This window comes from Brienomyrus brachyistius, chromosome 19 (genome assembly GCF_023856365.1).
Source record: "Brienomyrus brachyistius isolate T26 chromosome 19, BBRACH_0.4, whole genome shotgun sequence".
Lineage (NCBI taxonomy): Eukaryota > Metazoa > Chordata > Actinopteri > Osteoglossiformes > Mormyridae > Brienomyrus > Brienomyrus brachyistius.
This window is the reverse complement of record NC_064551.1, coordinates 2,104,184-2,245,116: the sequence shown is the minus strand read 5'-3', so window position 1 is coordinate 2,245,116 and position 140,933 is coordinate 2,104,184. Positions and strand designations below refer to the sequence as shown.

Here is a 140,933-nt window from a genome sequence, read left to right as displayed (position 1 = left end):
GATGGCTGATGGGTAACAGTTTAAGCGAAGCCTCACTGGCATCACTGGGATCACTGGGATCACTGGGCCGCGTCTCTGCCTGAGTGACCTAAAGACGGGTGGTTTATGCCCTCAGAATGCCCAGGGTTAGTTTGGCCAGTTCTGGGAGTTCTGGGGGATGTCCAACTGCTTTGCTGGTCATTTGAGGGAGATGCTCACTCATTTTGTACTTGTGTGGGGTTTGCTGTAGAGAAGATGGAGTGAAACCCAGAGCAGGTGTTCGAGCTTGATGTTTCTACCAGTAACCTGTATGTTTTAACCCATCTAGAAATGTGATTCAGGTCCCTGGTTGGTGAAATCTGTCAAAACATTGCTGGACCCCCCCCCCCCCCCTTAAAATTTATTTCTGGCTATGGGCCTCATCCATCTATCCGTCTTCCATAAGTTTTTGTATAGTATATTGTCATAGCAAGCTGGGAGCCCATCGCAGGGGGCACAGAACGCAAAGCAGGGGTCGCTATTTCATCCTGGATTTCATATATATATTTCTTATACCCACATGCTCAGAATGTGCAGTCCTGCAAACACAAGGCCAAACATGACATTCACGCTGTCAAAATCCAGAGAACCACAGGATGAACATGCCAGCCACATGTATATTGAGTCAGGACAGATTTCACTCCCCCAAATTGTCCCGTATTTCATTCGATATGTAAATAATCCAGTAAGGTGCATTCATGCCTAATACCATGTGCCCTGCTCTGGGTTGGCCCCCCCTGCTGTGCCATGGGTTATTCCCATAGCCTTCAGGATAGGCCCCAGACCCCCACCACCCTGAATATGACAAGCGGGTGTGGGAGAGCGATGGATGTTTGTACCGTTGCTCTTATTAAGATGAAACTCAGAACAGCAGATACTTTCCTGTAAACAGATACAAAACATAAATAGATACACAGCACAAATAAGATGAAGAGAGCCAGAACATAAACAGGTCCTCGCCACAATCAGAACAGAGACATGATTAAAATCTTAGGCTGGTAGGTGTGAGCTCAGAATGCCGAGGGGCCTGGATTCACAGGGCACCTGGGAGCGAAGCTTCCCCATCCCGCCAAACCATGATTACAAAGCACTGAGCTGCGTCTTTCATCCGGCAACTCCAAAGAAAGGCTGCCTCACTCTGCTGACCATTACGCTCAGGACGGAGCTGACAAAGGGTCCCGGCATGGAGGCAGCGCGTGTGAATTAAAACAGAGCTGATCGCTGGCCAGCGGGGAATCCAATGAACAAGGTAACGGCTGGAAAAGTAGAAGCTTCAGAGATGCAGGTTTAAATGAGGCTTCATGCATTTCTCTGTGCCAATTACACAAGGTTTAAAGGTGCGGTTTTTAAGCTTGTGGTGTCATGCTGCTCAAATTAATACCTCCACAAGGTAACAATGTCACAGTGTCTGGGGCAAAATAATTAATATCGAATATCAATTACATGGATGGCTACCCTGACATCCTGTGCAGAGGATACTGCCAGTCTTGTGCCTTAAGCCTGCTTGGGATGGGATCCAGGCGTCCTCCCTCGGGCCTGACTGGGCGTGTGTCTCAATCCCAAGAATGCAAAGGTCATATGTGGTCTTGGCAAGAGCCGTCTTGCTGACTCGCCTCCCAAGAACTTGAGATGCAGTGAATCATGGGATTGGTCTCATTTGGTGAGGATGCAACCAATGTTTGCTTGATATCTGAAGTGGGGCAAGAAAAACATCTGAGGGGTTTTACCATCCTCTGTACTTCTTAGTGCTGGAACTGGTCTCTGGCTGTGGAAGATGGTGAGGATGCACCGTAGCATAAGCAGATGGAAGATGGGTGAGTCATTGCTTCACTGAAGACATACTTCAGTAGACGGTCCTTAGACCTGGGTGTCTCGTTTCACATAAAAGGACCAAAGGAAGCAAAACATTCACAATCATTCAAGTTGTTATATCTTTGCTTTTTCTGGCTATATTCACACATAACTGATTGACCGCTGCGCTTCCAAGCTGCAGAGCGATCAGCACAAGCGGTGTTAGACCAGTCAAAAACCAATGGGAGATTGAAGAATAGCTAGCAAAGCTGACCAGAGCAAGAAATGAATTAATCATCCCTTCTTCCATAACCCTTTACGAACTATAGGCCTGGTGCCCATCTGAAAAAGCAAGAGGATGCAAATACAAGGGATAGTTTGGACAGAATAAGAAATATATTTATGTACTTTTGCAGGCTTCTGTTTACAAACGTATTATGCATTTTCTGTGTATCCAACCACAAAAAAAACTATAATTTTAAGAGACTTACCCATCCAAGTAGGGATTTAACATTATTTTCTTTCAGTGTGACACATTTACCATCAAGAATAAGGCTGCTTCATCTTAACAGTGTGGCTGGTTTGTGTCTTTATATGTCAAATGGGATTGGAAATAGGTGTGCTTGTTGCTGCATGCACTGTCATCTGGTGACAAACGATATTTACACTTTATCTCAGTGTAGCACTGCTTCACCGCAGCCTGGGGTTGGGGGGCTGTCTGTGACCGAGGAGACGGGTGACAGTGAATATAGAGGAGAAAATGTGCTCCCCGCTGTGGAAAAGTCCCGCCCACCGTGTCAGACGCGCCCCCGCCGCTGAGCACCACCAGTGCAGCTGGCCGTTTTATTTATTTATTTGTTTATTTCGGTGCGCAGCTTGACGTCGGGTTATTTTGGAGAAAAGGCTGCAGAGCGGCGCTCATTCATCTGCGGGCAGCGGCAGACAGTCCCACCACCTGGACACTCGCTCGCTCGCTCACTCGCTCTCGGCAGTGCCGGTCTGACCAAGTCGCCAGTTGGCAGGGACGCGGCGCGCAAGATTGCCGGTTTATTTCTCACTATGATACTTTGCGGCGAATGTCCATGACACAACACGGGACAGTCAGGGCTGTTTTCGCAAAGCTTTGTAAATTGTTGATATCGAAGCAACTTATTTCCAGCCACGCATGCATGCAGCCATGCATGAGGGATAAGGAAGTGCACTGCGCTGTGGAAGACCACAACAGCAGCTCAGTCTCACCTCAGGACCTCCAGTTGCCTGTATTTGCCCACATAAGGTGATCTGAGCTGTAACATCTCACTCCTCTCTTCATCTCTGTTCACTTCTCTGTTCATCTTTCCCTTATTCGTCTTTATCTTTCTCCTATAGACTCTTCTCTTCACATCTCCTTCCGTCTCACTTATAGAGGTGACAGTCATTGATGTAGTTAGGCTTAAGGCGACATGTGACACATACAAGGCCCTTGTGTCTTTACAAGCAGCGAGTCTTATGGGAAGCCAGTGCAGGGGCCAGTGCAGGGGCGTGGCATATAGGCGGACATGGAGACGCACCCCTTCCCCCCCCAGTATCGGCAGAAACCCCCATCCTATCACTCTTACTCCTCAGTTAAAATCACATTTCGTTCTCCATGAAGCTTCAGTCTGACGTACACCCTCAACAGCTTTCACCATGTCAAATTAAAAGCTCATTCCTTATCTTTCATTTTGTTCCTGAGGCCAATTTGCTGCACATGCGGACCGCGAGAACGATACTTAATGAACAGTGAAATACTATATCGGATAAAATCGTTTTATCATATGGATCAGCTAAGAACATAAGAAATTTACAAACGAGAGGAGGCCATTCGGCCCATCAAGCTCGTTTGGGGAGAAATTAACTAATAGCTCAGAGTTGTTGAAATCTTGTCTAGCTCTGATTTAAAGCAACCCAGGGTTTTAGCCTGCACTACTTGAACAGGAAGACTGTTCCATACTCTAATACCACGCTGTGTAAAGAAGTGTTTTCTCAAATCCATTTTAAAATTTTCTCCCGCTAATTTCCACCTATGGCCACGATTTCTAGTATTTAAACAAATATTGAAGTAGGCATTTGGCTGAACAGCATCCAGAGCTGTTAGAATCTTATATACCTGGATCATGTCCCCCCTTAGTCTCCTTTGCTCGAGGCTGAACAGATTCAGCTCAGTTAACCTCTCCTCTCCTAGACACTCCTCTAAGACCAAGAATCATTCTTGTAGCCCTACGTTGCACCCTTTCCAAGGCAGCAAGGTATTTTTATTAGTTATGTTTAGCTGTCAAACTTTACCCTAAACAGTGTTAGTTTCATGTTAAATGAAGACTTTATTTATTTATTTATTTATTTTAAATCTTCTGTACATCGCACCCTTTCGCAGTGTGATTATTGCATGTTACGATTTACATTTCACCCCCCCCCCCTCCCACAAACTCCTTCTGCAGCCACTGAGCCACTGTGAGCACAACATCTGAAAGCACAGACATCTGATCAAGGGATGCAGAATTTTATCAGCTGGTTTTAGTATCTAGGCAACATATATTCAGAGCAGAAATGTGAAATTGCGTGCTTCACCTTTAGGGAGGGGGAGGAACTCCTGGCATGCAAAGATAGAACAGAAACAAAGAAATGTGTCATAACAGCGTATTTCATTCTATGAGTAATGGATAGGAGCAGTTGCTAATGTTGTGTTAGAGTGTAGTCATAGACCTGGCAAATATTGTGCCAGAGATAAGCTTCTGTGTACTTACTGTCAGCTTGGATGAAAGCGTCTCCTTAGTAAAATGAAATCAGCACAGCTCACATAATCACAGGATGTCAACTCTTTCCAAAGATGTCTGAATGTGGCTGTCTTCTCATGCAGCTGGATCCTGTGCACATTGTGATGTTATTACCAAACACTCAGTACGGGCAAAAGAAATTCATTTTTATTTTCTAAAACTTTCTAGGATCCAATAAAAAAAAAATGACTGCAGTACTTATGAAAGGTAACCAGTGTACAATGAGCAATAAGAGGAAGAAGAAGATGAAGAAGATCGAACCTCTGGAACTGTCACTGTCAGTAGTTACCGGTGGGCTTCACACAGGCATGGAATTTGGACCTCAGAGCTACAAGCGGAAAGGTACTTATGCAGCCGGGCCACCGCAGTGACACCTACCGCTCTGCAGCATTCCAATGAAAGTCCGCCCAGATAATTGAGTCACAGAATATATGAGACCTCAAGAACTGAAGCAGAAATGAAACAAATTAAATATGGAACAGGCCGTTTCACAAAGCAAATTTTCCCAGATCTCTCATATGTGCATTAACAATATTATCCTTGGTATCCTCTTCCGCATGATCTAAAGATATTTTAGCAACTAATCATGAACTGTATGCCTTAATACCAAGATAATCTATGGAATTTTAATTTTGCGTTATCATAAATTAATCATTATACTAATTTAATCACTGTCATTAGCATCTTTCAGGAAATGGCACTTTGATCTAGTCTTCCATTTGTTTGTTTTCAATATTATAATCCCAGCTGTTAACTGTTTGTAGACCGGAAAGACATTACTGCCGTATGATAACGCACTCCATTGCTCAGCATCTCCATATACTGCAATGACGTCTTCGAGTTTCATATCCCTTGTCCTGGACTTGGTTTTGGTACCTGAAATCCAATAATTATTTAACCCTAAATGCTGCAATTACCATAACTTTGTTCTTTAATATGCTTTGGGTTCAGAAACACAATATGACACATAATAAGATTTAAGCAAAGGATGCAAAAGAGGGAAATAAGTGTGATGCAGATTATCTGAAGAAATGTGCTGCTTGACTGCACCTTCGTATGTCGACAGCAAGACGTGTAATATAAAGAGTCCGGGGTCACTCTGGGTAAGCTTATGGTGAAATCCACTGGAAGAATGGACATAGATCAGCATTCCCCAAACAGTCCTGAAAGGAGCACAACAACTAAACCAGGTCATCAGCTGATTAAGATGTGTTTAAGCGGGGAAATCTGCCAACTGTTGCAGATTCCGGGACCGGATTTGGTAACGGCACGCATTAAGCCACAGTAAAGTACAATCCGGGACCAGAATTGGGGAACCCTGACTTAAATGTTCATGTCTGACTTGTTGATGCGTCTAGGATCTCATTGCATCAAAATTAACACTGATACAAATGCAATTATTCCCCTTCCCGGGTCAGTCCCTAATGGGTCCGGCCATTTGATGAGTCAACATCCTCTACGTCATTCACCTACAATAACAAGCCTCTTCAAGAATACCTTGAAGGCTGTTCTGGTCAGCAGGATGCCTGTCTTCTGATACTGTAGCAATATGTTCCAATACAAGACTACTCTAACAAGCCCACAGGAGACTCTGCTGAGCGTGATATGAATGGTGTAGATACAGAATCACACAAACTGAAGACTCACCAGGGGGTACTGTGGGAGGACCGCTGGCTTCCTCTGGCCTCACGTTGACATTTTTGAGTGACAATGCATAGGACAATGGACAGTAAATGAATGAAGGCATTTTGGTGTAGTGTTTGAAGTCACTGAATTTATTAATACTGTACTTATGCCCTGCTATTTCTTGTCTGCTCAAAAGAGCCCAGTGTTTATCCACAGGGGATAATTTATTGCTCATCTTGGCTTCCAGACTCTTTCTATCCCTGTCACTCTGCTGCTATTCTTGAAGCATGTCTGAATAATAATTGGTTGACGACGAGAGGGATTCATACCTCGAGGAGATCCGGGAGCCTTCTTAAAAGATGGGTGGGACAGACCCTGCTGATTCCACTTATGAGGTCTGGAGTACCAGACACTAAGATCTCTCCAACCTTTCTAACCTCCATCTTCAGCTTTTGAGTGAAATAACTTTTAATCTCTGAAAATGAGCCTGCCTGAACAACAGCTGAACACAGGTCCTGCTCCAAACTATGGTGGGATTCTGAGCTTGGATTTCAGGTCATTTATTGCACATTTCATTGATCTTACCCGATGACAGCAAAAATTCTTGAGCTCTTCATCATATTCTGACCTCACTGAGATAAGAATGCATTGATTTTAGGGCACAAATTGTACGGCAAGTTGTGTCTTTGCTTGGCTCTCTTGTTTTCCTCAATCAGTCGCTGAGGTCCAAGGTGCAAGTATCACTGGAAAAAAAAATGTTACGGGTTAAGCAAGCCATTATGACTCACAGAACAGGATCATGCAGCATCACTTTTCCTGGTGTTTTGACATGGCTGGAAAAAAAAAGCTACAAAAGTGTTATTTCAAAACGGAGCTATATTGTACCTATACATCTGCTATCCATTCTGCTTAGGATTATAGCCTTCTGGGCTCCATCTTGTTGGGTTGTATTAGAGGGCTGGAACCACGATCAAACACCAGTCTATCATGGGCATCTTAAACAAACTAGCAGTCTCTGGGGCTCCTCTCTGAGCCTCCATTCTAAATATTTGTATTTCACCAGAATTTGTAACGGCAGCTGTGACCACTGGCAGAATCCACTGCATGTGGGCAACAACAGGCCAAGTGCAGTGAATGAGCAGTTTGTTTCCCACACTGTGTGTGACGTTTGCAGCCTTGTTCCAGTATTCATCAGGTGTCTTGACAAACGATACAGACGTTTGCTTCGGGGTCATCTCTTGCCGTCTGCAGTAAATATATCATCCTTAAGGTTTCTCAACACTTGTCTGACCCCAGAAAAGAGCTACAGATTAAATGAGAAGATGAATTCACTTGTTGTGCAGCCTTTGAGATGACCCCCCCCCCCCATAACTCACATCACTCTTCATTTGTTTAGATTAATTTGCTAAACTGTTTGAACTGAACTTGCGTATCTTTGCTCTGTATGTCGTCTTAGATAAAAACGACAGCGATATAAGCAATACAATTATTTTGTATTCGAGAGAAAGCCAAGACGACCGGTATTTTAGGGCACGCGTTATGCCACATTTAAGATAACAGCGACATCGTGTGTTTGCAAGTGGAACGCAACACGGCCTCAAATATACCTGTAACTAACGTGTAGCTTATCGAATTTCACTATCAATTTCATATGAGGAAATACCTAAACCTAGTACTTCAGGGAGAAATAAAATATGCAAAGCTAAAAAAATACATGAAAAATATTGAATTGTGGTAGATTGAGACTTTTGCCCGTTTTATACATGTATGCGTAATATATACACGTATACGTGTACATGTAAGACTGAAATTTTGACTAAAATGTTCTGAAAACCACAATAATTTTAGCTACAATAAAATAACACATAGCCAATCAATATAATTCGTAGAATTTGGAGCATGAAAAAATGCGTTTTGATTTACTAGGTAAAAAAAAAATCTTATTTTTAAGATTAATAGAACATTTTCCGCGTAAACAAAAATCCAACATTAACTCAATTGATTTTTTTTATTATATATATCCGTCCACAGCATTAGGATAGCGCTATCTGGCAGGAAATCACGGAATCAGCTTATTCCAAACGGCAGGTGACGCGCAGTATAAAAAGCCGCGAAAAGACGTGTTTGGTCTTTTCTGTCGCCGTCGTCTCTTGGGCTGAGAGCAGGAGGATGACTGTGCCTATGCGGGTATGTATAAATGGTATATCGCTGATTAGGACTGAAAGTCTGGATTAGTACTAAAAGTCTATTTTATATGACGATTAAACTACCTTAGGATTCCGGGTTACGTTTGAGGGGCTTTAACTCGTGAATCGTGTATTGGGCTTAACGCCTGGCCGTCTTTTTTGCTTCTGTCTACACGGCGTTTTTATTTCATATGGCTCCAGTATGAGTGACTGGCCGTGAAAGGTAGGTGTGTGTGAGTCTGAAATGTAACCTTTATGCCACGCTGTTCTGCACGCGGCAGTGCCTGCGATTCAGGTCACACGTGGTCGATGTATCGCCAATGCAGTAGCTGCACAGTTCCATTCAGATGTATTCAGATATGCTCATTAAAACGCTAATTACTTAAGGCGATAATCCTATTACTGCGTCCCTGTTCACTGTAATGGGTAATCGATATGGAAGATGTATTTTTCCCCCCGTTCTATACCTTGCGTTTATTCACTGCTGAATTGTGAGTTGAAGATATCTTAATAGTATTTCCTATCGGGTTTCTGGCGTTTACAACTGGCGTTGTAAAGGTTTATATTGCGCTATAGGATTTTAATTACTTTGTCGGCATGAAGCCGTGGCCAAATGGGATCTTAATCCCATTCACAACTTGTGGACAAACCCGCAAATTCTGACAAACTCCCAAGTATTAATTATGCAAGAATGGACTTAGGATTTAGCCCAGACGTTGATTGACAGCAGCCAGGGTGAACTGCCGAGGTCTTGAAAAAGGGCCAACACTGCGTATATTGACACTTTGCATAAACTTAATGTAATTGTCAATAAAAGCCTTTGACACTTATGAAATGCTGGTAATTATACTTCAGTGTACCATAGGAACATCTGACAAAGATCTATGAACACTGAAGCAGCAAACTTTTGTGAAAATCAATACTTGTCATTCTCACCACTCTTGCCCACGACTAATATCCAGAAATATTAAATAGTTGTAGTATTTGTGTATTAAAGGGCCCTACATCACCATTGTAATGGAAAGGATGTTAAGTTTACAGTGGCCAACACATAGATAAATGGTGAATGTCTTTCGATATGGCATGTGTAGTGCTTTGCCTGGCTACAGAAAATGAATTCACTAGCTTTAAACTTGAAACTTCTCATTGCTTCCATTTAAAAATGCTGTGGATTCACTAATGGTGATGTTTGGGTTCACTGTGTCTAAATACTACTTTGAAATGGCCTGACTTGGTGTTGATCTGAATTCTCTTGCCACAACCGATCTTATCCTAAGGTATAAATTTTTCAACTGCGTGTCTTGGTTGGATTAGTGGAATGAAGCCCCCATAACCATATCCAAACCAGTTTGACACACTGATAGTGGTAACTTGTAAATCTTAATTGTATTTGAATTATCTTTCTGTACGGCAATTTGTATAATGAACTGATTTAATGGACAATAGTCAGCCAGGATTGGTTATGCATTTTCATCTTTCTTTTCCAGTCCACCACACTGGATAGATGAAGATGGAAAATGGGTGAGTTTTCGATGGGCTTGGAAACCCAAATGAAACTCAAGTGCCTACAGTGAAGTGTTTTGCCTGAAATAAGCGTCTAAAGTACTTTAAGAGCTTTAGGTGTAGCCTACTCTCTGGAGGGGAAAATTGTAATCCAGGGATGGGTGTGGTTGCTTTTAATGATGAATATATCCCGAACCTGATTTCATGTGACTGAAAGTCATATATTCGGATCTGACTTCTGAAATGCAACCTGTAATCTTGTGTTTTAAGTGATGCCATTAATAGACCTGTATGCGCTAACGAATGGACATCTTTGCAGAATGAGAGGCCAAGCTGGATCTTCAGGACTGCAACTGGTGGAAGGATCCTGTTAGTCAAACACTGGTAATCGGCAGAGCTGGAAGTGTTAATTAAGCAATAAAATTCTGTACAACTCAAGTGTGTGGAGGGTTTGTGTGTTTTTTGTCAAGTTAACTAGTGGCTCAGCAGGCTAAAGGCTGAATCTCTGCCTGTGATCGGAAGGTTGCTGATTTTAGCTCCAGTCCTGGCTGAACAGTCGCATGTCAGCCATTCAGCAAAGCCCTTAACCCCCAGTTGCAGGGGCCCTATACACTGGATGACCCTTCCCCAGGTCCCCCAAGCTATGGAGAGCATGACTGGCTCAGTGACGAGGAGAATTGCCAATGGAAAATAATGGATTTCTCTTCATCCCGCGTCTCTACAAACATTGTCCCTCAATATCCCTGGAGCCTGTGAGCATAGTGCCTGCTCCGGGAGATGGCTGACTTTGCTGTCATGGGGGAGGGCTCTGGGGTTTTGTTTTGCAGGTAATTACAGCTTATAACATGATTTCAGTGAAATATTTCTCAAAGCACAAAAATGGCTTTTTCCCCTGACCTACACACTGGCTGAGCTGTTGCTTGTCTGGCCGTTATTCTTCGTCTTAGTATATTTAGTATGTTTTCTTTAACTCCATGTATATTTCAATATGACCAAATGCAAAGTGTACAGCAGGAGAATTTGAAAGTGCAGGTTGGCCTCCCTTGAGAAGGCTGGGGCACATGCATTTGTAGCCATAATTGCAAGCCTTTTAATTATTGAGCAGTCTTGCTATATGCTAAGATTGTTTGCATTATGGCCTGTATGACCTTGTCCTCTGTTTCCATTGGCCTTGGGGGGGGGGGGGGTAAGATGTGGTTTTGATATTTCAATTTGTAAGCTTTATTGTCTTTTTGGGTGGGTAACATGACCTGTGGTTGTGCACAGTAGTAGTTGCAGGAAGTATAGGGTGAGAGAACCACTGGTCAGACTAAAGTGTTTTCTTAAAGCAGGTAGGTGCCATCAAAACTTTGCTTTGTGATTGGTTAACTTGATACCCAATGTACAGTTTGGTATACTCGCAATTCATTTATGTGCACTGATGCAAATGTGACTTATTTTGCTAAATGATGTAATCATAAAAATGCTGGGTCTGATTTTCGTCAATCCAGTATAGGGTCATCTGGCGGAACATGTGGGATGGGATGCTAGTCCGTCATTTATGGTCAGTGTAGAAATGCAATATCACGAAAAGGCATGTCTGGTTGGAGAGTGCAGCTAGTGGGAAACCCTGCAGCAAAGAGATGGTGTGGTTCAGCAGTTGAGGATGTTGCTGATTGGAAAGACGCCAGTTCAAAACTCAGGATCAGCAGAGTGGTTTCAGGGTCGGGTACTAGCGAAATGGACCCCCCCCCCAGTCAATCAAGGAGCTGTATGATCCTGCTCTCTTAAAATGCATGTAGCTTTAAATAAGTTTCTGCTAAAAAAAATGTAGTGATAGAATGCAAACTCCATGCACGAATTTTAATTTCTAATTAGGAATGAATGTTGCATTTATATAGCGATTTTCAAGACACGCAAAGCAAATTACAGAATCAATGGGAAGCCACTTAAATCACTGCCACTGTATAGCCCCCACCTGGATGATGCGACGGCAGCTATTCTGCACCCGTACATTCACCACACAGTTAAGGTGGTGAAGGGGCAGGAGAGAATTTCAGTTAAAGGGGATGATTAGGAGGCAAGATTTGAAAGGTGGACACAGTGGGCAGTCGGTTTCACATCTCATGTGATGACTAATTTTGTATTTTGAAATGTGGAGCCCTATGGATCAATTATTGCTATTGCGGCAAATTTATTTTGAGCCATAGTTTAAAATTGCACTAGGGGAGAACGCTATAAAATCATGAGTAGGAGTTATAATGAACAAAAAGGCGTCAGTACAACGAAAATACCACGAATCTATGTCAGGTAAAAACACATCAGATGTCAAACAAGTCGATGTCAGAAAAAGACAAGAACTACAGCAGGAATGCTGTCATGTAACACCGCAATGTTTTGGTTTTAAAAGTGAAGTGCACCATTCCTGCCCAAATATTCCTTTCGCTGGGAATACAGACTCTCTCCTTGTCGGCGTCGCTCCAGTTTTACCAGGCGTATCTTAAGACCATTTACTACATTAAAGTTACAATACTTAGGTAGACTATTTCATAATTCGACTGATGAAATAAAGGAATCGAATGAAATACGACAAATAAAACCACTACGGACACGTTAACGCCGCAAGGATTATTAGTCATTATAATCACATGCATGCATTTTCATACGTTCAAAGTTATGCATGAGGCACAAACCGTGACTACATCCAACGTAAAATACGACATTTTCGTACAAATCGGCTGCCACTACTAACCCTAACCCTAACCCTACTTTAAAACGGACGCGCTTCCAAACTTCGCCCCAGTTCCCCGGCCAATGCCTTTGTTCTGGGCCTGGCGCTACGCGCGACCCCGCCCACCGGCCGCTAGCTCCGCCCCGCCGTCGCGGCCACGCCCCTGACGCTCGCTGGCGCTCGGAACGCTCCGCCGATTGTGCTGCGAAAGGAGGCGAGCCCGCTTGCTCCTGCGCGAGAAACCCCGTAGTCGTGAGAAACTCTCGGCGTGATCGCGGCCGCCATTTTACATCATCTACAGTGGAGGAGCAGAGCCGGACCTACGGCGGGGAGTTATACACCTTTCTCCGTTTTTTTCCAAATTCCCTTCCTTCCGAAATAATCTATACCACATACCACCGCGAACCATTAGCAGGTAAATATGTCCTAAATTGCCATCTAGCTAAGGCTTCTTTCCGTAGCGCTATGGTTGTCGTTCTAGTAGTGCTTTTAAACAATGTGGAAACTGGTTTGGATGGTGTTTCAAACCGGCTTTTTGAAAATGGACTCCAGTTATGTGGCGGCACGTTGGCCAGCTAGGCCTTGTGAAATGCCCAGTCGGGTCTCCAATACAGAGTGCTTAAATCGTGCTCTCCGATCCCGTCTTGGCGATCCTTTCCAGCGTTACGTACATTTACACTCAGCCTTGAATATTCAACATTTGCAGCACCTTTCCAGACAGCCAGCCACCGGGGACAGGGCTGCGATAGGGGCACGTTTCATTCAAAACCAGGCCAGATGAGTCTAGGATCGCCTATCTTCCTAGACCCGATTTTCCAGCGCGGTGACATGTGCTGCACGCGTGTCATTGTTTTTATTGTCGTTTCGCTGCCGTATGCTGGGCTCGTGTTAGCTGGCTGCGAGGCCAGCGCCTTATTTGGTGCCTACAATAAATCGAACGTTACAGTCAGCTTAGCGGGGCTACGTGGAACAAATGATCAGCAGGCTGTGTGGCTTGGCTAACGTCAGCACGCAAAAGGGCTAGCCCAGCTAGCCTAGCATCCCCCTCATTAGATAGCCAGGTCGTTATGTTTGATTGTGCGCCTTTTAATACGCCTCGGAGTATGAAGCATGTGTCCCTCGGAGGCGGTCTTGGGTGTCTAGCTGCCCCGCACGCCGTGCCCGCCCAGCGGCGTTAGCCACCAGGCTAGATGCTTGCCGGAAACCGCTGAGCAGAAACACGTGTACTGAGTACGGCGGCGCTGGCGGATGGGTGGGGGTGTTGGCTTTGTTCGGCAGCGGCGCCGCTTGCACCTCATCGGCAGCCGGAGCAGAAGGCGGGAAGCATGTCTAATGGTGGCTCGCCGTCTCACCTTCATGCACAAGTAGTCGGCTTAGTTCCCTTAAAGTGGTTAACGTGTCCGGACCGTGCACGAGCAGCCGGAGGTGTGCACGTGCCCGATTCGACTCGCTGCAAAAGTTGGCGCGGCGACTCTTGCATTTATAGCGATTATTGTCTGGACAAGCTACTTGTTTGAAATGTTCGGCATTATTTAGTGCCGATCCTTACAGCTGGTTAAACCTCATCCACCGTTTAAAGCTCGCAGCGGCTGACGTTAGCAGTGCGGCCGCCATGTGTGTGCTTTTGCAGCGTGGCTGTAAAATAACCTCAATTATTTACTGATCCCGTTATTTTCGTAACTCTTTAACCCTGACTCAGTTTTTGGATTAATTTGGCTCATTGCATTTGCACAGATGTCTGGAGACATGGCCACAGAACATGTTAATGGAAATGGTACTGAAGAACCAATGGACACCAGTGCTGCAGTTACCCATTCTGAACACTTCCAGACTTTATTAGACGCTGGTTTACCACAGAAAGTTGCTGAAAAACTAGACGAAATTTACATAGCAGGTAAGGAACACTAAGCATCCAAAAGATTTTCTCCACACAGATTTCATTTTGCAGTTTTTTGCATGTCCTTTACAATCAGCATTTCTATTGACTGCGGGATTTGTGATCCTTAAGCAACTTTTTGTGGTTTCCATACAAATGGGTACTGCAGTTGTAAAATTAAAAGAAAAAATCAACCACACCCCAGTATTACGGTACTTAACGATTTGAATGTATTTATGTCTCTTTCAGAGTGATTTCAAGCAGGCAGCGTTTTTTGTATGTATGCTTTCGGGGATTAATGTGGCATAAGCATACAGTAGCCCGGGGCAGGGTGGGGGGTGTCCTCACTTGGTCTCGGGGGGGGGGGGGGGGGTGTCGCCAGCTGGGCACACGCTGAAACAATGGCAGCAGCCGTCCACGGCTGAGACAGGTGATGTGGCCCCTGAAAGCCGTCGTGGTCATGCTAATTATGGGGGGGGGCATTTGGGGTTGGGTTTTTCCGGCATGGGTGGAGATGGGGATGATGCCGATATCAGCTTACAACATCTGTTGTCGCTGGTGCTGAAAAGGTGAAAATGAAGACCTTTTGTTTGTGAACGTAAAGTTAAACGCACAGTCTGACTCGAGGTCCACGTTGCACGGTGGAGCTGCCGGTTTCTTGGCCCAGCGAGTGACGTTTTGTCGGCTCTTGTTTTCTGACAGTCTACTGCTGCCTCCCACTTTACCTCGAACCTTGAGAGTTAACTGCTAAGATCTAACTGGATGTCTGTCTTTGGTGTGTCCGGCCGTACCTGCCCTCAGCGGAGTGCTAAGTCATGGCTTCCCCTTTGTTTCCCCTGTCTTTGTGATAGGCTTGGTAGCACACTGTGACTTGGACGAGAGGGCCATCGAGGCATTGAAGGAGTTTAATGAGGACGGCGCCCTGCAAGTTTTACTCCAGTTTAAGGATAGTGATCTGTCGCATGTGCAAGTGAGTGTGCTCGGTGCACCGCCCGGGCGTGCCATCGCACGACACGCGTCCGGCGGGTTAACTCCTAGCCCACCAGTCCTCTCCCTCCCCGTTAGAACAAAAGTGCCTTTCTCTGCGGCGTGATGAAGACGTACAGGCAGCGGGAGAAGCAGGGCACCAAAGTTTCAGATTCCAGCAAAGGACCGGATGAGGCCAAAATAAAGGTACGATGAAGCAGCAGAGCAAAAATCCAGACCGAGGTTTTGTTTCAACCAACCAGTTCAGTATTAAGAGTCACAGAGAACTCAGCTGGTTGGTTGAAACAAAACCTTGGTCTGGATTTGTACTCTCTGGGCCTGAGCCGTCTACCTCTGTGAAGCAGTCATGTCTTTGCTACGGTTAATGTTGGGTTAACTTATGATATAAGAGTATTTAACAGAAAAAGCATGAGTATATGTTCATTCGTCAATGCTTTGCCTGGTAAAATAAAGGTTAAGAACAGTTTATTTACAAGGTCAGCCTGTGCTAAGTGCTGTAAGTTACGTTCTAAGTGAACGGTACAAGAAATGTTTGTTGGACACCTTCGATAACATTTTTTTTACTTTGTCCGAAAGGTCTGTTTTATCATACGAGATATTTGCATGTAAATATTTTTATTGCGAATTTGTAAAGTGTGGTGAACAGCAGGCTTCCACACGGGGGCCTGTCTATGGATTAAGGTTGATTTTATTGTTTTTCATCACTCGATAGGGTTTGCTGGAAAGAACCAGCTACACGCTGGACGTGACGACCGGTCAGCGAAAATATGGCGGCCCTCCCCCAGCCTCCGTGTACTCGGGCTCGCAGCCCACCATCGGTACAGAGGTGAGCCCCCAGCAGGGCGGCGCCTCGCTCTTCTGCAGCCCAGTGTGTAAAAACTAGCTGTGGATGCTTCCAGCTCCACTTAGCTTGCTACGCTGCCCCTAGTGTCCACATGATGAAGCGTATATTCTGTCCTGGAGTGACTTTGTGTTGCGCTGACAGTTTACCGCTAAGATCTGACAGGACACCCCCCCCCCCCCCCCCCCCCCGGTTACTTTATACAAAGTGTGATACCCGTATACCCAGTTTGATGACTGAAATTGGTGTTGATCTCATTCAGCTCCTCTTTCTCTGCAGATATTTGTGGGTAAAATCCCACGAGACTTATTTGAGGATGAGCTCGTACCCTTGTTTGAGAAGGCGGGTCCCATCTGGGACCTCCGCCTCATGATGGACCCCCTCAGCGGCCTGAATAGGGGCTACGCCTTTGTCACTTTCTGTACTAAAGAGGCCGCCCAGGCCGCTGTTAAACTGGTGAGTGTCCTCGCTCCGCTGCTCCTGAATGGCCAGCCACTGCCGGCTGCTGTGGGACTGGCTCTTTAAGGCGCCCGTGGCTCTCTCTCTCCTCCTCGCAGTGTAATAACAACGAAATTCGCCCCGGCAAACACATCGGCGTGTGCATTTCCGTAGCCAATAACCGACTGTTTGTGGGCTCCATCCCCAAGAGCAAAACAAAGGAACAGATTGTAGAAGAATTTGCCAAAGTCACAGGTAAGCGGCTCGCTCCAGTCTCAGATGGCGTCTCCATGAAGTCTGTTTTCTTACTGTTGATTAAAAGATGATTATCTGAAGATTTAAAAGGCCTGAGATTCTTTATTGGAATCCAATGTAACTAGGAGCACCTAATGATTTGAGTGCAGCTTCACAGCAACAGTGAGGTCAGATAATATCATGTGGCAAATGTGATTATTGTTGTTATGGTGGGCTATAAAGGAACTGCTTGTTTACTGGTAGCAATAGTGATACAGATTCAGACGGCCTCTTTCGTTGTGGTACAGCGCTGGACCCGAAGTAGTTTCCCTGTCGTTTCTTTTCACACCTCCTGGTTAGAATGGTTTGTTAATTAATTTTTTTGTCCCATCCTTTTCTGCAGAAGGTCTCAGTGACGTCATACTTTACCATCAGCCGGACGACAAGAAGAAGAACAGGGGCTTCTGCTTCCTCGAGTACGAGGACCACAAAAGCGCAGCCCAGGCTCGCCGTCGGCTGATGAGCGGCAAGGTGAAGGTGTGGGGCAACGTGGTGACGGTGGAGTGGGCCGACCCCATCGAGGACCCGGACCCGGAGGTCATGGCCAAGGTTGGTGCGGAGGCTCTGCCCTGTGATCTTTGTCGGCGCCATGAGTTAACCTGTTAGTCCCTGATTGGTCTGAGAACTGAAATCGTGGACCTGAGCTGAAACCTGATTAATGGTGTTTCCGTGTTCCAGTCTGCAAGTGTCCCAAAGTCACTATTGATCACAAATGGAAGTAGTGGCTCAGAAATGCTTTGGCCGTAGTCTTAGGTCTGCTGCCACAGACTGAACGCGCTGGCGAAACGTCAGGTCAGCGTGTGATTGTCTCCTGCGCTCGTCACGCAGGTGAAGGTCTTGTTTGTGCGGAACCTGGCCAGCACCGTGACGGAAGACAAACTGGAAAAGGCCTTCAGCCAGTTCGGCAAACTGGAGCGGGTCAAGAAGCTGAAAGACTATGCCTTCATCCACTTCGACGAGCGGGAGGGCGCTGTGAAGGTACGGCCCCCCCAGAGCGCGAATGCCCCGCCCCCCCGGAGCGCGAATGCCCCCACGCAGCAGCAGAGCAGCCCCTGACCCACTCCCTGTGTTCACCCCCCGCCACAGGCGCTGGCCGAGATGAACGGCAAAGACTTGGAGGGCGAGCATATCGAAATCGTTTTCGCCAAGCCCCCGGACCAGAAGCGGAAAGAGCGCAAAGCACAGAGGCAGGCAGCCAAGACTCAGATGTGAGCGGCGTGTTGTGATTGGCTCGCGGTCACTCGCCTCCTTACTGTGCGGGCCCTCCCCGTTTTAAACCCATATTCACTTGTTGCCTTAATGGTCACCTGTTCAGCTTCTGGACGTCTCGTTCATACGTCTGTAAAATGTTCCCTTCTCTCTTTCTCTCCCCTCTCCCTCTCCTCAGGTATGACGATTACTATTACTACGGCCCACCCCACATGCCCCCTCCCTCGAGAGGCCGAGGGCGAGGTGCCAGCCGTGCCGGCTACACGTATCCCCCTGAGTACTACGGCTACGAGGATTATTATGATTACTATGATTACCATAATTACCGCGGTGGATACGAAGACCCGTACTACGGCTACGACGACTTCCAGGCCCCGGTCCGAGGAAGGGGGGGCAGAGGCGCTCGGGGCTCATCCCCGGCACGGGGCAGGGGGGCTGGCGCTCCCCGAGGCAGGTCCAGCTTCTCTCAGCGGGGGGGCCCCGGACCAAGCAGGGGCGCACGTGGAGCCAGAGGGGGCATGCAGCAGCGAGGCCGTGGGGTAGGTGGGGGGCGATCGTGGAGGTGAGCGGGCGGGGGGTAGGGGCTCCAAGGTGGTGCTCAGTCTGGTTGCCATGGTTATGAATCTGCTAGCCAGGAGTCTTGATTCCTCAAGGCAGCAGTTGGGCAGTTGCTGAAGATGCAGGGGCTCGCTTTGACTCTGCCGGCTCTGTACTCCATTGGGCTGTTGGGCTTTCAGAATACTTAATTTTGTTTGCTATGGTGAACTGATGCTAAAAGCTGTTACCAGATTTAATCATTTGCACTTGTGTGCAAAAATAGCTCCCTATTCGCTATTATTTGAAATAGCTCCCTATCCCCTAAATAGTGCACTACATAGTGAGTCTGTAATTTTGTAATGCTGTTTGATGTCTCAGTGACAGCTCTGGCTACATAGTGCTCTTATATTCCCACTGCGCAGTGCATATACACTGCACAGACGAGGTACAGTGACACACTTCATACCGTGATGCTGGGGAAGCAGAGAACCTAGCTGACCTCTCAGTACAGACAAGGGTGGCTTTTTAAACGTAAGCACATTTTTAAAAGCAACTTAAAACCAGCAGTCTATGCATAGATTGAAGCTGACATATTCATTTAAAAACATTTTTTAAGTGATTCATTCATATTCACTTGATCATCTTTATTGCTTCTTTTATGTTGTTCCTGAATTTTACTATCGGCAGAGACACCAGTATGTGTCCTGTTGGGATGTGGTGTCCGAAACTCGCATCTTTTTTCACTGATTCCCTGTATATTTTTTGGCTGTAGATTTTTGGTAGTATTTGTCTTAAAGGCAACGGTTTTGTTTAAATACAGTTCCCCATGGGGAAATTCTCTTCACGTCTCCCCCAACTTGCTCTCTGTGGCATCTAAAATAGCATTTTGCATTAAAAGTGTTGCTTGTATAAAATAACACACACATACACAAAAAAAAAAAAAAACCTTCACATTGCGTGAAATTTGAGGCTAATTATGGAGGTTTGAATAAGGGTTGGCACATGGTGGCTGAGTGTCGCCGCATCACTTTCTGTGCCTTTAAAATGTAAAGTCTGGGCTGGTTCCTGTTTGGCTACTGCAGGGTGTCTCAGGCAGTGGGGAGAGTGTGAGTGTGGAGGCTGAACGCCGGAGCCGTATGAATGACGCGTGTTCAGAGAAGGTGATGTGAAATGGCCCGCTGGAGCCACGATCATCTGTGTGCTGACAGCATGACATCGCAGGCTTCCTGCAGTGCACAGCTGGACAGTGCTCTCCCCCGGCACCCTTTACCTTATTCCCCTCTGTCTCCTGTACACTTGGGCTGTTTTCTCCTGTTCAGTCATGTTTAAACTGGATGCACAAAATTTCCATTAACTCAAGGTGTGAAAGGGACACATTTTGACATCCTCCCCGGACATGAACTATTATTGCCTTTACACATCCCATTATCACATGCGGTTAGATGTGTGGCCATTTGACCCGTGTTGCCTAGTTGCACGTCCATTTAACTCTTTCAAATCGCCATATGTTTGCATTTTCCTGTGCCGTCTTGGATGCTCTTCTGATTGGATGCTTTTGTCACCTGACTGGCAGGGAAAGGGGGTCGAGACCAGTCCCGAACTTTTACTATGAAGACTGACTTGCTATGCGGGGTTACACCAGAAGCTGCCAATGGACATGATGCTAAGGTCAACATGATGGTCCAATGATATTCCAGCCTTATAGAAGCATCTCCCAGACTGCCACCACGAAGATAATCATCGGAGCAAATTCAAGACTTGTTATGTGCTTGGACTTTTACTTCGTACACATTTGGATAAAAAGCCTTGCATTTTAGCTAACTTGCCACCTCCCTTGTTCCCGCCCCGTCGTTTTAAGTACCTATCAAAGATGTTCAGATTTCCTGAGGGATTCTTGTCCCGAAATGAAATGTAAAATGTATTTTGCACTTTGTCTTAGTTTTGAAGTGGCTCGAATGAGCTTGATGCTATTGTATATTTTTTTTTTTTGTTTTTTTGTTCTAATTGCAGCTTTATGTTGGAATATATTAATCTAAATTGTTTTGATTTGGAGAGGTTTTGAAGAGGATGTTTTTGCCGGTTTTAGGTGTAACCACCTGGCATCTGCGGTCAGGCATTCCAGGAAAGTGGTTCTTTTCAGAACTTGTCTTTTTAAGGGTTGGTTAACTACCTCAGTACAGAGGATTAAACTGCCCTGTCTGTACTGTAAATAGGGAAACGTTATTGATGAAAGCAGGGCTTGTTCCCCACTAAATATGCACATGGGCAGCAGCGGCAGCGCAGGCGAGGAGGCGGCGCAGGCGAGGAGGCGATGTGCTCCTTGTGATATAGAGCTTCTGGTGCTGCCCTGACACCGTGAACAGTCAAACTGGGCATGTATACTAATCTCATGTGATGAGTCTGAACAAGCCCTGCCTTCATCCTATTTGAACTGAATTAGCTGCCTTGCTTCTTCAGATTATGTAGTTACTGGTTGTATGATAGTTTAGAAAAATGTTACTTTTGTAAGAGCTTGAACATAAAAAAAGCTTCACAGCTACTTTTGAATATCTCTGCGGTGTCCCCCTTTCTCACAGCAGATGAGTTTTTTTGATACTAACTCACCGATTTTGAAAGCTGTGCACACGTTTATTTTTGGAGGTCACTGGATGTCATTTGTGTACCAACTGTAATCATGCACGCCACGAACAGTGATGGATATCATAAAGAGCTGCTTTTTTCCCCTCGTTCCATTCACGTGAACAGTAAAAGGGTCATACGTTATGATGCGCGCGTGGCGACGACGACAGCGCTGTGTCCAGGAAGACCGATCGATCGATCCTCTGGTTTAAGGGGGATACTGCAGCTGTGTATTTTTTTCTTATTCCATAAGTTGCAAAAAGGAAACTGAACACTTGATCTGGTTTTGTACACAGTTAACTCCCTCTCAAATCTGTATAATTACAAGCAGACCTTTGAAAAGTTGTTACCGGTTTTAAACTATTGTTGGTGGCCAACAACCGTTTTTGCATTCCTGCAAATAAATTGTTTTATACTGTAAGATGAGGTGAGTAACTTATTTTTGTAATAAAGTTTTTGATTTTTATCTGCGTCTTAAAACTGTTTGCTATGCATTGTATGGAGCGCAATTAGTCGCTATTGATGCCTATCGTTTACCTGCTGGAACATGCACCATAGTTTGCAGAATGACTCGAGGATTTTACAATTCGGACCCAGTAACGGCTAAAAACCTCGATTTCTTGAATGATTGTAGCTTCTGAACGAGTCTAGTTGTGTATATGAAATGTTTGTGCTAGGGGAGGGTACTATATTTTAGGTATTGATCAGATAAGGTAGGTATTTTAAAACGGGTCCAAGGTACTTACACATGCAAAGTCAGTACCTTGTATTATAACATTCATATGGAACTTTTGGTTTGATTATATGGCTGCATCAGGATATGGTTTATTTGTGTTGGCGGCGCTTAAAGGGACGCCTGCGTTGGCTGACATCATGCTCGCATTGCCGTAGTAGCAGAGCATAGTATGCAGCGATTAAATGCCGGTGGCTGCTGGTTAAAAATATTGAGGAGGTAAGATCATACGCTTTACTGTTCTGCAATAGCGGTTTTTTTTCCCAAAGAAAGAAAATGTTTGCGAATGGCAAGATTTTAACAGTTATTTTAGTTCTAATCTCAAAAATAACGATCCAGCTGTTTCTGGTAAATGCTGTCAGTTCTTGTTTCCGTTGTAAATTTGTGTGGAAAGTAATTGGGTTTCGATGGTCAGTAATGCCTTTCCTTAGTATAAGAAAGTGATGCTCGCCGCTTATTAGCATTTTAATTGTAGTACTTGCTATACAAGGAGGTTTGTATACTTGCATCCACACGTCGGCAGTTTCTGACTGTACTGCTGCCAATTTATAAAGTGTCCACAACGGATCAAGTCAAGTCCTCTAGATCTCAGACGAATTGGGAACGATGACCACGATTCACTATTAAATGTTCCTAATATGAACATCTTAGTTAAATGTCAATATTAATTTTTAAGAAAGGAAAATCCGCCGAATAAAGGTTAAAGGGAATGACGGGAAGAGTGTTTGCCGAGACAGACCTCAGTCCTCACAAAATCTGTAAATTAATGATGGAAATTAATCCTGATGTTCGAAGGAAAACGTACTTGTGAATGAAATAAGTTTACTTTAAAAAGTAATTTAAGCTTTAGAATTTAGTTAAAATTTTGCATACAACACATAGGTCATTCATCTGTCATTGTTTAAAAATGAATAAACTATGCGAGCAGTTCGTGCCTGGAACATCACTAAAAATAGTTCGTGACCTCGACGGCTGTACGCATTGGTATAATACCATCCATACCATAATACAACATGATTTGTGTTAAACCCACGAATTTCGAGGATTTTGTAAAAAAAAAAATCGACGGAGTCTTGCAAAATGATAATTTGAAAAATGATCTCAGATTACTAATGTTGTCTGATGCATTTAAATTCACTGCCGTACTTATCCTGCCCACTTATCTACAGTATCTGTGAAAGGAGAAGCCCATGACATTTAATATGTTTTTTTCCTTGTATTAGGCAGAAGGAATGGGTCTGGGTGTAAAACTACTTTTTGAATTTTTTATTTTTTTGGTTTACGCTTTTGTAGTAAATCTAGTATTTTCCAGTTTGTAATGGGATTTATTTTTCAAAATATAATATATGCAAATTAGCATCATTGCCATATTTAAAAATCTTTAATACCGATGTCAATAATAGGACTACTGGATCATAAAGTTCGCTATTGAACTAAAAATGCATAGTGTCGCCCATGCCCATGTATCTTGTAAAGCTGGTGCACCAGAGGAGCCCATCCGTAGGTGGGTAATGCAGTCCGACAACCCCAACCACACCCGATGCCGAGTCATGCGCCCCGGATCATATAGCATTCCCGAAACGAAATATCCCTGAGACAAATGAAAATATTTCAGAAATATTTTCTTATGCTGGACCTAACCGCCCAACTTATAAATAGCTCTCGCGCCATACGTAAAAGGGACGTGTTCTTTAAGTCGCGTGTCACCTGACAAGTCCAGACCACAACGAATATCCAGCGGAAGTGTCGTAAGGCAGGGGGACGGCCGTCAAAGTAAATCGGAAATGCCTCGCTCGCTATGAAAATATAAATACAAATTCCAAAATGCACTAACTAACCGCAGTGTTTATGCACTTAAAACATGTAGATATTTAACTTTCCTCACATATTTAATTCGAATTGATATTCCAGAAGATAACCAGCCGCGCAGTCCAGCTTGCTAAGGTAAGTGAATATCAGATGGTCAGATTAACTTACATTTGTCCCCAACTGGCTAAATTATGTATTTACATGGTAGATTCGATATAACCGTGTCGAATAAATTATATACAAATATACAAGCGATTCGTTAAAGTGAAAACCCCAGAATGGTCTGTGGGCTTCCTGTCCGTGTCCTCAGCGATCATCCTTTATCTGTAACATGACAGGTATTTAAATTACAGGACGGCTGTCAGTAGTTTCACTATTGCTGACCTTTCCATCTAAAAGTTTGCTTAATGTGCGTTATTAAAGTATTGTTAAAACTAAACATATATACGCAAGATATATATGTATACTACTCGAAATCTCGCAACATATTTTGCCGTGTAATTTAATAGTTCTCCAGTTTATTGTGTAATCATGCAAGCAACTACACCCTTTTACCAAGTACAACCTTGAAGTGCATTAAAATAATGAATTTCTTAGACACCCAAGTAACGGTTGTGCGCAATTTTACTGGTATTGACCCAGGTACAGTAAGAGGAGGGAAATCGTCGGAATTAATATTTCAGCATTATTTCATGCATAATTTACAGACATGTTCAAGCGGACTGTCATATTTGGTACTGTGTGTCAGTCCCTCCAGACCACGATGTTGCGTATAAGAAGCTCCCTGGAGACCCTGAAGCAGGGTCTGAAGGTGGATCTCCTCCGGGAAACGGGCCGCCAGTATCCGCTCTTCTGCTTCCTTCTGGCATTCTTGCTCTTATCAACTGTTGTTTTGCACGGGTAAGTGTAAGCAGGTTGGAAGCATAATAAAGTGTCCGTGAATACAGGGTTGCATGTCTGCTGTTATCAGTTATTTAATTAGTATGGTTACTGAATGACATCTTCAGTGTCCCAGCTTTCTCATGTCCATGCAGATCATGTCAGAAGTCATTATCATTTTTAATGGAATGCTGTAAATTTCAGAAGAACTGATTCCATATCCATTATTTATCTCCAGTCTGACTCCACATGATGTTCTGCCCGTGTCATTGTGGGGGTTCGCCCCGGTTTTCTGCTTCCCCCCCACTGGGCTTACCTGGAGGTGTGACTGTATGTCTGAGTGGTGTGTATGCCCCACCATGGCTTGGCGCCCCCTCCAAGGTTATTCCATTCCTTGTGCCCATAGCTTCAGGAGTAGCTTTGGACCGCTGTGACCCCCCCCTATAGCAGCGATCGCCAGCCAATTGACGTGATCGACAGATGATCTGTAGGACATTCCCAGGAGATGCCGACAGTGCGGGGGGGGAATTCTCCCCTGGTCTGCAAAATACAGCATCTTGACTCAGAAACTCTTTTTTTCTTCACGCCAGTAGCTCTCGCTGTTATATACAAGTTGGAGGCCACTGCTATCAGATATAAGCTAAGATATAACTTTTGTGCAAGACATACTGGCTACACTAGAAATCATGGGTCCCAGCGCAGACCAAACCGATTACGTTCCAAGTTTCCCTTCCTTTACGTTGCCCCTGCAAGCAGGAACAGAAACTGAAGCTCATTTCCTATCGCTGTTGTAGCTACCTCTACATCCTGATGGTTTTCTGGTCCTTCCTGGCTGGCGTCGTCACCTTTTACTGCTCCATTGGTCCAGAGTCCCTGCTGCCCAACATGTTATTCACCATTAAGCCGAGAGCCAAGGTAAATGGAGTTTCGTGAAGAGGGCAAACTGCACCCTCCCCCCACCCCCCCAAGCCTCCCTCTCTTCCTCGTGCCTTTTTCAGTTCCTGCTGTACTGCACCGGCTTTGCCTGCTACAGAGATGCTTTGCTTTTCTTGAATAGGAGGAACAACCAGAGCTGTTTCCTCTGGGTCAGAGCTGTGCAGTCTGTGGGAAAACGAAGTGTACCCGACACAGGTAGGCCTGAAGTCTCAGCGAGAAGCCTGCGCTGACGTACGTCTGTGTCATTTACTGTCCTTGTGATGTCGCCGTTACCTACCGTGTGCTGAGGTCTGCATCCTGATTTAGAGCTCGGCGTAAACGAACATGAGAATCTTCATCAGTCAGACGCGCCGCATTCATGCATATAAAAATCACTGTCTCATCTTTTCATTCATTTGAGTTGTTGGTGTTTCAGTCTTTCCACCGATAATTAATGTGTGATAACAGTCTGGTCCAAGTGACCCTGAGTTGTCTCCCCTGATTCCATGGGAGCTATAATAGGGCTTGTGCTGCAGACTAGCTGGATTACCACACTTGCAGATTGCAGTCACTGTTTTCATTCATTTGCTGAAATGTGATATCTTCTCTGTGCTCTGGAGATGGTAGCTTGTGTTTCTGCTGGAGTGAGATGTGTCAGGCTAGAGGGGAATCTCTGGCCAGGATTGTGGTTTGGAAAAAGGAACCTCGACAAGCACTGCAGGAACACTCAACATCTGGTTTTTCTTTTTCTGATCTGGTATGAAAGTACATTAAGGGAGCAAGTTGCCTTTGAAAAGGTGAATTTTAGTAACTGATGTTGTGTCATGCAAGTGTCTAAACAAATTCACACGTTTAGACGTTTGCTAATTAGTCAGGGTTTATGTCTATCAAACTAACGAAGACCTAGGAAAAATAGCCTACCATCTGTAAAAAAAAATACTTTAGTAAGAATTGTTTAGTGATGTCTCATTTTGGTAAAATCAAAATCATGTCCCACGTATCACAAATTTGAGTAAGTCTCTTTGTTACATGGTTTTGGTAACTCTACTAAATGGTTTCTGCTGACTTGAGCCAGACTATTGCAAACCCCCAGAGAAATAGCGCAAGTCTAAAACTTTTACAGTCTTGCACTATACTGTCATCTAGTGGCATATTTTAGTACAACAGAAATTTTATCTTGATTGTGACTCAAACTTGAGTATGTAACAAGTTTATTATTATTATACAGCCTATCAAATGTGCTTTAATTCCTAATTTAATGTTATTAGACATTAATGTCATTATTGTAATAAAGAATAAAAGATGTCTGTATCTGTCTGGCAGGCTGACGTTGCAGCTGGAGAACTTTCAGCCATGGCTGGACTTAAAGGTGTACTCCAAGGTGGATGCGTCTGTCGCAGAGGTAGGTGCAGCCTTGATGTTTAATGACACGCTATTTGAAATGAAGGTCTCTGCTGGTATTTTAGGGACGAGTCCTGTTCTTTTTGGTTTCCAGGTTCTGGAGTTGGTCCTTGAGAATTTTGTGTATCCCTGGTACAGGTATCTGTGACAGCCTTCCCGTGATTTGTGTGCCTCTCATATACGATAGGTAGAGACACATTTATAAGTGGGAAAACGCATGGGTAGAGACTGGGTCTGGTGTGGATGTTTAAATACCAGCAGTTGTTTAAATTTCAACACTTTAGCATGAATATAGAAGAGGTTTGCTGGAACGATGCGTCTCTCCCTGCCCGAATGACCTTTTCTCCTCCTTCTAAGGGACGTCACAGACGACGAGACCTTTGTGGACGAGCTGAGAGTGTCGTTGCGTTTTTTTGCTGCTGTCTTGGTGCGGCGAGCACAGAAGGTAAACCCCTAAAGAAACACTTGCAACAGTCACACACAGTAAATTCGGATTTTAAAATATACAAAACAGTGTGCAATACAGTTCAAAGAAGATTCTGAATCTTTGAAACCCCTCAGAGGGATTGATTTGTTTATATGGGTCCGTCGTTTTTTTCGGACTGTGTTCGTGTCCCTTGTGCTTCTCGGCGTGACTGGAGATGGGGTACGATTAAGACCCAGCAGAGACACTCTGTCATCGGCCTGCTCTGTCCTTCAGGCTTGGAAAAGTCACAGGATGTAGCTTCATTGTTCAGTGGGAATTGGCTATTGATCTGTGCTTCCCCCACAATAATTTGGGCACCCGCCGCTCCAGTTTCTCAGGTGTTTGCACAGGACATCTTGCCTGCCGCCTTCTGGACGAGCAGGGTATTGCACGCTTGTCAGCTGTTTGAACTTCCTTGCAGGATTATTTTCAGTTCCAGCGTTGGCCTTTGAGGCTTAAGGGTTTCTGAACAGGCCACATATATATGAGAAAACCGCCCTTGGAACAGTTCCATTTTTAAAAATTTAGTTTATGGGTGACATCATGTCTAAGTTATCCTGTATTTCTGTATGTTACATGGTGTCCGTTCTACGCCTCTTACCGTATTGTACTTGGATTCATATTTATTATTTTGTGTTATTTGTTGTATTTATCATATTCTTTATTTTTAGTGTTTTTTAGGCACGGTGAGGCTTATGCCGTTCCACAACAATTTCCTTTGGCTTAATTTGTTTTGTATTAAATCTGATAAGTGTCTTGTTAAAAAAAAAAGTGTGAAAATTGTTTTAAAAGTGCGCCACTAGTAAAAGCGTCTCCGACGGTCCGTTTCTTCCCCAGGTTGATGTTCCGTCTCTTATAACGGGCAAAGTCTTGAAAGCGGCTATGAAGCACATCGAAATAGTTGCTAAAGCCCGGCAGAAAGGTATTTTGTACGTAGTGTTTAAGCCATTCAGAAACGCGTGCGCAGGAGGACGAATGGTAACTTGTAGTATTCTCTGGGCTCCCAGTGAGAAACTCGGAACACCTGCAGCAGGCGGCCCTGGATGAGTACGGATCCGACCTCCATGTGGCGCTGCGGAGCCGCAGAGATGAGCTGCTATACGTCAGGAAGCTGACGGAGATGCTCTTCCCTTACATACTGCCCCCGAAGGCTTCTGACTGCAGGTGCAGCATTTCAGAATAAGCAGAGATTTACATTTACATTCACATTTACAGCATTTGGCAGACGCCCTTAGCCAGAACGACTTACATAAGTGCTTTAGGACTCTACAATATTTTTTTTCGGGTACTAGCTCAATAAAGACCTAGGCTATGAATACCATCTATCTGAATACTATCTGAATCTATCTGAATAATTTTTTTTTTTAAATAAGGAAAAGAGCTCAGATTAAGATGTAGATACTTCTGAAAAAGGGATGTTTTAAGTTGTCGCTTGAAGACATTCAAGGATTCAGCTGTTCGGACATCTAGGGGGAGTTCATTCCACCAGCTAGGTGCCAGGACAGAGAAGAGCCGAGATGTGTGTCTTCCTTGTGCCTTGAGGGGTGGTGGGACCAGTCGGGCAGTGCTGGAGGATCGGAGAGGTCGTGGTGCAGTGCGGGGTGTGATGACGCTTGTGCCTGTTTTTCAGTATGATCATTAGAAGGAATGAGAAGCTGCTCTTCTGTCATTTTGCCACTTAAATGTTTGCGTGTATGTGTGTGTGTGTCACTCACAGGTCCCTCGCCTTGCTCATTCGGGAGATCCTGGCTGGCTCCGTCTTCCTCCCGGTCATGGACTTTCTTGCTGATCCTGTAAGTGTGTGACATTGTCACTGGGGAACTTTGACGAGTGGATATCGACAGGAAGAAGCTCTCTGTTCGGGGTGATTGTAGTCGTTGACATGCCTGGTGTTTTATTTGTTTGTTGTGATTTGTTGACACTTTTTCCCAGGACACCGTGAATCACTTGGTACTCATCTTCATCGATGATACTCCGGTACGCACATGTGAACCGTTCCTTCTTTAACAAAGTCAGCGATAACTGCTCATAAGTGGAGCTCACTAGGGGGCAGTATTGTACTCTGATCTCGAAGGTCTCCTTCTATTCGCCCAGCCAATAGGCTGAGCCCGTTTTCTTCCTCTCCCCCAGCCCGAGCCGGCTACAGGCCCCACATCAGCTCTGGTGCCGTTCTTGCAGAAGTATTCTGAGTCACGCAACAGAAAGTCATCTGTAAGAACGTTTGCTTCTTTCCTGCAGTCGTCAACTGCCATAGCACTGGCCTTCACTCACCACTCACCCCCCTCATGTCTGTAGGTGCTAAAACTGGAGCTGAAGGAGATCCGTGGCGAGCAGGACCTCCTGTTCCGCTTCATGAATTTCCTAAAACAAGAAGGTGCAGTGCATGTGCTGCAGTTTTGCCTGGCTGTAGGTGAGTCCAGGGCTCTGCTTTACTTCTGCACTAAGGCACGGCCTAGATCTCTAAGATGAGTCCCAGAGAGCACCACCCAGAGTGCAGGAACTATGGAAAGGGATGTTTTACGAGGAACTAGGCTAAATTTCCATGATCAGTGAGCTTTTTGCTACTATTTTTTATTTTTACCCCCAGAGGAATTCAACGACAAAATCTTGTGCCCAGAGCTGAGCGATTCTCAGATGCAGGCCCTGCACGAGGAGGTGAAACAGCTCTACGAGACCTACTGTCTGGACGAGAGCATCGACAAGATCCGCTTCGACCCCGTCATTGTGGAAGAAATACGGAAGAGTAAGCTCACGAGACACGGGAACGTACAAATTCAGCGAAAGGTTCACATGCAGTCGGGGTGAAGTGCTGCATGTCTAAGGTGGAGAGAGCATGTGTGTCTCACGTGGCATGTGACCTCGGCTTCAACATCCTGCTTCCTCGGGTCGTAATTCTGATCTGCTCTAGCTGTTTGTTTTACTTGCCCATCTTGCTGATGTTAAGTTCACACGTGGTGCCTGTAGGAATCTGACTTCTTCCCCTTATCGCTCAGTTGCTCAGGGAAGGTACAGTGACGTGGTGAAGCTGCAGACCTCGCCCTGCCTGTTCGAGGCCTACGAGCACGTCTTCTCACTACTGGAGAACGTCTTCACCCCTATGTTCTGCCACAGCGATGAGGTAATCCATGCATGACGCCACCTGTGTATAAGGGAGACGGTTTCCAAAAGTGGTTTAGGTCACGTGGAAATTCTTCCGTCCTCTTCTTTAAAGACAGCGCCGCATTGTGTGGCTGTGTGTTCTGTACCATGGAGGGTAGTCAGCGTTCGTTGTACATTTTCCCCCTTTTCTCGACTGCAGTACTTCACGCATCTACTGAAGGGGGCCGAATCTCCGGTCAAGAGCTCCCGGCAGAGCAGGTTGGCGTGTGTCCACATCCGCCTCCCACCTTACTCTGCACCCCATGCAGTGTTTATGTTGGAATGGCCTGCTTGTCACGCCCACGTGTACTGTGTTACTTTACAACCTCTGTGTTGTTATAACTTGGGGTTCTGTCTTTTACGTCTGATTGCGTCTCTTCTGACCCAGAGTGCCACAAGCTGCTCATATAAGGCCTTCGAGACACTGAGCCTCTTTTTAAGCTTTTCTTATTAAGCGTGAGATGCCGAGTAGAGTTTGTCTGGCTGCGTTAAAACAAAAAAAATATAAAAAAAAAATAATTAAACATCTAGCAGCTTTAATTCCATGTACGTGTTGTTCCAGAAATAGCCTGAATTTGGATGACATCAGGTAAGTATTTTTCCGGCACGACACTGGCCTGATCTCCTTCTCACTCCTGCATGTGAGATATCAGCTGTCCTGGGGGGGTGTCGCTTGCTAGCCAGCTGACCGTAGCATGTATGTAAGGCAGGACATGCTTTAGTTTGTAAATGCATTTATAATTTGGAATGCATCTTTTGAAAAGCGCTGTCAACTTTGCAGCATTGCAAGTCAAAGCCTATTCTTTTCAGGTTAGTTGTGCAATTGAAAGTGGGTGGCAAGTATTTTCTTACCGTGGAGGGAAGGCGCTGGCCAACACACGCGAGGGGTCTGGCACACGCACACTGCGAGGCTGGCTCGTGCCCGTGCCCGTGACTGAGAATTATTTCGCGCTTGCTGGCTGTTTGAGTTTAAAGATCTGTCTGATTTATAAAACACGGCATGTGAATTTTTCCTCGCCTCTGAGAAAGACGCCGTTAAATGGCTTGTATGCAATCATGATTGTACGGCTTCACGGCCGTCGGAGGGCTGTAACGTCCCACTGAGCTGCACTGCGGGCGCCTCTCCTTCCCCTCTCTTACCCGCCGGCAGCCCCAGTGCCGGAAGGAGCGTTACGTGGGGCCCATTACCATGGTAATTAGTTCAGTCAAATGCCTGAAAGTTTCAGCACTGGCAGGGTTAATGCCGCCCGCTTATTTTACAGGCATTCTCTGCAGCTGTATGATGTCCACATCACTGCAGAGAGGCTGTATGTCCTCGACACTCGCTGTTCACCACCCCCCCGTTCTGTGTTCAGTCACTGCCCCGCCCCCCCCCCCATGCACCTCTGCCTGCTCTTCCTTTGCACGGTTCCTTTATGCTCCTCTGCCCCCAAGCCTTGGTGCTTCTCTCCTCTGCAGCATGCTGTTGTCTGCAGCAGCGTTTCCGCTGGTCTCAGGACTTTGGGGTGGGGTGGGGTGGGGGGACACCTCAAGACCCTTGATATATTCCTTGTACTGTGCTTCTCTGTCACCATTTATGAACTACATCAGTCCTGGCAACTAACCGCCTGGATATTACCCTGCGATGTCTTGACTTTTTGAAAGTAGGTTTGGGAACGTTTAATCTTATTCCACCACATTTTCCGTGTCTAAAGGCACTGAAATTTCAGATCTTGATGGTTTTGCGGCGGAAGTGAAGAGAAAACAACATGGCAGGCATTTTTCCAGCCATTAATAAGATTTTGAAACAAACAGCGCTGAAGTGAAACATCGGAGGATGACTGCGTGTGCGAATATCTACTCTCTGTTTTTGAGATCTACTTCACAGTTTGGAGGATGCAGCAGAAGACTGTAAAGGGGATGTAGTGTGTTTACGTTACGGGAAAACTGTTTGACTTTATCCTGCTTCAGCCCTACCGTCATGGTCAGGGTCATAGCAGAGGCAGGTCTCAAAGCCGGGGTGCACGCTGCATGGGAGGCCACACACACACACCCACACACTGTTAGTAGTCATATAGTCTGAGCAGTTTAGAGATGACATTTAGCTTGAGGTCCTTGGGTGGGAATGCAAATCAAAGAGGAACACCCCCCCCCGCGTGTCATGTGCACAGAACAGAGTTTCCCAGTGAGATCCGTGACGGTAGGAATGCGGATGCATCCACACCGACGTTCAGCCGCTTCCCACAGGATGAACGGTTTTCTCTCTCCTCATGAACACGTGCCCTCCGAAGGCTGATCCTGTTATCTTTGTCTGGCTGCCGTTTAGGAATCCGCTGAGGCGCGGGGAATCTTCCGGAATCAGCCGCATAGGCAGCAAGATCAAAGGTGTTTTCAGGAGCAGCACCATGGAGGGGGCTATGCTGCCGCTCTACGGGCCCCCGGAGGGCGAGGACGACATGGTACTGCCCCCTTAGGCTCCCCAGGCACTGTCTTTTATTGCTTTCTTTACATTGAATGTTGCTGGGGTTTAAGTATTTATGTTTAAAGAGCTGAAAGGGAAGGGCTTTGTGTCAGCTTGGTGATTCCTGATGATGGGGGCAGTGCAGTACAGTTGTGTCCCAGCTGGCTCCCTGTTTCCCTGGCACTGGAGAGCAGCTTCCTGCTGGTTATGCGTTCTCCATCTGGCTGGACGTGCTCAGGTGGAGGAGGCCACCATGGTGCTGGAGGACGAGCCCCCAGCAGAGGCAGCTGGCTGCGGCAGCACCCACCGCAACCTGTCTGCCTGGAGCATCGCCATCCCGTACGTGGACTTCTACGAGGACGACCTGAAGCGGGAGAAGATCCCCGTGTTCTGCATTGACGTGCAGCGAGACGACAGGAAGGAGGGTGGGTGTGTGGGGGGGGGGGGGGGGGGGGCTCACGCAGCCAGGAGACGATCCGGCTGAATGGGCTTCGCTCACAAGTGCCCTCGTTCCGTCTGTATGTTTCAGTCGGACATGCGACTGAGAGCTGGTCCATCTTCAGGCGATACCTCGAATTCTACGTCCTCGAGTCGAAACTTACCGAGTTTCACGGTGGGTGTCACGCTCCTTCCATTACATCTCTCCTCTTTTGTCTCCCCTGTGTTTCGCTTCGTCTCACCGTTTGTCCAGAGTTACTGGGAACCTGTAATATTGGGCCCCAGTTGACCCAAAGCGATGTCATTCAATCTTAATCTAATTAGCTGTGGCGTCAATATGAAATGCTAAAGCGTGAAATTACTGGTTAAGCCCGGTCTGTTGTTCTATTTCATAGGCTCCTTTCCGGATGCCCAGCTACCATCCAAACGAATATTAGGGCCAAAGAATTTTGAGTTCTTGTCGTCCAAGAGGGAGGAGTTTGAAGAATATCTCCAGGTATTCATTAAAGGGAGGGGGGACAGAATGTTTAGTTCCGCATTTTTCCTGATTCAAAAACTCACACCAAGCACTGATGCCGCAGGTGTAACTGTCCTACACTGACACTGTAAATCCGCAGTCATACCATTTATGTATTACCAGTTTTATAGAGGGTTTTGAGAATTAATTTTATGTTTCTTATACTCTGTAATGTTGCAGCTGTTCCATCTGAATACTAAACAAATGAACATTGTAGCCCTCGTCTCTATTAAATGAAACCTGCGATTCTCATTTTAAGGAGAGGAGTTCTTATGAGAACCTTTTCAGTGCCCTTGTCGAGCTGACAGTGCTGCATGCAGTGCAGCTTCAAAGTAACCCCTGAAGCTTCCATTTGGTCAGTGGCCTGCATGCTGTCGTTCCCAGAAACTACTGCTGCACCCGGAGCTCAGCAACAGCCAACTTCTGGCTGACTTCCTGTCTCCAAACAGCTTGGAGTCGCAGTTCCTGGAAAAGATGCTTCCAGACGTAAACTTGGGTACATGGCAGTACTGTCCGGCTGATTAACTAACCGCCTGTCCACTGTAATGATAATTTGACAGCTATACTTCCTTTGGGCTGCTTATTGCAGGGCTGAACTGTCACAAACTCCGTTCATGAGCCTGAAATGCTCTGCACTGTATTCTGCCTTACACCTTAATAGACAAACCATTACTTATGTTAATTCTTTTTGATTTTCTCCATACCTCATGAACTCTTAGCATGTCAGTTTCAATTTCTTTTTAAACCTGTGCAGGGAAAATTATCAAGTCAGTTCCTGGGAAATTAATTAAAGAGGTGAGAGAGACATTTCTTTTTTGTGTTCCCATCTTGCATTTACGATGTGTTTGATGTGTCCTTAGGATAAGAGATTTCATCCTGATAGCATTTGTATTTAATTGTCATACTCTATTTTCTTTTCTGTCTGATGGTAATAACATGGTAGCCATACTAATTATTTCTGGTTTCTTCTTCATGCATCGGTGGCTTGGCCTGCACGTGCTGCTTGTGTCCTGTGACACTTCGGCTTTTGTTCCTCCAGAAAGGACAGAACCTGGAGCCTTTCTTGCAGTCTTTCTTCAACTCGTGTGAGGCGTCCAAACCGAAACCCAGCCGCCCTGAGCTCACCATCCTGAGCCCCACCTCCGAGAACAACAAGAAGGTCAGTAGATGACCCACGTCACCACTAGCTGGTTCCTTCTTACATCGAGCTGGCGACGCAGCTTGCCTCACAGGACCTCCGGAAGTTTCTCTTCACAGTGACCTCAAGCTGACCTGGGAGTGTCATGGGCTGGATGTGGGGGTCAGCTTCAGGATCGCTCACATCAGGTTCTCGCGTTTCTCCTCTGGACAGCTCTTCAGTGATCTTTTCCAAAACAATGCCAACCGCTCCGAGGCCACCGAGAGGCGCCACAATCAGAATTGCTTCATGGAGATGGTCACTGTGGAGGGAGTGTATGACTACTTGATGTATGTAGGTAAGTAGCCGCTAGGCCTAGTTGGCCAGGCTGTACAGCGGAAAGCCCACTAAACATGATGGTAACTGAACCGGATGGAGAGGGCGGGTAAATGCAGAATGATGGTTCAACATGCACAGTAATTTAGCTGTGTGACTATGTGGGTTAGGCCACTGTGCCCATGATCAGGAGGTCGCTGGTTCAAATCCCAGGGTAGGTAGAGTGATGTAACCTTTGGGCCCCTGAGTCACCCCCAGGACTGCCTGACCCTGATTTCAGTTGTTATTGATAATCAAGTGGTCGATTAATGGTTAATATATAATGAATATATATGTAATATTTTTATATGGTATCTAGGGTGCCAGGTGCAAACTCACTCGCATATCTCAGTTTAGGCATTTCCAATTCACGTAAGTTGCATGTTTTTGTAAACATTTCCAATATCGTTCAGCCATACAAAATACACAAATATGTTCATTAAAACAGAAATTTTTATTATATAGTTATGTTCGTATTATGTAGACCTAAAATGAAGCTACTAAATGACAGGACTGTCCTTCATAGAAAGTAAATTAAGCAAAATAATTTGCGATGACAACCAACACGATGTCTAGGCCACTCCAAGAGGATTATAATCATTTATAAAGCTAATCCGCTATGTGCCGTTTTCCTTCTGCCATATTGCTGAGTAATTCAGAAGGCATATTTTAATCGATGTTGTTTTTAAATCGAGTAATAGTGACCGCTTTAGTAGTATCCTAAATCTGAGCCACTCCCCTCCGTCTGCTGATTGGCAGGCCGCGTTGTGTTCCGCATCCCCGATTGGATGCACCACGTGCTGTCTGGTGGCCGCATCCTACTGAAGAACACGCTGGAAGCCTGGGCTGACCACTACCTGCAGGACAAGTTGGAGCAGGTGCTGCAGGAGCATCGCGTGGTCTCCCTCATCACGCTGCTGCGCGGTGCGTGGTCTCCCTCATCACACTGCTGTGCGGTCTCCCTCATCATGCTGCTACGTGCTGCGCGATGTCCCTCATCACGCCGCTGTGCGCTGTGTGGTCTCCCTCATCACGCCGCTGTGCGCTGTGTGGTCTCCCTCATCACGCCGCTGTGTGGTCTCCCTCATCACGCCGCTGTGTGGCCTCCCTCATCACGCCGCTGCGCACCGCATGGTCTCCCTCATCACGCTGCTGCGCGGTCTCCCTCATCACACTGCTGCACGCTGCATGGTCTCCCTCATCACACTGCTGCACGCTGCATGGTCTCCCTCATCACGCTGCTGCGTGCTGCGCGGTCTCCCTCATCACGCTGCTGCGTGCTGCGCGGTCTCCCTCATCACGCTGCTGCACGGTCTCCCTCCTCACACTGCTGCGTGCTGCACGGTCTCCCTCATCACGCCGCTGCGTGGTCTCCCTCATCACACTGCTGTGCACTGCATGGTGTCCCTCATCACGCTGCTGCCTGCTGCGCGGTCTCCCTCATCACACTGCTGCATGCTGCACGGTCTCCCTCATAACGCCACTGCGTGGTCTCCCTCATCACGCTGCTGCGTGCTGCACGGTCTCCCTCATAACGCCACTGCGTGGTCTCCCTCATCACGCTGCTGCGCTGTGGTTTGCATGCAGGCCCCGCCTCCTCAAAATGAGCAAACAAATGTATGGCTTCTGTCCACTTTTGTGCTCTCGAAAGTCTTAATGTTATAAAAGTTTAAATGAACATTTTGGTGATACATTTGCTAAGCTGACCTTCAGGTAGTACATTTGGCCTTTCATTTGTGCCCTTCTTACACGGGCCTGTTGATGTTTTAGACACGGTATTCTGTGAGGACACTGAGCCACGTTCATTTGATGACAAGCAGAAGAGAGCCAAGAAGACCTTCGAAGAGATGATGGGCTACATTCCAGGTCGGTGCTCCTGTGGGCTGTACCACTTCCATTTTAATCATGGGGGTACCCTTTGTTTTTGCAGGTTTGCACTCTCCATTCTTAACCTAAATCCATGTTTGTATGTAGTTCTGATAACCAGCTGTAGTAGGAATGAAATCCAGACTCAGCGAGCCAGGCAGTGGCGAGATGGCCCCAGCAGTGTTTTACTGTAGTGAGGAAGCTCAGAGCCTATCCCGGCAATGTTGTATTGCAGTGAGGAAGCTCAGAGCCTATCCCGGCAATGTTGTATTGCAGTGAGGAAGCTCAGAGCCTATCCCGGCAATGTTGTATTGCAGTGAGGAAGCTCAGAGCCTATCCCGGAAATGTTGTATTGCAGTGAGGAAGCTCAGAGCCTATCCCGGCAATGTTGTATTGCAGTGAGGAAGCTCAGAGCCTATCCCGGCAATGTTGTATTGCAGTGAGGAAGCTCAGAGCCTATCCTGGCAATGTTGTATTGCAGTGAGGAAGCTCGGAGTTGAGCCCAGCTGTGTTGTGCAGTGGGGAAGCTATTTTTTGTTTTCAGGACTTTCTGGGCTACTATGTCATAATCTGATGTGTACATGCTGACAGACCTGATATCATCCTTTTTGTGAGGAAAAACTACTTGCGCTTATTGAAATTTCAAAATTTTTAGTCTGATCTAATATAAAAATTTGCAGGCACTACAAATATAATATAAATGTTGAGATTAGAGTCTAAGTGATGAAGGAATGCAGGGTTTTCAGTGGGGACCTTTTATGGCTTTACACTGTGAAGGAATACATGGTTAGTGCCTGACGGAAATGAGTATCTTTGATTTTGCATCCATTTGGTAACTTGCTGAAGTTATCTGATAGACAGCAATGCATGGTTATATATATCCAGTTATAACTTTGTCTGCATTTTAGCCTCGAGCAGCAGACCAACACTGCAGTACGTGGATCCTCGCAGAAGCAAAAATGCGCTTTGTCTTCCATCTAATGTGAATAATATTAATGTTTTATGGATTGTTAGGGGTGCGTTTTGGTGGGGAAATGTTTAAAATATATGTCTCTACAGACAGGATTACTCTGTAATACTTAAGTATTCAGTGCTCCAACTTGGACGACAGGATCAAGTAATTTCTCTCGATTCCAGCCATTTGTGATTCATGTCTGTGAGTTGTACCTATCCAAAGCTACAAGCCCGAGATTAATGGGTGCGAAATGGGTGCGAAAACCAACATGTTTTACATTTGCCTGCTTCTAAGGGTTAATCAAGAAAAATGTTCCATGTACTTCAACAAAGGTCTCTGCCAGTGTAGGGCTTGCAGCGTCTGATTATGCTGTGGTTTGGGCTTCCCTCGGGAATGCTGGGAATGACTGCTGTGCACCTCTTGTCCTCAGAGCTGCTGGGAAAGTGCATCGGCGAGGAGGCTAAATATGAGGGAGTCCGCCTGCTCTTTGACGGGCTGCAGCAGCCGATCCTCAACAAGCAGGTGAGCTATAGAAGGTGGCTGGTTAGGGTCTCGGTTACTTCTAAGGTGCAGAGCTTTCTGGATTTTCTGTTCCTCTTTGCCCTGCAGATGACCTACGTCCTGCTAGACATCGCTGTTCAAGAGCTTTTCCCAGAACTAAGCAAGGTACGGTGGAATTGTAGGCCACGGTTAATTATTTCAAGCATGCAATGCAAAGAATGGAAGGACGTGTGGAATGTGTATGAATGTGGCATTTATAAACATTGAAGGTCTTGCTAGGTTTGCTGTGGCCGCTGATTGCTGGAATCTCTCCCCCCAGTAGCTGCAGAAGGATGCATCTCCATGGAAGTAGAAGGCTTTTCATGTTTGTCTCACCAGGAGCCAAAGAATGTGCAATACAGAGAGACGCTGTAAATTCCCCGGCCGCACAGACTCATTCCTTCACTCCAACTTCCAGCCACTTACAGAGTGTAGAGTCACAGGGGTCCTGGAATCGTTCCAGGGAGCATAGGGCAGTGGAACACCCTGGATGGGAAGCTAGTTCATTGTAGGGACGGATATTCAGTAGGATTTTTGTTTTTAAGAATGTATGTCAGATCTTCAGTGAATACCGACATTCCAGTGTATAATGTTGCACTAATAAAGGTTATTTTATTACAAAGTGTGTTTCTGTCATAATGGTTTACAGGAGCTCTGAGATCGAGGGTCAGCCTGGTCTTCCCTGCTTACTTTTCTTGGCATTGGCTTCATAGGAAGTGTCCTGCGTGTTAATGCCCTCATTGTGCCTAACAGCTCTTGCTTACTTGGGCAGTCATGCAATGGAGATGTACGATTTTGTCCACGGTTCGTTTTCAGAGCAGTTTTCCTAAAGCCAATGTCCCCGGAATGGTTGGCATTCAGACCGTTGCTGAAAGCCCGACAGCGATATGATTAACCTGCTCTCCGCAGGGCTTGGACCAGTGACCCTCCAGACACAAGCACAGCGCTGTAACCCTCAATGCTCCAGAATATGAAGAGATGCACATCATCCACCAAGCAGTGGTGAAATGCTCCTTGTGTGTATATATATATATATATATATATAAAGGGCTGCTCGATTATGGCAAAAATCATAATGATGATTATTCCATTATAAATATAATTCAACTGGAAAGGGGTGCTCTGGATTTATAACACACAGACTTGGTTTGATAATTGTAATAAGCCAGAATTATGATTGAATTGCCCAGCCTTAGTTTATATCTTGCTTGATTTTGGCAGACTATATATTTTTCTTGAACGATTTTGATCTTAGGACCACCAGGATATTTTTACATTTTCTCTACAGGCTGGCAACTGACCAAAAGTGCTTCTGATGTTCTGCCCTTAGGGGCACACACTGGTTTAAGTAAATTGTGGGCAACAAACAACAGTGACGATTTGCAAAGGCAAGCCTTTCTGCTCACGTCAAGTCAGCTGTTTAACTTATTTTAAATGACAAAACTGGAACCAGGGTGGCAGGGTAGCGCTGCTGCCTCACAGCAAGGTCTTGGGTTCGATCCCTGGGTGGCGCCATAGGACTTTTCTGTGTGGAGTTTGCACGTTCGCATGTTCGTGTGGGTTTCCGCTGGGGGGTCCGGGTTCCTCCCACAGTCCAAAAGTCTGCATGATAGGTTACTTGGCGTCCCTAAGTTGGCCTCGTGTGAGTGTGTGTGCCCGGCGGTGTGTTGGCGGCTGCCCAGGTTGGGTTCCTGCCTGTTGTTCCTGGGATAGACTCTGATGACCCTGGTTGGGATTAAGTGGTTATGGTGATGGACGGATGGAAAACTTTTACCATTGGTGATGCTTTAAAACTATTCAGTTATAATTCAATTTCACTCTCACGAAGAACTGATTAGAATTGATAACCTACCATTATGAATGACTATTTGCTAAATGGGTGTACTTGGTACATTTTATGTTATGTGGACAAGTTGGGAACTGACGTTCCTCAGATTTTTCCATGCTGTGTCCATGCTGTCTCCATGCCATGGCATGATGCCTTGTACTTGCATTTTACTAATATTTACATTTACAGTATTTGGCAGACGCCCTTAGCCGGAGCGACTTTCATAAGTGCTTTGAGATAATATTATGTTACACTTGTATTGGACTTGGATTCATTATTTTATTTTGTGTGATATTTTATTTATTGTGTTCTTTATTTCTGGTGTTATTAAGCATGATGAAAGTTATTCCTTGGCACAACAGTTGCACTCGGCATAAAGTTTTATCTCATTTTATCATGGACCAATCCGTGTTTCCCTGCTACAATCCTTGCTCTTCACCCCCCTCAAACACACAATCATGTCATCTTGAGTCCTTTATATCATAAGAATTTTAAACGTAATTTGTTGTCCAAAAATGTGTATAGGAAATTATATTTTTCACGATGACACTGTGAAATTATTTGATATTCTCTAATATCATTAAACATTATAATCTCAAATAGGGTTTCAGGATGACTTTTAAAATGATCAGATTTAATCTGTAATTCGTATACATGGCAAATTACAGTGAAAACTGGGGGCTTTTAACCAAGAGACTCGACATCTGTGAATTAGCTCCTCGTATCAGCAATGGCCCCTAACATGCAGCCAAGTGCGGGCGCCAGTCCACCGCAAGGGAATGTCGCCCCCTGCTGTGTGTGGGACTCTCCGCCGTGAAAGGATGACCCGCTGATATTTTATGTATTAAGGAATCTATAACTATTCTTTGCATGCATTATATGCCGAGTTGTATTAATTTCCAACGTGCTTTTTTTTGTCTAAAACATAAAAAGTTGCAACTACAAATGCGCCTGTTTATTTAATTACGTTTAATGACCGTAGGAGCTGGTAATCTGCATTTAGCGGCATGCATTAAAACACATTTATAACTTTAAAGAATAAAACCTTGGTTATTTTCAATAAAGATGCTTTTTCAGTAAATGTTGGATTTCCTACAAGGTGGCCCCGCGGCCTACGCTTATCGCATCCGGGCGCTTGATTTGAGATGGTTACAGAGGACTGTATGTTAAGTTGACATTAGTAACAGACCCGCTGCGTGCTTGATACTTAACTAAACTTAGTCTTAATTTAACCAAACCGGCCGTCATCCACTTTGCACCGAGAGTACTTGACGAAAATGAGCGGAGTTTCATTTTCTTATTTTAACTTTACCAGCCATCGGTAAGCATGGGAAATGGAGGCGGTAGTAAGTCTAACACGATCGCACTGAGCGCGAGAGTGTCCGCGGCGCGGAGCGCGAGCTGCCAGCCAATGTAACGCTTCCCCCCCGCCGCGCGACTGACACCGATAGACTCTCCGCGCGTAAGCTGCAGGCAGACGGGCGAATTTAAAACAAGTCTACCGAGGCGGAGGACGACGGGCAGAGGGTGAGAGCTGACGGGGAGAGGAGGACGCGAATCAGCCGAAGCACGCCGCGGTGCTCCGAGAGCGGAGACATAGAGGCGAGCGGCTCTGTAGCGGCGAAATGGAGTAAACATGGCCAGCAGAAGGACCGCTTTCATCGAAGGTAGGCCGGCGACGGCATGCTGCGGCGGAGCCGGAGGACTGCCTCAAACCCTGGACGTTATTCAGGCGGACACCCTACAGCGCCGTTTACATTTATTAGTGTACAACGCAGGCTAGTTAGCCTAGCCGTCTCATTTGTTGCGGATGACCGGTAGCTAGCCACCGAGATAGACAACTAGCTATGTGCCGTTTAATTTGGCCTAGACACTGGGCTCTTGTATTTTTGACGTGCAGCTAACTAACCCTGAGACGTTTTAGTCAAATTCGTGTATATGTGGTCTAAATGCCGCTTTTAAAACCGGGATTTTGTTCAGTATTGTAGGTAGCTGGCTAACAATAACATTTGTAGTTGGTGGGTTTGCTGGGTTGTTCATTCAGTGCAGACGCGGTTTAGGAGGAAACCTGACTAACCTTTTAATAAACATGCAATACTGTTGAAATCCGCCAGTAACATATGTATGTACATTCTGTTTTTCATGTTTTGCGTGGCTGCCAAAGCCCAGTCGGCCTACTGAAGTGTTTGATAGGTGATGGAGAAGTGTTCCGTCATGGGGGCAATAATCTGCCTGCGTTTGTACCACCATGTATCCAAGTAGCTACAAACATAGACACTTTAATTAAGGTAAAACAGTTAAAGACTTATCCTGTTTCATTGATATTCTTAGTTTTATTCGTTTGAAGTAGCATATAATCACCTTACATTTGTTCTGTTATACTATAGTCAACAATTAGAGTATTTTTAAACCAATGTCACTGAATTGTCAACACGTATTAAAGCAAACAAGTTACCAGGATTATATCAGCGGAACAAACCAGTCGCCAGTATGTGTAGGCAGGTCGTGTGTTGCTCAGGAAATCGATCGCATTTTGAAATCTATTTGTATTTAGACAAATATAATGGAAATGAAGCGACGTGTTTTAAAAGACAGAGCTTGGGGCCGAGTTTAAACTGGTCACAAATATGTTTCTGCAGCTGGAAGTGCTGGCTAAGCTCGGTTTTAAGTGGCATGTTGGTGGGGAATGTGACATGTTAGATTGTGTGTGTTAGGGTGGGGTGGGATTCTTGCAGTAGAAGCTGTGTAGTGAATTGTGGTAGACTAAAATTAAGTGCCATGTGTCTTAGAATCGTGAAGGGTGATCTTAATGTGCTTTAGGTACACCCTGGCATCTTTATGAACTGTAATGTTACATCAGGCATAGTGTGATGAGTACCTGAAGGCAGCAAAATGTAAATATGACCGTTTCTTGGAAAATTTCAGGTGCAGTTTGTCAGGACTAAAGACTGTCCTGCTGACAGGGTGGACAGTTCCCATGATTTAAAACATGCATGTTGCTTAAAACGCTGTGCTGCATCCTCCAGGTGTCTTGCCAGCAGAGTATCTGTTGCTGTACTTAAGTGAAGTTGTAGAATTGTAGAATCCAAGCTGTATTTATTCATTTAGATATTAATTGGCTGAACATTTGTATAGTTTCTTTTTTGGTGGGAAGCCTTGCAATTACTCAGCAATGTCAGACTGAGAAAATTTAATCATCTGTAATAATGTACCAGGCTGGACAAAAATTTTTTTTGAACCTCTCAATAATGAATTCTAAGTTTTTCTTCCAGCTTTCCTTCTGTTTTATTGGAATATTCAAATATTATAAAAAAAAAATAGGCAGAAGTCTTATTGATGACTCTGGTCCTCTAGAGTAACCTGTAATCCATCCTGGGCTGGGGTTTCTTCAAGGCCAGCTGTGGGAGCTCCTGCTATAGCATTGAGAGAGAGAACACAGGGAGTATTACAGTACAATGAGCAGTCACCCATCTCCTTTTACTCATTTTGGATTCTTAATTACCAAATTGGGATTTTAATGCTAATCTGTATGGTTTTATGGTACAAGTGAGTCTCCAGTACTGCATGAATTGTAAACTTAAAAATACTACTTCTCATAGTATAGTACTATTTTCTTTCTTTTGAAGTGAACTAGCTTGTGTCTAATTTTCATTTCTGTTGTTTTTTGGATTTGACCTTATTTGTCGCCCTCCTGGATTTTACACACTTGCATTACTTCCTTTGTCACGCTTGTCATAAAGACTAGAGGGAGTCTGTGTTTCCGACCTGGCAATTATTTTTGGCGTTTGTCACTGAACTTGCTATATATATATTTTAAGTCGGGTCTGAGAACCGTGCCTCCCATGAAAGTCTAAATGGGTGTAAATCCTACTGTTTTTCCCCTCAAACAAGGCACTTGCGTCGCTACGATAAAGTTATTCAGGTATTTAAATAGCTTGCAGATGATGCATTCTATCCCTGTTCTACAGCTTGGCCAGGATGCTTACAGCTGCGCTTTTTCTAATCATGTTTTCATTGCTTTAATAAGCATTTAATAATTTCATGCTTATCTTATTGTAGAACATGCCAGTCCTCTTTAATAGGTCTTTGGCCCTTTTTACTGATGATTCGTTCTGACTTTGTCAGGTTTGTGCTGCCAGATGATTCAGACTAAGATGAGTTTGGGCCACAACACCATTATAATGCACCAATGGTACAGATTTAATTCCGGTTTAATATGGTGAAGCAGCGTCATCCCAGTTCCATGTTTTCTGTAGGTTTAGTATTTACTTTAGCTGTTAGGTATTTATGGCCTGTAAAACCTGATCAAATTGAGCATGTCAGGGTGAATTTTTGTATGTTCAGGATGCCCTACTCTCTTTATTATGTTTGGCATAAATTGCCAAATGAATTTTGATTAAATTAATGTTGACGTTTACGGCTGTGTAAGTCCCAAGTTTATTTGCCGATGTATGAAAGTTGCCTTCTTTTTATTGAACTGAGTTACCTGAAGTTTGGAGCATTAGCACTGAGACTCATGTAGAATCCTTTTTTGTGGAGAGGGCTGGATGATGCATAAGCTTTGCTTCAGAATTACCTAGATATCCCAGTCGGCTATTTTGGAGAAACTGTGTCAGGAAACACTATATCGTACCGGATTGTTAAAATAAGTCTTCCTTAGTGCCACTGCTTTAGAAACTTGTGCAAAATAGTAACATAGCATGATACAGGGATACAGCAGCACTTAACATCGTGCTGAATGTCTAAGCTTATTAGAAATCGTCAAGCCTATTAGACTGGCTGTGCTCTGAATAAGGGTTTTTACTAAACGCTTGTTGAAGTGTAACCCAAACAGTTTGCTGTCTCTTAATCTAATGCAGCATGTTTGAATGTGATGCCTAATCTGGCACTTCAGCCTTTTTTGCAGCAATGTATCCTGGGAAGGCACCCCCCCCCCCCCCCCCCCCCAAGTCCTGTTCCTATAGGGATAGTTTTGCAGGAATTGATTGCACTTGATTGAGCTAATTATACCAAACTCATTTAGTCCTCCCTTTCTGTTCTGCGGTTAGCTTTTTTAGGGAGATCTCTGAAATATGCTTGTGCTACATCCCAGCAGGATCAAGAGCAGAACATCTGAGCTTGTGTGTAGAAGAAATGGGTGTGTAACCAGGGAGTCGGACAGAGTGGAAAATGATTTATGGCATGCCTGTCTGCACTGGTCAGCGTTCTGTATGCAGTTCGTTGTAACTGGGTGGGCTCTTATAGAAAAGTGATCCATAGGTAACATCTTGATCTGTATCATTTCTTAAAAGCTTGAAAAAAATGGTTTTGGAAATTTTTTCGATGCATTTGTTTGTTTTATTTAACACCTTAAACTTTAATTTTGTTTACTAGTTATTTTTAGGAGTGAGAATCAGGAGAATCAATTCCCTTCTAGCTGTAATGCAGTATGATCACTGTGATAAGGTACTTGGAAAAACCACAAACTCATATGATTGGTTGTAAGTAGAGGGTGGGTGGTACACCAGGATCATAGTTATTACCGGTGTGATTGTGTACTATATGGCTTTGCACTATACTATTAACACCGCGGTAAGTCAACAGCCCAATTATGCAACAGTCTATTAATAAAAATAAAGCATTTTATTTTATTCCAGGCTTCAGTTGTAATCTGAATATCTGTTCTCATGTGTAACCGGTTTATCTGCGTTTTGTGAATTTTTTGTCAAATATACTGCAACAGAACATTAACAAATTCAAAAACACATTTGATATATTTTGTATAATACACATTAAATAATAACCTGGTTACATGAATGTATAGTAGCAAATTAAAAAGCGAGACATTTGCTAAATCAGCATATCTGTGCGCCACTGCCTTCATGCAAGGTGCGTGTAAATGGCACAACTGCCCAATTAACGCTAGAAGCACCTTTTCCCAGCCCAATGAACAAAAAACTCCTTTAACCGCCCAGCAGAAGTACTTTGGCGAATGCAGCCTTTTTGTTTACACTAATGCGCCGTTAATGTTAATGACAGCGGCGAATCTAATACTCTCAACCAAAAACCCGTAATGTTCCTAAGAGAGTGGATGCTCTATCCTGAAATCATACAGCTGACAAGCTTTCAGATGCAGCATGTTTATGAAATGTTGGATAAATGGATATATTTTATTGGTGATTTCATGTTCCTCAAAGGTTTTTTTTCCCCACAACAACTGTATAAATTAATGTTTTTTCTTTTATGCAAATCAACTCGGGTGAAACAATTAAAAAACATGTTTTCACAGTAATCATCTCTAACCCATCTGGTGCAGCGCTTTCAGACTCGTGCTCATGCAGGAAATCGTACAGAAAATCTATATTATCCCATTATAAACCTAAAATTGGCGACATCAAAAGCGCTGGAGTAGTTTACCAACCCTACAGCCTATTTACAAGGCAGTGGAACTGTTATGTATATTTAAATGCAGGTGCTTGTGTGTGCAGACTTGTCCCAAATTGAAAATCTCACTACAGCCAGCTGACCAAAGTTGGCGACCCCGTGTTTTATTTGAAATTACCTGTAAAATCCACTACTTTCAGCTGAAACAGCTTATCATTCACCTTGCGTTGTTACTCTGACGATTATGCATTGAATATGAGGAAACATTACGTATGTCACTTTTTACATCTTTTCAAAGTAAGACCACCCAGACCCAACTGTAAGAGCGTTTAAAGTGATATAATATCTTCACCGTCTAAAAAGTGAAAAATACCGTGGTGATGTGATGTAAAATTATCACCCCTTCTTGTAAGTGCCTAGTACCCAGCAAGTCTGTTTTTATCAAGAGATGGGGCCAATTTTCGTTCAAAATTGCAAATTAGATCACGGTCAGGAATAGAAGCAGAGGAAGTTATTTTCTTGTCTTTTTTGCTTAATGGTAGCAGCAGTTGTACCTTCATTTTCTATTGTTTCTTTGTTTCCAGATGGAGTGGCGAGTGTAGATTTTTCAGTGTTAATCTAAATGAACTCTCGCTCTAAAGCAGCATAGATTTGCTGCTTGATAGCATTTTTTCTGCTGCCACTTCCCTCTTCATTATGAATTTATGAATTTGCCTTCACCAACTGCTGCTAAACTTTGGCATCTGCTGTTCTTAACTGAAGTACTTTTTGACCCCGTACCTGTAAAAACCAAACCTCTGTACCTTGTTGAATTGGTTTAACTGTTTAGTTTTCAGCCATAGGAAGTAGTATACAGTGACACGTAATCTTGCTCTATAGGTGTTTTTACAAATGCGTGTTTTTAAAGCCTTTGGATACAGCATGTGCAGTGCTGGGTGCGATGCGAGTATCACATTCTTCTTGCTACCGATGTTTCCAAACAGTCTTGTCACACTCTACACAGTGATGTTTCCAGAGAATCTGGAAAAGCCATTGTCCATTAGTGTGAAACACATAATGCCAGCATTATAACCGTTCTGTTAAACCATGCAGGCATGATTGCCTTTTTGTGTTACATGCTCTAATAGCATTCCAGAAATCATAGCAGTGAACTGACCTCAATTGTATCTGTATTAAAGCTCTTGACAAATCAGAGTCGAAGAAAGATGGAGGTTTCAAGGCAAACTGGAGCTTCTCTCTTTCTGATGCCAGTGAGGAGCAAGCAAACCAGTAAGCACTTCTGCATGACCCGTTTCTGCTGAGGCCATTACACCTTTGCTTATTTTTTATGTGGTAGTTAGTAATCACCAATATCTGCATTACAATGTGCAGTTGTTGAATGTGGCCAAGAGGGTCCATAGAATCTGGCAATTTTGCTTTTTCTTACTTTTCTGATGTGAATAAGGCCATTCAGGCATGATTTTTTTTTTTTTAAGTCTTTGACATTTGGTGCCTTTGGTTGAAACCTGTTGACCCCATTTTAGAGCTTTGTGCATGTTGTATACGTTTGTCACTGTAGAATGAGTGCCAATCGTAGATCGACATCTGGTTTGTTTTTTTTTTTACTTGGATGTAGTAGCAAACCTCAGAACTTTCTTGGCTGTTAGTTCAGAAGTGTACCTGGTTTCTCTTGGGTCGCGTCCACTGTGTTCAGCACCTGACTTGTTTGCTTTTCCCTTCGGTGCAACACAGCAGTTCCCGAGTGAGCATGGACGAGGCGGAGGAGCAGCGGGAGGGTGCCGCTGGGGGCAGGCAGGTATGCTTCCTGCTTGTTAGGGTTATTCCTGGGTGATTTTGGAAACCACATTGCAATATTTAAAATTTTTGGTAGTCAAAATGCAGTGCTCACAGAAAGCCTTGAGATGCTTGCTTAATTCGGTAAAAATGTAACAAAAATCTTTTTCTCATTTGTAAAAACTATATATCACATTAAACAACCAACAGGTAAACAATACCTAAGGCAAACAATTTCAATTAGTAATAAACTGAAACATAATAGAAAAATTATAGCTCTAAAACAGCTGATCTGGGTTAAAAAGTTCATTGATAAGCAGTCTCATTGGGGGGTTTTTAAATTAGTAACACCTTTGCAATAACAAACATTTGTGTTTTAACATCCCTTTGGGAGGTGACTACAACTGCAAGTGATTGCAAAATGGCAAGAACAGAAGTGAACAAAACTGACAATAAAAATAAAATCGTTTTGAGGAATATAAGTGCATATATATTAAACATTGCTTGTCAAAGGACTTTTGTTATGAATCCAATAAATTTGCAACTTTTTGTTACAAAATTAAGCAAGAATCCCAAGACCACCTGTGAGCACTGTATATGTACAATGTACTATAGCCAAATTAAATATGTCTCATAATAGTCGATCATATTAGTTTTCATGTGTGTGTGCCATGAATTGTACTAACAGACCCAAAGTGCTGACAGATTAATATCATCTCTGTGTGATGCATAATATTTTCATGCAATGATCAGTTCTTGTTCGTTTTTCTCCTCCTTTCCCGTTTTGTTAAATTTCTCACAAACATGCCACACTGTCTATGAGTGAGTAAGACAGCTTGGATGAAGATAAGAGAGTTTATGCAGAAACAGCGGCAGTAAACGCTACACTGATTTTTAAACGCATACCAGACAATCATTAATATTGCAAAGCTTGCTCAGTTTCATTTCTCAACCCAGCTGTCTGTCCTGGTCCTTCTGAGGTGACAGTTGCATGTACAGAACAAGCATGTCGACTTTAACGTCACACGTTGTGGAAGCCTAGTAGTTATCAGTCTAGCGTCTTGCAAGGTATAAATGTCAGTATGCGTTTGTGACTCTGCCTTCAATTTCATGAAGCAGGTGCAGATGTTAGAGATTACTGCTGAGGATAGAGAGAGCATCACAGATTTTTAGCAGTGTTTTTTTTTAATGTGTTGCACTGGCATTAAATTGTATACAAGCTCTAATTATAGGCGTTTCCTCCATACAGACATACTTTGATTATGTGGCAACTGACTGTCAGATGGAAGCTGACATGTTTGTTTCTCCCCAACAGTCTCCTCAGCTGAAAAACTTCACAGCGGGCGAACACCTAAAAACATACGAGCGCAAACAAACTAACCACTCGCGGCTGCTGAAGGGGAACGGCCTGGGGGTCCTCAAGCTAGGGGCTGGAAGGAAGCACAGGTAGTACCTTGATGTAATTTTTTGAAAGGATGTGGCAAAACAAACCAACTTGTCTGGAGGAGGGAGGTTATTCCTTCTAGCTGATAATTTGCCTCTATGTATGGCACATCAAAACCTATTATCGCTTCAGCGAGTTGTGAAAGGAAATGGAGATCCCAGTGGTGAAAACTGGCGGAGTTGTGGTGGTTTTTTTTTGTTTTTTTTGATTGGAGCTTTATCTCCCCTCTTATTTTTCCCCCCCCAGTGAAAACCCTCATGCCGTAACTCCACCACCCAATAGAACCAATTATTTTGTTGTCAGTCATACACCACCGCAAGGGGTCGTCGTTCAGGGGCGGCTGTTCCAGCATGCGAACGCACCTGCTGTTATCGGGAAGAACGTCCAGAGGTAGGAGGCATCGTTGTGGGATCTCGCTGTGTTTATGTTCATGGTGAACTTCAGGATGAGTGTGATTTACAGCCTGATGTACTTTAGACTTCTTTAGCTAACCCTCAAGTCTGTGTTTTTATGGAGATTTGTTTTCAAATCTGAAGACTTTTTTATCATAGTTGTTCCAGTAAGACTTTTATTAACAAAGATCTATTTGGTAAAGTAGCTGGTTTCTTACCATCTACTGTTGTGTCATCCTTAAGCAACCTTGACCTGAAGGAAAGGTAAGCTGGGTGCTGGCTGGGTGCTGGCTGGGTGCTGGCTGGTTGCTGGCTGGTTGCTGGCTGGTTGCTGGCTGGTTGCTGGCTGAATTCTTTCTGTGACATCTGAGCGCATGCTTTCAGGTGTCCCAGCTCATCTGTTTTCCATCTCATGCTTGGGACGGCTCATTTCTTGTACAACATGCTTGTCAAATAGAGGTTGGCTTGGCTGCTTTGTCGTCAGTCACAGTCATGGTGATGTTTGACTGGCTCCTCCGGTTCTGCTCTTTTTCCATGTAAACTTCTGGATGCTTTTTGCTGTTGCAGTGGTACTTTTTTGCAACTGTTTTGCACGGCGTGTCTTATAATGTCTGTAATCTTCTAGACTGGATGATGATGTCAAAAACTAAACTTTAACCTAGCCTTGGATTTATGATAAATTGGCCTTTTTTTAAAACATATTATTTGTGTTTTCTGTGATTTTTTTTTTCCCCGAGTAGATTAATTTCACATTTATGCTGAGTTATATAGTTTGATTTCCTGAACTGAAAAAAATTCTGCAGCATTTTTAGTTCCGGAACATACATATTTTGAATGAGTTTGAATAGGAAAGCTGACTTAGAGAATTGTTCCCCTTGCAGAAAAGACTACAATACCCAACAGATCCAAAGAGTGGAGTTAGACAGCATTATACTAACTTGCCCAGAAATCCCAGGTAAGCAAATTTGTTTTTTAAACTTTGGCAGACTAATAGGATGTGATTAGCTGGTGACACACTAGCCGTGCAAAGCAACCACTGAACCGTCAGCTTCTCATATGTGATCAGATAGGAGGAGCACCTTTCGCTTACATTTACAATGTGTGTTGCTTTTTGTCAAAAAGGCCTTAATATGTTACCACAAACACGCACAGGAGACCGAAAACGTACACTTCGCAATTGTGGTAATTCTGCACATAAATCAATAATGGGGCTTTTTGTAATTTCCCCCTGAAAGGCATCGTCCCCTTTGATGTCTGAAAGCTGTGTACCGTCCATATTTTCTGTTACTCGAGAGATTGTTCGCTTGAGAATGCAGGGCTGTCATGAAGGTTGTCTGAGAGGAGCAGTTGACAGACTGTTAGAAATAAGCCTCTGTGGTTTAGATTGGGGGTGGGCTGGCAGCTTGGGGAGGATAGGATACGCTTCTATTGCCAATCCGAAGATCTCCATGAAAGAACCGGGGGGGGGGGGTGCAGTGAGACCACCTGTCCCTGGGGAAGCTGGAGCAGAGGATGCGGGGTGACCTTGAAGTGGATCGGGCCTCCTTTCCAGATCGCCGTCCTGCCAGTCGCTGTCGTTTAGGTTTCTTCATTCTGCCCTCTGCTGCAGTGAGCCAGGAGGCGGACGTGAAGCGGCGGGTGCAGCAGAACAGGCGCAGGCCCTTTCTGGAGGCCTCGGGGAGCTTCACCTCGTCAGCCAAGAGGATGGAGGTCAGGATCCCGCAGGTGGATGGCAGCTCGATGGAGTCCCGGCAGCCCCGAACCCCCACACGCCAGGCCTGGGCTCCCGCTACTACGGCACGGCTGGGATGCCCCCCAGTCTCTCTGTCACACTCCCATATGCGCGGCTTTTCCGAAACAATCAATCTACTCAGCATCCTGCGCGGTCTCTGTACAGAGAGAGCGCAATGCGCGTGCACTTTGTGTAAACCTTTAACCCTTAATAGTGAAAAAGTGGGTTATGTGCCTGAGCTTGTATTAGCTCTGTCCTGCCCAAGGAAGCCCCTTTCGGTGCAGCACTGCTGCCTTTGTGTGCGAGAGACACGGCTGCTGCACGCATTTGTTATAACACTTTTGTGTAACAGCTGTGCTAATTTTCTACTCTTTTTATTTATTCTTGTTTTCCAAAGTGAAGTCCCAGTTGTTATCTGATCTGCTTCGTTAGCAGTCACAGTGCCCAGTTTTAATCGCTTTTAAGCCAGTGCATCACTGAGCTCTCTGCAGTGACATTCCCTGACCCCCGATGACCCCACATTTGATTGTAAGCCACTTTGGTGGGGGGGGGGGGGGGGTTGTCGAGATGTATAGTGCTGCAGTGTAGCTGGCCTTGTCCTGGGGTAGAGGTGTCTTGCACACTTGACGTGTATCGGGGTCCCGGTGTCTGGCAGTAGAGGGAGCTGGAGGCATGGTGAGTTTGGGGCTGTCAGCTGTTATGCTGGAACTGGCTGCGGTGGCCTGTGGGTCAGTGCTGACTGACTCTGTCGTGCCTCATCAGCCCCAGCCGCTGGACCCTCAGGACTACCTGACTGTGTGCGGCAAGTGCGACAAGCCCAGCGAAGATCACGTGCGATGCCAGAACTGCGGCAACCCCCTGGCTGAGGATACCCCAGCCCCTCTCCCCACCCCCGCGGAGCCCCGCGTCCCCCCCCTGGCCAGGAATCCCATCCGACCGCAGGCGGCCACGGGACCAAACAGCCTGGCAGTGAGCAAGAGCTTCTACGGCGCGGCATCTGGCATGAGGGCACCGCGGGGCGACGTGGTGATCAGCCCGCCTGTACGCATCACGCGGGGAAGCCTGCCGCTGGACGGGCGGCCTGCAGGGGCGCCGGGGAGCGCCGTCACCTACTCCGCCAAGGCCTGCAGGGGCAAGAGGCAGCTGCCCAGCAAGCAGCACGAGCTCAATGACCCCAGTGAGTCTCGGTGTGGCCTGTGTGAACATGCAGGACGGCTCGGGCACAGAAGGCCTGAGCCCGCAGGCAGCCCCACACGTGTGTGACCCTTGTTGAGTGTGACCCTTGTTGAGTGTGACCCTTGTTGAGTGTGACCCTTGTTGAGTGTGACCCTTGTTGAGTGTGACCCTTGTTGAGTGTGACCCTTGTTGTGTGCCCCTCAGTGCCTCACTGTTCTGATCATGGCCTTGGGTGGGGTTGTGTTGAGCTGTTGTCACTATACAACACTATACAACCAATGTCACTATACTGCTGTCACAGATAAAAGGTTTATGGCCAAAAATAGCTATACTGTGCCTTTCTCAGCCTCTTGCATTTCTTTGTTTTCACACGGATCTCCAAAAGGCATTGTTTTTCTTGGGGAAAGAAACTTAACAATAGGAGTATTTGAATCTGTTCGGAAATGCAAGTTTAATGGCAGAGTGAAGTTAACGAATCGTCTATGGATCCGGGGATCCAGGTTTTAACAGCTCTAGATGGCTGGATGTTTGGTGACTAGTGCATGGGCTCTGGTGACTAATTGGTTACGATAACAGTGTGCAAGTCGGATTAGGTGGCCGGACTGATTATAAGGTCCTGTTGTAGAATGATTTGGACGTTTTCTTCAACTTGGTGTTAAGGCTCCAGTATGAGGTTTGGTGTTTACAGACCTCAAACACCTGCACGGAAACGGAAATCACAAACTGTCAGGGGCCCTGCAACTGTTCAAACCACAAAAATCTGAATATATCGTTTTATATTAGTACTGTGCTGAATTTTTTGTGAAATGTAGTAATACTTGACTATTAGCCATACCGTACTGTTGAATATACATTATTTGACCCACTTTTTAAGCTGCATGCTTGCATATTTGGCTTAAATTTTGCTACGTCTCCAACCAAAGCTGAGCATGAAAAGGAACCGGAGTAACCATTAATACAAAGAGTGGAGATTATGCAACACCAGGGAAGTGATGCATGAAAAAGTAGCTGGCTTCCTGCAGGTATCGGTGAACCTCTCACTGCTCGGTGGGGCAATTTTGCGTCTAATCGCAATTTAATCAGATTTAGGTCTAGACATTGACATGGCCATTTACTTGCCCTTCAGTCATCCTTATATTGTACTTGCTGCTGTCCTTCGGGTTAGTGGGTCTTGTTTGAAAGACAGCTAAGCTTTAGCTGAGGAATGGAATGATTGACTTCCTGTAGAATGATTGACTTCCTGTAGAATGATTGACTTCCTGTAGAATGTTTGACTTCCTGAGAGTTTCTCAGTCTTTTTTGTATGTTTTTCACCAGGCTTTCAATTCTTTTGTCTGCAGGAGTTTCTTACTGCTGACCCATGGTTCTTATTCTAGGCCTCTGTGTCAGTCTGGATCATATTTGCACCTTCCTCAAAGATCTTTGCAAGACGGTCAATGCAGGGAGTCTAGGTCCTTTCCAGGCCTGCCAATTAACCTAGATGGTTGCATGTTTGCATGTTTAACTTGTGGGGTAATGTGTACAAATGTTTTGGATCCTCTTATGTTGTAAGGACAATTCAACACAGAAAAAACGTCACAACACATAACTGGTATGAAAGCAAAGAGCTTTTTTTGCGCTGTGTTACACATCCATCTTTAATATTTAGAATTTGTCGATGCCTGTAAATTTTGATTATACAGTGCTACTTACAGTTGTTTCGGCCCAATTCTGTAAGGCAGTAATTGCAGTGTTTCTTATTCTTAGTATTTCTTATGTTTGTGTAGATGTCGCAGAATTTTAAAATATGGACCTTCTCTGTATTGTGGAAGGAGAGCTTTAATTCTCCTGCCTGTTCTTTGGTAATATGAGTCAAATCTGGCATGCAAAAACTTGAATATCCTATTTAATAAAAAAGCCTACTTAAAAGGTTCTGCTTTATCATTTATACATTCAATGAGCAAAATTGGCAAACTTTGAATACTTCATTTTCAAATATCTGTCTTTCCTAGCAGTAGATGCCCCAGATCCCGTCAGTGTGAGAGATGCTGGCGAGCAATTGGCACATGACTAAAAAGTTTCCCTTTAATGTCTGAGGTCTTTCCTGCTGGTATGACGTCACATGCTGATGCGACTCTCATCTGTGCCGTTTCAGTTGTGCTGTCCAGCGATGACGAGGACCAGGATGGAGAGAACAGCAGCACCGGCAGCGTCAGCCGGCTGGACAGTGTCTCCCCGAGGCCTGCAGATTCGGCACACTCCTCACCGGCGCCCTGTGGCGGCAGGGTGGAGGCCGCCGTGAAAGTCCTACCAGAACAGGAGGAGCTGAACTCCAGCTTCTTTATGGATATGGACTCCAGGATCACCCTGCCGAGGAAGACTCGCATGAAAGACCAAGTAAATAGCAATGGTCATCTGTTGACTTGAGTTTTATGTATCGTGGTGTGTGCCCCCCCCCCTTTGGATTGCTAAATTACAGGTACACCTATGTGCTGATGCAAAGTCACATGGCAACAGCAGAACATAAACGGCGCACACACTAGAAGTTCAGTTCTGTGGGACTACGCACTAGAAGAGATAAACATACTGAGCCACACTTAGCATGTGGCTTGGTGACCTAAGCATCTGTGCTTATGATTGGAAGGTCGCTGGTTCAAGCCTGGCTTCAGCAGAATAGCCTCACCTGTTGGCCCTAGAGAAAGGCTTGCGTGTCCCCCTCCCCCGTGTCGGTGGTGCTGCGCTCGCTGTCGCCTGGCAGGCACGGCCGTGCTGTGACTGCCCTGCAGCTGGCCTGCAGCTCGGCTCACCCTCGGCCTTTCCCCTACAGTTTGGGAATGCGGTGACTGAAGATGCTACGAACCTCAAGCGACGGAAGGTCGTCAGCAATATGAACAGCATCATCCTGGACTGCCGGAGCGTGCGGCTGGGCTCGCTGCGCCGCATGGTCACCAAGCCCGTCATCGTAAGGCCGCCCCACACACGCCTCACCTTGCCTTCCCCATCCTCCGTCGATGCCGAGACTTTAGAAAATTAAGGATGTAACGTAATCTGAGGCTTTCGAATCTGAGGGTCTCTATTCTCATGCTCCAAACCCATCTGCATTTTCTGCTCCTCGGGACTTGAATCTGAGTGTAAAAAGGTCCGTTTTCCTTTCAGTTCTCCGTCGACTACATCCAGCTGGAAACTGAAGGTAAGGGATCGGCAGTGCTGCTCTCCCGCTGGCCGACCGGTCATACCGGGGTCTTCCACCTTTTCTGGTTAGGTGTTGGTCACCTCTTGAGTTACAGGGCTGATAACTGAAACTGGTGAAATGCATTTTTTTTTATTTTTGCTTGGGTTGCATTTATTTGAAAGTAATTGTGTTTCTAAGTATTGGTGGGAGGCATGTGGGTGGGCAGGTCGAGAGCTTATTGCAGGAGCTTAATGTCTGGCAGTGGGAAGCTTCATGCCGTCTCTGCTCACACGATTACAGCCGTCCTTTGGCAGGGTGCAATAAAAGGGGAAGTTTAGGATTCCCTGAGTGGTGGACCCTAAAAAATTTGGAACATCATTGGATTGGTCTGGGTTGGGGGCCCAATATGAGCGCTGTCACGGGGCACAAAGTTTGTAGCAACTTCCTTTTGGCTTTGATATAGCCTAGATCATTGTGTCTGGGTGCTTTTGTAATTGCTACATTGTGAAGACCCGATTCCCCACAATGAATTGATAACCTCTAACTCTTTACCTTGTGGGGATCTGTGAATGTAATAAAAAAAAAACGAACAATGCCAAAACACTTGGCTTTTGTTTGGTAAGTTTAGGGCTGGGTTGGAGTTAAGGGTGTCATAGTTGGGATTAGGGTTTTTCCTATAGAAATTAATGAGGAGTCCCAATAAAGATATGAATACAAGTGTGTGTGTGTGTGTGTGTGCCTGCGTGCGTGCGTGCACATGTACATGTGTGTGTATTCAGTTACATGATGTAGTTCGGCACAGGCATGTGCCTGTTTGTATGTGGGGAGGTGGTATACTCTGTGGTATATACATTTCAGAGTGCATTCTGTCACTTTCTGAGAGCCATATACTGTCGATGCATGCAAGGCTGGACTATAGGTGTACCCTCTGGGTGTCCCGTGGCAGGTCCAGAGCAGGACGTCCTGGAGAAAGTGAGGCTGAGGGCTTCGGAGCTGACCAGCTGCGAGTGGTGCACCGTGCGCAAGCTGCCCGTGCTCTTCCTGCAGACCACAGCCAGCGAGTGCCTGCGTCTGCGCAGCCAGCTCAGGATGTCTCGTGAGCACAGCTTGTGGTACGACTGCAAGAGCACAGGTGGGCACCTAGGAACCCCCTCCCTCTGGTTTGTGGACCATTGTGTGTGTTTTCCCTTGTATGCTGTTCATCGGTATCACCCTGCCGCGTGCGTCTTTGGGTGTCTAATGAGGTAACAGTTTTAAAGAGTTCCACTTTGTCGCTTTTGGCTTTGGTCAGATCTGGCTGAGCAGTACATCGTCTTGATCTTTGAGGATGGGCTCACCATGCGGGAGCAGGTCATTCTGGAAGAGATTCTTCAGGAGATCGGCAGATCAAACAACTTAAGTGACTTTCCAGCCAAATTGTTATTTGAGGAAGCCAACAAGAGGCTAGTCCGGTATAATGGATCAGAAGCAAAGGTGAGTGCACTCATGGACATTTCCACTGTGCGTGTGAGCGAACAATGCGCTTTATCAGTCGGTGGTGGGAACCCGCTGATGGATATTTGACATTCCAGCAGTGCAGCAATGGTTGGAGTTACAGTTACTGATTTATCGCTAGGGGGCACCATAGAGTTTCGGATTAAATGCAACATGTAGCGTACCAAACCGATGAACTCTCAATTGAGACACGTTCTGCCTTTAAAATGCTGTAGCATGCCTTTTGCCATGTGGGTGAACCATCTTCAGAGTTTTAGGTTATCTTTTTATGATATCATAAAGGGGTAGGTAGTGCGGTGATGGTGTCAACCTTTCCTGCCCCATAGGTGATGGAGGACGCTCGTCAAGTAAGGACACGCCTGTCCGCACGCCTTCAGACCTTCTTCGAGGACGATGATGACGAGGCAGAGGACATGTCTGAACTCCAGCCCACCTTCACGGGACCCGTAGTTAAGTGAGTGACTGTTACCCTTCAGCCCCTCACTGAGCCTCTGAGGTCAGCCTTCCCTAGAATAACGTCTCTTGTTGTCTGTTAGGTTGATGGTTTACCCTCCAGCTCCAGCCAAAGGGGGTATTTCTGTCACCAATGAGGACCTTCACTGTCTCAGTGACGGGGAGTTTTTGAATGACGTCATCATTGACTTTTACTTAAAGTAAGTTGTTCATTTTTTTTTTGTACAACTCTATGCTTCCAGGTGGTTGGAAAATGGAGGAATCCTTCCTATTCGTATTTGCATATGTGTGTTTTTTGTTAGGTATTTGTTTCTTGAGAAGTTAAAGACAGAAGACGCCCAGCGCAGCCATGTCTTTAGCTCCTTTTTCTACAAGCGTCTCAACCAGAGAGAGAGAAGGAACGTCCCGGATGCTGCCCACCTGCCGTGAGTCTGCGCCTCCCTTATACACATGCAGTCTTAATACCAGAAGGTCGAGGGCCAGTGCCAGTGTTTCCATGTCTGCTACAATGGACACACATCCCATTATATTTCAGTGATCAAATTCAATTATTCAGTTTTTTTTTTCCTTTTTGTCACTTTTTGAAATGGTTACTTTATTTCAATCAGCTGCAACTTTGTCCACGAATTCAAAAGTCGCAAAATTCACGATAATTACTATTACAATTTTTTCAGTAAAATAGCAGAGCCTGATTTAGAGACCGTTTAGGATTAAAAAAAAATAAAAAATCAACTAAATAATCAGAGGGAATAAGTCGCTGTCTTAATCATATTGAACAGACACCATCCAGAAACCATGGAGCTGTTTGTCGTCTGGATAATTCCCGTCTCAGTATTTGTGTGTGTGTGGTGGAGGGGGTGGCCATACCTAATAAGCCATACCTTCTGTTTCTTTGGTACCAGAAGAAACTCACGCCCCCTCCCCCCTCCAATGTTTTCCAGAATCCAGAAAAAGAAGCACAACAGGGTAAAGACGTGGACCCGGCATGTGGACCTGTTCCAGAAGGATTTCATCTTTGTCCCCATCAATGAGTCGTAAGTGTCTGGGCTTGCGCCTGCATCTCGAGCTGCTGTTGCACATATTTTGCAGTTCTCACACAAAAGGAAGATCACCTCTCCAACATGGCTCCAGGTTGCTAATGCTGGTCCTCAAATAAATCTCTTGCCTGTCCTAAAATCAATGCCTTTGCTTTCTTGCAAAGTAAATCACAGTAACCTTGCTTGATAGCAGTTCTGCAGTAATGGGGCCCCTCTGCAGCACTGGGCAGCCTGTAAAGTTGCCGGCGTTGCATGGTTCTCGCATCAACATTGCATTTTCTCTGGTGATGGTTACACAACGGAGTCAGGCGACATGGAAGGAGAATAGCAGATGACATGATGGTTCTGACTGCAGGGCTCACTGGTACCTGGCTGTGATCTGCTTCCCGGGCCTGGAGAGACAGATTTTAGAGCCCAATCCTCTGTACCAGGGCATGGGGTCTGTGCCAAGGGCCAGCCCCTATAAGAAGGCCAGCCTTATAGATGCCCCGGCAGAAGACGAGCTGCTGCGGGGGCCGCCAGCTAGAGAGGAGCAGTCGCCGCCGCATGGCCAGCACATCGCAGACGCTTCCTCTGAGAGCGACTCCAGCAGTGATCAGACCAAATGCTCCACAGCGCCCCCCAAAGGTGGTGGACGGGAGCACAGCACAGGACTCAATGGCCAGAGCAATCCCCAGCCATACTATACCGGTGAGTCGCCCACAAGAAGAGTAGAAATCATAAATTTGAAGCAGTTAGAACACAACACCTAGAAAGGGATAACTGCAGTCACTTAGCTCCAAAATGTATTTGATTAAAGCAAACGGTATCTGTATTGTCATGTGACCAGGTTGTTATAATTATATGCACCTGTGCTCTAAAATAGCTTAGCTGATTTATTATTATTTTTTTTTGGTTAAAGTAGTACACAAGAAGGCTTCTTCAGTGCTGTTTGCCTTGGGCTGTACCTGCTGGAAGCCATACCACATTTGTTGATAAAATCTCCAGATTTGCCTGTCTCCCGGCCAGGATCTGCAGCATTTCTCTTTGGTTTCACTTTGGCATGGCACTGAAAGGCCCTGTTTGTCTCTGTAGATGGCCTGCACCGTATCAGCGTCTGTTATGCAGGCCAGGGCAGAGCGGAGGATGTGTGCACGTTCTCAGACGACCAAAGTTCCAGTCAGGTAGGTGCCCTACACCCTCTCACTGCTGCAGTGAGACGCCTGTCTTCTGATGTAGACGTGGATTTGAATGCAGGGCGTCGAATGCGTGACATTGAGAAGAATGTCAGTTGTTGAGAAAAATCTGCGTTAAGTCAAACAAGTGTGCCGTCATCTTGGGAAATGTTTTGGTACAGGAAACTTGTGTGGCAATCTGAAATGTAACTGGAATCTGTCTTTGCCTCTGTAAAGGATGAGTGCAGTGAAGATGGCACTCTAGCAGATGATAGTCTCACTTCCTGTCAGAGCACTGAATGGACCTCCCGAGCCGACATCTGCAAACAGTAAGAGATCCACACTGAACTCTGACCGTGCCTTATTACTAGGAGTACTTTCTTTAGCTGTCAGTAGGTGGTGCTATATCCCACAGTATCCCTACTTGGCAGTATCCCTTGCAGTATTGTTAGTTGCCTAAGATTAATTTCAGTCCTCTGAACCCCCCCTATGTCTTCAATGGTTGGCAAATTGTCCTTTTAATAAATGCTAACGTAAATGTCATTTGGTTGACTCTTCTAGTTGAGAACAAGTTTTAATAACAAAACTGATTTAAAATGTATATTTCCAAGGAATTTCTAGATAAGACTGCTGTTTAGGCGTATGCCTTTATGCAGTAACCTTGGACCAGCTCTTACAACCATATTGACAAATCAGCAAGAATGAGGAAGTGATCTGTGCCTGTTTGTGCCTTTCTGATTCCCAGGCCTTGCATCCTTATAATGGACTCCTTGCGTGGTCCAACCAGGTCAACAGTGGTGAAAACTTTACGAGAGTAAATCATTTTTAATCTCCCTTTTCCTGCTCTACGTAATCTTTAAGTAGCCGTTTGATGAAACAGCATAGTACCAGCTACGTAATATATAAGGAATACGCCCTAGTTTTACAACTTCATGGTCATCCTGGTTGGCAAGCTGAGTGTATATTTGCTGCACAAGAAATTTCATTTTTTTAAATTCTAGTTAATTGCGCAACATACTGCTGAATACTTGGCATGCAGTCAGCTATGTGGCACCAAAGGTTGTATTTTGCGTGTTTGGCATTTGCATGTATACTGTGTGTATACATTCAAAATTAAGGCATAGAGGTTGTCCTCCTGCAGGTACCTGGAGGTAGAGTGGGAGGCTAAGAGGGGGACCCAGAGGAGCTTTGGCAAGGATGTCATGAGAGGGTCCAGTCCCCGAGTTCCCCAGCAAGACAACTTCAGCGACTGCGGAGTCTACGTTCTGCAGTATGTGGAGAGCTTCTTTGAGGTGAGGTTCCCTCTGGGCTCCTCCTGCGTGTGCTTCACTTCAGTGAGATGGAAGACGTTCGCTGTGGTCCTGCCGGGAGATTTTTGCTTTTAATTCCCAAAAGGAAACCTGGGACTCCGGGCTATTGTAGCGTTATAAAATCTGCTGCGTTAACCTGTCTAACGCTGTCCTCAATCTCGCCCTGTTCCAACCCAGAGCCCCATCCCCAGCTTCCATCTGCCCATGAACTTGTCCGAGTGGTTTCCGCAGCAGCGAATGAAGACGAAGCGGGAGGAAATCAAGGAGCTCATTCTTAAAATTCAGAGCCAGCAGCAATTGGACAAGAAAGGCCAGTGTGCCCCCAGAGACCTGGAGCTGGGGGACGTTTCCGACCTGAGGTCCCCCCCGACACCCTGAAACCCAGCCCTGCTGCTGTACTGTTATCCTGTCATGGTTCGCCTCGGTCCCACTCGGCCCGTTTTGGCCCAGACTGGACCCAGTCACCTGATGGGCCTGCCCATGATTGTACGCTGCTGGACTTCCTTATTTCTATTCTATTAAACTGACTGATTCCTTCCGTTAATGACAGAGAACATTTTAAATTTGTATCAAATAAAAAAATGTACATATGTTGAGTTCATGCTGCCTTTGTAATTTAGTGTTTTTTTTTCCCTCCCATTCATAACCTTTCAGCTGCTGCGTTACCAGAAGGCTGTTACACTTCTATGGAGCTTGAAGAATTTGTGTGATACACTGTTCAATGTTCTTGCACAAAGCTTTCTCCCCCCACCTTTGAGCTGTGTGTAAAGTGGATGTTACTTTGTTGAAAATGATCCAGTGGGAGTTTGTTTTTCCAGCTTATTTTTTTTTTTTTTTAAGGAAAGTTGCTAGCTGGTGCCTGTTTAAAACGCCTTCTGACCTGTGACCACGTACTTGTGGATAAACCTTGAGTATTAAACACGTGGAAATGGAGGAAAGACCTGCGCTTTACTTCTTACTATGAAAGATTTAGTGTTTTTTTTGTCTTTTTATTTTTAAGAGTGGATGCTTAATTGTAACGAGCCGCCTGAAGAGCTACAGCAGGGTTTCCTGTCTTTCCTTTTGTCAGGGAACAACTTCCCTCACCTGTTTCTTGTAACTTGCTAGTTTGTCGGATTATCTGGTTAATTATTCACAGAAGAGCACCTCTTCTGCCAGTGCCATCTGGTACCCTGCAACTAAGCCTGGCAGATGGATCAGCCACCGCTTCCGATGCTGCGTCTTCAGGAGACTATGAACATCACACTGCTGCATTTGGGAACAAACGCAGACCGTGGACCAATCATCAAACTGTCAACAAATGGCAGAAATGACTGATCGAAGCATCCTGGCGCTCTGTTAACTGTCAGACACCCGCTCACCATGTAATAATGGCGTCTCTCGGGTCAAGATGAGCATAACGGAGCACCTTCTCACTGTCACTTCCGCAGGGGGCCGTACGAGGCCTTGGGCTCCTGAGTCTTCAGATTTTATTACGTTTATAACTTGCCTTGCAACTCAGAACCTTTAATGTGAAGTGCCACTAATTTGGCCTTCGTTTAAAAAAAAAAAATACATGTCCTTCCAGTATGTAATTAATGGTGTCCTTGTCTAGAATTTTCATAAATCTACCTTGTAAGAATAATTTTTTTTCCCGTTTCTATTGGTACCGTGTCTCAGATGTGCCTGTGCCATGATTTCTACTCGCGGTCGTGAATGCTGCCTCCCCATTTCCCGTAATGCACCCTGCGGCGGCAAACATTGTCAACTGTAGCACTTTGTGAAATTGTGCCTGGTGTTTTCCTACAAATCTCTGCAAAAAAACTGCTGACGTGGCGTGATGATGTTTCGCCTTGTGAGTCGTTCCCTCTGACCAGAAGATGCGATTGTATCTAGTTGTCGTAGCCAATGGCCCTCAGCGCTGGCTGTGGTAACTGTTCGCAAATATGCCACAGCTTAGTGCACACATCTTTTGTTAATGTTTTCTGCACCTATTGCCTTGGATTTAGTCTATGGATTCATGGAAAATCTCTTCTGCAAGCACAAGTCTTTCGGTGCTTTATATTTGACTAAAGTATTAATCTGTGTCTGCAGTTTAGTTTTCTCGCTGCTCGTTATTTTCCCCCATTATTCTTCTTCATTCTTCTTTAGAAAATATATTTTTCTACCACAAGGAAAAACATAATCAGTGGTTTGCTTTAACCATGTGGTCGAGAAGGTGTCGTCACGCTGACATTAATAAAGAGCTGGGTGTCTGGCTCACCAGGTGAGCAGGTGATTATGTGCTGGGTCCTGTTCAGCATGAAAGGAAGAATTTAGGCATAGATGGAATAAGCGTTTAAAAGTAAGGCTGTTCCCTGTGTCGTGAGGACTGCTCTTGTTCCTTCCCAGAGCATTCACTCCACTCGACGAGCTTGTGTATTAGTGATGTGTCGAGGACCTGAAAGCACAACGGAATATTTCTCTTGAATTACCATATGGCAGCGGGAGAAGCTCAAGATATCGGATGAGAACCATATTGCTTAAGGACGTGCAACTTTAAAGGACAAGTCTTGTTTTTTCTTCCTGTTTTTAATTCTGCATTTGATGCTGAATTGCAGCTGTGAAAATATCCTGCTCTATGAATGGATTACAGTCACTCTGAATGATATGCGACAGCAAGAGAAACAGATGCCGAATAGGTAAATCCTTAAAATGCCAATCACGTCAACTGATTAGATAACAGAATTATTTAATACTGATGACAGACATGAATAGACAAAGATGGAGTCACGAACCTGTTAAGTGTAAGATAAAGTCATACGTACACGTTTGAAGAAACATATTTGTTCATTAAGTAACATGATGCAGCACTGAGTGCATCAGATGACCCTCTCATTAGAGGCCCTTACACTATATTAGCTTTCAGTCTCGGGTAGGATGTCCTCTATTAAAAAAATACGTCGAAAGTGCTAGGTTACTGGACTTCAAAAATTAATGAGCACCTAGACTGACACGACGTCATCTTGGGGGTTATTGTCAGGGTTCGAGTTGGCAGGGGGGGGCACATGGCTGCCACCACCCTCTGGGGGGGAAAAGTGATGGAAACCATCTCCCTAAATGGTCAATCGTAGAGGTAAAGCAACCCAGTTTATTAGCAGGACAATATAATCCGCACTGGGATTGTCAACCCCATACCCTTGAAATATACTTGTTTTTATTATTTTATCTTTATTTCATATTAAAATTATATTTCATATTTTATTAGGGTTCCAAGCAGCTTGGCTAATGGAACTCTTGTTTCTGTTTTAAATATTTTCGACCACTGGTAATCATAGGCACTTACGGGTTATTTGAGTAATCCGAGTTTCATGGTGATTTTTTATCTGGTTTCAGTTTAAAAGTCTGAACTGAGAATGGCGTTAGGTGGAACACCTGTTCTTTTAAAACGGAACACAATGTCCTGGAGGAATTTGAGCTGACATGCATTTGATTTAATACTGAGTGATTGTTATCAGAGTTCCTGTCTGCTATTTTCATGGTGTGTGTGTGTGTGTGTGTGTGTGTGTGTGTGTGTGTGTGTGTATATATATATATATATATATATATATATATATATATATATATATATATATATATATATATATATATATATATATATATATCTTAATTATATTTGTTGGATCTGTGTGTATTGAATGTGTGGAGCAGCGCCCCCATCGGCTGACCAATGTAAGTGCTAATCGTGGCGTGACGTCACGCCGTGTCTCTCCTCCGCTCCTGGCTCGGCGCTTAGTGGCAGAGGAGAGCTCGGCTGCCGCTGCCGACGGAGGACGCCGACCGGGGATCTTTCGGGGGGAAAACTTTTTTTTCCACGACAGTACCGGTTAAGCAGAATACAAAGTAAGTAGCATGAGAAGTGATGCTCTCTTCTTTATAATGGCGGTAGGTGTCACGGGGTGTTAGTCTTTAAGTGTGCAGTCCGCCGCTAGCCGCTCGCCGGTGATGTCGCTGCTAATGGAGGCTGTCAAAACACGGCAGCCGCGCTTCTTACCGCTCCCTGACCTTAAAGTGCTCCGTATGGCTGAGTGATAACAGTTCCTGCACCTGACTCGCACGGCCTTGGCAAGTAGATGGGGGGATTTACAGCTGGCTTTTTATTCGCGCAGGTAAATTTAATAATGAAAACTGATGCTGCGGGACGGCCGGTGGGGAACCCCCCCAGCCCCCAGCTTCATGTCCCACCGCTTGTCAAGAGCCTTTTCCTCCTCGGACGGTGTGTCACGGCGTCTTCCTGCGTGCTGTCACTGTCTAAATGCGAAATGCGAACGGGTCAGCGTCCGTAAGGTGCGTAGGGTGTACGAACGCCACTTTAGTTAAAAGTAAACCTGGCTTGTTAACTTCAGCCCGGTATCGGGGGCTGGGGGGGCACCTTGCGCTGGCCGGTGCGTTATTTCGTGCTTAGAAATGCGGAGCCTGCAAAAGAGGGAGCCGGGGGGTACTGGGTAGGCCCTCCGAGTGCTGCTGCGGGTTCAAAGGTCGCTCGTTAACTCGAGACGCCTTCGGTGCTTCGTGCCAGCAGTCGGCGGGATTGTTCGCAATGGGACGCCGCCTCATTGACATGCAGCGCCCGAACCGGGCTACGGCCATTTACTCGCTGCTGTCCGTTGCCTTTCTCTTGCATTCAGTTGCAGAAGCCATCTTTTTGTTATTATTTAGTTGTTTCCAAGTACTTTTTTTCGAATAAGTTAATCTGCCATAAAGTTTTTGCACCTTAATTTATCTGAGTGTTTTGTGAAGGGCCACAGGGACTTGAATATGAAGCCTTTTGGTCACAAATTCATTTTCCCAGAATTCACCCCCGCAATGATCACATGATCAGCTGTAGTATGATTTGTATGTATTTATGTAAATATGTGCTTTTCATCTCGGTCACATTGCCCTGGTGGGAGCCTTCTGCATGGATATCAATAAGGAGATTCTTAGCGTGAATGATGACAGCTAGTCGTTATTACTGTGTTGAGCAGATTATCTTTTAAAGTCCTTGTAACACGCCGATGGTTGGATATGATATACTGATCCTTAATGTTTTTTTTTGTTCGTTCCTGTGAGGTGCTTGTGATCACAGGCGTGAAATGGTCCTTTCTGATGTGTCATTCTTGTTATACTACAATGACCAGTGAAGATTTTTAAGAGGACAATAAAGTGTAATGTGTAATGTTGGAAATCTGCAGCTCATAACTTTCTCCCTGTCGTTCATTTAGTCTGCTTCACTGGGTTTATGAGTGATTTTGCACAAAATTTAAGTTATGTCACGTTATTTGCATGCGGTTACTGGGCATTCTATATGAACTCATTAAAAAAATAAAAATATGTGATGTTTCCCCTTCTTCCGGAAATTATTAAAGCACTGAAATTGAAGTAAATGTGGTATAGCCTACTATATAATACTATACAAGCAAAATATTTTCATTTAATTTTCCATGGACCACAGACATATTTGAATTGTGAGACATGAATTGTAACAGTTCATTGTGGTTAAGTGCATGCTTGTTTCACTATGTGAACGGTTCAGTGACTTGCAGATCGGGAAGAATTCCAGACATCTGATCGTCTGTGTAACTTGTCAAAATGTATCAGAGAAAAGGTCCATTAGAAGGTATTGTTTATTCTTTAATTTTGAATGCATGTGGTTAAGTTGTAGGTCTTTGTGTCAGTGTTTTGTTTGCCAGTGCTGTATGTAAAAGTTTTTGTTCGTCCTCCCATATCTAAAGTGTTGATCTGAATTGTCAATTGGCCGAAATGGGATATTATTCATTACTCACTGCCTGTGTAGTATGTCTGTTAGTCCATCCATCCAAGTTACAATTAAGCTCCACATCAGGGTTATGGGGGGGTGGCTGCCGGCTATCCCAGTCAGCACGGGGCACATGGTATGCATTAGCGTTTCAGTATATTATTAGCCAAGGAATATAGCATGTCATGTTAATTGCCAGAGGTTTCTGCTTAGGATTAGTGATCAGGATGTGAATCTTTACCCTGCTCCATCCTACCAAGTTTCAGTGAGTTTTGAAGGGACAGATTGGTGTCCTGCATATACCCTGATTTTTTTTTACCATAGTCTTCCTGGATCATCAGCGATGTAGGTTCAGGGCATTAAATATCGGAGGCGCTGACTGGCTATACCACAAACTGTTGCTGTGGCTGTGTGCAGGCAGCCGAGTGGCTGAGGAGCAGCTTCTGCCCCCAGGCCATTAAGATCATACATACATACATTTATTTATTTATGTGTGTTTAATACTTAACTTTTGATTTTTATTTTGTTATTTTTCTAACTTGTTTAGGGACATGGGATTCTCATTACACTGCTGGTGTACAGCTACATTCATACATGTGATGCATAAATCTCTTAAACCTTGGGATAGGCTCTAGACCATCCTAGCTAAATAAACAAATGAATGACTGGATGGATGGATCCACCTTTAACTAATGAAACATGGAAAGAGCTTAAGGACGGGTCAGATACCCATGTTATGGGATATCATTTGTTTTGCCAATTGCTGTGTTGTGTAATGTTGTGAGAATTTTAAAAATACCGTTCTTCAAATATGTTCTTATGATAACTCGGTAAGCATTTAAAATCATCAACGAAGAGGGGTCAGATTTTCACCCTGGTTACCTGGAACTGGCCACACGGTGCATGTGCTGACTTTCACTTAACAAACATGCTTGTTTCGATTGAGTTATTGGCTGCTGAGTGTATATTGTGTAAAACCATCAGTTAAAATTAAATTAGATCATTTATTTGCAGATAACTGCTCAAGGGCAATTAGGGAAATTGTGGGGCAATTAGGGACATTTTTTTTCACCGATACAGGTTGCACTTCATCTTAAATCCATTTTCTTTAGCTAGACTGAAAAAGCAGTTGACTGGTTTGTTGAATGAACAGGTCAGTTAAAGCAAAGGTTAAAGAAAGACTCGGTTGGACAGAAACAAGCAAGCAGTACAGTGCATGGGAAGGGGTGCTGGGCATCCAAGCAGTACAGTGCATGGGAAGGGGTGCTGGGCATCCAAGCAGTACAGTGCATGGGAAGGGGTGCTGGGCATCCAAGCAGTACAGTGCATGGGAAGGGGAGCTGGACATCCAAGCAGTACAGTGCATGGGAAGGGGTGCTGGGCATCCAAGCAGTACAGTGCATGGGAAGGGGTGCTGGGCACCCAAGCAGTACAGTGCATGGGAAGGGGAGCTGGGCACCCAAGCAGTACAGTGCATGGGAAGGGGAGCTGGACATCCAAGCAGTACAGTGCATGGGAAGGGGAGCTGGACATCCAAGCAGTACAGTGCATGGGAAGGGGCGCTGGGCATCCAAGCAGTACAGTGCATGGGAAGGGGCGCTGGGCATCCAAGCAGTACAGTGTATGGGAAGGGGAGCTGGGCACCCAAGCAGTACAGTGCATGGGAAGGGGCGCTGGGCATCCAAGCAGTACAGTGCATGGGAAGGGGAGCTGGGCATCCAAGCAGTACAGTGTATGGGAAGGGGAGCTGGACATCCAAGCAGTACAGTGCATGGGAAGGGGCGCTGGGCATCCAAGCAGTACAGTGCATGGGAAGGGGCGCTGGGCACCCAAGCAGTACAGTGCATGGGAAGGGGCGCTGGGCACCCAAGCAGTACAGTGCATGGGAAGGGGCGCTGGGCACCCAAGCAGTACAGTGTATGGGAAGGGGCGCTGGGCACCCAAGCAGTACAGTGCATGGGAAGGGGCGCTGGGCACCCAAGCAGTACAGTGCATGGGAAGGGGCGCTGGGCACCCAAGCAGTACAGTGCATGGGAAGGGGCGCTGGGCACCCAAGCAGTACAGTGCATGGGAAGGGGAGCTGGGCATCCAAGCAGTACAGTGCATGGGAAGGGGCGCTGGGCACCCAAGCAGTACAGTGCATGGGAAGGGGAGCTGGGCACCCAAGCAGTACAGTGCATGGGAAGGGGAGCTGGGCATCCAAGCAGTACAGTGCATGGGAAGGGGCGCTGGGCATCCAAGCAGTACAGTGCATGGGAAGGGGCGCTGGGCACCCAAGCAGTACAGTGTATGGGAAGGGGTGCTGGGCATCCAAGCAGTACAGTGCATGGGAAGGGGCGCTGGGCACCCAAGCAGTACAGTGCATGGGAAGGGGCGCTGGGCACCCAAGCAGTACAGTGCATGGGAAGGGGCGCTGGGCACCCAAGCAGTACAGTGCATGGGAAGGGGCGCTGGGCACCCAAGCAGTACAGTGCATGGGAAGGGGCGCTGGGCATCCCTGCTTTATTTTCTGACTGATGCTACTGAGAGGAATCCTAAGCACTATAGATGCAAGACTGTCAGTAGGACCTCTGTGATTCAGAGGGATAGAAGGCACCACGTTCGGTCTGTTTTTCACATACGGATGCTGAGCACCAGGACAGCTTTACCCTCCATTATGCACGTTGGGGTGTGGAAATGCAAAATCCCTGCACTGCATGTGCATATGTGACACCCCCCCCCCCCCCCCCCCCCCCCCCGGTCCCAGTCTACCTGCAGGTGTAATCAGAGGAACATGAGATGATTTAGTCATGGCGTCAGGCGTGGCTCCTTCTGAGTGCACAGTGCTGTCTGTATCACCGTGCAGCCTTGCCGGTTCCCTGGTTGCCCCGCTGCATGTTTCAGCTTTGATGTGGCGTTGTATGTGGCGGAGTATGTGGTATTGTACGTGGCGGAGTATGTGGCATTGTACGTGGTGGTGTACGTGGTGGTGTACGTGGCGGAGTATGTGGCATTGTACGTGGCGGTGTACGTGGAGGAGTACGTGGCGGTGTACGTGGAGAAGTACGTGGCAGTGTATGTCGTGGTGAACATGGCGCTGTACGTGGCATTGTACGTGGCATTGTCCGTGCCGATGTACATCGCGGTGAATGTGACGTTGTACGGGGTGGTGAACGTGGCGGAGTACATGGCGGTGTACGTGGCAGTGTATGTCGTGGTGAACATGGCGCTGTACGTGGCATTGTACGTGGCATTGTCCGTGCCGATGTACATCGCGGTGAATGTAACGTTGTACGGGGTGGTGAACGTGGCGGAGTACATGGCGGTGTACGTGGCAGTGTATGTCGTGGTGAACATGGCGTTGTACGTGGCGGTGTATGTCGCGGTGAACAAGGCGTTTTACGGGGCGGTGTACGTGGCGTTGTACGGGGCGTTGTATGTTGCGGTGAACATGGCGTTGTACGGGGCGGTGTACGTCACGGTGAATGTGGCGTTGTACGGGGCGGTGAACGTGGCGTTGTACGTGGCACTGAACGTGCCGTTGTACGTGGCGGTGTACGTCACGGTGAACGTGGCGTTGTACGGGACGGTGAACGTGGCGTTGTACGGGACGGTGAATGTTAACTGCCATCTTGTCTAGTGTAAATCAGTCCATTATGTGAAACTGAATGGAACATGCAAACTGGATGAAGCTTCAGCGTGTTTTGTAAAGAAACTGGACAAGAAGAAGCCAGGAATGTGAACTGCAATTTGTAATACAGCAAAGACCCCTTTAATTTAGAAGCCTTGTTTGCTGCTGAACCCAAAGTAAGAGTAAGGGGACTTTGTCCTCGTGTGGTGCTACTGTCACACAGCCAAATCAGGCACCGAGATCAGAACCCCTTAAGCTGTGAGTCCAGATACCGACTAGTGCCAGTGTGTCGGTGGTTCTTGTCTGGGGCAGCTGTGCTCCTTGGCTTCCTGATTTGTTGGGCGGTGCACCCAGGATGGTCATGTACGCGATGTGTGTAGCTCACCGCAAGCCATTGTTCGGCAGAGATAATATCTGGCCCCAGGCAAATGCAAATGTGGCTAGTCTGGCTGCTGTCATGACCTTGTGTTTGTGTACACTCTGTGTGTTATGGTCACTCAAGGCCTAACTTTGAAAGCTTTTATTGAAGGCTTGGCCATCTCACAGATGTCTGTGTCACGCCTAAAGTTTCGTGGTCTAGCCGAAGTGTAGGGGCTGAAGACCATCTATACAAGTGTTTCCCAGTCCGGTTTTCTTGCTCTGCGGTAGGGAGCTGGGAGGGAGCAAAAATGTGGACTGTCTGTGTCCCAGAGGACTGAGTTGGCAAAACACTGCTCTATACAGCTGATAAGATCCACAAATGAGTAAGCAAGAGATTAAATCTGGGAAGACTGCTGTGAATCAGTTGGCTAAATGTCAGCTTAAGGTGAAGACTGGCCGACACAGAACCCCGAACAGTGTGTCCTAATTGATCTTGCTATAGTTGTGCAGCTTGACACCACATGTACTGTATTCCGAATGTCTGAGGATTTCATAATGATTGAACTTGTAAAGGCTACATTTTCAGATCTTACTTTCATATAATGCATGGGGGATGTGGTTATCTACCTGAAATTTAAACACTTTGTATGGTACAGTGCTTTAAAAATATTTAAAATTCAGTATTCTAGATAATATGGAGATCTGTTAATTTTTCCTCTCCCTAAAGGAAGTGACAAACACTCTATTGTTCCTAGTAAGTCCTTCATAACCTTTGCTATTCCCAGGAGCCCAGTGAATCTTTCAAAACTGCTTCCCTATAGCTTGTCATGACCGCTGTCTGACAGCACAAGGGAAAGTATCGCTGCCGTGTTCTGTGTGATGCTAGCCTCTAGTGAGAGTATTGTTGTTCCTCAGGGCTAACTGCTAGCATAACTTTGACTGAGATGTGTTCCTCAGGGCTAACTGCTAGCATGACTTTGACTGAGATGTGTTCCTCAGGGCTAACTGCTAGCATGACTTTGACTGAGATGTGTTCCTCAGGGCTAACTGCTAGCATGACTTTGACTGAGATGTGTTCCTCAGGGCTAACTGCTAGCATGACTTTGACTGAGATGTGTTCCTCAGGGCTAACTGCTAGCATGACTTTGACTGAGATGTGTTCCTCAGGGCTAACTGCTAGCATGACTTTGACTGAGATGTGTTCCTCAGGGCTAACTGCTAGCATGACTTTGACTGAGATGTGTTCCTCAGGGCTAACTGCTAGCATGACTTTGACTGAGATGTGTTCCTCAGGGCTAACTGCTAGCATGACTTTGACTGAGATGTGTTCCTCAGGGCTAACTGCTAGCATGACTTTGACTGAGATGTGTTCCTCAGGGCTAACTGCTAGCATTGGCATGTCTGTGATGCCTTCCCGACATGTTTCCTGTAAACTCCTGTCTTAAAAATTAGATCCATTTTTAGACTACACTGTCATTTTGGGGACTGCTTAAGAACATGGCCTTATTGCAACAAGAATTCTATGCCAGACTTTACAGTTCCTATAATTCACATCAGTTGGAACCGATGAACCATCCAATGTTTGTTTATAACTTAATACCTCGATTCTTGCAAAAACTTGAAAATTGAAGAAAACTGGCATGACCTTTAACACTCTTGTTACTGCAGCATGCATGAGATTTCAGCAGTGTAGGTCATCAGTTCCTGCAAGTTATTCCCCCAAGCTTGACAATTCAGCTGCAAATCGTCCGGGTTTAAGTTCCGTGACAAGACAGTAAAGTTATACCTAATTAGAGAGAGGTTTTATTGCCACCAGTTGTAAAATTGTGTTACGTGTCATTTGGAATCCAATGTAAGCAGTTTAGAAATTCTTAAAACTTTTAAATCATGACTCTCATCAGTTTTCAAGTTTGCTTTTTAACTTTCTGCTTATCTGGCTGACCTTCGGCCAATGCAAAAAATCTGACTGCCATGAATTCATTTTTATTTATATTTTAAACATAGTTATCGGTACCGAATCTGCCGTGAAGGTCAGCTGCAGGCTACTCTTTGTTGCATTTTTGGAATTAGGCTTTTGTGAGGAAGTGCAGTGTATCTGTAACCACAGCAAGACCATAAGACTCTACAGCCACAGGAATCTACCAGTGTAACCATGGAACACTGTACCAGTTGGACAGAGTATTTTCAGTTCCATTTAGCTGCTTTCTCACCTACTCACTGACTCATTTTACTGCGTTATGGCACTATGCTGTCGTGGGCTGGGATTTCTCCAATGTTTAACTTCTTCAGCAGTTAAGGCTGGTGTGATCCATTTATGGGCGCTACAGTTTGACTCAAGGAGGGCAAATCTGGTCAATCTTTAAGCTGGCTAAGAAGTACAGCAGCCTCATGTTAGAGATTGTACCCAGTCTGTTGCTGATGTCATCGGAAATAAGATCAGTGAACTGTTGGAGGGAAGAGTGGCCCTGATTCCCTAGACCAGTGTTTCCCAATGTGACCCACAGACAGTCCATGTGTTTGCTCACTCCCAGCTCCTGGGAGGGAGTAAAAATGTGGACTGTTTGGCAGAGAGCTCGGAGGAAGCAAAAACATGAACCAACTGTTGATCCCTGAGGACCGGATTGGGAAACACCGGCCTAGACGTCATCTTCCCATCTCTGTGCTTTTCTTGTATGAATGATTGCACTGAATCTTCCTTAAGCAACTTTTTATCAAGGTATCGTTCCTGTTCAGCTTGTTTTTAAGTTGAATTCTGAGCCGGTAAACCTGAGGCTGCCCTGACCTTTGACTGCTTTGATTGACATAGGCTTCATGTTTAACTTCTCATGGTTTTCTAGATGTGTAATTTTTAATATATGTGGTCATCTTTAGCCAGTGTAGAAGAGAAGCTAAACGCCCTTACGGTTTCCCCGTTACAGCTTTCCCTTGATCCAGAACAAGCATATGGATATACCCATGGTCTGGCCCTTTCATCCAGAATTCAGAGCTTTAGTGGGTCTGTTGATCTTGCTAATGTGTGTCTTGGAAGACACACCTATGAGAGGAACTTGCATCCTCCAGGAATCTTGAGTTCTAGAGCATCTGGCCTGACTAATGGCACGGTTTTTGTGATTGCCATCGCTAAGTAATGGGCATTGCTGACATGCCCGTCTGCTTTTGTCTGTGCTGCCTGCACAATAAAAGGAGTCTTTTCACTGTGAGGCAGCTTCAGTTTACAGAGTCTGGTATAAATATCCCATTCTGGTTTGGTGTGGCAGCCGGCCGTTGACGGCAGACGGGTCGGTGCAGGATTGTGCTTCTCCTGGGTGGTACCGATGGTGAATCCATGCTATGCAGAATCAATTCAGCCTTAACCGACACACCCTCCGCTGGGAGTTCAAGGGACCACAGCCCCTTCGAGGCATGCAGTGGGTGACCTTTCCCCGCCGGCGAGTTGCTCTGCTGCTGGCCTTGTTCCAGGGAGGCTGGGCTTGCCATCACGTGGAAATGATGCATATGAATTTGCATATAAATCCAGATGTGATGAAACTTTGGACAGCAGAGTGGGGTTTGCTTAATGATGGCAAGTCACTCTAATGAAACAGCCCCAGATCTTCTCTACAGATGGAGAGTGTGAGACTGACGAAGAAGTAAAGACGACTGTAGAACTGTTTTAACTGCGAACATTTCGATGATATATCATGCCATTGCTCCATGTGATATCAGTTTTCATTTGATTCCTTTCGATTCCATCTGGACAATTTGGAAAATATATTGTAAGATGTTTTCCCCGACCTTCTTATATGAATGAGCTACTTAAGTAAAAAATCGGTTGATTAAAAAAGAGAAGTTATGAGCATGTTGTGATATTTATTGAAGCCAATGAGCTGATTTTGATTTCGGTCATGGAAAGGACCTGGGTGCCCTTGTCAAGCCCCAGCAGGTGATCCCATCCTGGATGGTGGCCAGGGCACGCAGGGCCGTCTCTGCTCTCACTGGTGCTTCATGTGTCTCTGGTGTTTTGTGCTTCACGGCCTCCGCCTCACATGACGCCTCCTTACTACAACAGTGAACCCTCAGTCTCACGCTTGTGGACAATCCCCGCTTGTGCTCCCTCAGTGTGGGCTTCACATGCATAGATCGGCCAGGTCGCGCACACTAGTCAAGTCTGCTTCATGGAATGGAGCTATTTCACTTATTTGGATACATAGCCCCACCCCTAAAAAAGGCTACTGCTTCATTATTTTAGTTGAGAGCCATTGAGCACATTTCCGGGCGTTCAGTAGTCCTGCAGTTATTTGGCATTGGCTGTTGGTCCACTTCAGCCGTCGTACCGCTGGAGGCAAAAGCAACAGGTCTGTCTACTACCCTGCAATGCCCTTCCAATCGCCACCCACCGCCTCATGGAGTCCTGTGTCTAGCGACATAGCGGCTTTCTTTCCCAGAGTGAAGCTGCTCTGGTCATTTGGTGCTGTGTGGTTCCCTGATGATGGACTGAGCCTCTGACCTCAAGACCTGTGCCAGCCCCATGCATCTTTATGTTCCCTGAATGGTTTTAATGTTGTATTTCTGGTCCTTGAATAGTCTTATTAGTTTCTTGCTTTGTTTGGAAGATGTTGTGTAGGTCCTTAGCCAGTGCTGGTTAGACTCATACCTGGGCATTCATTGGAAGCTCAGCCTAGCTGCACTTCTGCCTCCCAAACAGCCATTTGTTGGCAAAGTGTTGTTTGCCTAACTTGTACGTTGCTTTGGACAGAAGCGTCTGCTGTGAATGTAAAATGTAAATGCGATGCTGTCGTTGTATTGCCCTCCAGTGACTGGGTGTGGGGGGGTGGGGGGAGCAGGGGGCCCGTCTGATTGCTGCGTGAGCTTCCTGTTCTCCCCCCTCCATGCTCTGCTGCGCTCTGGCCCTTTCAGGGGGGTGCTTATAGCGGAATGACCTCATTGCTGGTGTGGGGCACACAGAGACCCTTGGGGAACCTCTTTGTTAGGGGGGCTGAGGGACTTGCAATTAAGCTGGGAAAAGGTATCATACCTTTAGATAGCTAACTTCAGCCACCTCTGCACAAATGGGCGTGTACCAGTAATTGTGCAATTTTTGTGTGTAATTGTGCAACGCTTTATAAAAGATCATTTGTCTAAATAGCGCAATGTGTGACAAGTGCTAATGTATGAGCGGTATCGTGGCAAGCAGTCGGTGTCTTCGTGTAAACCAGACAGCCGTGCTTCCTGGCCTGTAGACGTGAGCCCAAGTGCCATGCACTGTAACTATGTGCCGTGTGGGCGGAGCCTCACACTAAAGCCCAGACGGCGGCCCGCTGTGCTGCCTGTGTGAAGCTTGGCACCTGAAGGCGCTTCTTTTGCCTCCTGACTGGCTGACACGCCGCCACTCTCAGGTTACACGCGATTCCAGTTTGGCAGGCTGGTGATCGTTGCCTTTCGACAGGGCGATGGCCCTTGTTTTCTCAGAATGGCTCCGGTCCTTTATGAGTCGCCCTGCCTTGGCCTTTTTCATACGCTGCACAAAACAATGCGACTCGCGGAGAGACAAAACAAACAAACGGAACTGGAGAACTCGGCACGCTGCCCTTGGAAGATTCCGCCTCGGCCGCTGAAGCCGGCAGCGGCGCTCAGCCGCAGGTGATCGCTCCTGCGCGGCCCTCCGGCTCGAGTGAGAGTGTACCGGCTGCACACGGGAGCAGAAGAGCGTGCTGTTTGAACGGGAAACCGGGGCCTTCAGAGTGCATTTTGCACAGTGACTCATTCAAATGCACCCACACATATGCACACATGCACGCACGTCCACGCCCCTCCCGCTGCTTAATTTAGACGCAAAGCAGGCCGTCCCTCACCTTCTGTTTGCCGGGAACCCGTGTGTCTACTTTGGCTGCTCGCTTTTCTCCCTGCTTCTCCCTTTTATTCACAAACATGCGGCTGTTACCAAGTGAAGTAGATATTTCCACCATGTTCCACTGTGACAGAATAACACCATCTAAAGTTAGGGCACTTGGAGTAACTTTTACTTCTGTGTTTAAATGCATGTTTGCTGCTTCACATTGCTTACGATGTTTCAGTCTGGACCTGTAAGCCTGTGTTTAGGCACTGAAATGATTAATTACTCTAAAGGTGTTATACCTGTCCATTGGTGGACTGTCGAATCTTAATCTTTGTCACTGTTAAAACCTGAATATGGGGTTTTTGCTAAGCGAAACTAATGAAATTCTTGTTGTGGTATTAGTAAGTTTAATGATTGTGTGTATTTAATGTATGTGTGATACCGATGACTTTCAGTGTAAATGCAAATGTCACTCAAGGAACTAAAAACCTGACTGCTAATTTAGGCCTTATGGGTGCTTATATAGAACAAAGCAAATCCTGTGCATTATTTTTGGAAGCCTGTGTGTGGTTTTTGGGAAGATGCAAGAGGCACTGTAACAGTCTGTTGGGACATTCACACACACGGGTCAGTTCTCATCCCACCAGGTTTGTGCCAATTGCTTCACCCTGTTTCCCAGACAGTCCAGTACTTTTGTAATTGTGGGAGATTTATTAATCCCAGAGAGAATGTATGCGTTGCATGGGGATTGAACCCAGGCCTCCTGTTTGGGAGGTGAGAATTCCACCACTGAACTACCAATGTCTTAATTGTCCTAAATTTATCCATTAAGAAAATCCATTGCAGATAAAGTATGCCTCAAACTGACTTGATTGTATGTGCTTTTAAATTATATAAATGGGCAGATGTCAGAGAAATCTTTAGTGTTTGTCTGATTTTGTCGTGTGGCAGACACTGTTAGGATGTTGTGACCGAGAAAATTCTGTGCAGTTTGCAATTAAATTGGCTACATTTGCCTGGGAGTGTTTTTTCCTCAACATTTATTTCACGTACCCCAGAACAAGTCAGTAATTGTCCGGAAACAGGAGGAAGCTTTGGATTAAAACTTCATTACTGCACTTTGGATTAAAACTTCACTTTGCACCGTAATTCTGTCACTGAATTCTCGTCAAGTCATCTTACTGCAGACTGACTGCACCACGTTTCTCATGGTGAAAGCCTTCCAGCAGTGTCATTAGCCAGGTAATCGCTCGACGATGCAGCATGTTCTTCCTGCTGCTCCACTTCTGGTCCGGTAGGTTGTAGCAGTCTTAGAATGCAGGTCACCCCATCCAAGGTCATCACACGGCAGTGCCCAGGATCATAAGGAAGTGAACTTTGTTTTAGAGAGTGAAATGGGTCAGGTGTGCCTCCTGGCCTAATCTGTCACAATTAGTCACCACTGGACCAAACCTTTGGACACCTTTTTCACCAGTTTATTGCAGGGTCGGCTATCTCTGACAGCTTGGAACAGAAATAGCTTCCCGTCTCTTCCTCAGGATTAAATTTAGTCTCACAGCATTTAAATAGAAGTCAAGAACAAGGTTTTTCTTCATCACTTAGCTTTTGCGGTATGCCAACTATCTGCATGTATTCATGGCCATTGTGGAGAATGACAGATTCGATGGTTTTCGTTTTTTAAGTTCCTTATGAATGAACAGAGTTTGAATGTAATTAGTACAACAGAGATGGAGTGTAACCATTTCCTGGTGTTCAGTCTGTTGGACTTTGTAATGTCTGTGGAGTTTTATATGTTTTTTGAGCCAGCAGCTAAGGAGAGCAGCCAGTTTCCGACACATCCTGCCACCAGTACCCATAATGGGTTTGCTGGTAATCCATTCGAGGGTTTCATGTACTGCTTATCCTGGTTTACTAGTTAGTTCCTTCTCTAATTTTAGTTTCGCATGAGCAGCAAACACTGCTTAATATGGTGCTTAATTGTAAAAGGTATTAGGAATCGCTGATCAAACTGTCAAACTCCTTTGCTGTCCTGACCCAATCATCGCTACAAGATTTTCGAAATGCCAGCCAATGCAAGCCTTACCTGCTCCGTTTGCTGTGCAGCTCATCTCTCTGGTTCCAATACGACGGGCTGTTAAGTACAATGACACCATTTGGCTGTACTGAATATCCACCCATCCGTCCATCCTTTTTTCCATGGCCTCATATCCGGAAAGAATCACTGCGCTCCCGGAGCATATCCCTGCATGTGCCCGGAATGAGGCAGTGTGCACCCTGAATGCCATGACAGTCCATGTCTGCTGAGACACTCGCGCACATAACCGGCCAGCGATCCAGCAACCCGGAGCACCTGCAGGAAAGCCACGGAGAACACGCAAATTCCACACGCATGGCTGACACGGTCTGTGGAACTGAACACACCGCCTGCTTTGTAGTTTCATGACTAAGGTAAAAGCTAATCTTTGAGGGACGAGCTGAAAGTCAGTTATTTTTCTATGCCATTTACATCATGCACGTTTCCAGGGGCTTCTGTCTAAGAGGGTCGTTCGGCGATCATTGCCATTCGTGTTTTCTCTGACCTTTAACTATTTTTATTTCCTCCTGTACTTTATGGTTACATTTTACATGGAACTGACCGACAATATTTGAATTATTTGCCACTGGTGCTAAAATGATGATTGTTAGGCTCTGTGAGTCACAAAACATGACTGGAATGATTAATAATTGGGCATTTTGCGCTCGGACTGTGAACTGGGGCCCGGCCAGACGAGGGGGCCTTTGTCCTGGGCAGTAGAGCCCAGCCCGGCTGCATCTGAGCATGAGAAACTTCACTGGGGATTCTGGGAGCTGTGTTGCGTAAGCGCCCAGATCGTAGCCATCGTTTCCTGGTTACAGTACCACGTGGATTCTGCTTGTGTCTCTGTTTCTGGTTGGTTCTCTGTATTCTAACATCAAACATCACAGTGAATGGCCAAGCAACTGGCACAACTGGCGTTCAGAACAGTTCTCTGTTTTGTTTCATAATTTTCTTTTTAATTATTGTTACTTTTTTTTTGGTTAATCTTGCTCCCCCACACCAGAGTAGCTGGGCTTCCTGATTGCAGGTGACATTTTGGTGCCACTGGCTGTTTCCCAGCTGCTTTTCGCCTGCCAGGGTCAGTGGCCTGTAAATCCCTCTTTATCCAGTTGCCCACAATTTGCCTATTGCATAGCAGGATAGCATATCCTCCATAGCAGCATAATCAGAAGCTGGGGAAATGCAGTGCATGGAGAGAGAGAGATGCAGCAGTGAGGGAGCTTAGTGTACTGGATAGTAGCCCAAACCACAACAGCTAGTCATCTGAGATGTGGGTATCGTAACTGCTAACGAGCATAGTCAAGGAATTTATATACGGAGGAGAGGCCCCATCTGCAACCTGAGACCACTTTGGCATCCGCCTACTAATATAAACACTGCATCCTCGCTTTCTCTGGCCGAGCCGCAGTTAGGGTGTGTGCAGAGCGCAGTGCCAGCAGGTGGAGCCTTATGCAGAGAGCAGCAGGAGGAGAACTGGCCAGCCTGACCCCGGGGCACAAGCCCACATATGAGGAGGTTTCAGTTCCTGCGTCTTGAACAAAATGCACATGAAAGCGAATGCTTAGGAAGCCGGCCTGTTACACTACAGTACAGTGACAACACTCTCGTCAATAAACCTACAACCTCCGCAGTCCTGCACAATCATTATTGTTTGGTGTCATCTAAGACTGCAGGGATGATCATATGTCAGCATGAGCAATTTCTGTCCTCATTCTTAGTTAGACAAAGGGAGCTTCCGCGCCGAGCCGCCTTCCCGCACACTGTCACTTTGCAGTTTGGGCGTGGGTAACGGCCAGCTCGCTGACTCGCTGACTCGCTGACGCTGACGCTGACTCGCTGACGCTGACTCGTTGCTGTTTCCCCCAGGGCCTGCCGCAGAGCTGCACTCAGCCATGGAGGACAGCAAGCCGGTGTGGGCGCCCCACCCAACGGAAGGATTTCAGCTGGGAGTCATCGTGGACATCGGCAATGATAGCTTAACCATCGACCCGCTGAAGCAGAGGGGCAAGGTTCGTCCGTGCGATAGACCCCCAGGGCCTCCTCGCGCCTCCCTGCTCTCCTATTTGTGGCTGGGCACACACACCAGGGCCCCGGCACCACTGCAGCATGCATGTAGTGAAATTGGTCTTCTACTCTGCACTCGTGTTGTTCCCGGGGTCCTTGCAGGACTCCCTCCTTGCCTGTAGGGCGGCGCTCTTCTCTTCGCATTAACTGGCCATGGCACTGGAGCAAACAGTCGGCGAGCTGACTGAGAGGAAGTCTTCGTCCCCACGGTGACCTTCCCACCCAGGGCTGCCCCACAGCCAAATCAGCTTCTCTCGGATGTCCTGATTTAGATGGAGAATGCATTCTATTAACGTCTCCCCAGGTCCTGTCCCGTTTGCTGTGCGGGAGGTGGGAAGATGGCATCCCGCTTTGTCCTCCGCTCACCGCCCATCCGCCTGAGGCGCTTCGACGCCCTTTTCGTTAATTTTTTTTAACTGACGGGGGAGTGAGGGACACAATGCACGTTGTGTTTGCACGATGTGTGCCAGGGTGTGTCGTGAGTGAATGAGGCCATGTCACTGTTCCAACAATGGCAGCTGTGTGCTTGGAATTAGCTAATGTGCCCCCCAGGCCAGTGCCGGGTCGTTTCGTGTTGGAGGTGACGGCAGTGGCCGAGCACAAGGGTGAGCCCATCATCTGCTCCGCTTTAATGACACCCCCATCGGTGAGCTCTCTCACCCTGGGAATCACACCTTCCCCTGCCGTCCGGCGTGGTAAGATGTCCCCTTCAGAGCTCCTAATGCCAGAGGCATGCAATGGGATTTGTGATCTATTGAATTTAAAACGTAGCTATTAAATCCCTGTATCCTCTGCATCAATCGGTGTTCCCACTGTTCTTCCAGCTCCTCTTCCTGCCAGCAGGGGGCATCCAGGACAGCATGCCAGTTTATCCCACGGCACGCACATGTGCACCTTTTGAGATGTCTGTTCCCCAGAGTTTACTTTATGGAAACTCTACATAGGTGTGACTGGAGTCCTCAGTCAGGACCAGCCCATCCAATACGCGACATAGGCGACCACCCAGGGTGGCAACTTCTGAGGGGTGCCCCCCTGAAGATGGTCGCCCCTGGAAGTACTAGCGCCCTCTGCAGTACCAGCACATAACAGCTGCACGATGTACGGCTCCCCTAGAAGTACTAGCGCCCTCTGCAGTATTGGTATAGAACAGCTATGCGATGTGGGTGATATGGAAAGGTGTCAAAGACGCTGTTAAGTTAGCATGGGATGACCAAAAACAATATTGTTTACAAGGCAGTCGAACAATTGTTTAACTGTGATTAATTGCTTATACAATCCTGTTGCAATACCATAAAAAAATTTTACAGTCTGCATATTGAGCATAGATTATATTCACTGATACTTTTCTCCCAGTACTTAATTGGCTTTACGCCTCCCTCAGCTTGCTCTTTGTAGAGTAAGCTGTCTGCGAAGTGCTGCCGCCCGTCACAGCGCCCTGGGACCCCCAGATGCTGGGTTTGAACCAGTGACCTTGTGATTACAGGCACACAGGCTTAGCCCACTGAGCCAGACGCTGCCCCGTTCAACTCAGGATTAATGCAATTATAGCCAAAGAAAGTCACAGCAATAATAATGCACTATGACTTCAACGTGCCTGTTATTTAAGACATATCACTGTTGTTTGTAATTTTTCCCAACGTCATAATTTTACTTGCTATATTATTTATTGCATTATAATATAATATTAAGCCTTATACAGTCTTCATCTGTATAATTTATCCTGCCACCGGCTGTAGCGGGGCTGTGGTGGAGCTCGCCTACATCAGCACATGGGCTTCCACCAGCCTTGCCCTCAAACCTGGATGTGTGAGGCCGTGGTGCTTCTGCAACCATCAGAGACAATTATGTCTAAATATCAAAGCATTCAAGGTGCAGCATTTCCATCCTAACCTGCAGTGCCCCACAATGTTGTTTTGCCATTGGAGCCAGGAATCCTGGAAGCCGTAGCTGGGATTGGTGGAGGCCGTTGTCTTTCTTCACCACACTCGAGTTCAGATTTCAGAAGCCTTGTTCTCGAACAGGACTGTGCTACTCTGTGCATCTGAGGCAGACAGATCGGCCTGTAGTGTCAGAGGTCATGTGATGCAGTTTCAGGCCAATAATTCAAATATTTTCTACAGGATTTCTGCAAAGAACTCCTACTGGAGACAAACCCTCTATTCCTTATTGCAGAAAACCTCAGAGGGTCCTAACTGGCTCTAACTGCAACCTCACGCTACACTAACCCTAAGGTTACCCTACGCTAACCCTAAGGTTACCCTACGCTAACCCTAAGGTTACCCTACGCTAACCCTAAGGTTACCCTACGCTAACCCTTTGCCAGTGTTGTTTCAGCTAAAGCGGTTTAGGTTAATTAGACAGCCTGGGGCATGAACTGTCAGTAGCGGTATCAGGTGTGATGCAAGATATTTTTCATGAAAACCTTTGTTTAGGATCTTTTAGGAACTTGATCTTTGGAATGGATTAGTAACCGTCTGTAAAACATTCTTTAAGTAGCCTGTGTTCTGGGGTTTATTCACCCCAAAACACTCAGTTCTCTCTGTTTTCTAACCCAGTCCTTGGGGAACCACAGACAAGCCTCCATGGCAGCTCTGCAAGCGTCCCGATTAGCTTCCCAGCCGCGCTCATGCGTTTCCCCTGAATGCCTTCCCGCATTGTGGAATGCCAGGTCCGGGAAGAGGAGGGCTCTAGAAGCTCAGCCCTGGGAGACACGTTTGCACGAGGTCCTCCTCCCTGCTGCAGTGAGGTTCTGACTGCCCGGTTGTGTCACCCTTCCCCACGATGCAAGGTTCATCCAAATGGGATGTTTGTCATATTGACCAGAACATTGATTGGGATTCTGGAGTTTCACTAGGTTCCCACAATGTGTCCCAAAGCTGCATGATAGGCATTGTATCTGTTATGCATCTTCTCTCCTGCAAGCTTCACATCCCTGACGGAAATCCTCAGAGGAAGCAGAGCAGCTGGGAGGAAGAGCTTCCCCTTCGGGCTTTGACATGCAGTTTAAGGGCCTTGCTCTCCTTTGGCTGTGGAGTTTTGCTTTGAGTCTGGCCTGTTCTCCTGGGATTTTGAGATAACGGACCGCAAGGACGAGTCAGAAAGCACGGAAGCAAACACTGCCTCTGTAATGCCTTTCCTTATGTTGTAGACATTCTTGGCTCCAATCAACCAAGTATTTCCTGCAGAAGATGACGTCAACAAACAAGTAGAAGACAACTGTAAGGCAAAGCTTTATTTTGTTTAATTGACTTTTGGGATTTTGGGAGTTGGCGTTCGATATTACTGGCAAACGTGCCCACACTTGCACGTTTGCACCAGTACATCACCTTATAGAGTGTATAAATCAGCGCACTAGTATAGTTATAAATAAAAATTAAAAAGTCCTTAAAAAGTTATACATTTGTCAGTTTGATGATGATATTTTGCCTGCCCCGATGTTTTCCTTTGATAAGTCTGCGTGGTTGTTCTAGCACCCATAGTGCCCCTTGTTTGTCCATCGCAGGTTCGCTTATGTACCTGAATGAAGCGACTCTCCTCAACAACGTGAAAGTGCGATATAGTAAAGAGAAGATCTACGTAAGTCTGACCTTTTGTCGTCGTGCTCCTTTGGTGTTTGAAAGGCAGCCAGGTCTTTCAGCGCCGCACGGAGAGGAAAGCCAGTCTGAAATCTCATGTTTATCCACCTGGACTTTCAAAGTGCTTTTTATCCTGAGCCCATACAGCTTGAAAGAGCTTCTCAAATCCTTACTTTCCATAGCTTTACTTACCTCATTGTATATGCCCGTGCCATGAAGCGTATCAGGCTCTTCCAGCAGAGCGTAGGGTCACCACCTTAGCTGGGAGGCACCAGCACCAGGGCCAGATCTGATCCCACGTCAGCGCTTTGCGGTGACAGTGCCACCTGCTGGACTGTGGTTCACCCAAGCCGGTGATCAGGTCGCTAATGTATCGAATATGGGGGACTGTGCCCTGGGATACCCCCAGGCCCCGACAGGAGCGACTCGCGTCTTGCTGGGGGGCGTATGCCCTGGGAAATCTTCCCCCCATTATGACGGGTGACAGCAATATCGGTAATTAAGCCTATGATTGTTCGTCGGGGACAGGAACTGAGATGTTGACGCTCTGCTCTCCTGCAGGGGTCCTTTATTTAATGAGCTCATTTAATGGCCTCACTTTCAATATGTTGTTGTTTTCTCCTCTCTCCTCTCCTGCTTTTCCCCAGCCCCCCCCCCCCCCCGAAGGCCTGTGTGTGTTATGGCAGGCCTGGTTTGCCTGGGTGTAGCTGGGGCCGATTTGTCCCTTTGTATGTACCTTCCTGAGCCGGGCACCCAGCCAGCAGGCCGGAGTACAGGCCTGGCGGCTCTCTGGCAAACAGCGTCCTGCACACATCTTTGCCTGCCCTTGTCTTTGCTCTCTGTTTTTTCTCCGACATCTGAATGCTGATTGTTTTCACTCGCGGTTTCGTTTTGTGCCTGCAGACATTTGTAGCAAATATCCTTATAGCGGTGAATCCTTACTATGACATCCCCAAGCTGTACTCCTTGGAAACCATTCAAGCCTACCGGGGAAAGTCCCTGGGTACTATGCCCCCCCACGTGTATGCCATTGGTGAGTATTCTCATGATTTTCAGTCATTACCCCGCCTCCACCAGGGGGCGGCAAAACCATGCAGTATAAATGGGAAGAACGGAATTTAGCAAGTAGTTCATCCTGTGCAGAGTATTTTCAGTGCTGCTGGATGTTTAAACTTTGTGAAATGATTTTTGTATGAAAATCATACTTCCTCTGTGCAGGCACAGCTGGTATTTTGTTCTCATGTGTGATGTCAGATCTGGTTAACCATCGAAGCCTTTGATAGTGGCTGCAAACATCTGCCGCTGTGTGTTTCAGCGGACAAGGCTTACCGCGACATGAAGGTGCTGAAGATGAGTCAGTCTATCATTGTGTCCGGAGAGTCTGGGGCAGGAAAGACAGAGAACACTAAATTTGTCCTCCGGTAAAAACATGATTGATCTTGGTTGGTCGTTTTATTTTCAGTTTCTTTTTTTTAAATTTTTTTAATTTTTTTACAGTTTTTATTTCCTTACACTGAAATGTTTGCTGCACTAATTGTCTTGTTTTTTTTCTGTTATAGTTATTTAACTACAACCTATGGTACAGGCCAAGATATCGATGAGAGGATAGTTGAAGGTATGAACCATAGCTTTTATTGTGGTCGCACCCCTCAGCATGAGTGTGTTTGCCGTTAAGTACGGTAACTGAACTGTGACCGCACTGCTTTTCTCTCTACAGCAAATCCACTTCTCGAGGCTTTTGGGAACGCCAAAACAGTCAGGAATAACAATAGCAGCCGTTTTGGGAAGTTTGTAGAAATCCACTTTAATGAGAAGGTATCGCCCGCCGTCCTCTGCTGTGTGTGAAGTGCAGCATTCACTGTGTGTGAAGTGCAGCATTCACTGTGTGTGAAGTGCAGCATGCACTGTGTGTGAAGTGCAGCATGCACTGTGTGTGAAGTGCAGCATGCACTGTGTGTGAAGTGCAGCATGCACTGTGTGTGAAGTGCAGCATTCACTGTGTGTGAAGTGCAGCATTCACTGTGTGTGAAGTGCAGCATTCACTGTGTGTGAAGTGCAGCATTCACTGTGTGTGAAGTGCAGAATGCACTGTGTGTGAAGTGCAGCATGCACTGTGTGTGAAGTGCAGCATGCACTGTGTGTGAAGTGCAGCATTCAATGTGGCGGACTTCTATTTAAAAAATGAATAGGAGCCATTTCCCCAACATTTATACCCATTTATACAGCAGGATGTTTTACTGAAACCATTTAGTTCACCACAGGCCAATGCTTCTCTCCCGCAATAGAAGCACTAGTTATATTTTTGTATGATGCTGAATGTTTTGACTGTTTAAAAAAAGTCATGCACACAGCTAAAGAGTTTCCTTTTGTGTTCTGGTTTTCCTGTCATGCTATATGAGGGGTTTCCTTGATGACATGTTGCCCCTCCACCACCATGGCAGCAGCCTAAACTGACCCCCCCCCATTTCAGAATGTGGTGGTGGGGGGCTTTGTATCGCACTACCTGCTGGAGAAGTCCCGCATCTGCACGCAGAGCCCGGAAGAGAGGAACTATCACATCTTCTACCGGCTGTGTGCTGGGGCCTCGGAGGACATCAGCCAGCAGCTGCACCTGGGCTCCCCGGACGCCTTCAGGGTGAGTCTCACGCCCGCATGGTGCACGTCTGCAGCTACAGTCTCACACAGGTTTGCTTAATTCTCTGGCAATGCTACAGACTTATTGGCTCCTGTATAACAATAGCCCATCGACAACCACTGTGTCTGTATGGAAGGGATGTGCAGATATGTTGCATTTTCTTTTTATTAAATACCATTCTCTCTCTCTTCAATGACTCATTCACTTCTGTTCTTGCCATCTTGCTATCGGTTGCAGTTGTAGTCATTGGCTCCCAAAGGGGCACTAAACACAAATGTTTAATGTCACTGCAAAGGTGTTATTAATTAAAAAGCCCCAATGAGACTACTTATCAATGGACACAACATGAAACAATGAACTTTTTAACCCAGATCAGCTGTTTTAGAGCTATAATGTGGGTTTCAGTTTATTACTAATTGAAAATATTTTTTTTTATTTAAAACTTCAGATTTTTATATTATATATATATATATAATATAATATATATATAATATAATATATATATATATATATATATATATATATATATATGTATATGTGTATATATATATATGTGTGTGTGTGTGTGTATATATATATATATATATATATATGTGTGTGTGTGTGTGTGTGTGTGTGTGTGTGTGTGTGTGTGTGTATGTATATATATATATATATATATATATATATATATGTGTGTATATATATATGTGTATGTATATATAATATATGTATATATGTGTGTGTGTGTGTGTGTGTATTTCATAAACAAATAAAGTAATGATTTTTGTTATAGAACAAATAAATTTCAGATATTTTTATTCAATTAAGCAAGCGTCTCAAGGCTTCCTGTGAGCACTGTATATGGCCCAGGCCTTTTGTGGAGAACTTAACCTCCGCTGATGGAGTCATGATGCTGTACTTGGTAAGACCACTAGATGTCACTTTTGTTTCCTTAAAAAACACCGTTGACTCTTGTGTAGTCTGTGCACTTCCAGCTTCCCCCGTTTCCTTCCGTGGCTGCTGTTGCTAGGCAGTGGGCTCTTGGGCCGCCTGTCCCCATAGAAACCCTAACCCTCGTAATGCTCGGCATCTGCCTGACACCGGGGTGAGAAGTAACTAAGTGACATCAGCGTGATTTGAGATAATGGGGATTGTCAGGCTTGATCTTTCTTATGTTCTCCATGTTAAACACTGACGCAAGTGTCAATGCATAATTAAAAGAAGTTTCTGCACAGCAATATGTTCAAAGCAAATTTATATTACGAAGTTTTCCGTACGTTTTACGAATGATCCCTTTCAAACTTACTGTAGTCTGTGGTGTCGCCCCCTTTTTGTTTAGCGCTCGTCCTGCGGCGCCCCCTGCTGCAGCTAATTGGGCCTTTGTTGTGCTAACGATTTGCTCTGATAATTACCTGCTTGCAGAGCGACTCGGATGTTTTCATGACGACAATTATAGAAGTACAATTAGAGCTAAATGAAGCTGACGGGGTAACGACGGCCTAATGGCAGATGCCGAATATGTTCCGTGCACCGTTCAGACCGAGAGAGGCGACGGGGGGGGGGGGGGGAGCCCCCCTGAAGGCAGCCTTCTGGCGAGAGCCGTTCCATTTGCTTTTTTTGCTGACAAGATAAATGACTCTTTCTCAGCCTGCATCCTGTGCATCTCCGCATTATACGGAGTAACGTGGCCTTTCAATGCTCAGAAGTATGAGCTACTTTTATTTTGCTGCTGTACCTCATGTGTTAAATATTTACATATTGAACAAAATGATAATCCTCAATATTGAGCCCTCGGAGTTCAAGAAGAGTTGGAGTTATTTAAATGGAAGTGACTGTCGGTCAGTCTATAGCATACTCCTGATATTAATGTTAATGCATGAGCATTCATTTGTAAGTGTGGTCTTCCTGTATAATTCTCATGCTAGCAGCCACGGCTTGCACTCCGCACGCCAGAGCACGTTCCCGCTGGCCAAGGCCGCCCCCTCGGTTCTGTCGCGGCTGCCGTCCGCACCTGTCTGGTGCATCCTTACCGCCTGACCTGAGTGAGCATGTCCGTCTCTCCCTCTCTCTCTCCCTGACGCAGTACCTGAATCGCGGCTGCACCCGCTTCTTCTCCAGCAAGGACACCGAGAAAGAGATTCTGCAGAACCGCAAAAGTCCTCAGGTAGGACCCACTGCGCCTCAGCATGGTCCGCCTTTAAATGGGAACATAGTCAGAAGTCAGACCTCACTTGGGGTTTTAGCATGGAGATCAGTCCATCTCTGTATGTCCTTTAAGTGGCTGGGATCCAGGCCTGACTGCGCAGAATAATGCTAGATGATCTACATGTTAGCAACATGATTTCTGCTGTATGTATAATCTCTGCTTTGGCCCCAGTGACCAAGTTGTGCTTTGGGTGCCAGTCTGTCCCTCCTGTCAGCCGTTTTGGTTCCCTGCTGTTTCTTGCATTTGTTTCTGTGTGGTGTTAAACATGTTCTTTTCCCACCCTGAAAGTCCTGTAGAGGAAAATCCCCCTGCTGTATGGGTGTGGTGTGACATTCTGGAGCATTCGCTTACAGACCGACCGATCAGGACAGGTGTTAATGACCACACCTCGAGTCCACAGACTCATGACGTGGGTAGATGTTCCATGGAGGAACAAAAACAGAGAGAAAGCTTTGATGTGATGTTGCATCAGGGAGGACCCTCTCTTTGCCTTTCCCATCATTCTGAAGACTTTTATTAATGCTGTATATTACGCACCGTGCAATTTATTCATGGTTGTTATTCAAAATAATAGGAATATCAAGAATCTAATCCATGCCCCTAAGGAGCATCAATTATTAACTATCTAGGAGTTTCATCAGTGCAATATTCTGCTAGCTTTTGGGACGCTACAGGCAGCACATCTTGTGTCAGCCTGCGCTTAATGCTCAGGTAGTATTTTCAGAGAGAGTTCACACAATGAAGCACAGTGTTTAACAGCATAAAACACAAATGCATGTGATTTTTTTTTAATGTTTAACTCTCAGATAGGATTTATGGACACGCTGATGTCCGCTTGCCTGAAGTGTTAGTGCGATTGTCTTTCTGGCCTTTGATATTGCATCATTTTTGCAGTTTACGTCCTTCTTGTTAACTTGGCCAGTCCTGCTCCTAGAGGACCCTTGCAGGAAAGCGTATGTGAATGTTACACAGACACACCCTCCTGTGGCCGTTCCTTGGTAATCCTGCTCGTATGTTTGTCCCACGCTGCCATTCGCTGTAACATACAGGATAACAAGGTGACCTCAGCCGTTTCAGCCGTTTTCAGGGAACAGGCTGTTTTTGTGGTGTTGCAGCATCTATTCTTTGATCTCTTGATGCATGTGGGTGTCTCTGCTGGGACTGGTGCCTCTCCTGGAGATAGTATGTGCCATAGAAGTTCAGAAATATGCTTTGATCTTGATCTCAAGATGTGTAATTTATGATCAGTAGAAAATCTAATAATTGTAATTATCATTATGGTAATTAATAAACGTATAATTGATAAAAATGTAGTAATTTGTTTTCTGCTATTGATTTTTAACAGGCAAAACAAACATGTTAGAGAATAGATTTATTTTCACTTTGTGGCACCCTCCTGTGCTATCCTTTCTCTGCGCGTGTGTCTGCGCGTGTGTCTGCGCGTGTGTCTGCGCGTGTGTCTGCGCGTGTGTCTGCGCGTGTGTCTGCGCGTGTGTCTGCATTTGCTCCTTATTTGCTCCTTATTTGTAATGCAAAATGGCTGGATGTGACAGGAAAGCTCCTTTGGTCCTTTTTAGTACAAAAACCTGTTTTAGCTTTCTAAGATTCAGTCTACAGGTAATTTAAACAAATCTTGCATATGGTGTTTCTGTAGTTAGTCCCTTATTGCAGTCCTACACCTTTGCCTGAAAGTTGGAATCCCCTGCTGTTGACCCCCATAGCAGTAGAAGTGTGTTTTCTGTGTGTTGAATGCCGAGTCACATGGTTGATCACCTTTGCCTAAGCTTTGCCCCGCCTGCCAGTGCCAAACAGCCAATCCACACCTGAGTACATATCTTTAGCTCCTTGCATCATTCTCTGAGACCCAAATTGATTGCATGAGCAGAGGGGGCCAGGCAGGCTGGTCAGAGGAGATGGGGGCGCCAAGCTTGACTGCGATATCATTGGACAGCACCTGAAGGCCGGCCCTCTGAAGGACCCGCTGCTGGACGACCACAGCGACTTCAACAGGATGTGCGTGGCCATGAAGAAGATCGGCCTAGATGACGCCGAGAAGCTGGACCTGTTCCGCGTGGTGGCGGGTGTCCTGCACCTGGGTAACATTGACTTTGAGGAGGCGGGGAGCACGTCAGGTGAGCTTCACCCACACGCCCTGTCACTCGGGTCGGGTATCCTTTGGGTTTTTTCAATGCGCTAACGATATTTTAAAAAATAAAATTGCAAAACGAGGGTGGGCGACATTAAAGAACGGCTTTATTTCTAGGGCAAATTTGAACTTGAAATCGAACAATAGGAATAAATGCAAAACATAACAAATTTACATAATAAGTTCACATAATAAATAAAACCTAACCCAGCTACAATAATATAGCACTAAATAACTTAACACCGTAAATATATAAATAGAAATAAATGCAAATAACTAATTTACAAAACATCCAGGTATCAGAATCCCATTCGGTGAAATACAGCCACACTTGAGATTTAAGCCTTTTAATAGTGTTTAATGTAGCTGCTAGTTAACAGTAGGCATCTGCTGACATCAGGGCAAGTGTGATGTTAACTGGCAGTGAGCTGCTGTGGTGCTTCTGCTTCCTGAGCACCAGAGGACAAGTTTTCAATTGTCAGCTCAGACGTTTGAACTGCATGGTACATCACAATATTAAAGGGACTGGTGCCATATTGGCACAGGGTTTCAGGACCCAGCCCTACCCAGGACAGGGCTAAGCCCTGTTGTCACTGCATGATGACCACTGCAGATGTGTGGCGACTCACTGCGTAGTAGTGATGGGCAGGATGATGATTCAGGATCTCGTTGCTGTATTTATTGACTCAACTACATGGTGTTCCTGGTTTTCTTTGGGCCATGTTTTGTTTTCTTTTTTTAATACAGAGAGCACCATCTAGTGGGGTCAAGAAATATAGCAAATGGTTCATGAAGTGTCATTTTGTCCATCGCTACTGCGTAGTACTGCTGTCAGCATGAAGTCAACCCACAGCAGCCATGACAGTGCAGCTCAGCGTTCTGCTCCCGGGGGTTTGAACCCACAATCTTTGTATGGTTAGTGCAGTGCTGTTCTTGCTGAGCTACAGAATATTTTAGGGTCAGGGTGTGGGTCTGCAAGTTAGAACACTGTGCCTGTGATTGGTTCGTCGTCGATTCAAATCCCGGGGTTGGTAGAGTGATGTCACCATTAGACAACTGGGTCCGTTCTCCGAAAATGTGAATGTAAGTCACGCTCTGTGAACGTGTGAGAGTCACTTATGATTAAAATAATGTTGCTTGAAGGTATCTTTGGGCCATGCTCTGAAATCTTATTGGGTGGTTTAAACGGAAATGTTAAATTGCATTTATGACAAAGGGGCCAGAATGAATTGCATCTCTTCTTGGCTGGATGCTCCTGATTTGTGTGGATCTTGGCGCTGGACGGGTGCATTTCCTGCATGAAACGGCGTAATTCTGAGACCCGACCCACTCCGACCCCGACGTCCTTTTTGAACCGGTAGCACTTATTTTCACCTTGGCAGATGGATTTCTCTCTTTAAATGGGTGGGGGGGGGGAAAGATGGTGCATTCCTGCTGCTTCCCAAATACTAAGCATGCCGCTGGCATTTCCGTGGAAGCGCTTGCGTCCGCTCGGCTGGCTCTGCTGCCTTTATCTTCACGCATGCCTCGGAATGGTAATGAGGACGTGTGGCTGGGTCCTGCTTAGTGCGCACAGGATCATTCCCCAGGACCAGCGGCCCGGAATAAACGCGGGCGGCCTGGCACCGCCATGTCGCGGCTTGAAACCCCCACCATGAGGGCTCTTCATCCTGTAGACCAGTGATTCCCAACCGGGGGTACGCGTACCCCTAGTGGTACGCGAGCACATTACAGGGGGTACGTGGAAAAAAATTTTATATTTAATTTCCCTGATGATGGGTAAATATTATCAGCCATTCCATTAGCTGTGCCCTGGTATAGAAAGAAAATCTATCTGGGATGTGTTGCTTAATGAATTAAATGTTCAAGTTATGGAGATTTAATAAAATGTTTTAAATTTGATAATCAGTTGTACGTTCTACTTTTATTGAATCATCAACACATTTGACAAAGGGGGTACTTGTGGTATGAGAAAATCTCTCAGGGGGTACACAATTCAAAAAAGGTTGGGAAACACTGCTGTAGACGGCTGCGTTTCAGGGTGGCACTCAGGGGCAAGCGTGTCTCCATGGCGGGGGAGGGGGGGGGGGTCCATTACCGCCTCCCTCTCTGCACTGTTCGCTCATGTGATCTTCCTGTGTTCATGCAGACTTCCTCTGCGCTCTGCACGCTCCTGCAGTAAGGTACACTGCTGTTTCTAACCATCCCACAGTGGGGTGTGTGATTGTGTCTGTGTGCCTGACTGTGTGTGTGTGTGTGTGTGTGTGTGTGTGTGTGTGTGTGTGTGTGTGTGTGTGTGTGTGTGTCTGGCATAGCATCCAGGCCGTCTCCAGCTTTGCGTGCTGTTCCTCTTGGGTTAGGTCTCAGGGTTACCACCACCTGTGCTGGTAGGTGATGATGGATGGATGGTGGCATTATTTTTCTGAGAGTTACACATTTCCCACTAAGAAGTCTGACAGAAATGTGACTCTTCTAATCCGTGGTGGACAAAAGCACAGTCATGGTGCCGTAACCAAACTCCCGCTTGCATGCCTCTGCCACGGCTTCCCATTGGTTCCCATTTGGGTGTCTTGAAAAGCGCCACATAAATGTAACATTCATTCATTCATTGTAACATACATTCACAGATTTGTCCCCATTAGGCAAAAAGTAACAGATTTTCATCACAATCGTGGGTAACACTTGGTCCCCACAATTACATGACCACAGAGACACAGACAGAAGGCAGGAGTCAGACAGACTGTCCTTTTAGGGGATACATGCGCAGACTGAAAGCAGCAGAGGAAGAAAGACCACATGCGTTATTTAAGCCGGAACTGTGCTGCACTCGCAGAGACACGAAGGAGGCAGCAGACGATTCGTCTGCAGCAGGGATCTCGTAAATCAGGTGGGGAAAAACTGGACAAGGCATCAAAGAACCATCAGATCAGAAAAAGTGATTTCTGCACTTCACCTTGAGTGAATGCCTCCTGAGTTAAGAGGGCAGAGATCAGGCATTAATCAGCTTGTCATCTGGGCGTGCAAGGCGTGATTTATTGGGCCGCGCTAACCTCTCTTCTTTAATTGAATACTCAAATGACCCCCATTAGCTTGTTGCTACGATACTCGATCAATGTTGATATTGTTTTTTTTTTTTTTTTAAATCCCTCCCCTATCCTCAGTGAGGAGGATGGCAAGGGGGCTGGGGGGGGGTGACCTTATCAGAGCAGAGACAGGCTGTCACCCGGCTGTGACGTTCACAGACCCGCCATCACAGGGACGTGCGTCCTTACTGCTGACCGCGAGTGGAACATAAACCACACATGGTCGCCCCAAGCAATGGCTCGCTAACGTTCATTTATGGTGGTTAGGTTTTGGGTTACGTACGTAAAAATGAGTGGAGAGTCTGCACAGAGATATAGATGTAATCTGTGTGTGTGTTTGTGTGTTTGTGCACGCATGCTGTCAGGTGGATGCACCATAAAAAGGACGTCCAGCAAGACCCTTGAGTTCTGCGCCGAGCTGCTGGGGCTGGATGAGGAAGATCTGCAAGTTAGCCTCACCACCAGAGTCATGCTCACAACAGCAGGGGGCGCCAAAGGCACGGCAATCAAGTAAGAAAGCCCTGGGATGATTCATGCCATGTGTTAGTGTTTTGGATACGTCCGTGTGAAACGGTCTTTGTTTCCTGCATGTTTTTAAAATAGTTTTTCTGGATGGAGTCACCATTTTGTTTAAAGTGGAAGTTAAAATACCCAAATAGTCATTTAGTAGTTATATAATCTAGAGGTGGTGTGTGTGTGCGTGTGTATGTTTGCCTGGGGGCTTCATTACGGAGACGCTGACAGGTCAGAGCCAGACTGAAACCATGTCATCTGGGTGTGCAAGGCGCTGTATGGGGGGGGGGCGCTGCCATTCTCCGGCTTATGTGGGTGCCGGATGCTTTTTTTATGTCTGCCTTTATTCCCTGACATGGCTTTCTTGGAAGTGAATTTGTGTCCTTAAGTGCTGTTCCTGGCGGGATCCGAACCCACGCCATCCCGGCGTCCCTGTTAGGCCTGTCCATCTCTCCCTGCCGCTCACTTTCTGTCGCAGCCTTTGGCTGCAGAAACCCTCCCCCGCGGCGAGCTGACAGCAGGAGGCGGGACTGTGAGCTGCGCCCCTTCAGTCTGCCCTAACACACGGCGGTGCCCCCCCGTCCTGTGTGGTGCCGGCAGACAGCAGGTACTCGGGGTCGTGTCTGTGTCTGACGGACTCTGTCCCGGTGCCCTGCGTCAGTCTGCCACCGGCGCTGCAGTCAGTCTTCCCCAAAGCTTTCTGCAGATGTCGCTGTCTGAGAGTGAAGCCGTTAATGATCGACGCCCAGCTGGGGGGTGGAGGGGGGGAGTTTCTTTATATGCTTCCTTTCCTTTTGTGTTTGGATCAGAGAGATGCTGGTGGGGAAATCTCAAACTCCCAGGAATAACGCTGCGTGTACCCAGGGAGGGGTGCTCGGGGTCTGGGGTCCGGGCGTGTGCGTCTGTCTAAGCGCGCGTGTCTACGTGCATAGAGGGATGATTGGGAGAATTTGAGGTAATTTTCTGCGGAATAGATTTAATGTTGCTGGCACCATGGTTGGGGTTGGGGGGTGCTGAGGGAGGGGCTGGGCCGAGTTCTGGAGAATGCAGGCGTTTACACATGCCGGTTACACAAGGGCAGAGCGCAGCGCCATCCAGGCACGAATCTCTGCCTGACAGCAGGCCTGACTGCAGCACCAGAAAGCCAGCTTGGCAGTCAGTGCCTCTCAGAGGTGCGGCTGCAGAGGGCTGTTTGAGTGTAAGAGGTCAAGGGGTACATTTCCAATAATAAAAGAAAAGAATTCTCCCTGACATTTCGCGTGGTCCCGGCGAATAGGAGCAGCCGGTCTGGTGGTGAGGCCCTTCGGTGCAGGTCTCCAGTGCAAACACGCAAAGAGACTCTCCTGCTTCAGTGATGGGATCCGTCTGGGGCCCAGTGTGGCCGGTCAGCACCGCAGCCTCACGTCGCGGAGGTCTGGCGGGCGACAGGAAAGGTTGGCATGAGCCTGCGGAGATTTACGACGCGGACTGCTCCCCCGGCTGCCGCCGTGTCCTTTTCACGCTCACCAGCAGCATTAAATCACCGGCACCAGTGATCCTGCACGGAAATTAAGGCACCTTAGTCAGAAGTGTCACAAACTCCACCTTACTTAAAACTTCTGAAGTTCCTTTAATTTGCACTGGCAGAGTGCTGAGTGCAGGACAAATTCATCTTTCTGGCCCTGACTTATTACTGTTATTCTACTGCTGCTCTTGTCCAAAGGGTGGCTGACAGTTTTATGACCCTTAAATCTGCTACCTGTTTCCTGAAGCCGTTGAGGTCCAGTTGCGTGTGCGTGCTGGTGGGTCAGGACCTCCACAGGGGATTTAACCTGCAGTCTTTCCCTCAGACTTTCTATGCTGATTCTTTAAGCTAAAATGTTATCTTCTCCCGTATAATGTAACACAGCAGGCTGGTACTGGTGTCAGAGGTTCATATGCTGGTTGCAGCCTGTTGGAGCCAGGTGGATGAGGCCCGGGTTCTGACCCAAAGCGCTCTGCCTTCCCCCAGAGTGCCGCTGAAGGTGGAGCAGGCCAACAGCGCACGGGACGCCCTGGCCAAGGCCATCTACAGCCGCCTCTTTGACCACGTGGTGAAGCGGGTTAACCAGTGTTTTCCTTTCGAGACGTCGGCCACCTTCATCGGGGTGCTGGACATCGCGGGCTTCGGTCAGTGCCCCCCCCTGCCCCCCCCCCTGCCCCCCCCCTGGTTTCTGCTGCAGCCGCCACAGGCCGGTGCTTCCTGGCTCACAGCCTGTCCCTCTTTCTCAGAGTACTTCGAGCACAACAGCTTCGAGCAGTTCTGCATCAACTACTGCAACGAGAAGCTGCAGCAGTTCTTCAACGAGCGCATTCTGAAAGAGGTGAGCGTGTGGGGTCGCAGCCCCCGGCTTTAACGACTGGATCTGGCGCGGACTTTGGTCGGCGTATCGCTTCTGGACCCGCCAGGATGACGTATCACTATCCTTCTCGAGGCGCGTGTTCGGGATGCTGGCTGGCCCCCCTTTGATCTCTGTACTTATCAAGGTCATTTAATGTTTTATTTTAGCCTGCATCACCCCTCCCCAACCCCACCCAATATGATGAAAGGAAAATGTGTATTTGCAGGAACAAGAGCTGTACCAGAGGGAGGGGCTTGGGGTCAATGAAGTTCATTATGTGGACAACCAGGACTGCATAGGTAAGCATCTGCAGAAGAGGCCAAATGCATCAGTCTTTCTGATTATGTTTGTCCAATTCATTTCTCAGAACCTCATCATGATCATGGTGCCTTAATGTCCAGCACCGTGCCATGCGAGATATAAACCCACTGTTTTTTTTTTGGAAGATGTATGCTCTGGGACGGAGTGGTGGTTCTGAGGCTAGGGATCTGTGCCAGCAACTGGAAGGTTGCTGGTTCAAGTCCCGTGAATGCCTGCAATGATTCTACTCCAATGGGCCCTTGAGCAAGGTCCATAACCTGTAATTGCTTCATCCTGGGTATGACGTTAATCTACATCCAGCCATATAAGGAGGTCCTCCAACTTACAGGGAATAACTTGGGGGTTGGTGGCAGGATTGGCACTCCAGCCACTGGAAGAATCCTCACAATGGTCCATTTAGCCTAGTGTGGTGCTGAGGTATTGCCCATCACATGGCTACACTCAGGTTCTGATCTCTGGGGTGGTTTGTTCTGTGGTGGGTGCAGCGACACACTGTAATCAGTGCATGCCCCGTACACACTGTAATCAGTGCATGCCCCGTACACACTGTAATCAGTGCATGCCCCGTACACACTGTAATCAGTGCATGCCCCGTACACACTGTAATCAGTGCATGCCCCTTACACACTGTAATCAGTGCATGATCCTTACACACTGTAATCATTGCATGCTCCATACACATTGTAATCAGTGCATGCTCCTCACACACTGTAATCAGTGCATGCCCCTCACACACTGTAATCAGTGCATGCCCCTCACACACTGTAATCAGTGCATGCCCCTTACACACTGTAATCAGTGCATGCCCCTTATCTCCTCTTATACTCTGGCACTCCATTTCAGTCCTGCATTGTTGTCTGCAGTTAGCAGTTAGCAGTGTAAACCCAGTCTGAGCATACCGCAAGTGCTACCCTAAAGGGGCTGGATCAGTCAGGCTGGGTTGGTCAGGGTCGGTCTGGATTGGGCTGGCTTAGGTCAGGCTGGGTTGGTCTGGGTATGTCTGGATTGGGCTGGCTTAGGTCAGGCTGGGTTGGTCTGGGTTGGTCTGGGTCGGTCTGGATTGGGCTGGCTTAGGTCAGGCTGGGTTGGTCAGGGTCGGTCTGGATTGGGCTGGCTTAGGTCAGGCTGGGTTTGTCAGGGTCGGTCTGGATTGGGCTGGCTTAGGTCAGGCTGGGTTGGTCAGGGTCGGTCGGGGCAGAACGGGCATATGCACCATGTGATCACCCATCCAATAGCGGCAAAGCCGCCCCCGTCTTCGCTCTCACTGTTGTACCATGTTTGTCTGACTCACTGGTCCAGGGATTTGTTGTAGTGTGTCTCCGGTGTCCCCCGGCCCACTGAGCCATTCTCACCTCACCTGCAGACCTGATAGAGGCCAAGCTGGTGGGCATCCTGGACATCCTGGACGAGGAGAACCGCCTGCCCCAGCCCAGCGATCAGCACTTCACCGAGACCGTGCACAGCAAGCACAAGGAGCACTTCCGACTGACCGTAAGGCTCCTGCAGCTGTGGTGATCTGCCATTGTCGTCAGGGTCGTAGTGTGTGTGTGTGTGTGTGTGTGCGTGTGCGTGTGCGTGTGCGTAGCATGTGGCTGGACATTAAAAGGGGAAAATGTGTGCGCTGTGTACATGCATGTGTGTCTTGCTGTCACAGATTCCCCGGAAGTCCAAGCTGACAGTCCACAGGAATGTGCGGGACGACGAGGGTTTCATCGTCCGGCACTTCGCAGGCGCCGTGTGCTACGAGACGGTGCGAGATTCCATGCTTTCGCTCCAGCCCCCCAAAACGGACCCACTGCAGACCCCTTGCTATTCCCCTACCAGACCTCTTTATAGACCCCATACTTGCGCCTCACCTTTCCATTCTGTCTCCAGATAAGATTTGTGGAAAAAAACAATGATGCACTTCACACGTCGCTGGAGGGCCTGGTCAGCGAGTCCAAGGACGGGTTTGTGCGGGAGCTCTTCGAGAGCACGAATAACTCCAAGGATGCCAAGCAGAAGGCCGGCAAGCTGAACTTCATCAGCGTGGGCAACAAATTCAAGGTGAGGGGGAAGCTCTCCCTCTGACACACGCGTGGCTCCTTTGGTTGGTTTGACGGCGGGGGTCCGCGGAAATCACCCTCAGCACCTCTATCATCAAAATCATAATGAAAAAGTCATAAAAGTGATAAGGCTGAAAGAATGTTTCATTTCCTGATGCATCGTGCATCGCAGCTGGCAGTCACCGATGCTGTGCGATTCTCGGGGAGTGTCCACATCACAGCACTGTTTACCTTCAGTCAGTATCAAACATTCATGGGGCCCCGGGAACAGGGCCACAGAGGGGCCTCTGCGTTTGACGGGAAATGCCAGCCGATGAAGATGCCGACGCTGCATGTCAGTATATCTATCTAGTGTCTGTACACACACACACACACACACACACACACACACACACACACACACATTCATAAATAATACAGTATATTGGTGTCAGGAAAATATTGTGGATTTACAGGGAGTGTAAGCTGTACTATGAGAAGAAATGGATTGTATAAGTAATTGGAGGGAAACGGCTTTGTTTGCTCAGATGCTGGTCGTACAATTTCCCTCGATTATGCCTGAAATCGTTTATAGCCTCCAGGATATAATACCTTGTAGATGGCGCTCCTATTAACATATAAACCTAATAAAGACGTCCAGCTGTAAAAACTGAAATGCATAAAAATACTCGCATTTTAAAATGCAAATGAAAAGGGTTATTTTTTTCAAGTTGCGCTGCTTGCTTTTTCGCCCCCAGCCGCACGACTTCTGTTCGGACATTTGCAGTTCAGTACGTGCTGCGTATCAGGGTGACTTTTTAGTGCTCCTCCATGCTGAAGCCGGGCCTCGAGTCCTGGCCTCCTGCCGCACGGCCCAAAGATATCGGCACCTCTGTCTTCCTGTTAAGTCCCCCCCCCCCCCCCAGCCCCAGAGAAGCCCATTCAAAGTGAAGGCCGAGCTGTAAAGCGGCAGGGAAAAGCCTGTCGTATGTCAACTGGACTCTTGCCTAACTTTGATCTCCGCTTCCATTCTGCATCATTTGGTGCCTGTATTATGGTGAATTAGATATTGGATTTGGATTGAACTTTGGGTTCGCTGTAGCCTGCAGGAACGTGCGAGTGTGTGAGTGGCTCCTTTGGTCATTAAATCTAATGACTCCCTTCTGTGGCTCCTCTCTACTCCTCAGCCCAGCTCCTCCAGTCTGTCCCCCTGTCTCTCAGTCCCTCCTCTAAGAGCGCTTTGATTTGAGCTGGATGAGGCCAGCTCAGGATGACTAGGAAGACAGGAAGAGGTTCAGGCTCTAAAAATCTATCGTGATGAAGCGTAGAGTCAGCCAGACAGTGTCGTGGCGGCAAGGCGTGACCAGCGGCTGGGTGCTCCCTGCTACCCTGGCCAGGAGACCCCAATAGCCCGCTTCTTTAGGGCTGACTGTTAAGCGCTTCCTCTTACCACGCTGCCCCCATGAGTCATCTTCACCTGCCCTGCATCACCCGGTATGTTCTCTGCCGTTTGCCAGCCACATGTCCGCCGGTTTGTCAGCCCCTCTGCCTTTTCTCTCGTGTGCTTGCGTGAGTGTGCGACCTCTTGATGTTGCTTGTGTGTTAATACGTAGAAGCTGCGTTGGGTAATCGGTGAACATCTGGCCAGTCCTCCTTAATTTGTCAGATACACAGACACGCCTTTCATGATGTTTTCCCATTGTATGATGATGTCAAGTGAAACAGGATGTCAGCTTTTAAATACTTTCACTTATCTGAGATTAAATATCGACTAATAGGTGTCTTACTGGGTGACCTGGCGTCTCATTTATCTGAAGGTTACTCTTCTGCCGTGCCCCTGATATGGCTACTTTTCACACCGGTTCCTTTTCCATGGGCCCAGCATGCGACGCGCCGCTCGGCTTGGGGTGCGGCCCGTCACGCTTAATTTGGGTCATGATTTTATTTTATGGTCCGGAATGCCTGGATCACCGGGCACTGTTTGGAACGCTCTGTAAACTAGGAGATGATGCGTGACGCCCCCCGGTGGTCCCGTGGGGTGGCGTCTCAGGATATAGCATCTGGTTGTCCTTGCCGTGACCTTGAGTGAAGCTCCTGGGGGGGCATGTGAGGTCAGCTGTGCATGTGGGCTTCACCGCGGGGTCCCTGTTGGCCTCCTGGCAGCGGTCAGCATCCAGCCCCCACACTGTGCTGCCCACCTCGGCGTCCCCTGTTTGCATGCAGAGTTTTTGAATCTGTGTTAGCCTCTCTTTGCTGGTGATCTGCGAGTGTCGTCTTCACAGCGTGCGCTGGAGTTGTGTGAACACTCTGAGTCGTGCGCCGGCCTTATTGGACCACGTAACGAGTCGGTTCTGCTTTGTCTTGCAGACCCAGTTGAACCTCCTCCTGGAGAAGCTGCGTAGCACGGTAAGTACGCACAGCTGCCCCTCGCCCTTTCTCACGCTCCGGCCCAATATAGTTCCTGCCCCGCCCCCCTCCCGAGTTGCGGCCGCGACGTCGCTAATGCTAATGCCAACGTTGGCGGCTTCGCTGTCGTTTAAGGGCTCTAGCTTCGTCCGCTGTGTGAAGCCCAACCTGAAGATGGTGAGCCACCAGTTTGAAGGAAGCCAGATCCTGTCCCAGCTGCAGTGCTCAGGTCTGTGTGGGCCTTCGTGGCCACCATACATGACTAAGCAGACAGATACGTGATGCTCAGTAGGAAACAGATGCGCGTCTGTGATGGGGAAACGGAGCATAAGGCAGTCAGTGAGTGGGAAGTATAGGCGTAAATATACACTCAGGGGCCACTTTATTAGGTACTCCTAGCTAGTACTGGGTAGGGCCCACTTTATTTGGTACACTTAGTTACATACTAGTACATTTGTCTCCAGAATTACTCCAAGTTCTACTTTCAGAGAAGCCATTCTACACACCACTGTTGTGCTGCGCTGTTGTTTTTACTTACAACTTCCTGTTAGCTCTAACAACTCGGGCCATTCTCCTCTGACCGCTCTCATTAACAAGGTGATTTTGCCCAGGCCTGCCGCTGGCCGAATGTGTTTTTCATTGCCCTGTTCTCTGTAAACTCTAGACACTGTAGTGCTTGAAAATCCTGGGAGGGTGGCCGTTCCTGGAGTGCAGGGAGCAGCCTGTTAACAAGCTGTGTACTTAAAGCCGCCCCCGGCTGCACGCGTGGTCATCAGGGCATCGGCTCGTACTGAAGCGTGTCTCTATGTGTCTCTATGTGCCGGTGTTCCTGGAGAAGCTCACTTGGGTTATGAGACCAAGGCAGGTCTAGTGAGCTCACCGCTGGTGCTCCTTTCCCTGTAGGCATGGTGTCGGTCTTGGACCTCATGCAGGGGGGGTTCCCATCACGGGCCCCCTTCCACGAGCTCTACAACATGTACAAACAGTACATGCCTGCCAAGCTGACCCGGCTGGACCCCCGACTCTTCTGCAAGGTCGTACTCGCATACCCCCTTACTCCTATAAGGGCCCCAGTCCAGCTTATTATTTCTTGTGGGCCGCATTAAAGGATTAAAATTCATCTTTGGAGAAGTAGAGCCCAGCTGTTGATGGCTGCCTGTTAAGCCAGTCTTTGGTCTTAAAGGACCAGGGTGATGCGCTTCTATCAAGATAATTGATAGGTTGAGCCTTCTTGAGCATTTTTTCTGGTTATCTTCCTCGCTATAGCTAACGGCAACAATCAGATATCCTTTATCCTTCAGAAATAGGCAATTTAAACCCCTGTGACAGAGTATTGGAGTCATGAGTCAATAAAGGCTTATTTTACCGTTGTCTTCACTCTTCCTCTAGGCTTTATTCAAAGCGCTCGGACTGAACGAGAATGATTACAAATTTGGGCTCACGAGGGTGTTCTTCAGACCCGGGAAGGTAAGGCCTGTTCCCCTGGGCCTTCAAACACTGCTGGGCCCTTCCTGGGACCTGGAGCTCTCGTGGGGCTCCGATACGCCAGGATTTGTTCTTTTTCCACATTCGGCACAAACACCTTCTATGAAATTAGTGGAAATGGGTTTTAAAAATAACCCAGACCGAGCAGATGGGGTAGGCAGCATGCGAGAAGCCGCAGTCAAGGAAAATGCATGTTATTCTAACAATGCTGTCGAGATATGATGAGCTCTGATAGATCCAATTATGGGCGAATGGTCCAGATGTGGTCACTTTGTCTGGGCAGCCGGCTCAATATATCCTCATCAGCCGCGTTCCCTCTGTCTCGCGTTCTCTCCCCACTCCGTCCTCCCTCTCTCTCTTTTTACACTTTCCCCCTAAATCACTCTCTCTGCTTCCCAAGCTTGTTGTTCTTTTCAAGTGCCTTCAAAATTGGACAGAATTACATAAAAATCGGATGAGAATTATGATTTATATTTTCACATCATTTGGTTATTAAATATATCAAGAGAGGAAGTGTGTGTGGCCCAGATGTACCTTACCTTGTGGGGACCAAATGTCCCCACAACGTGATGAATACCTGGTTTTTGACATTATTACAGTTTTCTAAAAATCTGTGACTGCAATAAGACATTTAAGAATGTAAAAACTCTTATTTTTTTATATTACTTTTGTTTGGTTACTTATGGTGTGTGTGTGTGTAATATGCATATAAGTGGTTAAATTGAATCAATGGTGAGTTTATGGTGTTGGATGAGAGCCAGGCAGCGATTGGCTGAGCTCTGTAGTCCCGCCCACCATGGGCCTGCCTGCCTCCTTCCTGTTGGCATTCTCCCTTCATCCACAGCCACTTCATCACTGTGTGTCCCTCCATCTGTCCCGTGTCAGTTTGCCGAGTTTGACCAGATCATGAAGTCGGATCCCGAGCACCTGGCTGAGCTGGTCCAGCGTGTCAACAAGTGGCTCATCTGCAGCCGCTGGAAGAAGGTCCAGTGGTGCGCGCTGTCCGTCATCAAGTGTACGTAGAATGTCCAGTGGTGCGCGCTGTCCGTCATCAAGTGTACGTAGAATGTCCAGTGGTGCACGCTGTCCGTCATCAAGTGTACGTAGAATGTCCAGTGGTGCACACTGTCCGTCATCAAGTGTACGTAGAATGTCCAGTGGTGCACGCTGTCCGTCATCAAGTGTACGTAGAATGTCCAGTGGTGCACGCTGTCCGTCATCAAGTGTACGTAGAATGTCCAGTGGTGCACACTGTCCGTCATCAAGTGTACGTAGAATGTCCAGTGGTGCACACTGTCCGTCATCAAGTGTACGTAGAACGTCCAGTGGTGCACACTGTCCGTCATCAAGTGTACGTAGAACGTCCAGTGGTGCACACTGTCCGTCATCAAGCGTACGTAGAAGGTCCAGTGGTGCACACTGTCCGTCATCAAGTGTACGTAGAACGTCCAGTGGTGCACACTGTCCGTCATCAAGTGTACGTAGAACGTCCAGTGGTGCACACTGTCCGTCATCAAGTGTACGTAGAACGTCCAGTGGTGCACACTGTCCGTCATCAAGAGTACGTACAATGTCCAGTGGTGCGAACTGTCCGTCATCAAGCGTACGTAGAAGGTCCAGTGGTGCGCAGTGTCTGCCATCACGTGTACTTAGCACAGGACTGCCATCTGTTAGAGGAAAGCCCCTATGCGCAGATTCCAGGGTGTTGTGTCCCCTTGCCATTTGACGGCATGTTCTCACCACATGTTCTTGATGCTGCTGTTTATCCAGACGATCGTAAGCTTTTTCGTCACGCAGTGGCTGGTCCGGTCCCATCTGATAGGAAGGGTCTTTTTACATTTGCTTCTGGGCTTCATCTCTGCTGGCCAGTTAAACTTTACACTGTAGCAAAAAGCAGCTTGTTTTTATGAGTGCGACATTAATGTGGTACCAGCCGTATAAGGGGAAATGTGAATACTATAATGGAAATGTGAATGCTATAATGGAGATGTGAATGCTATAATGATTAGTGTTGAAATGACACAGCATTACATAAAGTATTGGTAAATAAGAGCAGGAATAGTAATATGGTATCCATCCATCTTCCTGCTGCTTATCCTCATCATGGTTTATCTGCAGCTTATCCCAGGAACCTGGGGGCACCAGGCTAGGGTGCAATATGCCGTTTAATTCGGAAGATGTTTTGGGGCTTTGGGGTCTTAATTGAAGCTGGTGTGCGATTGTGTTTTGTGGCCGTGAGGCCAGTTTGGCCTTTATCAGTGTGTGTTTCTTGCCCCGGCAGTAAAGAACAAGATGCTGTACAGGGCCTCCGCATGCGTTAAGATGCAGAAGACGGTTCGCATGTGGCTCTGTAGGAGGAAACACAAGCCCAGGTGGGTGTCCTCCACATCCCCGCATTCCACGCACTGCTCTACTCGGGGGCCCTCAGCATGTTTACTGTTCAACCGGGAAGACGTCGGATTTCAGCTGCTTCTCCCACGCCGTTCATGTGCCGCGCACCACTTTGACCCATCCCGATTTCCTCTGCACCAACAGAATTGACGGCATGGTGAAGGTCAGGACACTGAAGCAGAGGATCGGCAAATTCAGCGAGGTGGTCAGCGGTCTGAAGGAGGGCAAGCAGGAGATGAGCAAGCAGCTCCAGGAACTGGACACCTCAGTTGACACCCTCCTGGCCAAGATCAAGGTAGGAGAGGCTCGCTGCACGGCTGGGGCTGGAGATATCCGGCTGCAGTGCCGTGGACCTGCATCTTCTGCGGCGGCCGAGTCAGCCACTGCTGTTTCCTCTGCAGTAATGATTTTATCAGACGTCAGGCAGATGCACATGCTGACCAGGTGTTTGGGGTCACCGGCTTCTCTGTGAGCCGAATAATGCATGAAGCTGCTTGGCAGCCTGCCTTAGAGCCCCCCCACCCCGTCTCCCCAGTCACGGCGTGGTCTGCATCTCCGCAGGGGTGCTGCAGACTATCATCACTATCACTGCCCAACACCAGGGAGCAGCATCCAGGTCCATGCCGGGACCTTTGAGGCAGCATCTGGGGTTGCATTACGGCATTTGTGTGTTTTAGACAAGGGAAACAATGTCTTGTCTGTCTACCAATCGGATGTATTTTTAGACTATGCTTGCTGTCATGCCATCAGCAGCTCTGGCCAAATCTCAGCAAGCTGCGAGAGACACAGGAGTGTGATGGCAGCAGGCGTTGACACTTTAGGAAACAATGAAGAGGCAGAAGGTTATATCTGAGTTTTTCCGCAAGCAAACAGGCAGGTGAAGCTGGCTTTATGCCCCCTTCTGTCAGTCGCCTTTCACGGTTCAGCCCTTCTTGGGTTGTACAGGGACAGGGAGCTGATCTCGGGAGCCTCATCACGGGAAAATGAGCTCCTGCTGGTGCCCTGGCACCGAGCGTTTATGATGTTATCTCACGGTCTCGGTGAGGTAACCAAAAGATGGGCCTGCCGATGTCGACCATAAATCCGATCCTGTGCCGTCAGGCCTGTTCTCGGCATGTCGTCGCGAGAGCCGGTCCCGGCATTAAATCCCCCCTCCCTGCAGAGCACGGTGATGAGCCGGCAGGAGATCGACCACGAGTGCCGAGCCCTGGGGACACGATCCGAGCAGCTTCTGGCCGCCATGCAGAAGAAGAAGCAGGAGGAGGAGGAGCGGGAGCGCCTGCGGCGCATCCAGGAGGAGATGGAGCGCGAGAGGATGAGGCGTGAGGAGCAGGAGCAGCGGCGCCGGCAGGAGGAGGAGGAGCGCCGCCTGTGAGTGGCCACCAGGGGGCGGGGCAGCAGAATCACACCGGGCTGCTCTGGCTCAGCTCAGGAGCAGACAGGACGCAGAAAAGCTTCTTTCCTCCTCCGCGGAGACTGCACTCAGATCACGGGCTCATCTTTCAAAGCTACTGATGCGTCACATGATGCGTCACATGATACGTCACATGATACGTCACATGATACGTCACATGATACGTCACATGATACGTCACATGATACGTCACATGATGAGTCACGTGACAGTTCAGGCCTGTGGGACATGGAGTGTGACACACACACACACACACACAGGGCCTTGATGGAGAATTCCACATTGTCATGATCTTTATGCTGATTGGCTAATGGTCGCTCGGGTGTCATTGATGCTCTAGAGGGGCCTTTAATAGCATAATGGCTCAAAAATCTGCCTGAGCTTAATCACATTCATGGTCTGTGACATTCGCATTCCACTGGTCTCACACAGACGGGCTGGATGGGGGTTTTTAAAGCTACTCTTCTGTGCCTTCTTTTTTGGTTCATTTTTACACATTCATCCATCTTCCAAGGTCAAAGGTCATTGTATAAACGGAACTCCCTTTATTGTTGGTCCACCATTCATGTCAGCACCCTGTTTTAATAGCCTTTGTCCCCCACAGGAAAGCAGAGATGGAGCTGAAGAGGAAACAGGAGGAAGAGGAGAGGAAAAAGCGGGAGGAGGAAGAGAGGAAGCTCCAGGTTGGTGTGCAGTCCAGAGGGTGACTGTGTTACTGGCCCAGTCCTCAGCAGCAGCAGTGTCACTATAACTGATATTAGTGTAACCAGACAGTTTTCTCTGTGGTTCATTTTAATGGCTGGTGCTCAGAGTGCCTGAAATGAGGTGCTGCTGTTTACTCCAGTGCCAGGAAGAGCACTGGCCCTCACCCCTGATACCATCGAACACCAACACTGTCTCCGCAGTCCTGATCTCCTGTGGTTCCCTAGGCTCCTTCCACAGCCCCCTCTGTCGTCCCAGCTCTTTATCCTCCATTCCTGCAGTTTGCATCCGCCTTTATCAGTGTGTGTTTTTTGCCCCGGCAGTAAAGAACAAGGTGCTGTACAGAATCTCCCCATTCGGCGCCTCGTCCCCACTCGAGCGCACTGTCCCCACTCGAGCGCACTGTCCCCATTCGGCGCCTCGTCCCCACTCGAGCGCACTGTCCCCACTCGAGCTCACTGTCCCCACTCGGCGCCTCGTCCCCACTCGAGCGCACTGTCCCCATTCGGCGCCTCGTCCCCACTCGAGCGCACTGTCCCCACCCGAGCTCACTGTCCCCACTCGGCGCCTCGTCCCCACTCGAGCGCACTGTCCCCACCCGAGCTCACTGTCCCCACTCGGCGCCTCGTCCCCACTCGAGCGCACTGTCCCCACTCGGCGCCTCGTCCCCACTCGAGCGCACTGTCCCCATTCAGGTGCCTCGTCCCCACTCGAGCGTACTGTCCCCATTCAGGTGCCTCGTCCCCACTCGAGCTCACTGTCCCCATTCGGCGCCTCGTCCCCACTCGAGCGCACTGTCCCCATTCAGGTGCCTCGTCCCCACTCGAGCGTACTGTCCCCACTTGGCGCCTCGTCCCCACTCGAGCGTACTGTCCCCATTCAGGTGCCTCGTCCCCACTCGAGCTCACTGTCCCCATTCGGCGCCTCGTCCCCACTCGAGCGCACTGTCCCCATTCAGGTGCCTCGTCCCCACTCGAGCTCACTGTCCCCATTCGGCGCCTCGTCCCCACTCGAGCGCACTGTCCCCATTCGGCGCCTCGTCCCCACTCGAGCTCACTGTCCCCATTCGGCGCCTCGTCCCCACTCGAGCGCACTGTCCCCATTCAGGTGCCTCGTCCCCACTCGAGCGTACTGTCCCCATTCAGGTGCCTCGTCCCCACTCGAGCTCACTGTCCCCATTCGGCGCCTCGTCCCCACTCGAGCTCACTGTCCCCACTCGGCGCCTCGTCCCCACTCGAGCGCACTGTCCCCACTCGGCGCCTCGTCCCCACTCGAGCGCACTGTCCCCACTCGGCGCCTCGTCCCCACTCGAGTGCACTGTCCCCATTCGGCGCCTCGTCCCCACTCGAGCGCACTGTCCCCATTCAGGTGCCTCGTCCCCACTCGAGCGCACTGTCCCCATTCGGCGCCTCGTCCCCACTCGAGCGCACTGTCCCCATTCGGCGCCTCGTCCCCACTCGAGCGCACTGTCCCCATTCGGCGCCTCGTCCCCACTCGAGCGCACTGTCCCCATTCGGTGCCTCGTCCCCACTCGAGCGCACTGTCCCCATTCAGGTGCCTTGTCCCCACTCAAGCACACTATCTCCATTCGGGCGCCTCATCCCCACTCGAGTGCACAGTCTCTCCCCAGGGTTACAGTGGCAGGAAAGCCCTTTAAGTGTCAGTCTGTAATTATTCTCTGGAGTTCGCAGTGTAATTATTCTCTGCCTTCCCCAAATTCTCGGATGTGTCACATCCTGAGATATCGAGCGCTGCACAAGACAGCGCCTGGAGACCACCACTACAATGGGGGGGGGGGTCTGGTTACAGTATTGCTGCTTCCCCCGGCTGATTGTCAGCCACCGCTGCCCCTCATTTACTGTGGCGCCTCGCAAGGTCATTCAGCCCAGGATGATAAAATCGATGCGATACAGCACAATTAAGGGCAGCAGAGGGGTGTCTTCTTCGCTCCCCACTACGCTGCGCTTTTCACCGGGGGGCTCAGGCCGTTTCTTCAAGCCGTTCTCTCCCACCCTACGTTCAATTAAAGTAAATATGATTAGTGCTGAAGAAAACTGCAGCGTGTGCTTCGTACTAAAGCGATTGATCTGACTATTTTGGTTAGAGTTCTTCCATTCTTTTTGAAAATTCAGAGCTTAATTTAACGGTCACACCGTATTTGTTCTCTGATTACACATGACAACATTTGTCAAGAGTAAGACAAATATTATTACTGTGCACGAGTAACTTTAGCAGCATTTCAAGGGTAAAAGTAACTAGAAATGAAGATCAGAGGTTCCTGAGCATGTTGTAAAGCGGCAAACCAGCTTTGCTCTCCTCCTTCGGGGTTTTGACTTCCACACTGTTTACCGTTGCTCAGTTTAATAACGTTGGCCTATCGATAAGTAACACACTCATTGTCCTGCTGTCACCAGGTGACAGCTGTCCTAGGCAGGGTCCTCGGGAAGGACACTGAAAAACCTCCACATGCATTCCTCCTGTAGCTTTCGAAGATACAAGTGTCACTGAGAAGCAGAGGCCTTGACGGCCTGTTTTTTTTTTTTTTGTATGCCATCGTGATCGTGCTGCTCACCTTATCTGGGCTGTTACAGTACAGCTATGGAACTTGTGAAGTATTGTGGAAGAACGACTCGATGGCGGCACCATCGATCATCGCCCTGCCCCCGCCGTCGCCGTCAAAGGCTCACTCGACCGTGCTCGTACCGTCATAAATCCCAGCCCAGTTCATTACGGGCACCGAGAAAACTACACACTTCTTGTGACAGAGCAGGAGAAATGAGGGCGTCAGCAGCCCGCCTGCGCCCAGAGGCTGCTGGTGCCTGTGCCAATATGGGAGCCGCACTCTGTTAGCCTGTCGTGCTAATTTCCATGTCCGGAATGTTTATGCACTTGGTTTAGGTTTAGTGCACAAACACACACATGCATACATACAGTGGTGAAAAGTTAGCTTCGATAACCGCTAATCTGCTAATTGCTAAGTTTGATTTGAAAATGCTAAACCCATAAACCACTAAAGCAGGGGTGTCAAACTGCAGTCCTGGGGGGGCGGAGCCCTGTGTAGCTTAGCTCCTTCCCTGTTCCATCACAAATGATTCAGCTCAAATGCTGCATGGTAATTAGCACAAGGAGTTGCGGTGTGTTTAAATACACACATTTCTGCATGTTTTCCCCAGTGAAATGTAGGACTTCCTTGTTAATTCTGGTTTTGCCACTGAAACAGTTTGACAGGTTTCATTCACAGCCTCATCTCTTATGGATTCGGAGCCTGCAGAAGCTGTACTCTGATTCACTAAGCATACTGTTTGGTGTGTGTGGGCCGTGACATCTGCTCTGCCCCCCTCATGTCCCCCCATCGTCATTCTGATACGGACTAGCAGCAAGTGTTGGGCACTGTGTGTTGTGGGCTTCTGGGCGTAATCACTGAGCACTCCTTATCCCCCCCGTCTCCTTCCTATTGCCCCCCGTGCAGGCGGAGGTGGAGTTGCAGCTGGAAGCGGAGCGCGAGGAGGAGGCACGGCGCCAGACCATGCTGGAGCAGGAGAGACGGGACCGCGAGCTGGCCCTGCGCATCGCGCAGAGCGAAGCCGAGCTCATCGCAGACGACACGCAGATTGAGGCCGGGCTGCGCAGGTAAAGCCCTCTACTGGACTCTGCTTGCTGTTCTGCTCTTTCTCTATTGTTTGCTGCTGCCATTACTTCATAACCAGTGGCTTAACGGCAGAGCGCATCGTTTGCTGAAGGCTGTTGATGGACAAAATGATGGTTCATGAACCACTTGTAGTTTTTGATCGCATTCGATGGAGCTCTCTGTTCAAAAAAGGGTGCGAAGCATGCCCAAAAGTAACCCAAGAGCACCATCTAGTGGGGGCAGAAAATATTGCAAATGGTTCATGAAGTGTAATTTTTTCCATCACTGCTGAAGACATTGTTACTTCCGTTGCTCAGGGATACAGCCACAAGGACCCTAAGCTGTTAGAGTTAAAGTCCATAGCTGCCAGTGGAATTACCCAGCTCACTCACACTAGAACAAGCACAGAGCTAAAGGCTGGAACAGTGTGTCACCATCTAACCTTGATGTTACTTTCTCTGCTTGTTTATGAGAAAAGACCAGTATTTTCTTGACCTTTTTTTTTCTTGTTCACTCAGTAATGACACCTTTGACTCGTCCCCAGAGGGAACCAAGTAAGAAATTACTCCCCGCCCTCGCCCTCCACCCCCCAACTAAAATTATAGCCCCAAATTAAAGCTTACCCCTGCATGCTACATAAATCTTTCAAACTAATCTACAGCAGCGTGACTGGTAACAACTAAATTATTAGTGATTAACTGTGATTAACAGGCTTTTCTTCACAAAACATCAATCATCTAAAAACATCCAAATTATAAGACAGAATTTAGCGTTCGCATCCGGCCGGAACGAAGCCAAAGACAAATTTAATCCAAACACTTTTCTGTTTTTTTGTGAGCCGCACTCGGGGACGGTCTGCCTGATCAATCAGGCCTTTTCACAAAGAATCTCTGTCTTCTGCTTTCTGATCTTCTGGACTTGTGGCGCTTTGTAGCCGCTGGCCTCCTTCAACTTGCTTATCTTTTTTTTGCAGCTTTGGTGAACCTCAAAAGATGAAGGGCCTGAGTGTGTATGTTCCATTTATACATTTGTTTTAAATATAATTATGCAATTATAAATACTTAATGTTCTGAATCCTCTTGTATAGTAAATAAATTACCGCCAAGATTTTAAAGCAGGGAGCAAGCAGTGTGACGCGTACACACACACACACATGCGCACACACACACACACACACACACACACACACACACACACACATGGTACATACATACACTGACGCACATTTATGTTAATTCTAATCTTTTTCATACTCTTTCCATGGTACGGAGGTTCTGTATCTTCAGACTCTGGAACCGAGGGCCTGAAAAAGTTCTGTACATTATAGAACTAAATCTCAGCATTTAGAGAAACAAAACTGAAGTAGAACGAAAGCTCTAAGCGCTGCCGCCCTCTCGTCGTTCCACACAGAGAAAACTTCTGCACCATTTTCAACTGTAAAAATTGAAGAACATTTTCAGCATAAATATGAGCTAGTGGCGCGTTTACTGTTTTTTTTTGTGACCTCTGCGGTTCATGTCACGCGAAATGTGAATTGCTGGAAGGGCGCAGCGTTTGTGTGGGAGATGTTTGTTGAATCTGGCCCAGAAATGTTATTGCGTTTGATAAATGTAGGTCAGAGCTGATGCCAGTCTAGTGAGATATTACCAGACAAAGTTGAGTGTATAAAACCATGCCTAACACATATAAACACCCCCCTCCCCCCCAGGGCCGGCACCCCCCCTCCGATAAAGCCAGCTCTTGCAAGCTCAGCATCATTTCAGCACATGTGATTTGGTGTGGTAGCTCCACTTAATGCAATAAGGGGGTGAGATGCTGAGCTGCTCCTCTGAAGTGTGCAGAGTATGGAAGCCGGCTGATCTTCGCAGGATCTGTGCATCTCCTCACCCGTTAGCATCCTGTCTTCCTGATACCTTTGCTTAGTGCACACTGCTACTCTGAGAGTCACCTCCAAAGTGCAGACAGGCACAAGGGTGGTGCATGATGGGAAGGTTTCCTGCACACTTGGGAAGTTGTCAAACGAGCGAAGCTGTCGTCCACTGACCGCAGGCAGCATAAGGCAGCCCTTAAGCACATTCACCTGCTGTGGTCTGCAGCCCCTAAGCACACTCACCTGCTGTGGTCTGCAGCCCTCAAGCACACTCACCAGCTGTGGTCTGCAGCCCCTAAACACACTCACCAGCTGTGGTCTGCAGCCCCTAAACACACTCACCTGCTGTGGTCTGCAGCCCCTAAGCACACTCACCTGCTTTGGTCTGCAGCCCCTAAGCACACTCACCTGCTGTGGTCTGCAGCCCCTAAGCACACTCACCTGCTGTGGTCTGCAGCCCCTAAGCACACTCACTTGCTGTGGTCTGCAGCCCCTAAGCACACTCACCAGCTGTGGTCTGCAGCCCCTAAGCACACTCACCTGCTGTGGTCTGCAGCCCCTAAGCACACTCACCAGCTGTGGTCTGCAGCCCCTAAGCACACTCACCAGCTGTGGTCTGCAGCCCCTAAGCACACTCACCAGCTGTGGTCTGCAGCCCCTAAGCACACTCACCTGCTGTGGTCTGCAGCCCCTAAGCACACTCACCTGCTGTGGTCTGCAGTCTGTCTGACCGCTACTTTGTACCTTTGCTCATAGGAGGTATAAGAAATGTCACAAGAATGACACATGTTTACTGTGGCAGTAAGCGTTTGGTGGGAAATATTGTATATGTAGTCTGCAGGCGAATGTGGTGTGTGGTGACTGTATCCATGCATGTCTAACCTTTTATGTGCTGGAATTATCGTGTCCTTTTAGGGAAGAAATGGCCAAAGAAATGTCTGAACTCCTGGCCCGGTGGGTTTGAGACACTTGTTCTTGTCTACTGAGATCAATCAGCCAAATCCCCAAAATAATCAAACCAAAAGGTTGATCTACTCACGAGAATCGCCAGCCCACACATGAGCACTCACATAAATCTCCTAATTTACCCAATTTGATTTCCTGCAATTAAATGTGGCAAATCTCTGTACTGTGAAATGTTGCTGTTGAGTGATGTGTGTCTGCACCAGTTTGGGGCCTGAAGATCTGGACTGTGGGCGGGGCATCCTCTACATCTAGAGCACTTTGAAATTTTAAGACACTTTGAAATTGAACAAAAAATACAGAAATGGAAAACTCATTAGCATTCTTCGATTTTATCATTATTTATTTATTTGTTTGTTTGTTTTATTATTAATTAGTGGATCATTTTTTGTCTTCCCAAAGAGAAAATTCTACACTTTTATCGAATCTAATCCGTTAGTGCTAGAAACTCACCATTTTAGAGTTTGAGTGAAGTTTATATCGTTTCAATATCCCTTACTAACAAGTGGCCTTATTAATGTGGCACGACGTTAATATTAATGCTGTTATCTTTACGAATTAACATAAAACATTCATATGTTGTTTAGAATAGTGTCTAATTCTTTATATTAAATATAAACCGTGTAATTCATGTAATACTTTGTATATTTCAGTACATTTTCCAGCTTAAATATGTCATATACATGTGTTTGTATACGTCTGTGTGTGTATGTATATATTTATATATACACACACACATATATATATTCCATAATATCCCAGCAGAACTTCAGCTGTCTGCATTGTCAGTACACTGTTCCTCGCGTTGCATTACCCTAACAGCAGCAGCCCTCGCCGCCAGTGAGATCCTGTACTGTGTCATGCATAGCCTTTAATCTCCTGCCTGCTGGCTGCATCCTCATGGCTCATCGCACCAATCCGCTCCCACACACACACCGTGAGAGACACTCGGCCCAAATCTGGGCTGCGGGGGCGTAGGTCGCAGCCCAGAATAGTTGCCTGGCATTGACGGCGATCCCCTGATGGAGGGTTAAATCAGCCAATAGGATTGGCGTGGGGACACACCCATGCCCAGCGCCTCTCCTGCCCTACTTGGCATCCACACCTCAGTTGACGGGAACCCAGCATAGCAAATGACATCATTTCAGTTGGCACCCTGCAGATGCTTTTTACAGTATGATATTTTATTCCTTTTTATTAATTCAAACCTGCCATGTGTTTTGGTGTCCTGTCCGACGTGTCCCCTCCGCGACCTTACCCACCACAGGAACGGTCTTATTTTGGGGCACCCATTCCCGGCCTCCATCCGGGACCCCTTCCCTTCTACCTCCATCCTTTGGCTAACCCCATTCTTTCTGCATCGCCAGGGGTCCCCAGGTCCAGGCCACCAAGGCGGCCAGTGGGGCCAAGAAGTACGAGCTGAGCAAGTGGAAGTACGCTGAGCTCCGCGACGCCATCAACACGTCCTGCGGTTAGTACCAGGCTGCCTCGTGGCTCTTCAGGCCAGTGAGAGGTCACTCAGCCCCAGTCCTGGGAGGCTGTTAAACTGGGCCAGTTCAGACCGGAACCTTCTGTCGGATCCCTTGGAAAAGGCCCTAGTGAAGAACTCTGAGTAGGTCATGTCAGCTAATGCATTTTATGGATTGTCCTTCAAAATCATCTGGTCTTGAAACATCACAAGAAGAAGTAAAACTTGTAATATCAATAATACAGACTAATCTACTTATTTACATCTCCGTCTGTAAGCAGATGGTAATGTAAAGCAGGCGGCGTTCTGGGTGTGAGGCGTGTGAGGGTTTAGGATTCTCCTGGGCTGAGCTGCCTAATGACCCCCCGCTGGGTGTCTGGGAATACCAACCCCCCCCGTCACCCCACACGCTGGGTCCCTTGCCTTTTTTATCAGCCCACTTTGTGGTTCATTTGCAGCATTGTCTATTTAAGCTGAGCTGCTCCTGTTCCTTGGTCCAGGAACGTGGCCACATTAATCTGCCTCTGTTCCCTACCCAAGAGTTTTGATGAATTTTTTTTTGTATTTTTTGCCTGAGGCACCTTTTTGGACCTGCACCAATTGTGGTTCAACTGCAAGTTGGAAGTGTGGTTGAAAGTTTACGCATTCCGCAGGCACTGGTCCAAAGGGACATAGGAGTGGGGAAATCTCAGTCAGAGAGCCTGGTGAGCTGGCATCCGGCCCTTAACCCTAACTATTCTACTGGCCATGGGATTCAAGCCCACAACCTTGGATGCAGGCCTTGGGTGGTGACCCATAGCCTCCTGAGTGGCAAGCATCCCTCTTCTGGGCACAGGCATAGATGCCATAACCTCCTGAGTGGCCGGCAGCCTTCTTCCAGGCACAGATCCCATAACCTCCTGAGTGGCAGACAACCTTCTTCTTGGCACGGGCACCGACCCCATAACCTCCTGAGCGGCAGGCAGCCCTCATCTGGGCACGGGCACTGATCCCATAACCTTAAACTGCATTAATGTTGAGGAGACAAGCTCATTAAGATCCATATGAATCCCCATAGTGGGTGATCCTCTAGCTGCTTAGGGTCGCTGTGGATGCTGGTCCATGAGAGCCCCTTCTTTTCTCTGTCTCCCCGTTCAGACATCGAGCTGCTGGCAGCCTGTCGCGAGGAGTTCCACCGGCGCCTGAAGGTCTACCACGCCTGGAAGTCCAGGAACAAGAAGCGCAACACTGACTCTGAGCAGAGGGCGCCCAAATCGGTCACAGACTACGGTAAGGAGCCCTGCCCGTCTCCCTCAGGTCCTTTCCAGCAAACATTTAGGCTTCCCAGGCCGTTTCTTTGGATGGGACCTTGTCAGTTGTGCTGTCTGTTCCAAAACGTGACTTAAAGCCCCTGGAATTATTTGATCAGGCCTCAGGTCACCCTGTAGATGCTCCCCCAGCTCAAATATAATTAGCAGCTTTTGGCGAAAGAACGCTGCGCTTCCTGTGAGGCAGCGCGAAGAGGTCTCACCTGGAGAGGATTTCAGCGGCAGCAGCCAGGGTGGCTTGAGGGCTGAGTCTCCACTGTTGAGTGTGTCCAAGGGTGAAGCCCCCCCACCCCGAACCTGGCAGCGTCGCTTCCACACCCGCCGCTGTGCTCTGTGAATAGTTAAATAGCCCTTCTGCATGGTGCCTGAAGATGCACGCGTGCTGTGTTACTTGTGTAACTGAGCATGTTTGTTTTCAGATCTCACTCCTATTGTGACGCAGGCATGTAAGTGTCCATCGGCGACAGTGACCATACTAACCTGACTAACCACCGCAGATATAGAGACTTGAGGGTGAACTATGAGCATGACTGGAAAGGGTTAGTCTTGGTGATTCGGGAACCTACTACCAACCATGCTGGCTACATGAGTTTAAGAGCATTAACCGTGATGGCAGTTTCGCAGTGTCTATCTGAAATGGTCCGTTTTACATTTCGGAGAGAAACTCAGACAATGAAAATGGCCACAATGTTTTTCAGTGCAGCCAGTCCCCGGGTTAAGAATGTCTGGCTTTTGGACCAGCTCATAGTTACAAACGGACGCCATGACGCCTGTTACATTAAACATTCACGTTAAATTCAATGGCTCGTAATAACGAATCCATGTTCTACTTCATCACACTCATGAAAACATCACCGGTTTGTCAACTGAAGGGTATAGTACAGTTCCGTATGTAATTACTTTTATTATTATTATTTATTATTTATTATTATTTTCAGACCAAAAGTCAGACTCGTTCGTAACCTCTGGGGACTGTAACCTTAATATTGCCCATTTAAGTCTGTAATGGGTAGTAAGGCGAATAAAAATCTGTTGTTATTTAGAAATGAATCATTTCTCTCATTAGTTTTTTTGGTCAGTTGGACTCATGCAGGGATGGAGTGGAAATAGTTTGTTCACAAATATCTTGTCAGTTTTTCACCAGGGTTGTTGCACACAGCCACTCCTGTAAGGTAACTTGTCTGGCAAGTGAGCATTTTAAGCTTCACATGTTACCAAGTGCTCTTAGGACAGCCACAGGCTTGGAGCACTTGCAGGGATCCGCGGGGCGTGGGGCACCCAGCCTGAGACAGAGGGGTGGGACTCAGCGGGGGGGGGTGCAGTGACTTTACTTCTGCGCTACCTCCAGCGTAGCCTTCTGTGGCGTGTTGGGGATGAACCAGGGCTTCCAGTGCTTGGAGTTTCTGCTGCATTTTCGGGGCCATTTAAGTTTGCAGAAGGGAGCTTCTCTGTGCATTAGCTTATTCCTCCGATGGGGTGTCACTCAGCAGCATGTGTGTGTATGTGTACATTACGTGACACTGCAGACTTAGTGGCAGGTGCTGGAGCAGGACGGTTAGGCTGTGGCCGCACTGCCAGCTGCCTTCCCGGCCTCACTTCTCCGTTTCCTGGCCGACAGCGATGCAGAACGCCGCCCCGCCCATCCCTGCTCGCCAGCATGAGATCGCCATGAACCGGCAGCAGCGATATTTCCGCATCCCCTTCATCAGGCCCAGCGACCAGTACAAGGACCCGCAGGCCAAAAAGAAGGGCTGGTGGTGCGCCCACTTCGACGGACCCTGGATCGCCCGGCAGATGGAGCTCCACCCGGACAAGCACCCCATCCTCCTGGTGGCAGGTCTGCCCCCCCGCCCGCTCCTCTGTTAGGACGCGGTGCCATCGCCCGCCCACCTGAGGAAGCTGCTGTCCATCTGCCGCATCTGCGTGCCAGGCCTGCGGAGGCTGGACAGTGCTAACAGCGCTAAGATTGGAAGCTTTTAAAAAGGACCCTGGTTTATTAGCACTAATTACGCTGATCACAGATTGGGCAGCGCTGGAGACAGGCTGCTGGCAGCTTCCTCTGTGGGTGACCGTCGTAGCGATCGCTTACCTTGGCGAGGTGGGCCACTGTTATCATGTCAGCCAGATCATCTGCATGCAGATATCTGTGTGTGTGTGTGTGTGTGTGTGTGTGTGTGTGTCCCAAGCCCTGCGAGATCATTGGTAGCTTGTGTACACACTTTGAGCCCATGACTGTATGCGACCGGTACACCTTCTGCTGTCGCTAACCTCTCCACCACACACCTTGACACCATCTGGTCAGGGTCCACAGAGACACGGCTCCATCCAGGCCCTGTGTTTCTGACTACATGCCTCTTTCCTGCATACTGTCTTCCTTACATGCTGTCTCTCTTTCCTGTTGTCTCTTTTCCTCTTGTCTCTCTTTCCTGAATGCTGCCTCTCTTTCCTGTTCTCTCTTTTCCTATTGTCTCTCTTTCCTGAATGCTGCCTCTCTTTCCTGTTGTCTCTTTTCCTATTGTCTCTCTTTCCTGAATGCTGTCTCTCTTTCACTCTCTACTGGTTCCACTGGCACCATCACGGGCTTGGCTTATGCCTGCAGCAGTGAGTGACTAATATTGCCCACGGTTTCCTGTGTGCCACAATTCGCCACCATTGAAGCACAAATTTAGGGTCATCGGAATAAGCGAGTAGCAGAGTGAAAATTATGCAGGCAAATAGCACTCAGAACTTAGACACTTTATTGCCAGCATGGACAAACATTGCAGAATTGAACATGAAGCACAGGACAGCGTTATAAGACACATTCATAAGCGGTCAAGTGTTTTTAAAGAGTCATTCACAGTTCAATATACAGAGCCCTTCACAATTATTAGCACCCCTTGTAAAGATTTGTAAAAAGAGTTAGAAAAAACCCACATTTTGGTGAAGTAGCTTCATGTCACACTGAAGAAATGAGAAAATCCAACCTTTCTTTGAAAGAAATCTTTTTTCAGGGAGAAACAATTCCTTAATCGAAAAATGATTATTTTCAACAAAAACACATGTTTCACTCTGGCACCTCGGTATTTAATACTTTGTACAACCTCCCTTTGCCAGTATATCAGCACTGAATCTTCTCCTATAACATTTTATAAGGTTGGAGAATACAGAGCAGGGCATCTGAGACCTTCCTCTGTACAGAATCTCTCCAGATCACCCAGGGTCCTCGGTCCTCTCTTGTGGACTCTCCTCTTCAGCTCAGCCCACAGCCTTTCAGTGTGGTTCAGGTCTGGGACTGAGATGGCCATGGCAGAGGCTTGATTCTGCGGTCAGTTAACCATTTTTATGTTGATTTGGACATGTGCGTAGGATCATTGTCCTGCTGGAAGATCTGATGATGACCCAGTTTTACTTTCCAAATTTTTAATTTAAAATCTCCTGGTATTTCTTGAAGTCCATAATGCCATGTTACCTTAACAAGGAAAAATAATTTCCACAACAGTCCCACAACATCACAGAACCTCCACCATGTTTTACAGTTGGGATGAGGTTCTTTTCATTATAACCATCCTTCTGTTTACACCAAACCCACCTTGAATGATTATTGCCAAAAAGCTCCACTTTTGTTTCATCAGACCATAGAACACGGTCCTCTTCCAGGCAGGTTTCTAACAGGTCCAATTGATGTCCACTTTTCTATTATTGCCCCAACAGTGGAAATGGGCATTTTCAGGTGAACAGCTATTTTTTTTATACCAGTTCCCTGGCTTATGAAGGTCAGCACACTTCTCCCTCATTTGGTTCATATGCTCTCTTATCTTTCCCATGTTGATGGATGACTAAGGAAATTGGCCTCTGTGTCGCCTCATGTTTGTTCCCCAGTTAATCAGGATATCATGGATTACAGCTTGAAGGTTCCTACTCACTCAATCAACTCAAAGATGTACGATTTACATGGGAAACATGCTTCAGTTACATTGTGTTCACTATAATTTCCAGGGCTGCCAATAATCGTGGCAGATGTGTTTTTCTTAAATATATTTCTTGATGATGGATTTGTTCATCTTTGATTACATTTTTTTAAACAAAGGGTTGGATTTTTCACGTTTTTTTTCTAACCCTTTTTACAAAGCTTTATAAGGGGAGCCAAAAATTGTGGAAAGCGCTGTAAACCAAGCTAAAGCACAGAACAGACATTTCACATTTACAGAAGACTGAAGAGAATGACTTGAGAATACCATGCGCAAACATGACTGCAAATTATACAGGACACCAGGATGCTGAAATCAATAGCCCACACAGATGAGGTAATCCACCTGAAGTTAAGCTGGTTTGGGCCTGGCCAGCACTTTGATGGGAGACCAACTAGGAAAGTTGGGTTGCTGCTGGAAGAGGTGTTGGCATGGCTAACAGGTTAGCCCATCCTGTGGTCTGTGTGGATCCCAGTGCAGTGACAGGGACACTGTGGCCGATAGGTTAGCTCACCCTGTGGTCTGTGTGGATCCCAATGACCTTGGAAAAAAAAGTGCAATATAAATGTAACATTCATTCATTCAATGTGCAGATTCTACAGGTGTGAAACTGACTAATAACTAATCTCACTTAATCGGTCTCACCGGTTAGTGCAGCAGTGCAGCTTCTGATTATTTCGGTACTTTTCTGGGACATGGTGTTCACTCACACTTAGGTTTCTGTGCTTTTTCTCAGTTGCTCGTAGTGTCCATTCAGGAGCTAAATAAGTGCTCTGTCATGCTATCGTGTGCACGTCGCGTGTCCTCGCTCTCTGTGTCGCTGGTCACTTACCTGCTTCTCATTCATTCTGCTTCTCTTTTCAGGTTATTACTTTGATGTCAGAATTTTTAAAATACTGGTATCAAAGTTACTTTTGGGTTTAAAAATAATTTTTGTTTCTCCGGGAAAGAATGACAGACGCTGTAGCGATGTAGCTGAGGGCACCAGCATTCTGCTGTCCAGCTCTCGCATTACACCCGCAGCCCCCCCCCCCCCCCGCCAGCCAGTGACAGCCCTGGCAATCCACCTGTGTGCCCCCCCACAGGGAAGGACGACATGGAGATGTGCGAGCTGAGCCTGGAGGAGACGGGCCTGACCCGCAAGCGAGGCGCCGAGATCCTGGGCCGGCAGTTCGAGGAGATATGGGAGCGCTGTGGTGGCGTGCAGTACCTGCGGAAGGCCATCGAGAACCGGCTGGCCCGGCCTACATTCGCCACGGCCATGCTGCAGAGCCAGTTCAACTAGGCCGGAGTGGGCAGGCCTGCCAGTACATGATGGGAAGGCGGAGGCCACCGGCACGGGGCGCAGTGAGCAGCGCCCTCACATGAAAGTGAACTCTCTATTTTTTCATAATTAGCTATTGTTTTCATTCTTTTCACTTTTGATTATTTTTCATTGTCAGCTGCAGCAATTCTTTGCTGAGATGTCAGTCAGCTAGACTATGGGAAGTGTATATTTCTCCTATAAAATCCAGTCTTTGCTTTAATCCTACTTCTGTTTTAACTGTGAGGCCTTAAAGACGATTCTTGCACACGGTAATCGCTAAAATGCAACACTTGTCAATGCTGCTCCTTGTCGCAAGAGATTAAACTCACCTGGAATTTTTCCGATAGTATACGTTGATTATGAAAATATTCTAAATGGTTTACTTTTGTTAGTAATTTAAAAATTTGTTCTTAAAGTTTTTCTTTTCGTGCATAACGGGAATTTTAACAATGAGCTTTTTGTCACAGCGGCTTGTTATGATTAGGTTCATACTGAAGATCTGCAGTTTGTGCTTTTTTGTATAAGAGCAAACAGGTACATAGGAGCTTTAACCCTTTCATTGATCTGCGGAGTAGACATATGAAATAAGTTTGGCGTTTCCTGATGTTCACTTCACATCTCCTGCACTCTGTGTTCGTGCACACACACATCTACACACACACATGTACACATACACACACGCACATACATACACACACACACACACGCACATACATACACACACACACACACATGTACACACACACGCACATACATGCACACACACACACACATACATGCACACACGCACATGCACATACATGCACACACACACACACACGCATGTTTGTATTCATATCTTTGTGGGGACCATCCATTCATTTCTATAGGCATACCCCTAATCCCAGCAATGACGACAAACAAAATACAAGACTTTTGGCATTTTTAGTTTTTTGATTGCAGTCATTTACCCTTGTAGGGACTAAAATAAATGGTCCCCACAACATCATCATAACAGGTTGAGGGGACATTTGGTCCCCACAATGTAATAAAAACATAACAGAGGGAGAGAGACACGTAGACACACCTGGGGCTCGCTGTACACAGCGTCCCCACGCCCCTCTCAGGTCCGAGAGCGGCCGCGGTAGCTCTGGGAACAGGCTGCTTGCCCGCGTGCCTGTCAGCCTCTTCCCCTTTTCTTTGGGCTACTGTGCTCTGCAGAGATGGATTCTCATTGGCTTGCTCAGCCTCCTCGTCCCTCTGGAGCGAGCTCACTCTGTTCCCTTTCACATCCTGAAAAGTGAGCCTAATCGTAAGTGTGCGGAGGCAGACACAGGCACATCTGGGACGCGGTGGGGATGAGGGCAATCTCAGGTTGGACACCACACCCTCCGCCCATTAGGGTACATCACTCGTCTGTCTCTTTGTATTCCTTTTTTTTTTCTTTTTCAAACGTATATATGGTTAAATAATACAGGATTACATTGCAAGGTTAGGTATATTATGCTCTTGTTGTTATATTTCATTTTCAAATAATGGAATAGTAAAAGTAGACGTAAATGAGGCAATATATATATATAAGCATATATAGCAAATGTTATGGGGGAGGAGTTTCATACAGGGACCAAAAGTGAGGTGAAATCTATATATAGAAATATTCTTTTGGTATGTTTATGTAACTTTGAGGGCTATTTTTGGATTACACAATGAGATTGAGCTGAGCTATTAAAAACATTTTCCTCCTTGCCGAAGCCTATTTCACCTACAGTTAGTCAGCAATATTTTTGTAACAAACACACCAGGGAGAGCCGGACCGCTGGCAGGAGGCAGCAGCAGTCCCACGTGGGAAAGGCTCGGGGGCGCAGTTTCCGCCCGTCCCGCTTGCAGTGGGGACCTCGGCGCCTCTTCTCCTGCCTTGCGTAGGCCACACTGCAGGCTTCCCAGCCAGTGTGCGTTCAGGACGGCCCGGAACATGGCCCCGCTAATCCGTCAATCATTTGAGCAGCGGTGTGATTCCTGTGATGCGTATCGAATGGTGCCGACGCAGACCAGCCCTTCACATGCTCTCGTCGACGCTCCCGATTCACACTTTTCTAATGCCAATTTCTAACAAATGTCCTGTGATGCAAAAATAAATGCATTCCTTGTTTAACTCCAAATGATATTTTGTTATTTTATACTTAAATTGCGTGCATTTAATTGCAATGTTATATACCACAAAACAAAGTTATAGTAGGAAATTTTTGCTTTAATATACATTTGACGCAAAATGGAAAAAGTCGCACGTTCTACTGTCATGCAGTTACAAATGTTTATTTTTTGTTTTTTTGTTTTATTCACGCACAATATGACTAATTCCTGAATTATTTGAACATTAAACACTATTGCATCCTTATTCTAAAACCCTACAAAAATATATAAAAAGGATTAATAAATGATGGATCAGACCAAAGGAATGAGTCGTCTATAACAGGCGTTTAACTCAAGCTGCTACCTGTACTTACTGGTTCCAGTACTACTGGATAAGTATTAATTTTATATATTTTTTTTGTTCTGGGGCACAACCCTAAGGTTTTGCCTAATTTAAATGATTGTTACAGAATTATAATACAAAGCATATTATTCTTAAATCCATTTATCTTATTCAAACGGAAACTGCGCTACTGCAAAAAATAGGCCGGAAGTATTGTGATAATGCCAGGAGGACAGATTGTGGTGATGTGTTCTGTTCTTGACAAAATCCAAAAAAAAACCTCATTGTGAAACACGAGAGTAAATCTGGGAAAGGAAAAAAAAAAAAAATCATCCCTCGCATCATCACTGCACATGTGACATCAAAAAGGAAGACGCTTCCATCTGCCCCCCCGCTCTGTAAAGGGGGTTTGCGGATTGCTGGACTGCCCTGTATCTGCTCCATCTCCATTTCCTTCCTACTTCCTGTTCGGTTATTCCCTCCGTCCCAGCGAAGTCGCATTTTGAGCCATTAAACGTTACAGTTTGAAAAGCGGGAGTCGCTTCAGGGGGGCGCTGGGAGTCGCTTCAGGGGGCGCTGGGAGTCGCTTCAGGGGGGCGCTGGGAGTCGCTTCAGGGGGACGCTGGGAGTCGCTTCAGGGGGACGCTGGGAGTCGCTTCAGGGGGGCGCTGGGAGTCGCTTCAGGGGGGGGGCTGGGAGTCGCTTCAGGGGGGCGCTGGGAGTCGCTTCAGGGGGGCGCTGGGAGTCGCTTCAGGGGGACGCTGGGAGTCGCTTCAGGGGGACGCTGGGAGTCGCTTCAGGGGGGCGCTGGGAGTCGCTTCAGGGGGGCGCTGGGAGTCGCTTCAGGGGGACGCTGCCTTCGCACCACTATCTAAGGGGGGGGGGGCCTGTGCCCGGTCATCCTCAGATATTCGCGTTATGTGTCGCTGTCCTTCGTCGACCCCCAGCGCTCCAGTCCATACCTGCCATGTCTGAGCGGGAAGCAGGAAGCACGCGGTCTTGCCATTATTATATTTATTCCTGTGTGTAACATTTCTCACTGAAAAACGCAAAACATCTTAAATTACCTTCATTTTGCTGATAGCAATTATTTGCAATTTTTTCCACAGTAGCTATTCTGATGCAATTATGATTTGTAATTTACAATATTTCCGTCTTTTAATTAAATTATGTTGTATTTGTTTGCAAATGTTATTATGGGGGGGGGGGGGAACATTGGCATCATTAAGATTACTGAAGTTATTTCCAGATATATATTTTACACATTAGTTTACGAATATATTCAACACATAACATAAATACTGTTGATTACATTAGAATATTTATCCAATATTCAATTAACTTTATTACACCAGCCAGTAAAATTTTAATCTATGGAGAATTCAGTACAAAGAGTTTAGAAAATATATGGCTACAATACCATACAATGTTTAAGATTAATGTTTGTAATAACGTTATCCAAGGTTAGAAACATAGGCAGACATGGATCCTAGCTATATAGGCTAATCCTTAAAATTAATATAAGCACCAGTACAATGAAAAGCTGAACAATAGCTCTATGCATTGATTCAGATCAAAATTCCGAGCAACACAGACTCCTAGCAGGGAAGGTGCTTACAGATGGTCGAAATAATCGTTTGGTATTTTTATACCGTTGTAGATCAGTGTGATGAAACAAGCCTGACCAACATCCACTTGGAAAAACATTGGGAATCAGTGAAGTTACTGAAGGTGTTCTGAATCTAGATACTGCCGTAGAGTCTGTTCATCGTATAAACAATGATTTAAAAATGGGGGAAGAGTTTTAAAATGACAGCAATTCTCCTGCTAGCTAATATTAGCCAGCTGGCATTAGATAGCTTACTGAGGCATTAGGCTTTAACGTAATTGTACTTGGATATATCAATAATGCAAATATATTTGCTGGGTATAAAAGCTTTGAAAATCTACGTTTTAATTATTCCGGGCCTTTATACACACGCATATTAAACATTAAAATATTGGCCCTACTCAGAATGAACGGATTTTTGTTTTTGATGTGTGCTTTGATCTAATATTTTACTTGGCTTGTGTTTAAATGTAATTCTGCGTGCCACAGACTACCTGCCAAACTAAATTTCTCAGTGGTGATTGTTCCAGACCCCATTTTTTGTCCCTTCTACAATTAAACATCCTGTTACTGAAATGCTGTTTCCTACGCGTGTATCGTGTCAGATGTCCGCAATATGGAGGCATGAACGTCTAGCCAGATAAACACTGAATAATATTAAGAACACGAACAATGGCAAAGCTGGCGTCTACCTCGTTCTCGTGTACGGCAATGATAAATCGGGATTTCAGAGATTAACTTGTCAGCTCCGGCAATATGTGCCTGTAAAAATGGAAAAACAGACAATTAGTGGAAAAGGGACAATGCTTAAAGGAAAAAAATAGCCATTTTGTGTTTAAAAATAAATAAATAATGAAAGTGTAAATTATTGCAAGCGGAACAAATCACACTAGATTAAGCAGAGAAGGTTTTCTGGAAGGAGAACGTGTTAATCGGCTTCTCTGGGTGAAATCTAAATAGTTGTTTAAAGAATGACTTGTTAAAATAACAGGCCCACATTAGGTGCAGAGGTAACAGTACTTGACAGAGACACAAATACTCAGTAATAACTCAGTTACTACTGAAGTACAAATTATAAATATGTATATAGCTGCTATGTGAGATAAAAGATGCGTCGCGGTTCATTAATGACGAACAAACATGAGATCGGTATTTAACTCATGTTAATCACGACTTGTTCCTTCAGTAGTTCACAGAATTAGCAGATATAGTAACAAATACAGTAACTGCCTGATAAAACATGCATCGCATTTTATTAATTATGAATTGACACGAGGTCAATATGTAACTAAGACTTAGTTTGTCGTCAATTAATACAAAAGTTACAGTATAATACTATATTATTTGTGCCCCATCAAGTAAAGTGTTACCGGTGAAGGTGAAGCATCATCTTCTGAATCCAAAGTATGTTAGCACACTTCTTCAGACACTTCAGTCAGATTTTGTACAGTCTAATACCATGTGTTTCGATCCCACTGATTTCTATATTTACCTTTGAGACAGAACTGCCTCTCTTGTCCAATGCATATCACGCAGTTTCATGCTGTGCCGTTTAGAAGTATTGCGAGCTACCTCTGGATAGCTTTTGGCTACAACTGATGGTTCTGTCTGTATAAGAATAATTTTTTGAAGTAATTTTAACATGAAGCGATGAGACAGTTGAAGTTTTGGCCCATAATCAGGAATGCCGAAGAGAATTCAAATTGGAAGGGATGGGATTCCTGTTTGGATTCGGAATTTTATCATTCAGACGTCATTTTCATTATCAAGGTTGTGTAACAGTAATAAAATATATAAAATATATTGTATATTATTATATTATATTATATTATATTATATTATATTATATTATATATATATAAAATATATAATATAAAATATATTATAAAAAGAAACCTTGACTGATAGTGTCCTAAAGGGAATACTACAGCAGAGATTGACGCAGAGTTATTCTGATGATAAGTTTGTTTTACAGAGAAAACATTTCTGTACTGTTGACAGAAGAGGCAAATGGCTTGTTAGAGCAGCAGGACAAACCAACATAAAACATAAAAACAACCAAAGAGCAGGTAATGGGTGACTGTCAGCTGCACGCCAGGAGATGTTAGCTGTTATGTTTTGCAGTTTCCGTGGATGTTGGCGCTGTGCTTTATTTTTACCTCGGTAATGAAATGTTTATTTTATCGACTGAGTCTGATGCGTCTTCCTCTCTGGGCTCCCAGGAATTATCAGTAACCCCCAAGCGAGACAAAGAGCTCGCCAGTTGAGTCAGGGCACTATCGTCACTTTCAAAAACCGGGTTTACTCTCATTCTGCTCTTCAGTGTAAAACTACTGTCAGTTTGTCTATAAAACAGCAAAGACTGTATCCTGAAATGAGTAGACAAAAATCTGTTCAGAGATTGTATGTATAAATGCATGTTACCCATACATCCATTTTCTATACCTGTTTGTCCAATGTAGGTTTTTGGGGGTCGGGAGTCTATCCCAGGAGCTACAGCACAAGGCAGGGAATAATCCAGGGTGGGGCGCCAACCCATGGCAAGGCAGGGAATAACCCAGGGTGGGGCGCCAACCCATGGCAGGGCAGGGAATAACCCAAGGTGGGGCACCAACCCATGGCAGGGCAGGGAATAACCCAGGGTGGGGCGCTAACCCATGGCAGGGCAGGGAATAACCCTGGGTGAACTCCAATTCACCTTAGAATGTTTTTGGATAGCATGGTTTTGCACTGTTGGGGAGGGGGACTAGAGAAAACCCCACAATGGCCTGGGAAGAAGATGAAAACCTCACACAGGTAGAGCTGGAGCAGAGACTCGAACCCCCTGTGCATGTTTCCTTTAAAATGAACACTTTGCCAAAATAGCTCCTGCTTACACCGAACTTGCTGTCGTTCTGGTGAGTGTACATTTTCTGTGTATGAACATCGTGAAACTGATCACCGCAAAAACAGTGGTGAGAAATCCCAGCAGGCAGGCTGTGAGGAGGAAGGGTTCTACAGGCAGGGGAATCATGCAGCGCCCTCCTTGGACGTCCCAGTATTTACCTACAGGACATCTAAAAAGGTTGAGAGAGACAGGTGAGAGCAGCAGGCGAGAAGAGCCGGTTCAGGCAGAGTAGGAGCAGGTCTTCCTGTCACTCAGGGTGGCATCGCAAAGACACCAGTTCTCAGGCAAGTTATCAGAGACGGACAAGTCAGGACAGAGAGGACGTCCAGTGGCTGAATCTCCATAGCTTCGGAGAGTCATCTACTGGTCTCATTAATAAATCAAAATAATAATAATAATAGCAGTAGTTGTAACTGTAGTGTAACAGTAGACTGCATTCGATGTGAAACTGTAAGGATCAAAGTAAATATTTATAGATAGAGATATCTCTGCTGTAGAAAGGGAGTTGATCCTACCTGCAAATGGCACCGTGCCCTGGAATAATCTCACACTGCCCCCCATTGAGGCAGTAGGCCTGCTGGAGGTTACAGACACTCTGGCAAGGCAGGCCGTCCAGGGAAATGTAGCCAGGGTCACATAAACACTCAGCCTCTTTGCTCCGTCTGTTTACGACACACTGAGAGAATTCGTTGCAGGCCAAGAACTTGCAAGGGTCTGCTTGATCAGCTGAAACGGAGCGAGGAGGAAGCTGCATTAGTATGAATGAGATTCACGCCGGCCTTCTGCCCATTATCCCTGTCCTCTGGCAAACTGCCCACCTATTACCACACATTGAAGGCCCTGAAGGACCTTTCGCTGATTTTTTAATGAGGTGAAGACCGTGATAAAAGTCTTAACCATATATAGTTATTTATAAACGGCTAACTGTATGGGAACGACGAGCACGAACTGACAAAAAGTTTCCCCAACATCAATGAGTATTTTTTATTTTTTCCTGACAGGTGAAACGAGTCTTTTATATTAACGCACAGCTATTGGGGCTAATCTTGTATAACGATAAACATTAATCCTCTCCGACCTATCAGCTCATTCCATCTAACGACACTTACCAGGCTCCACGTCCAGGGAGCGCGTGTCGATATCAATATCCAGACGCTTGGAGGCCGTGCTGCAGAACTCCTCCAGCACGCAGTGCACGGCCTGAGTGATGTTGTACGGCACAGACTTCGCAAACTTCATCTTGCTATTAACTACAACGCTGCCGTTTCTGAAGTTCAGGATCTCCAGCTGCTTGAATCCTGTCAGGTTGGACTGCAGGTATGGAAGTAACTGGAAAATAATAAATGATCTTTAGGGAAAGAATGTCGTAATAGGGACCGAAGCGCAGTGCTGCCCTGCATAGTGTGTGACACCTGCCAAATACCATCACACCACATAGCAGGATTCTGTGCTTGACGGGGTTCCCCTGGGTCCTGAAGGGCCCGTTTGTAATGCATTTTATAACCTGCGTCTACTGAGTTAGGAGTAACAAACTATATAATTGCACTAATTGTCAAGTATCCAGTTTTATGTGTACGAAATTTCACAAAATGGCCTCTAGGATGTATCTCATTATGATACAGAGTTTCAAAACGTCCGCGTCTCACTACCGGCACTCGTATAACGGGGCAGGTCAGTTGCTGTCTGTTTGTTTTGCTCCATTTGTCAAATGGTTCTTCTGTAGTTTATCTGCTCAGCCATCCAGATAATGGCAATTAATTACGCAGTTGTCGATTGATTGAATTTCCAATTATCCCATTTGATTCCTGTTTCCAGTGTAACCGTTTACACTGGATTAGAAGATGGTGAAAATAGGCTGCATTTTTTGCTATATATTTGAGAGTCTTAGTTATTTTTTGCAGGCTCTGGCTGTACCATACATACTACTATGCCTAGCGATTCTAACAGATTTTGATATGATTTGTATGATCTAGCTACATAGTAATATGCACATTATTCGACTCTCTTAGTTACAGATGACATTCTCTAAAATAAAGGAGAATCAATGGAGGCAAACCAGGCTTCTCAAATCTATTGTCTCCAGGAGTAAAATGATAGGCAGATGCTTCGGTTCATTTCAGGATTTTCTCGTGAGAAACCTGGATCTGCTGAATCTGCAGGTTCTTCAAGATCCCCACGCATCACCCCTCAGCATTACAACACATCTCACATCTCTTCTCCTGACCCCTGCTGATAATATATTTCGGTCCAAAATGATTCTTTTTGTGAAACACTGGTATCTCATTTCTGAGTTCCTGTTCGGATTGTTTTTCAAAAAGCAATCAGAGTTTCCCATTCCTACATGTGTCGCTTCTAGATATAAAGATTTTTTGTTTGCGTTCACTAGACAGTTGCTTATTTTCCTAACAGACTTTAATACATTCGTGCAGCAGTTGTTCACTCTGATTATTCAGTTGTTAGTGATTAGAATTAAGTTACAGAGATACACCAGTATCATTTACTAGCAGCACAATAAAACAAATATGCTTGAGAAAATCAAAATGTTGAACAATGTTTACCCACCAGCTCGAGGAATCTGTTCTCCAAGGCTTTGTACTCTTGGGAGCTCTTGTTGAACAAGTCATCAGAAAAGTCCATGTTCGTGACTCGCAGACTGAAAAACACCACTAACTCCTTGCCCTTGCTGGCTGTAGTCATGGAAGGAGTGGTGAGGTACCTCAGTGGTGGAGCCACAGTGGTCTCCAGATGGTCTCCACTGCCATAGTCCTGCAAGTCCATGGTTTCTGTGCTCACCACGTCTGTCTGGTTGTACCGGGTTGGAATAGCTGCCAGAGTCGCGTCTATGAGTACGTCATCCGCCCTAATGTCTGAATCAGTCTGGGTACCTACAGTCACTTCTTCGGTATCATACAAGTCGGCGGTTGTGAATCCCTGTGAATCAGGTGTGATGAATTCGGTGGGTGGTTTCGTGGTCAGGAGCTGCTCTGTGAGTAAGACATCAGCCGTGGAATCGGCATCCACGAGCTCCAGGCTCTCCCCACTGACGCTGTCTTCTGATTATGTGGAATAAACAACGGGGAGACGGGAGCACATAACACTGCAGGAAATGCACTTTTAAGGAATCATGCATTGTATTTTGTGACACTATTTATTTGCTAATGGAAGAATGGCAGCAGCGAATCTTAATATTTAGAGATTTTTTCTGGCCCGAATGTAGCCATAACAAAGCCTTTTGTAGGGCAGAGTTATATTATATATGGACCTGCTATTTTGAATGCCTATTATTGTATTATACTATATAAATTGGTTAAATAAAAGTGTTCAATACCTTATTGTGTTGGATAAGGGCTGCTCCTGGGAAATAACAATTTAATTTAAAAATTGCAGTTTTGTTGATTACCCCGGTAATAGCAGACATTTGAGATGATATCCTTCACTGGAATTATTAGTTTTGATAATCCTGGATTACATTAACTTATCCAAAGTTCAGAGAGCAGGGGCAGCCAGTCCCAGCGATTGGGGTTAAGGGCCTTGCTGAAGGAGGTGACCCAGCAACCATCTGATTTCACCGATGTTCCAACCCACTGAGTCACACAGCGGCTACTTGGCTTATTCAATACTGTGTTCTAATCAAATCGTAGTCACTGTTCAAATATGTGCGTTGATGCTGATTCACTATTCAGATTTTCGTACCTGCCGTGCTGGTATCAGGTCGCGAGGTCACCTTCGGAAAGCCTTCTTCCACGCCTGCCGGCCCACCCTGAGTGACGATTCCGTCTCCAGAGGTCAAGTCATCTTCTGAGCCTCGCTTACTGACATCCTCTTCTGCTCCAGTGACGGTTCTGTCAGTCATTTCATCTACATGAAGGACCAGAGTCTCAGCAGGGTCAGGCAGATATCCTGCACCCGTAGTGACTTCCTCAGCCTGTGAGTCTTCAGTTTTCGGAGGTTCAATGGTGTCATCAGGCTGAAGCTCATCAGTACTTGAATCGTCCTCAGTCTGCCAGTCATTAATATTAGACTGGAGGTCAACAGTAGTATTCTGAACATCAAGACCAAACTCATGACCGCTGCTGGGGATTATATTTTTACTGATGTCATCAGTCGGAGCGAATGGGTGTTTTTCTGGAACAGAGGTAGAAACTGGATTATCGGGGAGTCTGGAAAATATCCTGTTCCAAGGGTACAGATGGAGTGAAGTCTTTTAGTGAGCTCACCATTGTCCTCATGAATGGATTCTGTCACGTCTGTAATTATTGGTTTGATTTCTTCAGGCTTGTTCATCGACGGCATTGTTGCGACAAGATCACTGCTTGTCGGCTCAGATTCATTCACAGTCCTATCGGTGATCAGCTCCGGGACACTGCCGGTCGCAGTGGGCGGAGTGGCGGCTTGCTGCATGCCTGCCGTCTCCTCAGGGGTGAGAGGAACTTCCAGGAGCGTCTCCTCCATCGCGGTCACAGGCTCCTCAGTCGACTCTGTCAGGTCACCAGTGCCACCTGAGTCCTGTGGCTTACATTTACAATGTATATGTAAAATAATGTATATGTAAAATATATATGTAGCCAAACTTACTCATTTCTGTAAAGCAACAATGCAAAGAATCTCAGCAGTGAGTAGGAAAAGCAGGCAGTAACTCACCACGTCACTGATTACTTCTGAACCTTCCAGCATTGGTGTGGGGGTTGGTTGGGTTACTTTGTATAACAAGAAGAAGGAAACACTGTAAATGTTGGTAGAATATCTATATCTGCTGTAGCAGTATGATTGTTTAGCAAAGTATGGAACAGCAAACACTTGGTATAACATTTAAACTGTAGATAGTGATGAAGTAGAGTTTTTGACAGTTTCTATGCAGCTGCCGTTTGAATCGTAAGTCAGGATGAATCTTTGAATCTTCTGCCAAACCTGGATCAAAGTTGAGGGAACTGAGATCCACCGGCAGGGCGATTCCTTTGGTCAGGACCTTCTCTATCATCGTCTTCAGGCTCTTTGTAACAGAAGAGGCCGTTTTCCCATCCCCATCTGACGCCTCTTTGTCAGCAACGTCGATGGATTCCGCGTCCATCTCAAACACAACACTGTAGTGCACGGATATGCCACTGCGTGTGAAGAGCAGAATCGTGGGATGAGAAGACGCCATACGCTGCACTCTGTATGATCGCTGTGGATTGTCAGGATCATCTTTTTGCTTTCGGTATCTTACATTCTCTTACAAGTTTTCCACAATATAACTACTAAACTTGACAAGCATGAGCTGCTCACTGATATTATTTAACAGAGGGTCATACACTAATCCTTTATTGTCATCAAGTCTTGAATCCAAAAGGTACTGATTGGAGAGGCAGATAAAACTTTTGAACAACATAACAGTGCCATCGGGCAGCATTTTGAACAGGAGGACAGTGGAGGTACCCCACCCCCACCCCCCCCGGCGACCCAGAAGGAAAAGCAGTTTGGGACAGTGGAGGAACATCACCAGTCAAAAGGTCTTGCACAACCACAGGTTTCTACCACTTTTCCATTTATTTCATAAACTGCAGATTTTTATTCTTGTTAAGCTTTGGAAAGTTGAGTGAATAAATATAAATGAAAATGTAAGTCGAATTAAGCAAGTGTCCTTTATAAGATGGAAAGAGTGTGTAGCAGTGCGTGTCTGACACCCTATTAACTGGGTGTGTGGTGATGGCAGAGTCACATCCTAGGCTGTCCTTTAGCTTTAAATGCGCTAGTTATCTGTTTCATCCCCTGAAACACAGCAGTGTTTAATGTCCCTTGCAGAAAGAATGCATCGCATTTTCTCTGCTGTTATAACTGCTAGAGGAGGTTACTTTGATGAATGAAGGATATGACATTTTCTTGCTAATAAAGGTACTCAGATAGTGAACATGCTGTAAATTAATTTGTTAGTAAAGAATATTGAGTGTATTTGTAGTAAACGTTAAGTGAGTAACATGCATAGGTAGAAAATCTTCTCAAAATATGTGCAAAAACTTTTGACTGGTGGCGTATGCAAGACCGTATAACAGGGGTGTTAAACTCCAGTCCTGGGGGGCCGGAGCCCTGTATAGCTTAGCTCCTTCCCTGTTCCACCATAAATGATTCAGCTCAAGAGCTGTGCGGTAATTAGCAGAAGGAGTTGAATCAAGTGTGTAAAACGAGGGGAAACCCAAAAATGTGCAGGGCTCTGGCCCCCCAGGACTGGAGTTTGACACCCCTGCTCTATAGGAAGGTAAGAGAGTCAGGTGACCATGGCGATTCATACTGGTCTGTCCCTCTTGCTCAAAGTGATTGTGAGTTTTGGTGTGTTCCGGGAGCTGCAGGAAGTGTGCAGTGCATGTTGTTTTTCAATGACATGTTTGTGTGTTCCGGGAGCTGCAGGAAGTGTGCAGTGCATGTTGTTTTTCAATGACATGTTTGTGTGTTCCGGGAGCTGCAGGAAGTGTGCAGTGCATGTTGTTTTTCAATGACATGTTTGTGTGTTCCGGGAGCTGCAGGAAGTGTGCAGTGCATGTTGTTTTTCAATGACATGTTTGTGTGTTCCGGGAGCTGCAGGAAGTGTGCAGTGCATGTTGTTTTTCAATGACATGTTTGTGTGTTCCGGGAGCTGCAGGAAGTGTGCAGTGCATGTTGTTTTTCAATGACATGTTTGTGTGTTCTGGGAGTTGCAGGAAGTGGGCAGTGCATGTTGTTTTTCAGTGACATGTTTGTGTGTTCCGGGAGCTGCAGGAAGTGTGCAGTACATGTTGTTTTTCAATGACATGTTTGTGTGTTCCGGGAGCTGCAGGAAGTGTGCAGTGCATGTTGTTTTTCAATGACATGTTTGTGTGTTCTGGGAGTTGCAGGAAGTGGGCAGTGCATGTTGTTTTTCAGTGACATTTTTGTGTGTTCCGGGAGCTGCAGGAAGTGTGCAGTGCATGTTGTTTTTCAATGACATGTTTGTGGCTTCGCAAAAAGGTGTTTTTTTTGTTTTGTAATTGGCCCACTGCCAAGCACTGAGTAAAAAGAGTCTCTCACATCCAGCTGTGGTTGTCTTCATTGTGCTTCTGATCAAGGCCTAACAATTTGGCTAATTGTGATGGCCATTGTGATCAAAACACAATTTTCCTCAAGGACATGGTATTAAAAAGAGTCGACTATGTAGTTTATTTTTCACCATGGACGCAGGTGATTCTTGGTCCAGACGCGTTTGTCCGTGTGCGGACAGGTTCGCCATCCCTGCTCCTGATGCTTTTCCAATTGATATTTCACTTTGCACTGAGCCCCAATTGATGCTGCCGTTGAGCCAATTCGCTAAAGGTAATTAAAGCGGGTGCTGGCCTGCCATTGCTGAGGTCAGTGTGGATTGTGGCCCAGCTCCCTGCTCTAGCTACATATTCAACAGAGAGCCACCAGGAACCAGCACAGAGGTCTCTCATCACTATTCAATTATTCAATTACCCATCAGTCTCCAGTGCCTCGCTGCGATTGGCAGAAACAGGGAAAGAGAAAAATAATTAGTCATTATTTCTGTCTGCCATTTTCTGAAGTTATAAAGATATTGCACATTATATATATATATATATATATATATATATATATATATATATATATTACACGCACATGCATCACTTATTAAAGTATGTATCATTTTAATTGTATTATATTTAATATTTATATGAATTATTAAAGCACATTGTGTAACAGTGTAATCTGTACAGTTGAAGATTTAATCAATTCAAAGTACAGTTTCCATTCCAGTGCAGCACCAGTCCGCACTTCACCGAAGACTGCAGTTCTAATATTTTTCTCTGTATTTTGAAGAACGTGACGTCCAAAGGAGCTGCTCAGAACCAATTAATGGATGTTTGTAAATGCCAGTCTGGCCAGACGGGTGCATTGCGGCTGTGCAGGACAGAGGCGAAGTGGAACTCAAATTCCTGCCTGCAGACCCCCACGTTCTACATTGTCAGGAAACAACACATTGCCAAAAAGATGGACATTTTAACCTGACCAGCTTTCGGCCGTTCGGAATTCTTTATGTCGCCATAAAAGAATATTCAAAGAAAAAACTGTAGGGATGCAACCTTATTCCCAGCACGCTGATGTCTTTGAATCCGGGTAGCTTGTCAAAACTTTGCTGCATCTGAGAAGACAAGCAATCAAATACTGAGATCATACGTAACCCACAATCAGTGCAATGTCGGAGTAGATAACATCTCAAGTTTAGTAGTAAAAGTACTTAGTAGAATCATCAGTCTGTGACCACTACTGATATTTCACTCATCTCTGTAAAACTGCATTTGTAAGATTTTATCCTAGATTACAAAAATCTTGAAATTAAAGTTTGCTACCCTCCCCAGAATTGCATCCTGCCTGCCAGCAGTATAAATAAGTGATCTGACAATGAATAAATGTGATTATGATTAAGGAACAAAATGACATGGACAGATGCGATCATCAGATCAGAGAGCAATGAGTTCTTGAAGGGTATTTAGTTTACTCTTTGACATTAATCATCTTTAATGGAATATCAAGATAGCCAATTAAACCACACCAATTGTCCCATAATCGTTGAAGATTGCTTTTTTGTACATGCAGGCCTCTGTCCAAAAACCTCAACAGTCACAAATATCATCACACTAATACATATGAAGAAGGCAGAAAGTGTGAAATATCATCCTTTCTTATTTTTGCTTTTGTTGTGTTTCATAGTCTGAACATCTATTGTCACCATGCTGTACTGAAGACCACACTAAGCATGGGCTGTGCTCTGCTTCCAAGTAGGGCTGCAGCGATTCATCGAGTAACTCGACTAACTCGATTACAAAAAATCCTCGATGCAAATTCTTTGCTTCCATGCTTCGTGTAATCCGCACGACTACGTACTGCTTAGTGATCACCGTGTTTCACCCGGAGGATTATTACTGTCGCACAGTGTGCTTACGCTGCATTACGTGTAGCAGGTTTGATTTGATGGCGCGATGGAGGAAGACAGGGAAAATAGTGAGGAAAGTCAGAGAAGAAGAAAAATGTCTAGAGTTTGGGACCATTTCAAACAAAAGAAAGGCGAAAATACTGTATAGTGTGTCCATTGTAAAACCGAATTAGCTTTCCACAATAGCACAACGTCAATGATTCAACATCTCCACAGAAAGCACCCAGTCTATGCATCCAGTCCACAGAGCGGAACCGGTACAAGGTAAGCGCGAGCGTTTCACTCACATTCGCGGCTGAAATAGACCTGCGATAGAAACAAACTTATGGGCATATGTGTGAATAAAAAAAGTATAACGAGATTCAGTCCAAGCAGCCCCTATTTTTCCTCAAAAAACACTGATAACACAACAGCAGTGAAAATGATGCTGTCGTAGTTTAACATGGAGCTGGAGCCCGTCTATACACTAAGAGCAAAGAGACGGTTCCGTTACAGAGATGGTGAACTCAGGTGCAGTGAAGGAAAACAGCAGCAGTGCTTGTAAATCGCTACTAAACCTTTACTGGTAAAGAGCTGGCGAGAGTCCGTAATCAAACCAGCTGTTCAACAAGCTGAAAGGTAAAGAAAAGCGATGTTTTCAGCTGCTCCCATCCACCGCCGTTTGTCTCACACAGCAGCAAGGTTACAGTAAAGCTATACAAGGTAAAACAGAAGCTGCTTGTATGCAGATAAACTGTTAGCTTAGTTTGACATATTTAAATTTATATTAATTATATTAATAATTATTATAATAATAATATAATATAAATAGCAAAGTGCTTTCTGTGTGTTCCAGCAACATGTACATCATTTTAAGAAACCCGTCTATTTTTGCTTTTTTGAATAGTTACTATTGCTCTTAATTCTCAAAAGTATTTCTTATCCGATTACTCGATTAATCAATGGAATAATCGATAGAATACCTCCATCCATCCATCCATTTTCCAAACCGCTTATCCTACTGGGTCGCGGGGGGTCCGGAGCCTATCCCGGAAGCAACGGGCATGAGGCAGGGAACAACCCAGGATGGGGGGCCAGCCCATCACAGGGCACACTCACACACCATTCACTCATACATGCACACCTACGGGCAATTTAGCAACGCCAATTAGCCTCAGCGTGTTTTTGGACTGTGGGGGGAAACCGGAGTACCCGGAGGAAACCCCACGACGACATGGGGAGAACATGCAAACTCCACACACGTGTGACCCAGGCGGAGACTCGAACCCGGGTCCCAGAGGCGTGAGGCAACAGTGCTAACCACTGCACCACCATGCCGCCCCGATAGAA

The 140,933-nt window shown here is 46.4% G+C and overlaps 5 protein-coding genes, 2 long non-coding RNA genes and 1 other non-coding gene across 23 annotated transcripts in view; 6 read left to right on the top strand and 2 right to left on the bottom strand.

The window, feature by feature from the left end:
- The first annotated feature begins 8,279 nt into the window (after positions 1–8,279).
- LOC125715185 (uncharacterized) lies at positions 8,280–10,354 on the top strand. The gene is made up of 3 exons (XR_007383948.1): positions 8,280–8,414; positions 9,901–9,934; positions 10,236–10,354. It is a non-coding gene; the product is annotated as an uncharacterized LOC125715185 (long non-coding RNA).
- On the top strand, positions 10,088–10,161 carry LOC125715286 (small nucleolar RNA SNORD50). Its single transcript, XR_007383998.1, has one exon. It is a non-coding gene; the product is annotated as a small nucleolar RNA SNORD50 (small nucleolar RNA).
- A 2,512-nt stretch (positions 10,355–12,866) lies between the features above and the next one.
- LOC125714516 (synaptotagmin binding, cytoplasmic RNA interacting protein) lies at positions 12,867–21,893 on the top strand. Of its 2 annotated transcripts, XM_048985208.1 has the most exons (12): positions 12,903–13,041; positions 14,361–14,520; positions 15,354–15,472; positions 15,568–15,675; positions 16,202–16,315; positions 16,610–16,786; positions 16,888–17,023; positions 17,406–17,611; positions 17,891–18,040; positions 18,149–18,270; positions 18,450–18,810; positions 20,382–21,893. In XM_048985208.1, exons 2-12 carry the CDS (start codon positions 14,361–14,363, stop codon positions 20,418–20,420), a joined length of 1,692 nt encoding a protein of 563 aa, XP_048841165.1. In that variant the 5' UTR covers positions 12,903–13,041; the 3' UTR covers positions 20,421–21,893. The 2 variants fall into 2 exon arrangements, with proteins under 2 accessions (XP_048841166.1, XP_048841165.1); XM_048985209.1 differs by lacking the exon at positions 14,361–14,520 and having other exon boundaries at positions 12,867–13,041.
- A 1,991-nt stretch (positions 21,894–23,884) lies between these two features.
- LOC125714514 (sorting nexin-14-like) lies at positions 23,885–39,638 on the top strand. 4 transcript variants are annotated; one of them, XM_048985207.1, is made up of 30 exons: positions 23,885–24,104; positions 24,718–24,869; positions 25,643–25,763; positions 25,906–25,979; positions 27,087–27,165; positions 27,259–27,302; positions 27,522–27,609; positions 28,468–28,552; positions 28,638–28,794; positions 29,348–29,423; positions 29,563–29,607; positions 29,761–29,841; positions 29,926–30,040; positions 30,218–30,373; positions 30,624–30,748; positions 30,929–30,987; positions 31,331–31,357; positions 33,074–33,206; positions 33,447–33,633; positions 33,738–33,821; positions 34,042–34,142; positions 34,548–34,659; positions 34,918–34,958; positions 35,203–35,322; positions 35,515–35,638; positions 36,415–36,579; positions 37,426–37,521; positions 38,907–38,998; positions 39,086–39,142; positions 39,300–39,638. In XM_048985207.1, exons 2-30 carry the CDS (start codon positions 24,733–24,735, stop codon positions 39,327–39,329), a joined length of 2,811 nt encoding a protein of 936 aa, XP_048841164.1. In that variant the 5' UTR covers positions 23,885–24,104; positions 24,718–24,732; the 3' UTR covers positions 39,330–39,638. The 4 variants fall into 4 exon arrangements, with proteins under 4 accessions (XP_048841164.1, XP_048841161.1, XP_048841163.1 ...); XM_048985204.1 differs by having other exon boundaries at positions 24,677–24,869; XM_048985206.1 differs by having other exon boundaries at positions 24,677–24,869; positions 39,297–39,638.
- A 2,344-nt stretch (positions 39,639–41,982) lies between these two features.
- On the top strand, positions 41,983–63,261 carry senp6a (SUMO specific peptidase 6a). Of its 5 annotated transcripts, none has more exons than XM_048985103.1 (24): positions 41,983–42,165; positions 48,386–48,476; positions 48,939–49,002; positions 50,296–50,426; positions 50,671–50,814; positions 51,060–51,080; positions 51,698–51,771; positions 52,426–52,541; positions 53,311–53,725; positions 55,859–56,100; positions 56,531–56,665; positions 56,860–56,893; positions 57,822–58,007; positions 58,167–58,348; positions 58,696–58,823; positions 58,906–59,022; positions 59,125–59,247; positions 59,764–59,856; positions 60,215–60,549; positions 60,934–61,022; positions 61,251–61,342; positions 61,759–61,827; positions 62,155–62,305; positions 62,501–63,261. In XM_048985103.1, the coding sequence occupies exons 3-24, from the start codon at positions 48,955–48,957 to the stop codon at positions 62,699–62,701; spliced, it is 3,126 nt and encodes a 1,041-aa protein (XP_048841060.1). In that variant the 5' UTR covers positions 41,983–42,165; positions 48,386–48,476; positions 48,939–48,954; the 3' UTR covers positions 62,702–63,261. The 5 variants fall into 5 exon arrangements, with proteins under 5 accessions (XP_048841060.1, XP_048841058.1, XP_048841057.1 ...); XM_048985101.1 differs by lacking the exon at positions 41,983–42,165 and adding an exon at positions 42,172–42,511 and having other exon boundaries at positions 52,426–52,526; XM_048985100.1 differs by lacking the exon at positions 41,983–42,165 and adding an exon at positions 42,172–42,511.
- A 1,397-nt stretch (positions 63,262–64,658) lies between these two features.
- On the top strand, positions 64,659–125,877 carry myo6a (myosin VIa). 7 transcript variants are annotated; one of them, XM_048985088.1, is made up of 36 exons: positions 64,660–64,983; positions 81,807–81,949; positions 85,153–85,222; positions 85,507–85,580; positions 86,483–86,612; positions 86,895–87,000; positions 87,139–87,194; positions 87,297–87,394; positions 88,050–88,214; positions 90,280–90,360; positions 92,354–92,534; positions 95,997–96,141; positions 98,135–98,292; positions 98,395–98,486; positions 98,731–98,803; positions 100,189–100,316; positions 100,480–100,575; positions 100,701–100,871; positions 103,217–103,255; positions 103,391–103,484; positions 104,159–104,289; positions 104,645–104,722; positions 105,626–105,755; positions 107,022–107,112; positions 107,276–107,426; positions 108,294–108,502; positions 109,150–109,228; positions 112,717–112,877; positions 113,394–113,429; positions 113,849–113,884; positions 115,661–115,699; positions 117,076–117,179; positions 118,314–118,445; positions 118,903–118,929; positions 120,102–120,320; positions 123,519–125,877. In XM_048985088.1, exons 1-36 carry the CDS (start codon positions 64,947–64,949, stop codon positions 123,716–123,718), a joined length of 3,960 nt encoding a protein of 1,319 aa, XP_048841045.1. In that variant the 5' UTR covers positions 64,660–64,946; the 3' UTR covers positions 123,719–125,877. The 7 variants fall into 7 exon arrangements, with proteins under 7 accessions (XP_048841046.1, XP_048841045.1, XP_048841047.1 ...); XM_048985091.1 differs by lacking the exon at positions 64,660–64,983 and adding an exon at positions 66,043–66,184; XM_048985089.1 differs by lacking the exon at positions 118,903–118,929 and having other exon boundaries at positions 64,659–64,983.
- On the bottom strand, positions 114,873–115,556 carry LOC125714465 (uncharacterized). Of its 2 annotated transcripts, none has more exons than XR_007383735.1 (4): positions 115,451–115,556; positions 115,253–115,417; positions 115,088–115,186; positions 114,873–114,988 (listed from the first exon to the last, which is right to left on the bottom strand). It is a non-coding gene; the product is annotated as an uncharacterized LOC125714465 (long non-coding RNA). The 2 variants fall into 2 exon arrangements; XR_007383736.1 differs by having other exon boundaries at positions 115,286–115,417.
- A 4,749-nt stretch (positions 125,878–130,626) lies between the features above and the next one.
- LOC125715067 (interphotoreceptor matrix proteoglycan 1) overlaps positions 130,627–140,933 on the bottom strand; it is a 16,571-nt gene continuing 6,264 nt past the window's right edge. Inside the window, exons 7-15 of the mRNA XM_048986297.1 lie at positions 138,754–138,812; positions 135,596–135,789; positions 135,329–135,384; positions 134,905–135,199; positions 134,381–134,812; positions 133,250–133,740; positions 131,797–132,016; positions 131,203–131,413; positions 130,627–130,856 (exon numbers count right to left, since the gene is read on the bottom strand). Of these exons, the coding sequence (XP_048842254.1) occupies positions 130,673–130,856; positions 131,203–131,413; positions 131,797–132,016; positions 133,250–133,740; positions 134,381–134,812; positions 134,905–135,199; positions 135,329–135,384; positions 135,596–135,789; positions 138,754–138,812 (2,142 nt within the window). The 3' untranslated portion in view covers positions 130,627–130,672. The remainder of the gene's footprint in view (positions 130,857–131,202; positions 131,414–131,796; positions 132,017–133,249; positions 133,741–134,380; positions 134,813–134,904; positions 135,200–135,328; positions 135,385–135,595; positions 135,790–138,753; positions 138,813–140,933) is intronic.

What these genes read in the sequence shown, in the direction of transcription:
- myo6a (XM_048985088.1), top strand. Translation starts at nt 64,947, where the DNA reads ATGATATGCGACAGCAAGAGAAACAGATGCCGAATAG. An exon ending in GCCAAAGGCACGGCAATCAA is followed by an intron (nt 96,142 to 98,134) that starts GTAAGAAAGCCC and finishes GCCTTCCCCCAG; the next exon opens with AGTGCCGCTGAAGGTGGAGC. An exon ending in ACCCCCGACTCTTCTGCAAG is followed by an intron (nt 104,290 to 104,644) that starts GTCGTACTCGCA and finishes CTCTTCCTCTAG; the next exon opens with GCTTTATTCAAAGCGCTCGG.
- LOC125714514 (XM_048985204.1), top strand. Translation starts at nt 24,679, where the DNA reads ATGTTCAAGCGGACTGTCATATTTGGTACTGTGTGTCAGTCCCTCCAG. An exon ending in TCAACTGTTGTTTTGCACGG is followed by an intron (nt 24,870 to 25,642) that starts GTAAGTGTAAGC and finishes TCGCTGTTGTAG; the next exon opens with CTACCTCTACATCCTGATGG. An exon ending in CGGAGGGCGAGGACGACATG is followed by an intron (nt 33,207 to 33,446) that starts GTACTGCCCCCT and finishes GGACGTGCTCAG; the next exon opens with GTGGAGGAGGCCACCATGGT.
- LOC125714516 (XM_048985208.1), top strand. Translation starts at nt 14,361, where the DNA reads ATGTCTGGAGACATGGCCACAGAACATGTTAATGGAAATGGTACTGAA. An exon ending in AGACGAAATTTACATAGCAG is followed by an intron (nt 14,521 to 15,353) that starts GTAAGGAACACT and finishes TCTTTGTGATAG; the next exon opens with GCTTGGTAGCACACTGTGAC. An exon ending in AGCCCACCATCGGTACAGAG is followed by an intron (nt 16,316 to 16,609) that starts GTGAGCCCCCAG and finishes CTTTCTCTGCAG; the next exon opens with ATATTTGTGGGTAAAATCCC.
- senp6a (XM_048985100.1), top strand. Translation starts at nt 42,481, where the DNA reads ATGGCCAGCAGAAGGACCGCTTTCATCGAAG. An exon ending in GTGCCGCTGGGGGCAGGCAG is followed by an intron (nt 49,003 to 50,295) that starts GTATGCTTCCTG and finishes TCTCCCCAACAG; the next exon opens with TCTCCTCAGCTGAAAAACTT. An exon ending in TTCACGGGACCCGTAGTTAA is followed by an intron (nt 58,824 to 58,905) that starts GTGAGTGACTGT and finishes GTTGTCTGTTAG; the next exon opens with GTTGATGGTTTACCCTCCAG.